Source organism: Coptis chinensis, chromosome 3 (assembly GCF_015680905.1).
Source record: "Coptis chinensis isolate HL-2020 chromosome 3, ASM1568090v1, whole genome shotgun sequence".
NCBI lineage: Eukaryota > Viridiplantae > Streptophyta > Magnoliopsida > Ranunculales > Ranunculaceae > Coptis > Coptis chinensis.
The window spans coordinates 26,286,789-26,430,967 of NC_141458.1; the positions used below are offsets into that span (position 1 = coordinate 26,286,789).

At 37.7% G+C, this 144,179-nt stretch overlaps 9 protein-coding genes and 3 long non-coding RNA genes across 17 annotated transcripts; 7 read left to right on the forward strand and 5 right to left on the reverse strand.

Moving 5' to 3' along the window:
* Window positions 1-6,003: 6,003 nt before the first annotated feature.
* On the reverse strand, window positions 6,004-8,056 carry LOC147508890 (uncharacterized). Its single transcript, XR_015216456.1, has 3 exons — window positions 7,452-8,056; window positions 6,556-6,821; window positions 6,004-6,452 (listed from the first exon to the last, which is right to left on the reverse strand). It is a non-coding gene; the product is annotated as an uncharacterized LOC147508890 (long non-coding RNA).
* An 18,319-nt stretch (window positions 8,057-26,375) lies between these two features.
* LOC147508891 (110 kDa U5 small nuclear ribonucleoprotein component CLO-like) lies at window positions 26,376-28,885 on the forward strand. 3 transcript variants are annotated; one of them, XM_086601258.1, is made up of 5 exons: window positions 26,376-26,722; window positions 26,859-26,969; window positions 27,186-27,392; window positions 27,489-27,657; window positions 28,600-28,885. In XM_086601258.1, exons 1-3 carry the CDS (start codon window positions 26,681-26,683, stop codon window positions 27,324-27,326), a joined length of 294 nt encoding a protein of 97 aa, XP_086457384.1. In that variant the 5' UTR covers window positions 26,376-26,680; the 3' UTR covers window positions 27,327-27,392; window positions 27,489-27,657; window positions 28,600-28,885. The 3 variants fall into 3 exon arrangements, with proteins under 3 accessions (XP_086457384.1, XP_086457382.1, XP_086457383.1); XM_086601257.1 differs by having other exon boundaries at window positions 26,417-26,722; window positions 27,489-27,676; XM_086601256.1 differs by lacking the exon at window positions 28,600-28,885 and having other exon boundaries at window positions 27,489-27,858.
* Window positions 28,886-32,439: 3,554 nt separating this feature from the next.
* LOC147508892 (uncharacterized) lies at window positions 32,440-37,155 on the reverse strand. Its single transcript, XR_015218293.1, has 5 exons — window positions 36,819-37,155; window positions 36,332-36,509; window positions 34,345-34,722; window positions 33,595-34,217; window positions 32,440-32,614 (listed from the first exon to the last, which is right to left on the reverse strand). It is a non-coding gene; the product is annotated as an uncharacterized LOC147508892 (long non-coding RNA).
* A 21,754-nt stretch (window positions 37,156-58,909) lies between these two features.
* Window positions 58,910-64,199, forward strand: LOC147508893 (serine/threonine-protein kinase/endoribonuclease IRE1-like). Of its 2 annotated transcripts, none has more exons than XM_086601259.1 (7): window positions 58,910-59,450; window positions 59,570-60,495; window positions 61,867-62,181; window positions 63,156-63,513; window positions 63,595-63,752; window positions 63,900-64,020; window positions 64,109-64,199. In XM_086601259.1, the coding sequence occupies exons 1-5, from the start codon at window positions 59,421-59,423 to the stop codon at window positions 63,745-63,747; spliced, it is 1,782 nt and encodes a 593-aa protein (XP_086457385.1). In that variant the 5' UTR covers window positions 58,910-59,420; the 3' UTR covers window positions 63,748-63,752; window positions 63,900-64,020; window positions 64,109-64,199. The 2 variants fall into 2 exon arrangements, with proteins under 2 accessions (XP_086457385.1, XP_086457386.1); XM_086601260.1 differs by having other exon boundaries at window positions 63,595-63,747.
* LOC147508894 (uncharacterized) lies at window positions 64,160-64,705 on the reverse strand. Its single transcript, XR_015218296.1, has 2 exons — window positions 64,573-64,705; window positions 64,160-64,380 (listed from the first exon to the last, which is right to left on the reverse strand). It is a non-coding gene; the product is annotated as an uncharacterized LOC147508894 (long non-coding RNA).
* Window positions 64,627-71,059, forward strand: LOC147508895 (plasma membrane ATPase 2-like). Of its 3 annotated transcripts, none has more exons than XR_015218294.1 (11): window positions 64,627-65,696; window positions 65,780-65,962; window positions 66,048-66,295; window positions 66,414-66,446; window positions 66,541-66,622; window positions 66,761-66,897; window positions 66,983-67,156; window positions 67,864-68,053; window positions 68,135-68,303; window positions 68,558-69,165; window positions 70,736-71,059. XR_015218294.1 is itself a non-coding variant. In XM_086601261.1 (9 exons), the coding sequence occupies exons 2-5, from the start codon at window positions 66,177-66,179 to the stop codon at window positions 66,850-66,852; spliced, it is 324 nt and encodes a 107-aa protein (XP_086457387.1). In that variant the 5' UTR covers window positions 65,821-65,962; window positions 66,048-66,176; the 3' UTR covers window positions 66,853-66,897; window positions 66,983-67,156; window positions 67,864-68,053; window positions 68,135-68,303; window positions 68,558-68,879. The 3 variants fall into 3 exon arrangements, 1 of the variants encoding a protein (XP_086457387.1); XR_015218295.1 differs by having other exon boundaries at window positions 65,433-65,696; window positions 68,993-69,165; XM_086601261.1 differs by lacking the exons at window positions 64,627-65,696; window positions 70,736-71,059 and having other exon boundaries at window positions 65,821-65,962; window positions 66,048-66,293; window positions 68,558-68,879.
* A 1,468-nt stretch (window positions 71,060-72,527) lies between these two features.
* Window positions 72,528-72,890, reverse strand: LOC147508896 (uncharacterized). The gene has a single exon (XM_086597650.1). The coding sequence runs from the start codon at window positions 72,888-72,890 to the stop codon at window positions 72,528-72,530; it is 363 nt and encodes a 120-aa protein (XP_086453776.1).
* A 304-nt stretch (window positions 72,891-73,194) lies between these two features.
* On the reverse strand, window positions 73,195-74,416 carry LOC147508897 (uncharacterized). Its single transcript, XM_086597651.1, has 2 exons — window positions 74,092-74,416; window positions 73,195-73,982 (listed from the first exon to the last, which is right to left on the reverse strand). Exons 1-2 carry the CDS (start codon window positions 74,414-74,416, stop codon window positions 73,195-73,197), a joined length of 1,113 nt encoding a protein of 370 aa, XP_086453777.1.
* Window positions 74,417-76,867: 2,451 nt separating this feature from the next.
* Window positions 76,868-77,911, forward strand: LOC147508898 (uncharacterized). The gene has a single exon (XM_086597652.1). The coding sequence runs from the start codon at window positions 76,868-76,870 to the stop codon at window positions 77,909-77,911; it is 1,044 nt and encodes a 347-aa protein (XP_086453778.1).
* Window positions 77,912-79,891: 1,980 nt separating this feature from the next.
* LOC147508899 (uncharacterized) lies at window positions 79,892-80,641 on the forward strand. The gene has a single exon (XM_086597653.1). It carries the CDS (start codon window positions 79,892-79,894, stop codon window positions 80,639-80,641), a length of 750 nt encoding a protein of 249 aa, XP_086453779.1.
* Window positions 80,642-104,547: 23,906 nt separating this feature from the next.
* Window positions 104,548-138,667, forward strand: LOC147508900 (uncharacterized). The gene is made up of 8 exons (XM_086597655.1): window positions 104,548-104,664; window positions 104,775-104,879; window positions 104,964-105,145; window positions 105,239-105,466; window positions 105,619-105,682; window positions 105,767-105,934; window positions 106,016-106,201; window positions 138,536-138,667. Exons 1-8 carry the CDS (start codon window positions 104,548-104,550, stop codon window positions 138,665-138,667), a joined length of 1,182 nt encoding a protein of 393 aa, XP_086453781.1.
* A 4,271-nt stretch (window positions 138,668-142,938) lies between these two features.
* LOC147508901 (uncharacterized) lies at window positions 142,939-143,609 on the forward strand. The gene is made up of 2 exons (XM_086597656.1): window positions 142,939-143,487; window positions 143,535-143,609. The coding sequence occupies exons 1-2, from the start codon at window positions 142,939-142,941 to the stop codon at window positions 143,607-143,609; spliced, it is 624 nt and encodes a 207-aa protein (XP_086453782.1).
* Window positions 143,610-144,179: the final 570 nt, after the last annotated feature.

Sequence of the window (144,179 nt, forward strand, 5' to 3'; positions counted from 1 at the left end):
TCGGAAACGGTATACAAATACATCAAACAAACCTCAAATAATAATTAATGGGAAACCGGAAATTGGATACAAATGTATTGAACTTAACTCAAAAAATAATTAACAGAAAATTAAAAATGGAATGCAACTGCATTGAACTAACTTCATAGAATAATTAGTGGGAAATCGGAAACTAAATGCAAATGCATTGAAATAACCTCAAAGAATAGTTAACGGGAAATCAGAAACCGGATATAATTGTATTGAACTAACCTCAAAGCATAAATAATTAGAAATTAGATGCAGATGTATTGAACTAACCTTAAAAAGTTATTAACGGGAAATCGGAAACTGGATCCAAATGTAATGAACTAATTACAAAAAACTAATTAACGAAACATTGAAGAATGGATGAAACTGCACTAAACTAACCTAAATGAATAATTAACGGGAAACTATAATTTGATGTAACTGCATTGAACAACCTAATCTCAAAAAATAATTAACGGGAAATCGAAAACTTGATACAAATGCATTAAACTAACCTCAAAGAACAATTAACATAAAATCGAAAATTGGATGCAACTGGATTGAACTAACCTCAAAGAATAATTAACGGAAAACCAAAAACTGGATGCAACTGTATTAAACTAAAATCAAATATTAACTAACGGAAAATCAGAAATTGGATGCAAATGCATTGAAATAACCTCAAAAAATACTTAACTAGAAATCGGAAGTCGGATATAACTGCATCGCACTGACCTCAAAGCATAAATGTCCACTTTTTTAGCCTTCTCACATGAGTAATTACGAGTAATTAGGAACCCAAAATGAAAGTGAGTTTATAAAAACAGACTCTTACATATATGCAAACTGTATAGAAATTGTAAACTATCGAACTAACCTAGAAAAACAATTAACGAGAAATCAGAAACTGGATGCAGATGTATTGAATTAGCCTCAAAAAGTAATTAACGGGAGATTGGAATCTGGATGCAAATGCAATAAACTAATCTCAAAGACTAACTAATGAAGCATCGAAAACTGGATGCAACTGTACTGAATTAACCTTAATGAATAATTAATGGGAAATGATAAAGTGGATGCAATTGCGCTGAACTAGCCTCAAATAATAATTAACGGGAAATCGGAAACTTATGCAACTGCATTGAACTAACCTCAAAGAATAATTAATGAGAAATTAGAAACTGGATGCAACGTACTACATTAAACTAACCTCAAAGAATAATTAATTGAAATTCAGAAACTTGATGCATATGCATTGAAGTAATAACCCTAAAACATATTTGTATTATATGTTGGGGGAATAAATGTCTTGACAAATATAGTTTTGCATTTTAAATAGTATTTATTATAATTTTTTTATTGTGATTGGGAATGCCTTGCTATTCAAGTAGTTTCAATATTATCTTCGCCACATTGGGTATTCTCACAAAACTTCAATCAAACTTCTATTATTAAACCTAACAATAAAAAGAACTCGATGAGTTTTATCAAAGTGTGGTGCTTCCTTTTTATAGAGAGTGGTGCAAGAAATTTAAATGAGTAATTAATATAATTTTCATATCTCATAGTTATGCACAGTTGCTAATATTCTTTAGAATAATTTAATATAATGATTCGTAGGACACGTTTATGTGATAAATCTTTTCAAGTGGAAGTAGTGTATTCTTTGAGGATATGGAAACAATCAATCTGTTTTAGTGATTTGTACACATTAGTACGTAAGGCGAACATTGATGATTTACCGCTAAATCATCATAAATCTCTAATAAAACTATTATACAAGCTAGATCGAGTTTAAGATAATTCTATTTGAAAATTACGGATTAATATCCCAAACCACAAAGTGAAGATGCTATCTCAATTTGATCCCTTAGTTTCCAAGTACTTATGCACCATAATCGTTGGTCATTAACATATTTCGGTTTATTTTCAATAAAAATATATTCTGATTCGAAAATTTGTGTGAGACATTTTATATAGCCTTTTCAGCATACAAAATATTTAATAGATCCTAAGCGTATGCCCGGGTCCAAAATCTAGTATATATAATAGCAGTCCCTTTTGGAGTGCTGTGAGGGTGTCCACATCTGCAAAGGGATTAAGAAAAAATAGGAGAAAAAAACTGCCCGAACCAAGAGTCCCAATTAATTATGTTTCCTTTATATACTAAATCTATTTTCAAGAGTCCTAATTAATGTGCATATCCATGTAATTAAGCAAACAGAGAAAACTAATAAACACTGTCAATGCTTGTAGACTCATACGAAACGAAATGATTATATATCTTACCGACTCTAGTACTAGCTTTACCCAGACCAAATGAATCCTTACAAAACTCAACACTTTGATCGTAGGAAGCGAGCATGCCCATATTTAATGTCATTGCCCTCACTACAGTAGGCCATGCACCTTTCCATAGGGATAGAACCCCTTCATCTGCAACAATACGATATAGAGCATGGAACACATTTTTGTAGTACCTTATTTGTTCAAGAGGTAAGGTGGCATCAGCTTGCATTCGAATGAGTGCTACATCTGTTGGACTGCCAACGCTAGATCCAATTGCTCCAGCTGTCAACCCACAAAGAGCCTTCTGATAGAGAGGTAGTGGCTTCCCATCATTAGCCTCAATTGCCTTATTAGTCAATGTCCTGACGAAATTTCATAAGCCCAAAAAGTCAGAACCTATCTTGCCTCCATCAGTAAGTGATGAATTCTTAATATAATTGCATCTCTAATCTTTTATAGGGGTTAAGATCATCCACCGATAAGCTCATAAGCATGTGTAAAATAACAACACTGTGATCAATCATAAATGTAAAGGAATCATTCCTTTAACGAACTTAAGTAGAAAGAGCGGATTGTTATAGCAACAAAAGTGCACACTACAGTGGACTCCATTTCATTCATAAGATAAGGGTACAACATCGAAGTGAGTGACTAGGTGTGCAATAGAACTTGGTTCAGAAAAATATTGAAGACATGTCCATTAGAGACAATCTGATGTGGCTGAAACCAAGAGCTCAAAAAAGTATCAACTTATATACAAAAATCTTGCTTGGTATATATATAGACAACATTGGAGAGCAATCCATGGTGGGTTTTATACTAAGCAGGAATTCAAAAGAAATTTTTTATTTGTGTTGTTACAAAACCCTGCTATGAAATACTGTGGCTTCAGTTACATTTGTCATAATTTTACACTACTTAAAGTTAAAGACTTATAGTGATGTATATCGTCCTTTTCTTTAATTAGTAAATACATATGTGAGTAAGCAAGTAACTGATAAAGATGTGTATAGTCATCACCTGAATGATCCGAGCCTTGTACTTATGTATGTAGCTTGCCTCAGCAATCCAGCTGACAAAGAAGCTCGATCTGCTGTGTCCTGGGCAACACAAAGAAGCTAGCGATTAGAGTGTTGCACCGCCAACGAGTACGTATCAAATGCATTGAGATGGCTTATTTAAAGGTTGGGAAAATTTGTAGATTTATACGTAAATTATATAGAAACTTCACAAGTACGAACAAAATATACAGAGGGAAATGGAGTAGCAACAGACCAAATAACCTTTCAATCATGCTCTTAGAGCTCTATCATCTTATCTCTAATCATCCCCTTTCAAACACCTTCAAATCGGCCTATAAATAAATTACATGCCTGTGTACCCTTTCAAGTATAATCTACAAGTACAACAATCCCTTCTGAAGAAGAGAACAACTTCCACCCACAACACTAACGAAAATTAACAAGATTACAAACAAATTATATAACAAATTATAGTTGAACAACTTCAAAATTTTAAAGACTTATTACTAATGGATGAATTGACCTCATCAAAAAGCGTTTAACTTTTGAAAATTTTGTTAACAACACCTGAAGTAGTGATAATTTACACTACCCCACAGGGTTAGACAGTAGTGTTCCCTACCCATTTTTCAGGTTCCCAAAGAACAATAGAACTTCTATGCATCGATTTTCAATCCTATGTTAACGCAAACCTGGTGACCGCAACCGGATCTGATGCAAGAAAAACCTGCACATCAAATGATGATATAGCAGTAGTGACAGGTAACAACAAGGTCCTTTTTTAACAACATTCTTACCTTCTAAGATAGCTTCTGCACATACCAAAGAACAACCATCCTAGTGCTTGCTACTTGCCCTGTTGCCACCTGCGAATGAACATTGATTCATTTTTATTAGTATACAGTTCACTTAGACCCCAATCAAAAAAGATTACCTCATTAACAAGATGCTAAAAAAGGCACTCCCAAAAGAAAGATTACAGAGTAATGGTAGCCTTCACAAAGGCAATAGTAACTGAAAAAAGATTGTCTCTGAGTATGATGACTGGAGCACTTTCAGTGCGTAAAAGAGCATTAGATAAATGATTGATTGTGATATAAGTGGGTGGGGATGGGGAAGGAGATGGAGAGAACATAGGAGTTGGACAGAATTCATCAAAACTTATATTCTTATTAGCCAAAGCTACATCATAGGAGTATAAATTCACAGGTACATTGTGTGAATTTATACAAGTTGGGGTTGATAACTTCTATAGTTATCTGTTTCTAATCAGATGGAAACATTTGGAAATGGTGCGAGAGAAGATGAAAGATAAGTGTATACAAACTGAAACACGTAATAATTCAACTCAATTGGTGAACCACCATCCTGTCTTTTTCCACCGCAGCTAGCTCCTTGCCTTTCCTGGACATTGGTATATCCATATCGTGAATACTTCCATGAAACCTATCGACACACTGGCTTTCTGTCTCATATCCCTTCCTTTATTATCATATAATCTCCTCCTAATCAGGGCATCCATGACCTTATGAAAAAACATAGGTAGATCGCTCAAATCCCTATCTTCACAACCAAACAATAAATCACCTTACCTTCTAAAAACAATTTTGAACAGATTAGAATACCCAAGACATTCTTATACCATCTTCCATTTTTATATAGAAGAGGGGAAGGCCACTGTTTATATCCATGTTCATTTGCTTTAATCAACCAGTTGGATCAAACTGAGATACTATTAGAATCAATAAAATAGGATATAAGGACCAACTTGCTAGCAGCTTTTGCAGCTCCTGAACCACCATGCCCATCACAGATTCCGAAGAGTCCAAACTGCAATGTGGATATAATTAACGCAAACCAAATGGGGACAATCCATAGAAACTTCAAGACAAAACTTCAAAAATCAAAACCTGTTCATTCCTGGAAGAGGCCATTGGTAATAGCAAACATCCTCCATTGGAAGTTTTTTGCTTCCTCGGCGCAAACCCATCAGATCAGAAGCAATACCCACTCCAAAAGGAATTTGGTCTTCGACGTGAGTAATCTAAACCTCATAAGTAAGGTGGAATGAAAAATCACAAACTAAAGATTGAAACATGATACACATTGTGGTATTTTAAAATATGGTGCAAACATCAACTATTACAAAGTAACATATGTACTTTGCTTTACATGTGATGATGGTATAAATAAATGCCTTAAATTGCCTCCTAAGAATGAAATAAGATCAGAGGTATGGGAACCTAACAATGAAATATATGTTTGTGTGGCAAAAGACTGGTAACATGGACATAAATAGGTGCTCTACTTTAAGTAACAAGGACAGTTAATTCTCCTATTTCATTTCTTATTCTTGATTATTTTCTGTTATTAAAAGAATTTTATCCTGACCAACTCAAAATATTTGAGAGCCATTACGTACAGGATGACGATGATGATAATCACTTTTTCCTCTATAATTGACGGAAGGAATTCTGCATAGCATGACAATGACAATAATCATCTTTTTCTATGATTGACAGAAGGAATTCTGGACAGGATAATGACGATTATTATCGTCTCTACCATTTTTTATTTTTTTTTTTTTTAGGGGGAGGCATCAAACTTTGCATCACCAGTACCAACTCATGACAATATTGCACACAAACACCTGATAGCCCCTATATCATACAAACATGACTTTCAAACTGCCATATTTACAAGTTAAATATTACAATCGACATAGAACATGCTAACTACATAAAACCAACATAAAGGAACTAGAGGACCTACATTGTGACATAAATATCGCTATCATAAAAAGCATCTTCTACCAAGGCTGGCAAAGAGCACACGAGACAGTGGAATATATCCATACCCCTATAGAAAATAATTACCTAATTCCAATAGATAGATAAAACCAAGGGTCTAGAGTATAAATTGCATGACGAGCTTACTTTTTAGTTCAATACAACCAATAGAACTTCAACTCACAAATATATTTGAAGTTGTGCCAAGTGTAATTATGTCCCCACTGGTCAGCTCAATGGGTTCACTCCAATGTCTACTTCCACTGTCAGGATTGTGAACCGTCAAAGAGTTCAAAAGTGTCCCATTTAGGCTCCCCATGTCCACCAATTCCCATTTCAGTTTCTGTCAACAAAACATTAGAAATTTAGAATACTCAATACCATCTCGAAGAACCTCAAGAGTTGGAAAGATGCAACACGAAGCACATGCAAATGAAAACGCTTACATTTAAGTTCCAATTAATCATAACATGCTTTCTAGAAATCTCTGAATCCTTCAGCAATAGATCACTTGGAGAAACTCTTCCAAATGTCAGTGGAAGTTGAGAGGTATCTTTAACTAACAGTTCAGATGTTATCTACTGCTCTCGAGCAGCTTTTGGTCACCACTGGCTCCAGGACCCTAACTCACTCAAGGAGCTCTAAATTTCCTTACCATGTCAGGAACCAAAGAGAGGACAGGACTAAGAGTCTTCAGCTGAATGTCACAAATCTTTTAAACAGAAAAAAAGAAATTAATAAAAACAATAGTATTATTGGAGCCTTCAACAAGATGTCCCATATCTGGACCAACTATGTGCAACAGAACATTTAGAAATTTACATAAGTGCAAAGAATTCATAACGGTAATAAGACAAAAAACATATGTAGCAAGCCCTTATTCAAATATCTGTTTCTAATAAAGAGTTTGTTTCTAATACAACTTCTACTAACCGTACAACACCAAAAGAGGCAAATAGAGTTAGTATTCTAATTGTATAGGACTTCTAACACAAAAAACTATAGATTCAGATCACATAAAACATAATTCTTTCCCCACAGAAGAGCAGCCGAGCAGTGATAGCAAAAGCTTAAAATAAAAAGGTCAAACTCTTGCATCTTTAGTTTTTTTTCTCCTAAATTTTATTTCTTCGACTTTTGTTTATGTAACTTCTATGTAACTTTTTTATTTGGGATAGGATATGTAACTTATTTTAAATTTTTAATAGATCTAAATGATTATATATATATATATATATATATATATATATATATATATATATATATATATTATTGCCCTCTATAGTTTTTCCTCTCCTTTTATGTTTTGACAACATGAAAAACAATTTCAAAAGCATATTACCTTAGAAGAAAACAATGCAAAGTTCATCTAGATATTGCCTCTTTATTCTAGCGTACAAAGTCAGTCACTATAGTACCACATATCTGCTGGTGTGTGACAAGGGCAGTGAAGCTCCTTTAGAGCGCCCAATTGTTCCAGCTGATTTAGATTGTTGGCTTTCAGCGCGTAATTCTTCCATCTACAAAGAATGAAAGTTCTATAATGCCAAATTCCAATAATATAAACAGAATGATTCAATAGACATTCAGAGACAACATATACCATATTTTCAATTCACCCAACATGAGTAGGACTTTGTACCACTGAAAGCCAATTATAGAACTGTTGATTTTGGAAATTCAAATTCAAAGGACCAGCCCAGACTGAGCCGCAGACGTATAATTTTTCATAGAGCTATTACCTTACTTTAGTCGTTTCTTTTATGTTGTCTTTTATTGGCAGCCATGAGAAAAGCTTATTGTATGCGTCAATGGCTCCTCCATTGACATTTAATTTATGCCCGATCATTTAATTTATAGGACTCTTTTTAGCACTCACCTCACCTACCTAATTTTCAAACAACAATATCAAATTCGTAATCATTTTAAAAAATTGCCTCCTTGCACACTTAGCTAACGTTGATTCTACTATAAACATTCTAAACTAAGACATATTCCTAATCTCGATAAAATTGTTTATTGCAGAGAAATGGATTACGCCAGAGTTATTCAAGCTTCAAGAAGAAAAATACTAAATACCGTACTACTATCACTCGATATTTATGAAGAACCTATATACAACACCATTTTAGATGGAGACAAATTTACTTTAAATGTGACTATACAAGTACAAGTTTTAGGCACAAACAAAGAAATGACTAAAACTTTCAAAGGAACTCCCCAAGTAACACAATTGAAATCAGAAAATGCAGCAACTGAAGAAGCACTTGGTTATTTGCATCATATCAATGAATTAGAAATCAGAGACTTCAATTTCAAAGAATTATTGATGAGACGTAGTCAAGTTGAAGAAGCAACAATCCAGATAAACAATCTTGAAGAGACAAATCATTATCTAACTGTACTACTACAATCTCTTCAAGTTCACCACGTTGGCGTTCAGCAACAATTAATTGATTTGGAGAAACAGAACATCGATTTAAAAAAAGCTGGTACAAAATATGCGGAAATAGTCAATATTATAAAAGACTCCAATGATCGCAACAGCTAATGATATTGCCCAGACTCTCACCTAGAAAAAGACTCAATCGAGTAGAACTGCAATCCGATTGAAAACTTATTATTCTAAATATTAGTTGCTTTGTTTTAAATATGAAGAAATTATCCTTTCTTAGTTGAATTATCATATGCATTTAGCCGTTTAACTGCATGGATATGTCAAAACATTGTATCTTACATAGCTGTTTGCTTTGGAAGTTCTTGAAAAACTAAGCATCATATCTTAAATGACTGCTCTCTAACAGATTTGTCATTGACAAAAAACCCTTTCTCTCTCAACCTCCTAACAGTGCTCTCTGCTTCTTGGACCCCTTTGTCCTTGCAAAAACCATCAATTAAAGTGGTAAATGTGGAGACATTGGGGAAATGACTAGCCTCCAACATCTCAACACAAAAGTCAACAGCGTCCTCCAAATTTCTGCCTCTATAGAGCCCCTGAATCAAGACGGTATAACTGAACGCATTGGGAGGGATGCCATTGGTCATCTTGCTCAACAGAGAGCATGCTATATTACAACCATTTTCTCCCTTCTAACTATGGGTTTTATTTTCTGTTTCTACCGGTTTTCACCTAGAGCTTTCGAACTTGGCACAAGCAGAGAATGTATGTGTTCTCACTGTTTCTTCCTCGAAATGATTGTCATCAACTGACAAAACGTTGAACAAACTGCAGAGAAATCTGAAGTTCCTTATCAGTGCGACGGAGGCCAAGTAAATCACAAATAATAGTAGTAGAGTAAAAGTAGGTCTGGAAATGGTAAATTAGCATCATGAGGTGCTGAGGATTATATGGAGTGGTATTTTTCCTTAGATATCTTCCCAATCCATTAATACCATTGAATTCAATTTGGCCTAATTAGGGTTGTCCACGTCAGCAGAAGCATTAAGAAAAAATTGGAGAAAATACTACCCAACTAAGAGTCTCAATTAAATTTAGATGTCGTTATATGAAAAAAGCTTTTGAACCTTTTTTCAAGTTCCTATGAACTTCTATAGTTATATGTTTCTAATTTGGATAAGTATTGCTTAATTCAACTTCTACACATGCTACAAGTCCAAAACATCTACACTTCTAAAACTAGAATAATAATTTATAAACTTATAAATACATCACAATAATGCCTCGAATAATATAATTTTAAGAAAATTTATCATCATAAACAAGGATTCAGAGCTACTACAAAGAAAAGGTACAGATGACAATATTTTTTTTTACAATCTTATTAGATTTTTTAATAGTATTAGTTAACATGTGTTATTTTAAATCCATGAATTCAGCATAAATATTCGAAATAATAGTTATATGCTTTAGACGGTGAATTTCAGCCCATTACCAGTACTAACAACCACAAGCCTAGGCACCCTATCAACAAGTCCTAATTCCTTACACATATGAAAATCATTATAAAAAGCATAAATATTCCCAAGATTTGCTCCAGAAACAATAACCCAATCTAGTACTTCCCAATTAATATGGATCTACAAGAAATAAAAAAGGTCAAATATTTAATAATAAGTGTGTATTAATTTATTCCCTCTAATTGAATTCTTCTAATTTTTTTCATTGCATACAATAGAAGATATTGAACTTCATTGGATTGTCAATATGAATCTACAAGAAGCAAAGGAGGTCAAATATTTAATAATAAGTATGTATTAAATTTTTCCTAATGTGTATTACTACTATTTGAACACAACACTTTTTCTTGGTTATCTTATGTGAAAAACAGAAAAAGATCACTATGGAGACGAGGGAAGGACATTATTCAAGAAGGATTCAAGTGTAATTCAAACCCATGCTGGAAGATATTATGAGACAACTCAATTTGAATCAACTTATTTACGAAAATTATTTGAAGAACGGAATGTATAATGCAAGTGTCCAGGTGAGCAACGATGTAGTGGGTATTACAAATATTAGAGGACAACTATCACAAACACTCGAAGAGTCTTAAAACAGTGCAGCAAGAAGCGCAATTAGATTCACACGTAAAGTGTATCTTTTCGAAGTTGGTGACTACAACTTGGAGAAGTTGAAAAAAACCCAAAAGTTCGTAAAAGAACAACAAGAAAGAATCGAATTTCTCGAGAAATCAATGAATCTCAAACAACGAACAAATGCAAGTTTTAAATTTAATATTATTTTTCATAAAGGTATATATCATTAACTTCTAAAACTTTAGGTTGGAAGAATTGACGAACATAGCGGAATATCCAGTACAGATATTAGAAGTATTATTTTAGACAATACCAAACTCATGATCAAGGAGAATGAAGAACGGTACTCGAGTCTCAGCAGATTCAATAAAAAGGTAAACAAATTCAAAATTCATATTTGTTTGGTTAATTTTAATTTTTAAGTGTTTGACTAACTATAAATTGATCTATGAAATTGTGCAGTGAAATCAATTTTGAAAACTTATCACTCAAAACTTCAAAGATATGCTGATGTACTGCACCAAAATATTAAAGATGGACGACCCATAATTTCACAACGAAATATTGGGAGAAAATCAATACAGATGTCGAATATCAATTGACGTTCCAATCTAAATGTTTAACATCAAAGACAATCACCAATTCGAAGGAAATTCAACAACAAGTCTAGAAGATTCAGAGAATTCAGCATCAAAGAAAGCAATTGATTTTCTGCGCAGTGAGATAGGCTTCGAAGTAGTAGACTATAACTACGAACAAATAGAAGAAATTTGCAACAAACTTGAGATTGCAAAAAAGAACGACACGCTTAGAAATCAATGGATACAAATTCAGGAAGAAGAAATTAACAGTCTGAAAGAAGAGATTGAGTATCTATAGGCAAATATGAAGAGGGAATGGGAAAACAAATAGTAGTTTTTAGAATTAGGTGAGTTATTGTTTTGTCGCTTTAAGTAATTATTTCATTGAACTATCTTTTTGAGTTGAGGTTTTTTAATAATTTTACCTATCTTTGTCGCTATTATGCTTCATTTTCCACTACTTTTTGTTTTAGTATATCAATACTTTGAATGGATGCATCTACAGTAGTTTAACTGTGGAGACTTCCTAAAGTAGAAATACTTTCTTGGATTTTAGTTTTCAATAGTACAAGTGGATGTGCTTATAACAAATGAAAGAATCCAACCTTCTTCCACACATTCAAATTCAACGTATACCACACAAAGATGAAATAAAATTTCAAGAGACTATCGGAAAAAAGAGAAGTTGAATATTATCTCCAATGCCTACTTCTTTGCTACACCAACCGATCCCACCTTTTTTCACATCTTCCTCACCTTCAGTTTCCTCATCCCAACTCACCAATCTTTCCTTCTACTTAAATCCATCTACAAAGAAGCATCATTGCCATAAAAGACCAACAGTAATAGTGAACCTCAAGAAAAAGAACCCGTGGCTCGACCCCTATGACTATGGAGAGGATTTTTGATCACATACGTAGAAAAGTAAAGAGTTTCCCAGTGCTTGCTCCATCAGATGCAATGGATTCCTCTATATTAGAGATATCGATTTGTAGAGGTAGATATCCATATAAGAGCCAGAATGAACTTCACATGGTTACTGAGGTACCAGACTCAGATAGAGATAAAATCCACACAGAGATTGTAACTATTTCAGATTCAGAACCAGGAGATCCAGAAAATCATAGTTATGGTATCAATGAAGATACAGTTTCTACATATCATATCAAGGCCAAGAGCTCGATCAGGAATCTTCAAGGAGGACATGATGGAAGGTACAGAGATTATATATGTACAATCTATTTATTGTTATCTGCCTATTTAATGGAACCTTACCCATTTTTTTTCTTTATCCAAGTTGGCTGTGCTGCTGAATCTGAAGAAAGTAGCTTTAGTGCAGTAACTCAAGAAACTGTATTTGATCATATAGTTAAGCACTTCCCAGATTTTACTACAACAAAAGTCATGAAATTAGAGCCTTTGACGCCTACGAGAGATTGCTTCAACAAGGAACAATCGAAACTACCTTATGATGTTGGAGTTCACCGAGGAATAAATTTTAGTACCCAAAGAGAGACAAAGGTGGTTCCAAATTCTGGACATGGAGAAGTGGAAGAACATATCTATAGATTCAACAATGCGAATTGGACATGCGGCATTATTATTCATGACTACAGCTAACGAGAAAGTCAATTATATCTAACCAAATGTAAATGCAGCAGGAGAACATGACTATCTCATATTTTAGTACCCAAAGAGAGACAAAGGTGGTTCCAAATTCTGGACATGGAGAAGTGGAAGAACATATCTATAGATTCAACAATGCGAATTGGACATGCGGCATTATTATTCATGACTACAGCTAACGAGAAAGTCAATTATATCTAACCAAATGTAAATGCAGCAGGAGAACATGACTATCTCATATTTTTTGTGGATTTGTAGACATTAGGAATTGGATCCAGAACATTGAAGAACACGCGTCCAATAATGTGAACAAAAAATTAGTCGGAAACAAAGCTGACATGGATGAGAGCAAGAGGGTAACACCAAACTTGGATAAAAAAGATCAAATTCCCCAAGAGTTTTCTGAATTTGGCTTGATTGATTTTTTTTTAATAGGCTGTGCCAACTTCTAGGGGTGAAGCGCTTGCTGATGAATATGGCATCGAGTTCTTCAAGATAGTAAGTTCATACCAGTATCACATTTCATCCTACTAACCCACTGTCAACATATTCACGATTAGCATTCTTCAATAGGTGGTATTGTATGTTCTTACCTCTGAATGATATGTGCACAAACCTTTGTTGTTTTGATACCTCTGAATGAATTTTTCATGCTTGGGGACCTCGTGGGCAAAGTATTAAAGAGAAATGAATAGGAGAGTTCAAGCAGAAAAGTTCCCCAATCTGGAGTGGTGCAAACAAGGCACTTCTCAATTTAATAGAACAATTTTTTTGAAGAGTGTGAAATGTAAATATATACACAGATGGACGGACAACTGGACAGGAGCTGGATGCATAAAAGAAAACATAAAACCTGGCAACCCTATGAGATCCCTTAAAGGCAAATTAGACAGATTCAAGCTACTGATGAGTAGAACTTTGTCCATACTCTACTTGAAATTCTTAGCCATAATTAACTCTCAGATCCCATAGCCCAACAGCAAGACATGAGGATATGGAAGTGCACACCTAAAGGTAAATTCACAGTGTGAAATGCACATGAAGCAACCAGAAGCAAGAGAAATGAACCACTATGGCATAAAATTCTCAGGAAATCTAATGTGCATCCTAGAACAGCTGCCCTAGCTTGAATTTTTTTTTTTCCGAAATGGACTACAGCTTGATGACCAGATAATTTGAAGGGAAACTAGAATTGCCTCTTTATATCAGTATTGCAAGCAACATGGAAAAAACACCAGGAGCATATCTTCTTTACATTCTGTTGTTCACCAAAAAGCTAGAAACTATCTACTGGCTGGTTCAATGTAACAAGACAGATCCATTCAGCTGCAGACATGATGAATGTCTGTAAGAACTGGAAGGAGGCCACTGATAGATTAAAGATCTCTGGAAGTCATTGCTATCACAAGTCTTACATGGAAGCAAACAAACAAGATATTTTATACTGTGACCAGTGTATTATGACTCTACTCTCTGTGCCAATTCGTGGAATGAGGATTAATACCGTGAACAGTGTATTATGAGTCATTTATTCCTGTTTTTTCTGCCCCAGACCATTAAAATTAGTTAATCTGATCCCAGCAAAGGTTCCAATACAGTTACTAAGAGAACAACTTGCGGCGGTTCTTATAGTTGTTCAGTCAATAATGATTGTTCAGGAAATTCGAAAGTGCATACTATAATCTAACTCTTGAGAAACTCATTTGTGGATGCTCAGATGCTCGATTGGTTGGGCATACCACGTAATAAAGTAGCAAGGAAGTATACAGTCTAATTCCCAGGCCTACATAGAATTGGTTTAGCCCAATAATAAAAACCCTTGCCTACAGAGTTGGTATGTTCCCAGAAAATAATCTAACTTAACTAATCCTCTGCTAAGGTTGGCTTGTAGCTCTGTTTTTGTGTCTGCCACAGGCTTCACTGATATTCTGGTTCAACATATCCCTTTTGCCAAGGAAGCTGCGTCTAAAAAGGTTGAGCATATATACACAGGACCTTTGCTTGTCAATACTCTCCCGGTTGTCAAGACGGCAACAGAGCCATTGAGAGTTACCGAAAATGGTTGAGGGTCTCAGGAAGATCAGTAAGAGTTACCCTTTGGCGATATCCAAAGTTGAAGAGTTAGGGGAGCACACTATTTTAGGTACCGGGGAGTTATATTTGGATTGCGTAATGAAGGACCTTAGGGAGCTTTATTCTGAAGTGGAAGTTGTTGTGAATATATGAGTGCGGAAACAACGTTACCCACAACAAACGGATCAATCCTACACAAAGATCGATCCTTCACACTAGACAAGACTTCAATACCCTCCAAGTACTATCCCAATGCTTCTCATTAACAATTTAACAAGCATATAAAGTAAATATAATAATGCAAAAGAGAACCAACCACAAGACAAGGATATATCGTGGTTCGGCAATTTGCCTACGTCCACACTGGCGAGATCCAAGCTTTACTAGATGTCCGGAGTAACAGATTACAAGTCTCTCAATTCACTCACAAATAATGAATACTCAACTCACAAAGAATTGCTCTCTTATAATCTCTCTCTTTCTTGGTTTTGGAAAAGTTAGGTTTTCCAAAAAACTGATTTTGTTTTTATACCAAAAACCAAAATCGCGATTCTTATGTGAAGCCCACAAAAAGGACACGAGCTGGTCGCTAAAACACTGGACCATGAGCACGGGTCGCGCTCTCTCGGCAGGCCGTGCTCCGGGCTATAGAGGGCCAGGTCGCTCTCGAAAACAGCAGCGCCTCGACCGCGGAAAAGCGAAAAAATCCCTTTTTTCTCTACATTCTCCACCTCGGTGAGGTTTTAACACATAAAACCAAGCCAAACACATCCAGCAAGAACACAGCCATCCATAACTCGCAGTCCATCTAGAACTTGCTCACGAAGAGCCACCCACAGAGAGTGTCATGCTCACAAAGAGCCACCCACAAAGAGTGTCTTACTCACGAAGAGCCACCCACAAAGAGTCATGCCCACGAAGAGCATGTCATGCCCACAAAGGGCCACCCACAAAGAGTGTCTTGCTCACAAAGAGCCACCCACAAAGAGTGTCATGCTCACAAAGAGCCATCTTCACAGAGAGTCATGCTCACAAAGAGCAATCACGCCCACAAAGGGCCATGCCTACGAAAGGCATCAATCAACAATGCATGAGCCTCCACCATTTGTGGAGTACCTCCAACCCAATGTTGGAACTCAACTCCATAGAGAACCTTCTACAACCCAAAACCCTTTTGCCCTTAGGCAATGAAACAAATTCTCAAGTACAAAACTTGTCACGAGCCTCCACCATTTTCTGCATATCCACCGACCAATCTCTGTAATGAGCATCTCTAACAGCTTCCTTGAAGCTATCCGCTCATCATCTTCAATATTCGGTCGTATAAACCGAGTCCGGTTGACCATAATGCTTCACTGGCTTATCATGCCCGTACTTCATAACTTGTTTCACACTTCTGATCTAGCTGTAAAACAGCGGTCGGGTTTGTCATTTCGTTCACATTTCAATAAAATTGCAAAATATTTCATCTCAATGATTTTAATAAGTTTTGTTGTTGGATAAGTTCATTTATTCTTCCTAGAACTCATAGACAAGTCTAATAGAAGAAAACTTGATCCCTAACACGTAGGGCTCATCTCTAAGCTCATACATGCTAGCAAGTGGAACCAAAGCAATGACTTATCTCTAAGCTCATCACTTTGATCCCTAACTAGACACTACACCAACTATCATTTTGGGATAGGATGTAGGTCTAGTTGTTCTTCTTAACAACCTACCAAGCCAACCACAAATATTCTCCCTCACATGAGATGGATTAACTCCCCAAAAGAGATATAATTCTCACTCGGGTAGAGTTTCTGCTCTGAGATCACATAACTAAAGTTTTATTCTAATTAACAGAAAATAAAACTGAATTAAAAACATTTTAATTAAAAACTGGAAATTAAATTCTTCATTACACTAGGAAAGCAGTAAACTACTCTACTCCTACTGATGGAATGCTAACCATTCCATGAGAAAAACTAAAACTAGACCCTTTTATTTATAGTTGAATGGACGGTCGTGATCGAATCTCAGAAATCTGATCCAACGACTGAGATTTTATCACTATTCGACATTTTGACTTTAAGGAATAGTAATCACTATTTGACACTATTCAACATTATTTGACACTATTCGGAACTATTCATCTTTTGACTTTACAAAAAGTTAAATAATAAAAAATCTAAAATATCTACGTCATCTTCGATGAATAGTGACGTGCTTGGCTTTATCTCTGATTTCAAACCATATGTCCATTTTGTAAAAGCAATATACCATTGTGTAGAGTTTTCTGCGCTGATCATTTTGACAGGTCATATGCTTCAATCGGAGTTAGGAGACGAAAGATGTCACCATTTGAACTTTGTACTGATTTTCGGACTGTTACAAGTCAGTTTGACCAAGTCTTGACCCGAACATGACTCCTTTGGCTAGCTCAAGAACTCAAGTTTGGATTCTTCAACTTGTTTCATAGTTTTCTGAGTCCATGAGCTTTGCTGGCAAATTGGAGCTTTAAATGAGCTGATACTGAAGATTTCAAGTCCAAGCTTTATTCGGATGTATTTCATGCTAAAACGCAGGTTTTGTGTGTATTTTATCGTTATTTGTTGAAACTGTGAAAACATGAAAATACAATTAATTTACATTTATTAAACACATAATTGACCCAAATGTAATGTCTCTGCGGGGTTTAAAACACAATTTTGGGTACTTATCAACCACCCCCAAACAGCACTTTGCTTGTCCTCAAGCAAAGAAGAGACACTAAAACATATAAGTGGCCAAAAATGTGTAGTCCTAAGCTAATTCTCATTTCGCAGAGTGCGATTGCATTGACCATATGCAACAAGGCCTTAAACCACTAGGAATTCCCTAGTGGACGAGTTTTAGCCTCGTGAGAGTTTTCCAGAGAAGATACCCACAAACTTCACCTATACTACAACAACTCAGTAACAAAGGTTTGTTCCCTAAATTAGATAGCAGATATCTATACGTCTCACTAGCGGGGAATGTAGATTAATTCCTTTGAAACCTATGTTAATAAATGTACAATAATCAAAACATCTACATATGAATATGTATGCAGTGAACTTTACAATGAAATGTACAAGCAGGGCCGTTTTTGGATCCTTTGGAGAGCGTCCTTAAGTAGGTTCTCACAGGTATGTGTTGAAACACAAATTCTCTCATATTTTTCACTCAAGTTTTGCTTACTCTAGTGTGCAGTAGGCACACGTTTCCTCACATTCTTAATGACGTCCAAGGAAGCCGAGGTCGATCAATCACGTCTACCACTTACTATCGCACTAACCTATCCTAATTGAGCTAGAGGACTTTTATTAGGTATTACGGGGATTAGGAAATGGTTTAGAAGGAATGGAATGGATAACAAAACAATGAGTTAGAGAAAATATGGTCTTCAAATAATTACCGGAGAAAACCTAGTGTTCTTCTGTTTCAAAATTATTCCATACTTCGCCCTTTTTGGCTTTTCTACTCCATTTGATTTTATTTTGGAGTTTAGAACCTTTTTTTTTCATGGAATTTACCTTTTTCTTGGTTTTGACACAGCTAACTGGATTTATCAATCGGCGCCAACTGATAGAACGATTTTCGTATTTGTATAGGTTTTTCTCTTCTCTTTTATGCTCTTCATCATATTTCTCAAACTCATCATATATGGATATGGGTAAGGAAATAATGGTTGAAAAATGAAATAGATAATATAAAGGCTCAACGGGGAAAACTAGGGAAAATATAGTTTTTTGGGTTTGTATATATTTTTTATTTGGCTATATCGGTCCAAAGAATGCCTAAATTCTCGCCTAGGATATGGTATAGTGATCAAGCAAGTGGACGTGTGATTTTTTTCTACTCGGAATTGCTTCATCCTTGGGTCATTACTCAGATACACTTGTGTTGAGGCTTTTTGGCTAGATTCTCACTGGATTTGGAATTTAAGTATTCTATCCATGGGTCCCAAAAAATTACTGCTATGTACAGTCATTGACACTCATTGCATGAATATTCATGAAAAGATATAAAAATTATTGCGTATGTATTAACATAAGTTTCTAAGAACCAATCATAATTCTAATGCTAATGTGAGATTTCTAGACAATTTTCATCATATAAAAGGAAACAAGACCTTTATTACTAAATAAGACTAACTAATTTTTTTTTATTTTTATTTTTTGAATTTTTTTAGAAAGAAAGAAAATTGAATAACTTGAAAGTGCCTAATTTTTGCAAAATGTTTATCTCCCACCCCCAAACAGATGGATGCTTTGTCCTCGAAGTATCAAGAGAGATAGGGAAAGAAATTACCTGAGAAACGTGAGCAAAAATTCGGCTGAATCTCTATAACAAAAATTACAGCATGCATGCAACAAGAAAATTGAAAATAGCACACCAATCAAGAAAAATAACCAAAATGCAGACACATATATAGACATAATAATTTAGGTCGTTTATAGTCAGATTCCTAAGACTTTTATCAAATATAAGGGTTTGTAGAAACCCTTGGCATTCGCACCCAGATGGTGGAATGATTTAGCAAATACAGATTATTCGTTAATATGTTGAACAAATAAACTCGCGTCGTTGATAAACATTACCTTACCACCCATCAGGTACTAAATTGGAATACACAATTTATTTGGACGAAGGAACCGACGCTGACAACTATCCCTCCAAATAGAAGGCGCGGGTACCTTATTATGGCATTACTTGAATGCAACGAAAATGAGTCATTTAAAGTCAGATTCTCAAGACTTTATATTGGCTATTTTTAAGTCAGATTCCCGAAACTAGGTACGTGGGGTCTTTTTACATCAGATTCCCCTAGATTATGCACACCCCCAAACAGGATGAAATCGGGGTGAAATGTTTCTCGATCAACTATAAGAGAATAGTTGAAAGATTTGGGGGTTTAGCGAGTACCCCCACAAAATGGTATTTTTACATACCCGTGTCGAGATAGAAAATAAAAAATGCATCAGAAATTTTCCTTCATGAAGCTCAAATGATGTAAAATATGACAAACTAGCATTTTTTTAGAAACTTAGTCGAAAGATTTCTCTCAACTACATGAATGATATGATGAATTTATCTCTTGTATGCAAGGCAAATGTTCGTTACTTAGGGTGGTCTACATTTTATTATTGTTATTATTATTATTATTATTATTATTATTATTATTATTATTATTACTACTACTACTACTACTATTTAATAGATTCCCTGAGAAGTATGTTTCAAGTACCCAATATAAAAGCATATTTCTAAAGGTGATTATGTTTGTAAAATTATTAAGCATTCATAAAATTTGAATTCTAATTATGCTTGCTAATCATACGTTTTAAACATGCATCACGATTTTAAACATGCTATCATATCATTTCCAAAAGGCTAAGATTGATTTTCGTTTAAGTAGCCTAATCATGCTTGGAAATTACATATAACCCTTTGACAGGAGATTCAAAGGAGAGATAAAAGATAACGTACCTGCCCAAGTTGTGCTTACACTGCACGCACTTGGGTCGAAGATGACTTGAGTGGTCATTGACCTGTTGACAGTTCGGGGTCAATACCACTCACCTGTTATTCAGAAAATTATTACATACATATAGAAGCCCACAACTAGGCCGAAATTATGGCACAAGGCCAATAAGTTACAGAGTTTGCCTTCGAGGGCGTGATTACACGAATATATTTAAAAATAAAAACAACAAAAATAAAATAATAGCCTAATAATTCTACATCCTAATTTATTATTTTTTTTATTATTATTATTTATTATTATTATTATTATTTTTATGTGTGGTGCTTGAACGATGAAAATCGGGGTCCACAATTTTGTGCGGTCAACACAATCAAATGTGAGAAGAAGCATTAGGATCAGGCGAAAAGGCATTAAGTCTGAAGTCCAAAGTCCATTTTTCGTTAGTCCATTAGGTATTGTCCAATGTCCTCAATGTTTAAATCCTAAGCACACACAAAAAATATTTATTATTATTATTATTATTTATTATTATTATTATTATGTACTTATATTTTAACTTATTTGATTACAGTTATTTACAATAATATATAGGGTGTGCGCTTAACTCTTTACCGTATTTACATCATTGGCTATATTAGACCGCACTCATGGCAGCTGCAAACAGATGCTAGCACTAGTACAGAGTACAGCCATCACAAAAAGTTTCCAGCACGCATACTCGAACACTCACCGCATTTTAGTACCAGGACAGTCACTAGTAGCAGGAAGTACAGTAGCAACATCCACATGTCTCGTGCACGCGGCATCAGCACCCAATTTAAAGTAAACACCCCATCCACTTAATTATTTAACTACCACCAACAACATCCCCAACCATACGAAACCTCAAAGTCAACATGTTTTATCACTCATAATCATTACTCACATAGACAACATGAACTATTTTTTTTTTTTTTCATACTGTTTCATACGCTTCGCACACTTTACATTTTGGAGTCACATTGCACTCAATCTCTAGTGCTAATAGCAACAACTCACTAGGCCTGTCTCTGTCTCCCTACACCAGCAGCAACATCTCTCTCGGCAAGCAATGAGCGTGCAGCAACAGTCGCGGCATCAACATCAATTGGAAGCAGTAGCAGCACCTATACACAACCGTCACTCTAACTTACCTCAAGCCACCAGCCACGCATCACCACCTAAACATAACCAACAGACACCGAAAGCACAACCACCAGCACAAACACAGACACCCTCTAGCTGACCTCAAACCACCATCGCCTCCTTCATCAGGCAGCAACCTACATCTTCAATTCAGCACCATTAAAATCAGCTTCATCCAGCAGCAAGACCTTCACCTTTTTCTCAAACCAACACCACCAATATAGCACTACGGAAACAACACTGACTACAACAATTCAAATACCCCAAACACCACTACCGAACAGCACCACCGAAACAGCCAACTTGCATCTACCGTCACCACCAACTGTCACAAATCAACCACCACCAAACAATTGTCTCCATTCAAAGATCGCGAACACAGCCAGCACCTTCCATCACCGTCTTCTTTGTTATTTACCATCGCCACAACCCAACTCCAATCCAGTTGCAGCAGCAGCAGCACCTTCAACAAAAGGAAATATAGATGAGAAGCAAGTAATTAATGGTTAAGAGAAGAGAATTTAAGAAAACACAAGCAAATTTAGGGGTGAGATGAAATTTAGTTTAGTGGAAGAAGAAGGAGTTTGTCAGAGAAGAAGAGGAGGGAAAGAAGAAAAGAAAGAGTGGGTGCGGTTTTTTTTTTTTTTTTTATTAAAGGAGAAAGAAAGGCCCAAAAGTAGGCCCATAACCACAAAATGGCAGATTTTGTTGGGTTTTATTTTTTTATATTTTTATTTTTTTTTTAGAGGAAAATGAAAAATTATGGAGGGAATAGAAATGATTATAGAAGTGTTGTGAACAAATTAATTTATTTTGCAAATTTTAAGGAAAAAAAATGGCCATTGATCTAAATTTGTAAAACAAATGTGCCGGGTTTGTCATTTCGTTCACATTTCAATAAAATTGCAAAATATTTTCATCTCAATGATTTTAATAAGTTTTGTTGTTTGATAAGTTCGTTTTTTATTCTTCGCAGAACTCATGACAAGTCTAATAGAAGAAAACTTGATCCCTAACACGTAGGGCTCATCTCTAAGCTCATACATGTTAAGAAGTGGAACCAAAGAATGACTTATCTCTAAGCTCATCACTTTAATCCCTAACTAGACACTACACCAACTATCATTTTGGGATAGGATGTAGGTCTAGTTGTTCTTCTTAACAACCTACCAAGCCAACCACAAATATTCTCCTCACATGAGGATGGATTAACTCCACAAAAGAGATATAATTTCACTCTTTCGGGCGAGTTTACGCTCACGAGATCACATAACTAAAGTTTTATTCTAATTAATGTGAAAAAATAAAACTGAATTAAAAACATTTTAATTAAAAGCTGGAAATTAAATTCTTCATTACACTAGGAAAGCGAAGAAACTACTCTCTATTCCTCCTCGATGGAATGCTAACCATTCCATGAGAAAAACTAAAACTAGACCCTTCTATTTATAGTTGAATGGGCCGTCGTGATCGAATCTCGAAATCGATCCAACGACTGAGATTTTATCACTATTCGACTTTTTGACTTTAAGGAATAGTAATCACTATTTGACACTATTCAACATTATTTGACACTATTTGGAACTATTCATCTTTTGACTTTACAAAAAGTTAAATAATAAAAAATCTAAAATATCTACGTCATCTTCGATGAATAGTGACGTCTTGGCTTTATCTCTCGATTTCAAACCATATGTCCATTTTGTAAAAGCAATATACCATTGTGTGTAATTTTTTCTACCGATCATTTTGACAGTCATATGCTTCAATCGGAGTTAGGAGGCGAAAGATGTCACCATTTGAACTTTTATCGATTTTTTGGTTATTACAAGTCGGTTTGACCAAGTCTTGACCCGAACATGACTCCTTTGGCTAGCTCAAGAACTCAAGTTTGGATTCTTCAACTTGTTTCATAGTTTTCTGAGTCCATGAGCTTTGCTGGCAGATTGGAGCTTTAAATGAGCTGATACTGAAGATTTCAAGTCCAAGCTTTATTCGGATGTATTTCATGCTAAAACGCAGGTTTTGTGTGTATTTTATCGTTGACTGTTGAAACCTGTGAAAACATGAAAATACAATTAATTTACATTTATTAAACACATAATTGACCCAAATGTAATGTCTCTGCGGGGTTTAAAACACAATTTTGGGTACTTATCAACTTCTCTTTAGCTTTGATCTAGCCAAAGCTTGTTGGTCAGGTTGTTGTAACTCTACTTCTTGTTGAATAGTTCTTTCACTAAGAACCTCACTCTCTTTAGCATCCTCAAACGCTTCTATCTCAATCACTTGCGATTGTATAGAATCACCACTATTTCCAGCCTTCTCCGGCCTGCTAAAAAGTAGCACCGAAGTCTCATCAAAGGTAACCTCATCACGACCGGGGAACTTGTGGTTCTCTAGACACCACAATCCGTATCCCCTTTCCTCCCTTTTGCATAGCCCAAGAATATTGCTTTCTTAGCTTTAGAATCAAGTTTACTATCATTCATGTGGTAGTAAGCACTAGATCCAAACACTTTCGTAAAAGTACCATAATCATTTGGTTTCCCTGTCCACACCTCATAAGGTGTTTTGCGATCTATCGCCAAAACCGGTGATCTATTATACAAGTAACACGCCATGGCCCTTTGATCCGCCGGAACTCTTTGCCAAGATTGGCATTGGAAAGCAAACACCTAGCTTTTCTCAAGCGGCGGCGATTCATTCTCTCTGCTAACCCATTCTGGCGTGGCGTGCCCTCATCATCCGATTAATCCGGCAATTCCCCTTTGCAAGACAAAACTCTTGGAAAGGCCTATAGGTATACTCAGTACCATTGTCAAACCGTAGAGTCTTCACCTTCCTATCTGTGCGATTCTCAACCCTTGCCTTCCACTTCTTAAATGTCTCGAAAACTTCATCCTTGGACTTCAAGATATATACCCACACATAGCGTGTATAATCATCGATGAAAAAGACATAATACCGGTTACCTCCCTTAGAAGCCACTCTAGAAGCTCCCCAAACATCCGTATGCACATAATCCAGGATGCCTCTCGTCTTGTGCTTGCTTGTACCGAACTTGACTTTGCACTGCTTGCCATAGACACAATGCTCACAGAATTCCATACTTGGTTTCTCCAAGTCTTTTTTAGTAGCCCCGGCATGCAGGCAACTCAGACAATCCCTTTTGGCTCATATGCCCAAGGCGCATATGCCACAATTTTGTGCACTCAGAATCATCACTACATGTACCCACTGCTACATCACCTATCACTGTACTACCTAACAAAATATACAAGTTTCCATGTCTTTGGCCCTTCATAATGACTAGAGAGCCACTAAGGATCTTTAGGACTCCACCATTTCCCACAAAATTGTGGCTTTTAGAATCCAAGGTACCAAGAGAAATAAGGTTCTTCATTAACTCAGGAACATGCCTCACATCGGTTAAAGTCCTCACTACACCATCATGCATCTTGACCCGTATAGTTCCAATCCCAACCGTCTTACAAGCAACGTCATTGCCCATCAAAACGGAACCTCCACTCAAGTTCTCATAGGTAGCAAACCACTTCCTATTTGGACACATGTGGTAGGAACACCCGGAATCAAGAATCCATGTATCGGTCATGTGGTCGTCTTGTGTAGACACCGAAAGACTTACATTATCCCCATCGAAGCCGGAAGCAAGACTTGCTTCACTAACATCCTCATTCTCAAACTTACCACTCATCTTGTTACTCTTTTTCGGGCTAGAGCAATCACATAGATAATGCCTTTTTTCTTTGCAATTGTAGCACCGTACATGTTTTAAAGGCTTCTTCGAACTACCCTTCCACTTGCTTGTGGAAGTCATCTCATTCGACATCACCCTCGCCATCTTTTCTTTTGCTTCTTTATCAAACTTCTCTACTTTAAATCTAGCATTTGACATCTTGGGAGCCCCTTTTTCAAGTCACACACAATAACCTAAAAAATTATCTCACTCAGGAATTTTATCGAACACCTTGTCTACATAAATTTCGAGCACTATGGTTCTTTACCAAAACTCAAAATCCTAGGTCGTATACCTCGCTCTGATACCAGTTGTTGTGAATATATGAGTGTGGAAACAACGTTACCCACAACAAACGGATCAATCCTACACAAAGATCGATCCTTCACACTAGACAAGACTTCAATACCCTCCAAGTACTATCCCAACGTTTCTCATTAACAATTTAACAAGCATATAAAGTAAATATAATAATGCAAAAGAGAACCCAACTACAAGACAATGATATATCGTGGTTCGGCAATTTGCCTACGCCCACACTGGCGAGATCCAAGCTTTACTAGATGTCCGGAGTAACAGATTATAAGTCTCTCAATTCACTCACAAAGAATGAATACTCAACTCACAAAGAATTGCTCGATCTCTTATAATCTCTCTATTTCTTGGTTTTGGAAAAGTTAGGTTTTTCAAAAAACTGATTTTGTTTTTATACCAAAAACCAAAATCGCGGATTCTTAGAAATAAGCCCACAAAAAAGGACTCGAGTGGGTGGCTCTTCGACGGCTGGTCGCCAAAACTCTTGGACCATGAGCTGGTGCTCTTCTTCGCGCCGGGTCGGTCTTTAAAACATCTGGACCATGGCGCTGGTCGCTTCGAGAGAAAAGGCGCGCGTGCTCCGTGCTATAGCGATGTGTCGCTCTCTCTCGACCAAGCGGCGCTCGACCGTGAAAAGCAGAAAAAATCCTTTTTTTCTCTACAGAAGTGAAGGTGAGACTCAACTATATATCAGTGTGCGCTTGTGTTTTCTAGACATGATTTTTGGACTTGAAGTTTGACAACTATATGGAGTTTTTGTAGGTGGTTGATCCGGTGGTCTTGTTTTGTGAAACGATGGTGGAGTCCTCATCCATGAAATGTTTTGCTGAAACACCCAACGAAAAGAACAAAATCACTATGGTAGGAATATATTTTTCTTGTTATCTTTTGACTGTGTTGCTCTCTTCAGGTTCCAGTGGGGAGCAAGAGAAGGACCCCTTTGTGATGAGCCCATCAGAAATGCGAAATTCAAGATTGTTGATGCGAAGATCGCTCAGGAGCCCTTGCATAGGGGTACTGGTCAGATCATTCCCACTGCCCGAAGAGTGGCCTATTCTGCTTTTCTGATGGCAACACCTAGGCTTATGGAACCTGTTTATTATGTAGAGGTAAGTCCTTTCTTTTTCTTTTTTATTTTTGATGGAAACAAAAATGGCTATGAGCAAATACTTGAATTTCACTCCATATATATGTTATTTTTCGCTGCCCAGTGAGTTTGTTAAGCTTTCCTATGTATTGTTTCAGATACAAACTCCGATTGATTGTGTATTTGCAATCTACACGGCGTTATCTCGTTGTCGTGGACACGTGACAGCTGATGTCCCTCAGCCGGGTACCCCAGCTTATTTAGTCAAGGTTGGTGGTAAACTAACTTTTACTATACATAAATGAGCTTACATATACATGAACCAGAATTGTATACTTCTGCCTCCATAGCATGTTCTATTTTTTCGGTTAAATCATGCATTCATGTTGTACAGACCTTGAATATCTTTTCCTTTAAGTAAACCTTATTGTAGTGTTATAATGTCATTGTTAACCAGGGCTTTCTTGGTCTTCAAATTGTTGTAGGTATATTTACCAGTCATAGAATCTTTTGGGTTCGAGACAGACTTGTGGTACCATACTCAAGGCCAGGAGTTTTGTGTTTCTGTGTTTGATCATTGGTCTATAGTTCCTGGTGATCCCCTTGATAAAAATATTGTTCTCTGACCTCTTGAACCCGCTCCAATACAACACCTTGCCAGGGAATTTATGGTAAAAACGAGACATCGCAAGGTATGGTTTCTTTTAGCACAAATTCTGTTACATGGGTCTGACCAAGCTCCATCTCTAGGAATGGTGTTTTACTGAAATCTTTGTTGTTTCTGGCAGGGAATGAGTGAAGACGTGAGCATCAACAAATTCTTTGATGAAGCCATGGTGGTGGAACTCGCTCAACAGGCTACCGATCTTCATCAGCAGATGTTGTGAACATTGCTGAAACACCGAGTCGGGAGCCAATCAGTCAATCACTTTACCAATCTCCTATGGGTTATGTCCAGTTAAGGAATTTTTGTTATGTAAGCTCTTTTCTGATATCTTACAATCCCAAGGTTATGATGTAAACGACCTGTATATTGCTTTCTTGTACAAGCAGAATGGCGGCATGTTGTATATTGTTATTTCACATCCTAGCACATTTTAGCTGTTCTATTGTGTGATTTTCGCTATATGAAATGCAATGTATCCTGTTTTATTTCAATTTCTCTGTGAATTTTATGATGGGAAGTCTGCTAAGCACGACTATCAAACAAGGTGGACTGTCAAAAAATAAGGCCAGAAAATCCCATTATTTTTTTTTTTTTTTTTTTTTTTTTTTTTTTAAATAACAAATTATTACTAACGAAATAGTTATAGTAACATAATAGCAATCGTTAGAAATGATTAATTACCAACACTTTTATTTGTTGGGAATGAATTAAGAACAAAATTAATAACTGTTACTAATAAATTTACTAACGGTTGATAAGTGTTGTTTAAATTAATTTGAGTAACACTTGATAACCGTTCGTAAATTTTTAACACTTGATAACTGTTACTAATATTTGTCATGCAATTGTGTCAATGCAAGATAACTGTTACTAATATTTTTTATAATTATGGTGTAGTATTAAAACATTTCATTTAATTCAATTGGGCATGTTACCTAACCTAAGTTTGTTCTTTGGGTAGCTGCCAAAGAATGATATATATCAATTTTCCATACATTTTATGACCAATGATATGGAATATTCTAACTTCTTAAATTATGACACAAAAATATATGAAATATTGAAATTGAAGTAAATGCTTGTTTAGAATGTCTCAAGGCTGCAGATTTTACATAATGAGATTATGTCAATTTTGCATAACATGTTGTACAAGAGATAACTTTGAAGTTTTTTATTTTTTTTATTTAAACTATTTGTTGCACTTTCTAACTTCAAGTATTTCTAAATCATAGACTTGGTGGCAATGATGAAAAAATGGCTTGGAGTTTCTTGGTAATTCTGAGTAAAGGAGGAGCTCAGTAGCTCACAGGTGAAGCGGATGACGATGAACTGAGGCACACCAAGTTGCTACAAACTGTTTTTGCTATTTTATTTTTTATATAGACGGTGATGGTTTTGTTGAAGCATTGGAGGTCAAAAGAGTATTGGAGTGCTTGGGTTTAGCTAAAACATTTTCTTTTGCTTGAGGTACATATAAGTGCACCATTGTTATGATAAATGATATGTTTTCTACATCTATTTTGATTGAGTTTTGCGTGTTAGAATGTTAGATTAAATTGTCAATTGGTCATTATAAGCTTCATTGATTGATTTATTTGTACCACCATAGGTTTATTAGATAATAAAGGATGTTCAACATGTTGATGGTTATATCCAGTAGTTTGTGTGAGTTTTTTCAACCGCCCATGAATTAAGACACCGTTCTACTAGCTTCTCTCAACACACTTGATCTCAAATTTAGACACAGACCATGATTCTTAGTGAGCATTAGAATCTGCCAATATATAGGACTCTCTTTTGGCCATTGAACTACTTATGAGCTTTTCCATGACATTGAGTTGGTTAACTGCTCTTGAATTTACAAAATTATTTAGTCCATTATGCCCTTTCCAGATGCAAATATGGTGCATGCCTTGCTTTTTATGAATTTTGTTTATCATTGTATTTTTTGTTTGTTTTGGTAAAAAATAATTTTACGCGTCTTGATGCTAGCACTTTTTTTTTTCCCTATTGAAACAACAGTATAAAGTTAGTTCATGGGCAAGGTTGCAGGATCAAATTCATGACTGCAAGGATTCTTTTATTTGTTTATTTTGTTCAGTACCATTTATCTGCAATCTTTTTTTTCTTGCTTTAGGGTCTAAAGTCGATTGGTTTGATTTGTTGTTAGTGACTGCTTTTACAATGGTCCATGTTTGGTGTATGATAGGAAGATAGCTATATGATAGCCAAGATATTATCGTGTTTTGTATTCTATTATTTGTAGCACATTAGATTGTGTGACTCACCTAATTCCAGCCCACGTTTGGTATAACTTAAATTATTACTTCATTTTGTTTCAATTAGGTAGCCTTAGGAGCATGTTAGCCTTTTATTTGTTGAGAACCCATTGTTTTATATGTGAACACCCCCGTGTACTCAATTGGTGCCATAGACAATGAGGTAGACCGATTGATGAATCCAATTATATATACTGCGAAGTTGTGATTAATATGAAATAGAAGGCACCCTTATTAGTTTTTAAACATTATGAGTCTCCATGTCTCTAAGTTTTAAAACAAAAATAAGGATAGTTCAATTAGTTTTAAATAAATCATTTGAGCTCTAGCCAGTTCAATTACTGGGCTATAAATAAATCCTTTGAGCTCTACTACCGCATCCCCTGGTTAATTACTGGGTCACGTATATTTTTGCACCCCCAAACATTGAATCCTGATACTTTATCTTCTTAAAGAATACAATCCATTGGAGAAGGGTATTTTAAGCCTGCAACAGCTTAGTGACATGATGTTCCTTTTTTCCCCTACATACTCTTTTCTTTGTGTGCAATTGTAATGAGAGTATACGATAGAATGGTTTTGATTGGATGAAGATGATTTTAATCTTGTTTTACCATATAAATTCAGAGTCTCTCCAACAAAACTGTTGAAAAAATCGAAAATTAAAAGAGAGGAACACATAATGCCACGTGACACTAAAAGGGATAACAAACGAAATGAAGAGGAAGTATAAGTGTTAGATGAAAATTGCGCTATTACTCTATTAGTGGGATACATCTCTTTCACAAAGAACAAGCTCAAGCTGTGAAAAGGGTCGAGTAGTTTGCTGCTTTTACCATGGTAGAATTGTATTGGAATATGGAGACAAGCTTGTTCAAAACGATGTCCATATACGTATGTGCATATAGTTTACGACTTGGAGTTATGACCAATTTCAGTCTAATTAGGAAATCGAAATATATATAGAAAATAATTTCACTCTGGAAACCTTTTTTTGCTTGGAAATGAATTATAGAATCATAGGTTTGAAGTTAGATATAAGGTTTTAATGAGTGTTATTGATGTCTTACTATTTGGATGTTAGAAGACTGGGATAAACACAAATAGTTTTCATCCTGATTCATGTGTTTGATTGCAGCGACTATGACTGTATTAGGGTTACTGTTGATGGTTATGATCTCCGCATGCTATAACTAGGTTTGGTGTGATCACTAATTTCAATAACCTCGCTCGTCTCTTTGGAAAACACCCATTCTGAGCCTGAGCCAACTTCTAACGGCTTATGCATGCCAAAGCGACACAAAAGTTCCTAGTAAACTCTCATGCATGAAAGATGTTATTAACTTGAGAGTTCTCAGCTTGTGCGTATTTTGTTATGGGGAGTTTTGTTATCCCTGTTTTTATGTGAACTAGCCATTTGGCCCGGCCTATGGCCGGACATACTACATAGATAGCAAATAACTCAAAAGCCTAAAGTCCACTTGAATAAATAGTATATGTATATTGATAGCTCATTCATTGCATATTTTGTTTGAAGGGTTTATGTTTTTCTAAAATTTTTTGAAGGGTTTTGACAAAGGGTTTTATTTCTATTTTTGGGTTATTATTGTCTTAAATAACAATAACAATTCTTTATCATCCTCACCTATATAAACTATATCAAAATATAACGCAACAATCAAGGAATATAACACATACTCAAAACATACCAGATATTTAAGCGATAACTAAATTATATTCATTGCGCACAATGGTCTCTCCATCTGCCATAACACGCAACCTCTATTATCTAGCGAATTCATTGCGTCGAATCACAATGAGATCATTAAATAATGAGAGTTCATACGCCAAGATATTAATAGTTGCAGATGGACATGAACTTTCAAATTCTAATACAATGCAAGAAAGAACTCATTATTGCTACCTTTTGAAAGTAGCCTTACTTTTACAATTGGTTTTAATTTTTTTAGACTAATTAATTCCTATGATTTATTATCATACTAAATCACCAAAGAAATATATTCAGATGCATAAACGGAATCTCCGATAAACAAAAAGGCATATCATTCATTAACTATATTGAGTAAATGGGTGGGTGAAGGAGGTTGTCGTCTTGGTATTCTAACCCCAAGACACCAAATGTAATAATAGGATCACTACTATGATTGTTACATTGTTTGGGTTTTATTTGTGGTTTGGGCTTAAGTTTTATAGGTCGAGATTGTTGCATTGCTTGGGCTTTATTTTTGTTTTGAGTTTTATAAATTATAGAGTCAAGGCCCATTTTAAAGTTATATGAAAGACCAATATTTTATTGAGTCCATTCCATTTATTCACAACATTTACAACATTGGGATTCTCCGGCTATTAACAGATGGTACATAAATATATTCAAAGATGCATCACAACTATTTATCATATTTTACATTTGTGTAACCTGAATGGTTTTTCAGTAACATAGCCACAAAAATTTGATGATAAGTTGTCAGTCTTGCAAGAAGCTATAGACCACTTTTGTTGGTTACAAAGTAACACCCTTCAAATGTGCACATTAATTATCATTATGCAATTGCATGTAAATATCCAAAGGAAACCAAGTCACTTACATTAAATGCCTAGCGTCTAATATTAAGTTATTTGATGAAAAAGATGTAACTTCATAAGTTTTATTTGGCACTAATATATAGTAAATAATACATCCCCTCTGCCTACACTGCCTGAATGGGTGAAGTTGGATAGTGTAAAATATAATCCCTAGGGGATGCTTATCCACATCTACAACTCTTGTAACTATACTAACAAAATGAACTGCAAATTGTGTTAAATAAATAGATTTCAACAAATTACAAATATTACAATCAAAGAAAAAAATAAAAAAAAATAAGAATATCGAAGAGCACCACAATTCATTGTACTCGGGACCCTTCATACATTACAAATGTTGGTCTTCACCAAATAAAGCAAGTACCTGTTAAGCAAATAACGAAAAAAAATCCATTAATTTGTAAGCACAAAGGACACACAATACATTAAAAAAAAAGAAGAAAAACACATTGATCTTTTTTTTTTTACAAAACATTAAAAAAAAGAAGAAAAACACATTGATCTTTTTTTTACAAAAGACTTGCAGTACATATTTACAATTTATGTTCTTTTTCTCATCCATGACCAAGCAAATGAAGAATATAATACATCGGATATTCTATAAACTAATATGAGTGTCAAAAGAGAATCATTAACTTGTATTCTAAACGCAAACTATTTGAAACGGTTCCATTTCACAATTGGTGCATGTTGTCAAACGACGTCGTGTTGGAAAAACAAAAATTAAGAAGTAAGAACATATCACTAACATTACATAAAAACTTTAAATAGTCTTGTTCTAACTATATACACAGAAAGAAGTAACTAAGCGGGCAATAGTCTCCTTTGGATATTCTTGCTCATCTGAATGATTGAAAGATGAAAGGCATAAACTCTCAACAATCGTATATGAAAAAAGAAATAACAATAAATAATAGATGTAAATAACACACTCATTCTCAAAAGAGATCTTCATAACACAATATCAATAATTATGCTATTGGTCGGAAACTTTATCTTCTATGGCGACTATGGTGGGCATGATTGTATGAATCCAACACTATTTTAAATGTCATGAGAAAAGGTTTGGACAAATCATGGAGATAGTACTTAACTTGTCCAACTTGCTTCTAATCATTGTTAACTAATGTAGTTGTCTGACTTCATAAATATATGTCCGTACGAATGTTTTGGTGTACTAACAACATATGAAGGAGTTCACAACCTCTATGATTCTGTAGGTTGGGCTGTCAATTTTATAGAAGATCGCGGTCGAGATAAGGCCACAATAAAAACTCCACAATGAACAGAACAATAAAGAAATAATAACTAAAAGAAATAACATTGTAAATGGAGCTCATGTACCTTAGATGCAAGCTTGGTGTAAAAAAGAATACACACTGAGTGTCGTTCATGGAAGGGGAGGGTACTGTCTTCATGTGTATTGCTTCAATATATGCAGCACCACACTAAAAGTAGAATCTTGGTATCTCTGCAGCTCTTTTATCCTGTTCCTTGCCATCTCAAGCTCCTTTCTCGCTGCCGCTCCCTCTGCGATCTCTTCTTGAAGCTTCTTCCTCTCCACTTGCAATGAATTAATGCTGATATTCAGCATGTTGATCTCAACTGTCTTGATCTTGAGTTGCCTTTGTAATTCCACAATGTCTGATTTCTGCTCCTTCAGACCATAGTATTCGAGTAACTCACCTTCGAGTTTCACTTCCCTTTCTTCCAAGGTGTCATGGAAGATAAAGGTCTCTTGTTCGATTCAATATAATTTGACAGAGCAGGAGGAAGTTTGTCCTTAGATTTTTCAGTTGGTGTTGAAAAGTTATCCATCTCATTGTTGAGCACAATACCAGTAGATAATGAGAGCACCCCTGCTCCAAAAGGATAATTTACTGTAGTTGTCATTGATACTGCATTTCTAGCTCCCTGCATCGACGATGCAGAAATGACTCGTCCCATGATCTTTTAGTTGGCTCCATCTGACAATAAAGATATAGTCAAAACTCATTAGTAACAGTCTTATGTGATAGTAATTCCGCAAGTTAAAATAGATTATAAACAAAATACTAAAAATAGTTTTGTATATCTTCAGTTTTCTGTCTCAACCTGCTCATATAGTACTCAGAAGGAAAGGTGGTGTTATCGAATATCTTTTCCTGAAGTTCCTTAGCAAAAGATGGGGAGAGCATGTCAGAAACATAATTTGCTTCATTTATGAAATCTGGATCACCAAGATTCATTCAATAGCAAACATGTGCTTTAGAGCTTCGATTAGGCGATGAAGACCCAAAGGACCCTTTACAGTATCAGGACATCAAAGGTTGGCCCTCAAGACATTCTTTGCAGCAACATCTTCACTGTACCCAGAAGTAGCAATCAACTTAATCGCACTCCTGAATATCAAATCTAAACTATTCATACAAAGTTCTTCAAGCTAGTCTTCTGAAAGTTCATTCCACTCAGTACCTTGTAACTTCTCTGGTTCTACCAGCAGACACATAAAGCAATTGACCCAGCAGATCCACCGGCGGAGCAACAACACTCATAGTCCAAGAACTTACCGTTTAAGGATGTCTATGTAACCAAAACAACCTAAGTCTGTTTGAACCAGTACTCATTATATTGGTCTACGGGATACATGTGTGCAATTATTACACATAGGTTAAGTTCTTACAATGTCTTAAACTTATATTATAAGTGTGGTGTAGTCATTAGCCATATACTCTGATAGTAATGACTATGATTGTAATTCAGTGATCATCATATGGATAATTCTAACATACAATGAAGAATCAGTATGGATACTCTTCAAATTTTGTGAAGGCAGAGGGGGACCAGAAGTAGGGCTAACAGGGGCTATTTAACAACTTAGCATACTACTTTATACTTAGTTCTAAGTTTAATTCATATTTCCTTATTTTTGTGTTTGTGTTAGCTATCCTGGTTATGAAAAAAGGCATAAATTGAAATCCTGGTTCTGCGTTTGTCCCCAAGATTGAAGACAATCTAATATTCTAATCTCATGCATCAATTAGGGAGTACACGTTTTTGAAGATTAACACACACTAAATTTTTAGTTAGGGAATAACTATCACATATAAACAGTTTTTATATACTCAAAATTGTGTATTATATACCAGGAACAAAACCTGAAAACATTAAAAAAGTCGATCTTTGGAATAAAAAAATCATAACAAAATAGAGATTCTTCAATCAACATAAAAGAAAGTATGATACTTTCCAACAATTACACTAACAAAAAGAATAATAACTAATTTAACCACGCAATTAATTATTATGTAAGAAAGAGAAACATTATTATATTACCATTGATTTCACAAAAGCTAGAATCCGAAGTAGGCGAGATCAGAACGCTTTGATGTTTGCCATGAACTTCTTCATTCTCTCGACCGTTTGTGGTTTGGAGAGTGAGAAGGTTTTAGTGTGCGGGCCATCATTGATTGACCATGCATCGTGGGAATATATATATAAGTATATTCATGAATCTGATCAGTGAAATAAGTCACTAACTGACAACTTTTAAAACAAAAAGCACCTCCTCCCTTCACCTTACTCCTTCACCTTACCCTTCACCTTCACACTATATTGACTAATAAGATTTCATTTGACCTACATGCTTTGGCATCTACTTGATGTTAAAACATTTGGTGCCTAAATTGGGATGCAACTGGATCTTAATAAATTCTACTAAAGATTTATGTACACCTGATTAACTTCCAATCTATCTCCCAATTTCGACAGCAGACTCCAAGTAAATTTTTGTCGGACAAATTATATATTCAGCAACTAATACATAAATAATTTGTCACCGTTTCATGTGTTCTAGTCATGATCATGCGTGATGGGACTTAGACATTTGGTCTCCAGTTTCTTTCTATTAAAGAAAGGCTTCACAATTCATGAAACTGTCCATATGAATTAGAAAAATGTTTGGCACTTTCATAATTAATAAAATGTGAGTATCACGTACTATCAGAGTATCAGGTATCAGCCACAGACTGCAGTCACAATACTATAGAAGTATCAATAATCATAGCTTTGATAAACATATACATAGTGTGAGTTTCATTACCTGTCCCTCTGGTTCATCAACAATATTCTTGCAGTTCACATCCCTTCGTTGTCTTCTATTGTTCCTCAGTGTTAAATTACCTTGGACTCAGATTCATGGCCCATACATGAAATTGAGTTTCTTTCGTGTCACTAAGTTCGTATACTTGAACCTTCAGGTACATTCAAATCAATAATACCTGTTAACAGTATCCACAAATATCAGTTAGTAAATCAATCTTTATAATCAAGTAAAGCAAAAGTAGTGCTGAAATGAGTAGATATATAAATCTCTTTCTAGCATGATGAAGGAGAAGTCAAAATCTATGTTATCAAAGAGCAAAAATATTTCCTATAGTCATATCATTTTTGAAAAACAATGATTGAAATTACTTATGTGCGCGTGATTCATATATGAGAAGCTAATGCACTCTAATAGACAACGATTATTCTAAACATGAAATAATCAATCAAATAAGAATAAGTAATTAAAGAAGCAGTCTTCTTACCTCTTATTAATTGCTTTCTTTTTCTTCTTCTTCTTAGTGATTCAAAAAGGAGAAATTGGTAGGATGAAAAAAAGACGGTAAGTAATTGATTTGGGGGTTTATTTTTTTCTGTTGAGAAGACAAAAACTACTGATTGAATTGATTTGATAAGAACAAATTTGTTTGACAGAGATAACGTGGGTAACGAAGATCTTCTCTCTGACTCTTGTTTTGATTGGGAAAAGAGAGTATGGAAAGAGGTTTTTATCTATTTTGGGTGAGGAACAATTGAGTTCGGCAAAAAAAAAAGGCGTAGAATTCCCTTTTTTCTGCCGAATTATCGCAAAATCTGATGTGTCAGTCTAAGAGAAAAAAAAAGAGCTGACGTGGGTCACTGGGAGCATTCTCAACTACTCAGTATTAATGGTCTTTGATTATGTTATTCTGTTTCTTGCAAAGTCTGCATAGCTCTTTAGAATTAGCATTGTCAGTACCGTCCAATCTCAACCACTCGTGGCAGACCACGTGTCCACTCTCAACCACAGGTCGGCACCACGACCTACAAGCACTTAGGAAATGTAACCGCTGCGTGCTACAGTCAACAACAATATTAATGAAAGACTTTACTCTGTAACGGTCTCCAGGTCTTTACTTCATAACAGACGCATCTAGAAAGGGAGGAGACAGCTTGACGCCTATAAAGGGGAAGCATTATCTTCTCCACAAGGGGCTCACATTGTAACGCTCGTATTTTTAAAATACATTTTTATCTATTTATTAATTAATTAAATTATTTATTTTCAAAATTCGTCCGGATTGGATTTCGGGATACGTGGGCCGGTTTTGGGCCCGATGCGTGTTGGGCTTGGGTTTGGACCCAAATATATAAACACATTGTTCCGGAAAATAGGGTTGAGAATAATAATAAAATAATGAAAATGGAGGAGAGAGAATTTGGTTTCTTTGGAGCGTGGGAGCGACGACTTCGGACTCGGGAAGAATTCGTAGAGAGAGTCGTTCATACTGGTGAGTAGCTATTTTGCTATTTCAACCGAGGAATCTTAAAACTGTTTTATTGTCAATGTTTTCACTAGATTTTCTTGTTCATTTATTCGGTTATTGTTAATCGTTTGGTAGTTCTCGTAGTTGTTAAAATGTGTTTGGTGTCTTTAGAAAACACTTGTTGAACTGCGGCCTTAAAACTGTCGAAGCTCAGTAAAGCTTGCCTTGCGGTTAATGTCGATGGCGTAAGGAATCGCCGATGATAGTTTATATTCTTGTGATACTAGGAATTTGATTGTTTTGTATTTATGTAATGTTTGAACTGTTTTGGTGTATTGAGGGTTGGTGGTTTGATCTTTGTCGGTTGTGAAATTTTACGGTAAGGTCTTCGCCAAAGCTTGGTTAATGGCGCGTTAATGGCGTAGGTGGATTTGAAATGTCATTTTGGTTTAATTGGTTGTGTTGTTTTGCTTTGTTGGGTTGAGGTTAGGTTGTTGATGTAGGTGTGAATGTTAGGTTGTAAATGGTGTCGATTGGAGCTTGAAAGAAGCCATTAATGGCAGCCGAAAATTTTAGATCTAGGTTGAGAAGAGTTTGGATTTACTAACATTGGGGGTTTTCGTTTTTCTTTAAAAGGTGGGGTTTTCATGTGGAGTCAAACCGCTAGGTTGGAATGGGTAAGCGATTAGAATTTGTGGTGGCCGGATTTTGGTGGTGGTGGAGGAGAGAATGGGTGAGGAAGAAGAACATTGTGGCTTGGGCTTGGGCACTGGGTCGGTTTCAGTTTTTGGGGCGGTCTAATTTCATTTGTTGTTGGGCCTGATTCTATTTTGGTATTGGTTGGGCCAGTTCTAATTTTTGTTGTGGTTGGGCCCGATTTTAGTTTAAAGTTGTTATGGGCCGGACCACATTAGTTATGTTGGGCCAGTTCTCTTTGTTTCTTTGGGCCGACCCAATTAAAGTGTGGGGCCAGTTCCAAATTAAGTTGTGGCCCAGTTTCGGTTTAGATTGGGCCCAGTTTCAGTTAAATTTTGGGACAGTTTTCCTTGTTTGTTTTCGGGCCGAATCCAATTGTGTTTTGGGCCAGGTCAGTATAAGTTTTTGGGCTAGTTTCTAATATTGCTTGGGCCAATCCATATAACTTAAAATAGATCCAATTGGGTCAGGTAGAATAAATAAGTTGGTTTTAAACTTTCGGGTTCTAAGGTTTGGGTTTGGCCAGTTGGGTCCGAACCATTACCTTAGCCATGAGCCATGCATCTTTGCCCTTAGCCATGAACCATGGCTATGACCCTGAACCTGTTGAACACGGAAACGACAATTTGACTTTGACCAGGACATGTTGACCTTTGACCGTTGACCGTTGACTTTGACTGTAGAATGTTGACTTTTCCAGTTTTTCACATATTTGATTTGTAAGGACAAATATAGTAATAAAATATTGTCGATATTATATAACTTGGATGGTCATTATCTAATTTAGATTTGACGTGAGTAGTGTGTAAAGCACATATATATTGGGCTTTGATTGTGGACTGTGGACTGTTTAATTGTGCTGCATTTTATGTTGTAATTTATATGGACATATGTAGTAATAAAATGCTGTGGAAGCTTGTATATATTTGGTTGTCATTATCTAGGAAAGATTTGACATTGATGTTGTGTATTTTGACACGTGACGATATTGAGATGTTAGGATATATTATATTCCTAATACGTTATGATAAAAATGTATGTGATACGTTGAAGCATTGTGACATGATATAATATGCTGGGATATTTATATTAATGCCATATCTTGGAGAAATGTATCACCGCTTCATTATTATATATGTGAGATGCTACTATGAGGTAGTATAGTATTGATGAATATTTGCCCACGGGAGTGTGGTGTAGTGCCATAATATATTGGTACGTGAAAGAATGAAATTGGTTATGAGATATTATTGAGATATTTCTAAATATTGTGGCTTAGTGCAATAAGGCATTTGACCTGCACGTGATATAGTGGAATGTTTATGAGTCATTAATGTATGACACCTGAATAAATTACGTAACGAAAATCCTAGAACGACTACCACAACTCATGTGATCCGCCTGTGTGGGCGGTATTTGATATATAAGATGTTGTATATATATGAGATGTTGATTGACCCATGTGTTGGGCAATCGTAGCCGAATAGTGGCTTGATATATAAGATGTTGTATATATATGAGATGTTGATTGACCCATGTGTTGGGCAATCGTAGCCGAATAGTGGCTTGATATATAAGATGTTGATATATAAGATGTTGTATATATATGAGATGTTGATTGACCCATGTGTTGGGCAATCGTAGCCGAATAGTGGCTTGATATATAAGATGCTACTATATATAAGATGTTGTATATATATGAGATGTTGATTGACCCATGTGTTGGGCAATCGTAGCCGAATAGTGGCTTGATTATTCCGTTCGCAAGATAGAACGAGATGCGAAATATTTCATGCCGAATAGTGGCATTACTTACATAATTGTTTCCGTGTGAGGATTTTACGGTGTCGCGGCATCCATTTTCGAGGTGGTTACGCCGGAGTGGTTCATTATGTAAGGGGAGGCATGTGGATGTACATGTTGGGTAGCGATTGTGGTAGCCGGGGAAACTAGGTAAAGACATAGATCTGGCGTGATTTTAGGGACATAAAGAAAGCCCGAAATAATCTAATTATGGTAATGTGTTGGTTAATGATGTATCTTTAGATAGATGATTGTATATGCTTGGTCGGTTATAGTTTAGTTAGAACCTAAAGCCTCGATGGAGGAACTACATGCCTTATTTATTATGAGTATAGTTTGTTGTGTGATTAGTGGGAAGTTAAAAGGCCTCGGTGGAGGAACTACACCGCCTTAGTTATTGAACTTAAGGATATTGTATTAGTCGTTGAAAGTTAAGGCGCCTCGGTGGAGGAACTAACTGCCGTATGGATTATGTATATATTTGTATAAGTATATGTTGTTTTTAGAGCTACTCACACCAGCATTTTTATAATGCTGACCCGATTTGCATGTTTGCTTATCGGGTGTGTTCATTCAATGAACATAGTTGATAAGTTTTGACAGGTTTAGTATTGAAGAAGAGTGGCTGCTGCTTGTGGTTTGCGTTAGCATTGCATTTCAGGATGTATTTTGTTTTCCCTTAAGGTGATATAGATTTTCAGTCTAGACAATGTATTTGTACTTTCATTTGTAATTTTAAATAAGGAGTTATTGAAAAGAGATTTGTAACCTAATCTTATTTGTAAATTTTTGTAATGAAGAGGACATTTGTTTAAGTTAAAATTTTTATTGGTTTTCAATTATCCGCATATTTAAAACTGTTTATGGGTTTTTGGAAGTTGAGAGTGCGTCACACCTCGGAGATCGAAGAGTCGGGAACAAATAATGTTTTTTCCGAATTCTGTCGAAATTCGGGGTGTGACACACATTCTCTCCATCTCCCACTCAATCACTCAACATGAACTACGTCTGACTTGATTCCAGTTCATCAGAAAACTGGATATGTAGGCAACTCAGAGCACCGACCTGAGTTCAGTCAAACATCTTATACAAACCCTATTCTCTGAGATTGTAAGGTCATGCCTAAACTGTACCTCTACATTGGCGCCGTCTGTGGATCGAAATACTTGAAAATTCATCCACTCAACTCTCTCAAACTCTCTAAATTTTTCAAGCTCATGAAGCACGGTAATCAAAGGGAAAAGCTACCGAAATCATAGATTTGCAAGTAACAATTGGAGAGAAATAATCCACAGAATCGATGAATGGCAATTTAAATCTAACAACCAAGTCGCCACGATCAAATCAGATAAGTACTCCTTTCAAACCTCCATTACTGCTAACTTTGAAATCATTTGTTTCTGGTCCAACAAAATAATTATGTTGCCAACAAGCTGTATCAAATAATGTTCAGATGAGTTATTTCTGCTCATGATCACTACGTAGGGTTCACTTATGATGAGTTCACATGACATTTGGCTGGTTCATTTCCTTTGGCTTGAATTAGTGACAACACAGATCCAAGAATCCAGCTTACAGGTCGCTCCTTACCAGGTTAACTAAGGTGTTGATTCAACCAATCTCAAATAGAAATTTCAGAGCATGTTAATCTATGGACCTATATCAATGAGGAACCAGTGCAACTCATCACAGAGTTATATAAAAACCTCAGCCATATCTCATGCAAAGACCTCCGCCAGGTCGTCCATCAGCCAGGTCGTCATCATATAGGTCGTCGTCAGATCAACTCATCTTCAAATCAGCTCATCCTCAACTCAGGTCGTTCTCAACTCAGGTCATCCTCAAGTCAGCTCATCCTCAAATCATCTCATCCTCAGCACAACTCATCCTCCACTCAGATCGTCCTCAAGACAGCTTGTCCTCAGATCAGCTCATCCTCAGCCCATGTCGTCCTTAGATCAACTCATCTTCAGATCAGCTTATCATCAACTCAGGTCGCCCTCAACTCAGGTCATCCTCAAGCTAGCTCATCCTCAGATCAGCTCATCCTCAGCTCAGGTCATCCTCATATCAAGTCATCCTCAAGTCAGGTCAGAGCAGGTCTACAACTTGGAAGAAGCATGCAATATTCCAACTATCAGTCCAACTATCAGAACAAACCAGTGAGTCGCTCGAATTGCAAAATTGAAGCTCACTCCCTTGCAGTTTATTGCAAGCCAATCAAGCTGGGGGCTAGCCACAACCATCTCCGAACTGGGGCTAGTTATTGCCATCTAAACATATTCAATTCAGTTATCACGCTCTATGCACCAACACCAAAAGGCGTACAATCAACTTAACACCAACACCAGGGTTAAGCTTGATTCAACCATAGTGATGCCCCCAAAAGGCTAGCTATCAACCATAGTGACGCCCCCAAAAGGCTAGCTATCAATCATAGTGGCGCCCCCAAAAAACTAGCTATCAATCATAGTGACGTCCCCAAAAGGCTAGCTATCAATCATAGTGACGCCCCCAAAAGGCTAACTATCAATCATAGTGACGCCCCCAAAAGGCTAATTATCAACAAAAACGCCCCCAAAAGGCGTACAAATCAACTTAACACCAATGCCATGTTTAAGCTTGATTCAACTGTAATTACCACTCAAAGGCTAATTATCAGTCAAATCCAATCCACGAACTACGAGCTACGACATATGATTTACGATCTACGCACCATAAGCTATGATCTGCGCACTACGACATACAACCTACCACATTAACTCACAACAAGCACATCCAGCCTACAAAAACATAAAATATTTTTGCAACAATCTCCATTTTTCAACTAAGTAAGACACACGGTCTCATTTATTATCTTTCTGTATACCACTATTCTACAAACAGTGATATAAAGAAAGGGGGCTATGTCAGTACCGTCCACTCTCAACCACTCGTGGTAGACCACGCGTCCACTCTCAACCACTAGTGGCAGACCACGTGTCCATTCTCAACCACAGGTCGACACCACGACCTACAAGCACCTAGGAAATGTAACCGCTGTGTGCTACATTCAACAACAACATTAAAGAAAGACTTTACTCTGTAACGGTCTCCAGGTCTTTACTTCATAACAGACGCATCTAGAAAGGGAGGAGACAGTTTGACGCCTATAAAGGGGAAGCTCCATCTTCTCCACAAAGGCCTCACATTCTCTCCATCTCCCACTCAATCACTCAATATGAACTACGTCTGACTTGATTCCAATTTATCAGAGAACTGGATACGTAGCAACTCAGAGCACCGACCTGAGTTCAGTCAAACATCTTATACAAACCCTATTCTCCGAGATTTTAAGGTCATGCCTAAATTGTACCTCTACAAGCATCAACTCTTAATTTCCTTATATTCAAGCTAATGAGCAGCAGTTTGCAAACCATTTTCAATAGCTAGTAGCTCATATCTAGATACAACTGATTTCTTATTATTATTATTTTTTTATTATTTTGTCTATTTTTTTTTTATTTTAAAACTCCCAATGTATATGAACCTAAGAGCATATTTAGGAGAGATACTTTCCTAGCATCAAACACCAAATTTCCAACAATTTGGTGTTTTTTCATCTTCAGGAGAGTCACATGTTGATGAAAACACCAAAAAAACACCAAACCAAATATCAAATTGACTAAAATTTGGTTCCAGCTTTGGTGCTGTACCAAATCTCTCACACGCGGTTATGGAAAAAATGCGCTGTTTTTCTAACACCGCATGGGCTTGGGCTTCTATGGCGCGGTTTTGCCAAAACCGCGTGAGAGATTTGGGAAGAAAATAAATAAGAAAGTTAATGTGCGACACATTGCGCGGTTTTCCCAAAACCGCGTGTGCTTGGGCCTGTCATATGGGCTTCAGTGGCACGGTTTTGGAAAAACCACGTGAGCTATACGGCGCGGTTTATCCAAAACTACGTCATTTGATATCGAAAATTTGATGTTTCTCCTAAAGATGGTTGGTGTTTTTTTGATGGTTTGGTTCAAAAATTTGGTGTTTTTTTATGTTTCTCTCATGCTCTAAGTACCTAACACTGTACCATGTATGTTCCTCAAATCAGTATGCCTCCGTATCTCGAACTCAGAAAAAGTCGGAAGGAAATGACTTGATCGATGTATTGAAACTTAAAATGCTTAGGAGAAGCTACCAATTAAGCTTAATTACTGCAAATAATTGGTCCACATAATATTAGGGAACGAGCTTGAGCCAGAAATACAAGTTTCATTGGCAACCCGACCTCCGCGACAACTTGTAGAAAAAACGAACACCATGAGCAAGATCATAATTAGATCAAGACAATACGCATAAAGTGCTTATAGCCTAGTGAACACGCAACCAGCCAATCCTTTTATTAATGTCAATCTGAAACTAACCCAGGACAACATGCATGTACGACTTCTCAAAAACCATATAGTGACACAGATTTATTTCTCAACATGCAGCAACATGAAGAACTTATTAATGAACAATTAATCAAAGATAGCAAACCAGTATGACAGACGGATAGACCAAATGTCTAGTCAGCATAGTTTGTTACAATTTGTTATGCTTAAATAACTGTCTAACTGTCTAACTATAGTTACAGTTGTGGTTAATTAGAAACTATTGTGCCACAAAAACTATGGAGCACACCAAACCAATACAACGGAAGGGTAGACCAATCATCAAAGGCGGTAGAAGCAAAAACTCACTACATACAACGGTGTATGAAATTAACTAGATAACTCATAATATAATTAATAAAACAATATATGTAAACTACTTATCAAATCACCAACAAGAAGAGAGATTTACCGTGGTTAGGCTATGCCTAGCTACATCCACTAACAAAGAAGAAACAATTCCAATATAGAGATTTACGTGATTACAATGATATGACTCGATTGACAACCAAAGAATCCCCATGGAACTCACAAACAAATTCTCTCTCACAAGCAAATTCTCCTCACCACAATTGGTTTTCTCTCATACAAAAATTAACAAAATTAATCGGTATATATAGAGACGTGAGCAACCAATTTGATTTAATTTCTAATATTAGTTCCCAGGCCAATTCCGAAACCATTTGGTCTTGATTTCCAAGTCCATGCATGTTTCTATTTCCAACTTAAACCAATTAGAATGGTTTCCTAAACAATGCGTGCTAGAGAAGAATATAATAGAGGACATTGCCTCACTTTTCAATTTGAATCAATAGCCAACTGTCCTTATTCCAACAATTCTCCACCTAGGTAAAGATTTAATTTACCAACAAATTTGAGCCGATCAACAAAGTGATCAATAAGTAGAGAACGCCAAATAACAACCACAACAACTAACCAATGTCCCGAAGGACCACCAATAGCTGCAATACCACATAGTGGCTACCTACGTACCTTGTGAAGGGATCAAGCCAGGCCATCATAGTTCTTCCATCCCCGATTGGGGTCTATCAACAATAATGCCCAACAATGCCGATAAGAGAGTGAGTCTCTAAGGAATCACCAACCAATTTCAACACAATGAGGTTAAAACTTCCAAATACCATCTTCATTGAGTACGTTGCAGATGTTCCAATACCATCTCTTTGATTAGAAGATGTTCCAATGCCCTGAAATCTCATATGGTTTCCAACAACAAATGGCTTCACAACTACAATATATACTTGGGTTTGAGTATTTTCAACAACAACTGTAACTTCTTTCCTTTCATTAGCTACGTACCCAACCAATCTGTCATCACAAAGAGCGGCATCAATCTCCACACCTTTTGAGATCTCTCTCCCACATTCAAACAATCATCCAATTCAAAATGCCTAAATGAAACGATCTTGTGTTCCTTTCCAAAGCCACAATCTTTCATCCTGGTAGAGTTTTTTTTTGGCAATCCTGGTAGAGTTTCCAATAGACAAACATGGAGAACATTCTCCACCTGAACTAACAACACTTCCAGTTAAGAAGTACAAATTCTTTCACTTTGTTCCTTTCATCAACACACGTGCACCAGAAATGACATTCAGAGTCCCACTTTCAAGCATAAGTTTCATACGCATCTGACTCTAAAGAACCATGATAAGCACCTAAAAGTGTAGTTTAAACCCCTTAATAGTATTACATTTAGGGCAATTATGTTTATAATAAATAAGAGTTAGCACTGTTTACGTGTTTTTGTGTATTTCAAGTCTTGAAGCTGTTTATGCGCCTAAAGATGCCATTTTTGCATGAAAAACAAGTCAAGATGATTGCTAGAAGAGTTCTATATTTAAAGCACAAGAATCAAGAAGAAAAAATATTTTCAAGCCTAGTCAAAGTCAATTCGGGTAGAAAAAGAACATAAAAGGCAACAAAACTTCAAATGGCCGTATCTTTGGACTCGGGCCTCAGAATTGGGCCTATTTTATGTCAAAACAATCGGCTCAGAATTAGCTTTCCAATGGACCTAGTCTTGCCCCAATCAAAGATGTTAAAATGGATGAAAAGGGCACTGAAATAATTTCCAACAGCTGTGGCCTCTTTAGACTTAACCTAATGGACTTTGGGCTCACATTAGAGGCCCAAAGTCCCTCTTTTTTAGCCTATGCACTATAATGTTACCCTAACCCTCTCTTATATAAAGAGGGTTAAGGCTAAACAAAACTTGGCTACTCCCACATTAGTTTAGTTGCAATTAGGGTTCTCTCTCTCTCTCTCTCCCTCTTTAGTTTAGTTTATATTTAATTAATTAAGTAGTTTAGTTTTGTAGCCTCCATTAGAACACCTTATCAATAAAGCTAGCTTTTAGTTATTATTCAATTCTTTTTATTATTATATCTTTAGTTTTTTGTCTTAGTTTAATTAATCCGATGACACAATGCTAAACCTCCATTATAGGGGGTTAATGAAGCCACGTGAGGATGATATCTAAGTAGAATAGTCATTGTTTTGTATTATGCATGCACTTCAAGTTCTTCATTGTGAGTTTCTAGAGATAGAACTCATAACGATGAACTAGAGTTTAGAGTCACCATCAAAGAGATTTGTGGTGAAGTTAAATTCTCATGCTAGTGGAACCTTGATCCGAGACGACTTGGTATTCACTAAGGATCAAACAATCGATTCGATGACTAAAATAATGGTTAATCAATCGAATCCTGTGGTGGATTACATCCCTCTCTATATCCTTTTATCATCATTATATATACTCTTTTAGCACTTATTATTTCTACTGTTTTCATAAATCATATTACTCTCTCAATTAGTTAATAGTTGTTTAGTCTAAATTCGTTACAAGTACGCGTATAAGCAAGAGTGGAGAACATGATTGCTCCTCTATATCAACAAGTTTAGAGAGTATTATAATAAATTGGTATGCATGTTTTAGTATTGTTTAAACACTGTTTTTACACTATCAAATCTTAGTTATCAAACCCAACTAACGATATGAGATTGGACTTCAAATCCGGTTCATACCAAATATCAATTAACCAATTCTCTAACTGCTCTCCATCAAACATCTTCAACCTGATCGATAGTTCGTTCTCTTTAATTTCCATGTAGATTTTTCCATTATCTAACAGAACGTTTCCACCATCTAGCTCATTGGAACTAGTAAACAAATCCCTATTGGGGCACATATGTTGAAAGCAACCAAATCCATGACCTACTCAATCGTGGAGCTACCACCCATTGAAGTAGTAAACGAAAATTTTGAATCATTGTCACTACCTTCATCTTGTGCAATGTTAACATTCTCACTATTCGAAGAATTTTTGTTCTTCGGTTCTAACTTGGAACTCACAAACAAAATATAGTTCTCTCTCACCAACAAATTCTCCTCACTACAATTATATTGGTTTTCTCTCAAACTAACAAAATATAATTGATCGATATATAGAGACGTAAGCAAGCAACCAATTTGATTTCCAAGATTAGTTCCCAATTCGGAATCAGTTTGGTCTTGGTTTCCAAGTCCATGCATGCATGTTCTATTCCAACTTAAACCAATTAGTACCGGTGTACACAAGTCGGTTCGGGACTAAATCGACGACCGAACTAACCTTATCGGTTTATACTTTACAGTAACTGTATTGAACCAATTTCCAGCATAAGCAACATCCGAACCGAATCGATTGAGTTACATTTTAACTGATATTAATCAACCCGAACTGACTCGTTTTCACATATTTTTAAATTAAATCAAATTAAATAAGCATATTTTAATATATATATATATATAATATATATTATATATATATATATATATATTATATATATAGTGGATCAGTTTAGATCGGATTTGAGACTAAACCAACGACCGAACCGACCCTATCGGTTTTTACATATACCTAGCCAAACCGACCCGACTAATAAGCATAACCAACCCAAAATCAACCGGTTCGGTTTTGTCGGTTCGCTGGTTTTATGCACACCCCTACCAATAAGAATACGTGATGGAGAAGAATAGAGGGCGTTGCCTCACTTTCCATTTTTGAATCAGTAGCCACCTGCCTTATTCCAACATATATCATGTAGTAGTCCCTTTTCTTGAGAGCATTTGTTGTATTCACCTCTCTCTTGATCTTGAACTCCTTGATCATCTCTCTATTGATCTTGAACTCCTTGATCATCTCTCTCTCTCTCTCGCTTTCAACTTCCAAGTTAAAATTCAAGTGACTACTATACTACTACATCAAGAATCTACATCAAGGTTTCCTAAAGAATACGTACTGGAGAAGAATAGAGGGCGTTGCCTCACTTTCCATTTTGAATCAGTAGCCACCTGCCTTATTCCAACATAGTGTAGTAGTCCCTTTTCTTGAGAGCATTTGCTGTATTCACCTCTCTCTTGATCTTGAACTCCTCGATCATCTCTCTCTCTCTCAACTTCCAAGTGACTACTGTACTACTACATCAAGAATCTACATCAAGAATGATGAATCTATTAGGTAATGATCTAGCTTTATGTTCTTTATTAATGGTTGTACCACTTGTCCGTGTTTACCTTAGTTTCTTTTTTCGAAGATAATGTAATGCATGGCATGTACTATTTTCACCAAGTATTCGGAACTTTCGTAAAGTTTCCAAACTGATTTTTCGTAAAGTTTACGTTTGTTCTGTTTTTTTTTTTCGATAATAATATAAACTATAAAGTGGAGATATCTTTTTTGGGTTGCGAGATGAATTTCTTGAAGATTCTTTTTTGGGTTGCAAAGGCGGAGATGGATTTTTTGCATCTCTTGTAAAATATGATCTAGTGAGAAATGGGTGTCAGTCTGATATTTTTATCCGCGGATTGATGTGATCGTCGGGTTGTACATCGAAAATCTTCATTCGCAGTATCTTGGCGACATCATTGCGGAAGAGTTTGCCTTGTTGTTTTTTTAAGATTTTCGGTTGTTTATTTCGGTGCGCTCGTTTCGGTCTCATTTCTTTTTCGGCGTAGTTGAGTTCGCAAAGAATAGAAAGAAGAAGCCTAAAATGAGGCCCCGTGACATTGCTGCATAAGTGGAGATGAATATCTTGAAGATTCTTTTTTGGGTTGCAAAGGCGGAGATAGATTTTTCTGAGGTTTCTTTGGTCTGCCAATAGAATCTTGCTCTCGACTATGGGTCCTAATCCGAAAAGTTAAAAAAAAAATATAGCAAAAATTGTCTCTGAGCGGGTTTGAACTCAACAACAGCTATTTGAAGTTTGGTCATAGTACCATTTGAGCCATCTCTTTTAGCCTGTCCAGTGTTTACGGAAGTAATATAGGTTACATTTTTATGGAGGAGGGGCCTTATTTTTGAACAAATTTTCGGGGGCCCAGACCCTGTCTTCAGACCGCCCCTGATTCATGGTGGTCTGTTTAGGCTGTGATTTTATTTATTCTTGCTTATACTTGTAGCCTTTGTCAAAACTTCGCATTTTTAATGGATTGTTGTTGTACAAGCACACATGCTCGCACACATACACGATACAACAAGTTTAATTTTTTCAGAACATTCATTTTTAAGGAAACTCTGCTTGAGAATGCCTTTCTAATTTTACTGCAGGAATATACATTGCTTTTTTCTTTCTATTCAGCGTTCAAGGTGCCTGGTAAAATATGCTTTACTTTATCTCCGTCTTCATTTACTGCTTGTTACTTCAAATGCATGAATGTCTTACTAAGGGAACTTTAAATGCGTTAGCTTTTTCTCTATGATCTTCTGTTTTGCCTTTTCAGAATATGTATATATACTTTGTATGGTATTTATCTGTTTATGTTAGTTGTTTTATAATATGAATATGATGATGGGAAATGGGAGACGGGAGATGGGAAAAGTTCAAAAGTTTATAAAAAGTTAGGGGGGAGGGGGTTATCAGGGGGGAGGGGGTTTAGGACTTATTGAGCTTTTATATTTGGCTTAAGCATGACCTTTTATGCCTTTGATTTGATGTCCGCTAAAATATCATGATTAATGGGGGCACCTTCCTTTTATCCTGCTCCTGGTATATGTTTGCTCTGCCACTGATGCCCTTGCTTTAAACGTCGATCGGCATGACTGACCAACTCTATTTGACTTTTGTTTTCCGATTTGTCTTTTCCTGGATCTCTTTGTTACGTGTATAATTTGTTCCAAATAAGTTCCGTGCTTTGGAGGAGAGTAATATCCTCATTAAGTAATATCACGCACGCGTGAAGTATAAGCGAACTCAGGACATCGACCTCCAAGACCGACCTGTGAGCAGCTCCCTTGTGAAGACATACGCGCGCAGTATAGGTGAACCCAAGACACCGACCTCCAAGACCGATCTGTGAGCAGCTCCTTTCATGTAGGTGGTACGAACAAGGATGTCTCAGTACGAACACATGGCCAGAGACAGAACGCCTCAAATAAAGTCACCACCACGGGTAATCATTACCAAAATCTTACTTGTACTTCCCACCACCGGAAAATAGGGACTACCGCGCCAACTCCCAATCAGCACACGACTTATACTAAAACTAGTCCAACACTCATTCACAATCTCCACCTTACACGTGTGCAAGAGACACACGTGTCTCTAGGATTGACACTTCCACAAGCCTATAAATACTACCTACTTGAACTACGCGAGACCTGATTCCTCTCTCCCCTAAAAAAGAAAAACCAAGAGAGAACACGTAGGCAGCTCGCTCATCAGCGAACTCGGTCTCTCCAGAAAACCTCAACCCATTCCCCTCTTTTCACAATATCTAAAGGGAAACCAAAACGCCCTTTACATGCTTCAAAAAAAAAATCAGCTAGAAATAGGTTGCCAAAAATTGTGAAGTGTGAAATGTTATTGGCGGCAGTAGGGACATGATTTTCCTTTAGATCAATGTTTGGTAATGTATGAATTGTTTGTTTGCGTGAGAGTAGCACAAATAGATTGGGGTGTGAAAAAATATAAGCATCGATAGAATGCCGATTATGTATATGGATTTTGAAACCTTCGCATGATCATATTTTAACAGGAGGGTGTTAGTTAAATCAAGAGTACTCAATTTATGATTTTTCCTTCTTTCGTCAGTGGTGTGGATCAAAACATACTAATTAGAGCTTATAATACTGGATGAGATGGATGGGAGATAGAAGAAGGTGGAGGTGGAGGTGGAGGTGGAGTATTTTTAAATTTAGTTGTTTATGAAAGTGGAATTTGATGTGGGCTTATGTTTTACGGTTGGTGTTCTCTCATAAGGTCGAAATTTAGAACTGCAAAACATCGTACACACCATAGCTGAGTAATTTGTCTATCCCCTATCCGACCCGAGACTTGGAAAACATTGATACTCCAATAATGATGGTGTGCTTTGAATTGTCTGACACTTGTCAGACTCTCGCACACCCTTCAGGCGCGCCAAAATGCATTTCTGTTGGGAATATAACACTGCGAAAACAACATTACCCACTACAATCAGGGGTGGGAATTTGGCCCTAACGACCCTAACCCGGCCCTGACTGACCCGACCCTAAGCCCTATAAAGCCCTCACAGAGTTTAGGGCAGGGCCGACCTGACCCTAAGGCCTTCTAGGGCAAGGCTAGGGCTAAAGTTCTGAAACATAGGCTCGACCCTAATTCAGTCATAACCAAGCCCTAGTTATAGTTTCACATTTTCACTATAAATACACGTATCATAATTGTCCAACTCTTTGTTAAATATTTTAAATTAAAATAACATTGTCCTTTGTAATTTATCACTTACACCCAAGAGTACTTTCAATAACTTGTCTTATATAACAAAAACTTGTTAACCTATCTAGTAGCCATGAAGAACAATGAGCACTAGCCTAATAAAAAAATAAGACTTTATTCCTTTGATCATCAAATCAAAGTCTAGAACTTATTATTCTCAATTTATTTTCTCACTTACTTCTTATAAATTATATTTTTATTCTCATCCAAGCCAAGTCTAGAACTAAAGGTTTCCGTCCACACCATTAAAGCGAAATACAGAGCAGAAATTTGTAACACAGAAACCAAAAAAACAACCTTTGTCTGAAAAATGACATTTGTAAAACGAAGAAAATATATAGGCCCGGCCTTAAAACCCGACCCTAAAACCCGGCCCTAAAGCCTTTAAAGAGGGCTTAGGGTAGGGTCAGGGCTTGAGATTTAGACTTGTGACCCGGCCCGACCCGACTCTATGCTGACTTTAGGGCTGGGCCGACTTGGCCTTAATATTTAAAGGGCTTTTAAATGTTTAGGGCCGGGCTAGCCCGACCCGGCCCATTGCCCACCCCTAACTACAATAGATCAATCCTACACAAGGATCAATCCTTCTTACTAGACAAGACTTCAACACCCTCCAAAGTAATTCCAACACTTCTCAATATCAAATAACAAGTATTTAAAGTAAAACAATTAATGTAAAAGAAGAACAAACCACAAGACAAGATATATCGTGGTTCGGCAATTTGCATACTTCCACACTGCGAGTTCCAAGCTTTATTAGATGTCCGGAGTAACAGATTACAAGTCTTTCAATTCACTCACAAAGAATGAACACTCAACTCACAAAGAATTGCTCACTTATAATCTCTCTCTTTCTTTGTTTTGGAAAAGTTAGGTTTCTACAGAAAAAACCTATATTTATATTATTTCAGAAAACTTTCGAAAAAGGGCAAATTCGTGCTGAAAAAGGGTGGAGTGCGGGTCGCGCCCTCGACTAGGCAAAGTTGAGCGCAGGTCGCGCTGAATAGCCTGTAAGTCACTAAAGGTATGAGCGCGGGTCGCGCCTTGCCCAAGTGTAAATGGAGCGCGGGTCGCGCCCTTCATACCAGAATGAGAAACCATCGTTTTTCTCTACAATTCTCCACCTCGGTGAGGTTTTAACACATAAAACCAAGCCAAACACATCCAGCAAGAACACATTCATCTAGAAACTCGCAGTTCATCCGCCCCTAAGGGCCATGCCCACAAAGGGCTCTATCAAGCATGTAGGATTTGGAGCAAGTCCAAACACTATTGGAACTTAACTCCTGTGACAATCTTAGTCAGCATATCAGCAGGATTGTCATGGGTGTCCACTTTCTCAAGTGTTATATCACTATCCTCAACGACATCCCGTATAAAGTGATAACGGACATCAATATGCTTGGTCCGAGCATGATGAACCTGGTTTTTCGCCAAATGAATAACACTTTAACTATCATAATGCAAAGCAACACTGTTCTGCTCAATACCCATATCATCCAGAAGACCTCGAAGCCATAATGCCTCTTTCACTACCTCTGCCATTGTCATATACTCTGCCTCAGTAGTAGATAGAGCAACTGTAGCCTGTAGCATAGACCTCCAACTAACCGGTGCACCATGTATCATAAACACATAACCAGTAGTCGATCGTCGTCTATCTAGATCACCTGTATAATATGAATCCACATATCCACTGACATAACAAGTGCCTCCACCATAAACTAATCCCACATCCAAGGTACCCTTCAAGTACCTAATACCCATTTCACTGCCTCCCAATGCTACTTCCCAAGATTAGCCATATACCTGCTTACAACACTAACTGCCTATGAAATGTCTAGGCGTGTGCACACCATAGCATACATCAAACTGCCCACTGCATTAGCATAAGGAACATGTGTCATATGCTTTTGTTCCTCCACCGAACTAGGAGAGAACTTAGCTGAAAGCCTAAAATGCCCAGCCAAAGGCGTAGAAACCGACTTTGCATTCTCCATTCCAAAACGCGAAAGTATTTTCTGAAGGTATTTCTTCTGAGATACAACTATCCATCGATTCTGCCTATCTCTGTCAATCTCCATGCCCAGTATCTTCTTGGCTCCACTTAAGTCTTTCATCTCAAACTCAGAGCTAAGTTGAGATTTTAACTTGTTTATCTCCACCATGCTTTTGGAAGCAATAAGCATATCATCCACATAAAGTAGGAGATAGATGAAGTCATTACCACGAAGCCTACGAAAGTAAACACAACAATCATACTTACTTCGGGTGTACTCGATCATGTTGCATCATGAACGTGTCAAAGCGCTTGTACCATTGCCTGGGCGATTGCTTTAACCCATACAATGACCGATTCAATTTGCAGACATGATCTTCTTTCTCAGCAACGACAAACCCTTCAGGTTGTCTCATATAGATCTCTTCCTCCAAGTCCCCATGCAAGAAAGTAGTTTTCACATCAAGTTGCTCTAACTCCAAGTCGAAGTGAGCAACTAAACTCAATAACACACGAATGGACGTATGTTTGACCACCGGGGAAAATACCTCATTGTAGTCGACTCTTTCCTTCTGTGAAAAACCCTTTGCTACCACTCTTGCCTTGTACCCAGTACTGTCAGACTCAGGAAGGATCTCTTTCTTTCTGAACACCCATTTATTGCCGATAGTTATTTTGCCCTTTGGCAATAAAACTAGATCCCATGTGTGATTTTTATCATATCAAGAGATTCCATCTCTGCTTGCATAACTACCAACCAATCTCTGTAATGAGCATCTCTAACAGTTTCCTTGAAGCTATCTGGCTCATTATCTTCGATATTCAGTGCATATGCCACTAAATCCACTTGACTATAGTGTTTCACCGGCTTCTCGTGCCCATACTTGTGCACTTCTTTAACTTGTCTCTTTGGCCTAGGGTCAGCCACTACAAGTTGCGGATGCTCTTGCTCTTCTTCCTGTTGTTGTGTGGTTCCATGATTTGGTACCTCATCATGATCTAACCAGTCATCTGCTCCATCAGACAGCTCAAGCTCAGTAGCTTGAACTTTTATAGTCTCACCATTACGCTTGACTACTTAAAACATCAAAAGATAATACGGAAGTCTCATCAAAGGTAACATCTCTGCTGACCAGGAACTTGCGGTCTTCTAGACACCACAATCTGTATCCCTTTACCCCATTTGCGAAGCCTAAGAATATGGCCTTCTTAACTCTAGGATCTAGCTTGCTTTCCCTCACATGGTAGTAAGCTATCAATCCAAACACTCGCAAAATACTATAATCAACTGGGTTACCTGACCACACCTCATAAGGTAGGTGTCTTGCAATCTATAGCTAGAATTGGTGACCTATTATACAGGTAACACGCCATAGACACTGCATCTTCCCAATACTCTTTGCCTAGACTGGTATTAGACAACAAACATCTCGCTCTTTCAAGCAAGGTTCTATTCATCCTTTCTGCCATTCTATTCTGCTGTGGCGTGCCCCTGACTGTTTAGTGTCTAGCAATTCCCTGTTGTACACAAAACTCTTGAAAAGGTCCATAGGTATACTCAGTACCATTGTCAGACCGTAATGTCTTTACCTTCCTATCTGTGCGATTCTTAACCCTTGCCTTCCACTTCTTAAATGTCTCAAATACTTCATCTTTCGATTTCATCATATACACCCACACATAGCGAGTATGATCATCAATGAATGAGACATAATAACGGTTACCTCCCTTTGAAGCCACCCTGGAGGGTCCCCAAACATCCGTATGCACATAGTCAAGGATTCTTATTGTCGTGTGCTTGCTTGACTTGAACTTGACTCTGCACTGCTTCCCATAGATGCAATGCTCACAGAACCCCATACTTGGCTTATTCAAATTCTTCAAGAACCCTCGCTTGCACAACTCAGACAAACCCTTTTCACTCAAATGCCCTAAACGCATATGTCATATCTTAGTGCACTCAGAATCATTACTACATGCACTCACTGCTACATCGCCTATCACCGTACTACCTATCAGAGTATACAAGGTTCCATGTTTTTGACCCTTCATAACAACTTAAGAGCCATTAACAATATTTAGAACTCCACTTTCGCCCACAAACTTGTGGCCTTTGGAATCCAAGGTACCAAGAGAAATAAGACTTTTCTTTAGCTCAAGAACATGTCTCATATCGGTTAAAGTCCTCACTACACCATCATACATCTTGACCCATATAGTTCCAATTCCTACCGTCTTACAAGCAACGTCATTACCCATCAAAACGGAACCACCATCAATGCTCTCATAAGAAGTAAACTACTTTCTATTCGGGTACATATGATAGGAACATCCGGAATCAAGAATCCACTTTTCGGTTATATAGTCTTGTGTGGACACACAGAGACTAAACTCACCCCCTTCAGAGCCTGAAGCATAACTTGCCTCAATTTTTGCCTTACTTTTTTTCTGACCATCTCTCTTGTTCTCTTTCTTCGGGTGAGGACAATTACTTGTGTAATGTCCATTTTCATCGCAATTGTAGCACTGTACATATTTTAAAGGCTTCTTTGACTTGGACCTAAAATTCTCATTGCTTGTAAAATTCTGTTCATAAGAATTTCCTCTTTCCACTAGCCCCTGTCCTGCATCAATGCTATTCTCAACTCGTGTCTTCTTCATCAACTCATAAGAAAGAAGCGCAGTTTAAACTTCATCGAGATCTACATCTTCTCTGTTCATAAAGTTAGTCATTAGATGCTCATAGTTTTCTGGCAAAGAGAATATTAAACATTCCGCTTGATCCTCATCATCCATCTTCATGCCAACATTCAAATAATTCGCTAGGTATTGACGGAACTCACTAACGTGCTCTTGCATCGTTGAACCATCTATCATCATGTACCAATAAAGACGCTTCTTAAGGTACATCTTGTTAGTCATGCTCTTGGTCATATATATAGACTCTAGCTTAAGCCAAATACCGGCAGCGGTATCTTCTCCCATCACACTATACATAACCTCATTAGCAAGACACAGCCAGATTGATGAACAAGCCTGTAGATTGAACTCTTCCCAATCATCATCACTCATACTCGCCGCCTTAGATTTAATCCCCTTTAAAGCTTTATGCAAACTTTGTTGGATGAGGATGTCCCTTACTTGGATTCTCCAAATCCCAAAATTATTCTTCCTATTAAACTTCTCTACTTCAAACTTAGCATTTGATATCTTGGGAGCCATTTTTTCAAGTTACACACAATAACAAAAACAAACTTTAACTCAGGAATTTAATCGAACACCTTGTCTACACAAATTTCTAGGTCGTAAACCTACGCTCTGATACCAATTTCCTGGACCTTGACACTCCTTGGAACTCTTGACATATAAGTTTTTATTCTACGATTTTTTGTTTTGTTTCAAATTTAATTTAAGTCAAGCTACTATGTTTATATCTTGGAAGTACTTGTTTGTGTCATTTCATGTCATTCATGCCACATATGTTGCTTTTGGACTTAATGGTGGAATTTGAGCCGAGCCGCTCATTTAACTATATGAGCCGAGCTCGAGCTCAAATTAAAGCTCGTGTAACAAATGAGATTGATGAAGCTCAGCTCGTTTAGCTCAAATATCATATTTGTAGTGTAAAATAACCGAGCCACTTGGGCTCGACTCGTTTAAGCTTGGCTCGAGCTCGCTCGTTTAACTATATGAGCCAAGCTCGAGCTCAATTTAAAACTCGTGTAATTAGCGAGCCGAGCTTGAGTATGATAAAGCTCGGCTTGTTTGGTTCGAATTCCACCCTTACTTGGACTTTGTTGATTAATATTTTTGTCATTTCTTAATTTTTTTTCGTAGATATTTTACTAACTTTATGATTTTAACATTTTAAAGCAGCTCAGATGTAACTTTGGTAGTCACCCAGAATGGGACAATCCATCTTTTACCCCGTGATGACAATATACGTGCTTGGTCATTCTACTCGGGAGGCCCGATTTGGTCTTCTTTTCAAAACTTTTCTCTTGCCCACAAGTTCGAAGAATATGCATACATGGATGTTGAACAGAACTGCGATTTGATTCTATATCGAAATGGCAATGTTAAGGAGGTAATTTTTATCTGTTCATTTTTTTTTTCCACTCATGCTGCTAACCTGTTCTTCTTAGATTTCAAGTTCAAATGATATTGTTTACTATTTTCTAATAGATCTAATATTTTTCGGCACAAAGAATGGCAAGGGGCTTGTATGTTGTATCAAAACATAATTTTCTAATGTCTAGTTTGCCTATTTCTTTTTAGCTCTGGGAGTAGAAGTCGTTTTTCTTATTTTGGGCTTGGGCACTTTGCCTGCACTCCAAACCAGACTCGCTTAAGTGGACCAGACTTGTTACTTTTCTTGGACTCACTACCTTGGCCCACCTCGAAGGACTTGACTTGAGTCTTGAATTTCTATCGGTCAGTCCTCTTCTGTTGCCCAGTTATTAGTGACTGATCACTGATGTACATTCCTCTGAGTCATCGCGAGATCTATGTCAAAACCAAACCCTGTGAATGTACTTCCCGGCCTAAATAACCCTTAGAAATACACAGAATATCTACTGAACCTCCACCAATAGTTGGTCCTTCTAGCATAATCGTTGTCTTCACGTTCTCTCCTGAGTAGACTTGTTGAACTTGAACATACCGAACTGATTAATAGTATTTTTAATAAAATATTCACTCTGAACTGCCTAATTCCTTCCTGGATTTTAAGCACTTCAAACTCACTCCATTTCCACCCTATAGCACAAACTGATCTCTTCTCCCGCAGTATTTTGCATCTACAGGGTCCTTGTCTGCTAATTTCTGAACTCTCTTTTTTCAAGATAATAGGCCATACCCCAATCCTCTGTTCGGTAATGGGTTCCTGCCACACTGCTCCAGTCCAATAAGAAGTTTTAAACCAATTCACAAGTCAAAGAAAGCTGTTTTGATGTCCTTATGACTTTGTACAAAATTCGAAAACATTGGGTAGGATGCTAGCATCTCATATCAAGTATCATGTTCTCCTTACAGGATTGCGATCTTAACATTTTATGGTTTTAGTTGAAGTGAAAGTCATAATGCTCATAATGTCTTTGTTTTTGCAGAAAATTTCCGTGTCAATGAGCGAACTTATTACACGTATGGCTTGGATTACGCCAAACCGGCTTAGTGCAATTGCAGTGACAGATTCGGCAGTTTTTCTAGTGGATTTTAACACGGGAAGGAATATTGATATGGCGCTTTCTTCTTACGAAATGCTTCAAATTATTAGGATAGACTATCTTATTCGATTTTCTTCTCCCAACCAAATGACCATTTGGAATCTTTCTATAGCTCAATTTTCTGCTGAAGTCTTATGTATTGGTGCAATAGTTAGTAATAAAACTACTTTTTGTGGAGAAAAAGTAGTTATACATCGACTATGTAGTCATGATTTAGAAAGATGTCATGAAAATAAGATCGTGAATGAGACATACTCGTTCAGAAAGTTGTTTTTCAGTTTGGGAAGTGTTTGTCTGTTGATTCCCTTGAGTTATTATCTCAGAAAGAAAAGGGAGCATGATCAGACGGTAAGAGAAATGGTAAGGGAAGATGTCAGTGATAATAAGGACAAACAGGAGAACCCCAACAATGATGATTCCAGTGAGGGGGATGATTGTCAGTTGAAGTTTGTGAAGATAGAGGATCAACTTTCTATAACAAGAAGTGGTGATATTATTTTCCATGGATACTTTAATGAGAGGAGATGTGTAATTATGCGGGTTCCGATTGATAGAAAAATTGTCATTAAGAATGAGCTCAACATTGTTTCTCTATTTGAAGGAATTGAAGAGATAGTTCAAATTTATGGAAGTGAATGTGACAATAACTACTATTATATCGGCATGAGTGCCTGTGAATCTGATCTCTACAGTTTGTTACATACATCTTCAAATGATGCCTCTTCATCAATATGCACAAATATTTTGCAGAAATGTCCATTAAGAGATGGAAACGGAGCTCCAACTAAACATCTTTTGCAGATATTGAGGTATGTTTATTTATTTTATTTTTTTGTTTCAATTTGTAAATAACTTGTTCTAATTGGTTTTAGGAATGTCACTTATGGTAGTTTACACAATTTTGGGTTTTATATATCCTAATTGTTCATGCAACATACTGAATAATAGATTACTAGGTTAGCGACTATACTTCGTGTATTATGTTGCTAAATTATGACTTTCTGGTAAATATTCATAATATTAACAGTAATTTGTGCTATTAGTATTCCAAATGATTCAGGGCATTAGTTATCGGAGCGATCTATGAAATTCATTGTGGCTTTATTTGTTTTTGAACGGTACTTATGTCTGTGTTGGTTCTGTTGCTTTATCATTCACATGATGCACTAGTGCTTTGATAGTGTGAATTCACTGATTGAGAGGAGCACATAGTGTTGGTATATTCTGTCGGGCATTATTCTTAATGTTTGCTATGCATGACAAAGACATTTGTGTTACCATGTTGAATGATAGTTGGTTCTTTATTGGTAATTATTATTTCAAATGTAGTTGTTGTAGGTTTGATTGGCTACGGTTTCTATATGAATTGGTAACTATAGTCATGGACAAAGAAAGAAAATAAAGCTTTGAGAACATATCAGCTAGTCCAGCATTGCATAATATATTTACAGTCCCTCATTAATGCAAGAAAGTGCATTTGATCAACTGCGCTCAAGTCCAGCGTACGTATTTTAGTCCCAGGTTCCTTACAATTAAAATTCTTAAAATACACACACACACACACACACACACACACACACATATCAAGAAGACATATCCAATGAATGGATAATTCCAGCTAATATATAAGTCATGTCCCCGTGTCGGATGCATTTTGGGTGCCGCTTTGGACATGGACGTGTGTATCTGTGTCATTGTAACTTAGGTAAGGAACCAAAAGTTGGGTCCCTGTCTCTAAAATTGGATTTTAAAAACGTAGGTTGTCATTATTAATTATTTTCCATGCATGGGTTAATCAAAATATATGATTATCACACTAAAGAGAACAATGATGTTTAGAAATTGGCAGTGGTGGCTTTTAGCCTATAAACCTACCAGATACCAATTTTTTCTTTATGTATGTCTTGGAATGCCAGATAACGCTTGTTATTGTTGATTATAAATGCTTTTCTTACTTTGTTTGCCACAAACTGTCCTCACTATTGTTTATATATCGCAATTGTTCATGCAGCCTACTGAATTATGTTGCTTAATCATGAGTTTCTGGTCAACATTTGTATTATTGGTTATTCTGCCAAGATTATCCTACATAGTTTGGCTGTTGCAATTTTCCTTCGTCTCAGTATTTCAAGTTAGACATTGTTATAGTAAGATGATGTTTATAATTTTTTCATCCATAGTGATGTAGCTGTTGGACTTGGGCACTTGAGCAAAAACTGGGTCATCCATGGAGATCTAAACCTGAAGAATATATGGATTCGAATTAACAATGATAAACTTCAGACTATGATTTCTGGTTTTGGTCTCAGCACAATAGAACTAGAAAACACCTGTGATGATGATTGCCTTTGTTTCGTAAGGGTAATCTTCTATTGCATCACAAGTACTGAGCTTCAAACGAATGAAGAAGTTAAAGGTTGCTGGATGTTGGGGAGATGCAGTCCTGAAGCACAGCACTTGCTTAAGTTGTTGTTAGATTTTACAGCTGAAAGAAGGTAAATTAGGTTATACTCTTTGTTTCTTTACTGAACTAGTGTACTTGTTCTCACATGTTTGGAATTCTTTTTTTTTGTAAGTCAGTGATCCATACTTTTGGGCAGGGAAGCTGTGTCGTTTCAGTTTAGTTACTGAATGCATTACTTGTTTACTTATTTAGCATTGAGGATTTGTATAATAGATGAATTGGGCAAATTGTTAAGTGGTACAATCCTTTGGCTAACCTTGCTTGGAACCTTGGTCACCAAAGTGAAAACATAAGAAAAGAGCTGATTACCTGGTTTAGTCCCCTTTGTGCTTTTGAAGATTAGGAGCGCAGTTGTTAAGAACCAAAACCCAGCATTTGATATACGAATGCAAATCCACTTAGTCCCATATCCCATTCTATCCATCACATATGACCAATAAAGCTCCAGGATAGATGGTCATAGGCTTTCATCATATCAACTTTCACCACCACACCTCCACCTCCTTCTTTGCCTGGCATCCATGATCTCATTAGCTGTGAGACACAACCTAATATTTGTCTACTTCAAAAAAAGCATTTCGGTAATGGGAAACATTAGACAGTGGCCGTGGGTCTTTGTTGTTAGGATGGAGGTAGTCGAGTTGCCAATTATTCTCAACTACCCTTTTCATATATCTGAAAACTTTTGTCCGATAGACCACTCTATTTTATTTCTTCTCCAGCTTTCAGCCTATTGTATTGTTTGTACTTTCTTTGTTTGTTGCTTTACGGTTACTTGTTTTAGTTGTAGATTGTCGGCTAAAAGGATTTTTAACTATTTTGGGTAAATTTAAGACTTTCACCTTTTAAAAAATACATAAAACATATTTGTATGGGTAAAAACATTATAATTGATCACCCAGTTTCTAGTGTAAGGTTTGTTTCATGTGTTAAAAGTTTGTTATCTGTTGGATGCCATATTTTCCTAAAGAATTACATTGACAATGATAGTTTTTTTCTGTCCAGGATTGAGGCAAGTGGAGCTTGCAAGCACCCATTTTTTTGGGATGCTACAAAGCGTCTTAATTTTTTCAAAGACACAAAGGCTGTTATAGAAGGTGACTTGGCTATCCAAAAAGATGGTCAAAAAGGAAAAAGGGAGATCCAAGAAGCCCCAGTCAACCAAGTTGTAGATAAACTTCAGAAAAAGTATGAATCATTGGATTGGAAACCACAGCTGGACACAAATTTCAGAAAAGCCATTGAAATGGTGGAGGCTTATGAAAAGCTTAATGTCCGATACAACTCGAACAATGTTTTTGATTTGCTGAGGGTGATAGTTAACTTACGAGGACACATTGTTGACTATCCACAACTGAAGAAGGTTTGTGGTTGAATAAAAAGTTTTGTCCAAATTACAAAGTTATTTAATTTCTTATTGTTTTAACTTTTTCTTTAACTTCAGAAATTTAAGGGAATTCATGAAGACCCAGATGATTTTTATGCATATTTTTCGAGGCGGTTTCCTGATTTTCTTATGGATGTCTACGAAACTGTTGAACAGTACAAGCATACATTCAGTGAGCAAGGAGATCGCATCAACAAATATTTTAACTAGGTAAAGTAAGTATCTGTTTTTACTATATTTGCAACATATATCTTGTACGTTATGTTTCATCTACTTTGAGACCATTCATATCAAAATCATCAAATTATGACTTGTTGCGTTTAATCAGGGACTAACGTTTTGTGTGTTGTACGTATCTGCAGGCAAGAGCTGGTATTAGGGAGGTACATTTTCTTCCACTTCCCTGTGGACAAGAGCACTGCTGTTACTTACATTGATGCTGATGGAAGCTGACATCGGGCTAGCAACGGTGCCCCTGAGCAGGTAATTTTGGTGTTCATTGTTCTCGTTGTTGGAGAAAGTATACTGGTGATAACTGGCAAATTCTCATGTTTCATTTGTGTGGGTGCAGATATTGGAACTTTGCAACTGCAGAGAGGATGTTAAGAACAGGGTTCATGCTGTAATCGAAAAGTTTGCTATAGTAGCCATATTTATGACCATGGACATGTATGGAGGACTCTGGAGTGACTAGTGTCACTCAGCAAAGGAGAGGGCCGCACTCACGCATAGGGCTGTTAATGGATCGGGTCGGGTCAGATAAGAAAATTGGGAATCTGAAACCGAACCGAACCGATAAGAAAATTGGGAATCTGAAACCGAACCGATAAGATATAGGGTTAACTAGTATTACCCCTCACTAGATGAGCCAATTAGGATTTCCCCCCTACTAGATGGGGAAATTAGGGTCTCCCCCCGAAATACACACAAAAAAAACACGGTCAGACTTTTTTTTTGTGTGTATTTGGGGGGGGAGACCCTAATGTCCCATCTAGTGTTGGGGGATCCTAATTGGCTCATCTAGTGGGGGGTAACACTAACTAAAACCGAACCCGAACCGACCCGAACCGAAAACTAAAATCAATTCAATCCAAAATTAAATCGATTAATTTTAGTCACACAATTGATAAACATATATAAAATTAATCATAAATATTACTAAAATGCCATCTTATCGGTTCGGTGGAGGGCAAACCCGAAACCAAATCAATATCTTATCGGTTCAGTTCGGTTTCGGGTCGGTGGAGGGCAATCCAAATTATCAAAACCCAAACCGTTTTTTATCGGTTTGGTTCAGGTTATCAAAACCCATTGACAGCCCTACTCACGCACCAAGGCAGATGGCGCAGCGGAACACTGGAGCAAGACCAAGAAAGAGGGGATTTCGTGGTCCAGAGGGTGACACGTGGATCCCCATCGACCGAGAGATGATAAACAGGATCTAGGGTCCTTAGTGGACTGCTTAGAGAGTATATAAGGTAGAAAGCTAGGGTTGAGAGGAAGTTTTTTCCCATTCCAGAGGAAGACACAATACTTAGGGTTTCCAAAGAGCGCTAGAGCCTTCGACAGCGCCGCCGACTTCCCCAAAGGAAGGAGGCACATAACCATCGTTCGTTCACTATCGCTATCTCACCTATATCCCCTTCCAATAGAACATACCACCAACGCGTGGAACTACATCAGGCTTGATCCCCTCGGCGGGGTATGTAGGCAGCCACACGGCTCAGTCTCTTCTATAGGCTAACCCCAACCCCTTCCTCATAGGCCCTACAACTCAGTTTCCAATCCATTACATGTCATATCATCCAAAACCACTCAGATCGACACCTCTCTCACTCCAATCTAGAGGAGTGAGATATGTAAGCTCGTATGTCAGCTTTTTGGGTCGTACATTCGCTGAGCGAGGACTTCAATCATTGGCTGTTGGTAGACAAGTATTTATTAGACTAATGAATTTCTATTCATGTATATATAGTTTATAGTGCCTTACAATCTTGTACCATGCGATACATATCTTGTACCTGAGAAAGCAAAAGAAAGTTTGGGTGGGCCTTGGCAGTTTGTTTGTCTGTTACCTCTTTTTGATCCTCCCCGTTACGATAGTGCAGAAATCATCCTCAGGGATCTCAACTTAGGAGTGAATGTCAAAATGATTACAGGTATGTTTGGTTTGTTGGACCTACAGTTGTTGTTCTACTTGGTTATTATATGTTTGTTCTCATATTCCTTTTCAATATTTCAGGAGATCAATTTGCCATTGCCAACGAAACTGGCCGAAGGCTCGGGATGGGAACAAACATGTATCCATCATCTTTATTACTCGGTCAATACAAGGATGCATCCGTCGCGGCCCTTCCTGTGATGAGTTAATTGGGAAGGCTGATGGCTTTGCAGGAGTATTTCTCACTATGCTCTCTGTCTAGTAGTATTGATCTTTTCTAAATCTCTGTCACTTATATCCATTTTACTTGTATTTTTACTGAGACTGGTAATTTTTTCTGGTTTGACAGAGCACAAGTACAAAATTATGAAGAAGTTGCAAGAGAGGAAGCATATCTGTGGAATGACAGGAGATGGTGTGAATGATGCACCTGCTTTGAAGAAGGCTGATATTGGAATTGTTGTTACTGATTCTACTGATGCTGCTCGAGGCGCTTCAGAGTTCAGATATTGTCCTCACAGAACCTGGTTTGAGTGTTATCATCAGGGCTGTGCTAACTAGCAGAGCCATTTTCCAGAGGATGAAGAACTACACTGAGTTACTCATATTTTATATCTTCATTATAAACTTGATGGTTTCTTTCCCCTGTGTTTTTTTGATAGGTAATATCTATGGTTTCTCAATATGGTGTAGTCATTGTTTATCTATTTTGCAGATTTATGCAGTCTCGATCACTATCCATATTGTGGTAAGTGTAGTTGATAATCGAGTTTGAAGTTCCAAGGTTCAGACACTATAATTGTGGATCTTGATTCCATCTTTTATCTGTATTCCCTTTTCAGTTTGGATTCATGTTTATTGCTCTAATCTGGAGGTTTGACTTTGCTCCCTTCATGGTTTTGATCATTGCCATCCTGAATGATGGTAAAATATACTCGAATCTCTTATATTCACTTGAAGCTCTTCCATTGGTTACATTTTCAAAATGATATTTCGAGTCTAATGCAATGCAATTATTGCTGTATCTTTATGGACAATTGTGATTTATGACAATCTTAAAAGATCAAGTGAAGCCATCACCTATGCCTGATAGCTGGAAACTGAAGGAAATTTTTGCAACTGGTATCGTGCTTTTGGAAGTTACTAGGCATTGATGACGGTGATATTTTTCTGGATCATGAGGGATACGGATTTCTTCAGTAAGCATTCCTCGTTTCCAGATATATAGATGATTACTTGGCTTGATTGAGTTCAGATCTTAATCATCGTGCTTGTGCATTGTAGGACAAGTTCAATGTTAGAGTAGTCTGTGACAATGATAGAGAAATGATGGCGTCCTTGTACCTTCAAGTGAGCATTGTGAGCCAGGCACTCATTTTTGTCACTCGGTCACGCAGCTGGCCATTCGTCGAGCACCCTGGATTACTCTTAATGGGTGTATTTTTAGCTTCTCAGCTGGTAAGCGAGATCTTTCCCTTCTCACTCCCCGCTGTTGTGATGATATATATAGTGAACATGATTCATTGTGGTGGGCGCTGGTGGCTCATAGTTATGGACTTCTGACTCAGAAGACAACTAACTTGTGAACACCTTCCACTTTATTTTGTTATTTAGTTGTTCATGGTAGCCGATTTCTTTGTAGTGGTATTCCAGAGATCATTGGTACTCACACATCCACTTTTTTTTTGTCTTACAATTTTGAACTTTTAAATTTTTTCTATGGTTCATAGATGTATAGTTGTGGGCTTTCTGACTGCAAAAAACCACTTGAACACCTTCCATTTGATTTGATTAATTAATTCATGGTAGATGATGTTTGATTGCTGTTATTCCACAGATCACTGATCCTCGCGCATCCATTTCATTGATTAGATTATTTAACTTTCTTTTTTCATTGTTTATATAGTTCATATGTATATTTGTGTACTGTGTTTCAACATTACTTTTTTTTTTCAACTGCTATTTGAGGGATCATCTCATCTGTTATGGTAGACTAATGATTGTTTTTGTAGTTTTTATGCTACATGTAAGTGACCAAAAGTAATACTCTGCTATTTATTTATTGTTGTTATTGTTATTATTGTTGTTGTTATTATTTTGTTTTTTAAATGTAGTTCTGTATAACTAGCGCAATATCTTATTTTTAACTAGCGCAATATTTCCAGGTTGCAACTTTAATTGCTGTGTATGCCGCAACTGGGGATTCACAAGGATCCAGGGTATTGGCTGCTGCTGGGGTTGGGCTGGAGTCATCTGGCTTTACAGCATTATACTTACATCCCTCTTGATGTATTGAAATTCATCATCCGCTACATCTCTAGTGGAAAGGCTTGGGATAACCTGCTGTAGAACAAGGTAAATCCCTCTCCTCACCTTCTGCTTAATAATTTCAGTGAGTCATTTTTTTTTCGTACTTTTTTTTTGGACCTTGCACAGAGAACTCTACATGGTCTTCAACCTCCCAAGTCCAATAACATATTCCCAGAGAAAAGCAGCTACATGGTCTTCAACCTCCCGAGTCCAATAACATATTCCCAGAGAAAAGCAGCTACAGGGAACTTTCTGAAATTGCCGAGCAGGCTAAGAGAAGAGTGGAGGTTGCAAGGTACTTATTGATCATTGCTACTCCTTTTATAATCATCTTTTTTCGCATCAAGTTAAGACACTTCCAAGATAAAAGTTACTTTTGTAAATTACTGTCCTTGATGTCGTTGTCTATTTTATTTGAAGAGATCCTTTTATTGTACTTTAGGAGAGTTGCAAAGTACGGATGTTCAATTTTTTCAAGGGCTTTATAAAAAAAAAAAAAAAAAAAGGAATTGAGGGGACAACTGTTTGTGCTTGATTTGATTGATACAGGTCTTGACATCGACACGTTCCAGCAGCATTACACTGTTTGAGGAGAAATGCTGAACAGAGAAATATGATATTTTCATCAAGATACGGAGACAAGAAGGAATTAAAACCAACCTTTGAAGAACAATTTTATATAGGTCTTTTGGTGAATATAGTTTTATACTTTTTCTTCAATGAGCAGTACTGTAAATGCACTCAATGCGCAGTGTTCTGCACCGTCGATTTTGAATCTTTCATCAAAACTGAATAAGGATAAAACCGGTAGATCAGTTGTTTAACTGGCGTTACCAAATCTCAGAAAAAGAAAATTACTCTTCATTCTCAACCTTCATTGCCTCCTCGTCACCTCAAAACTGGTACAATTGAAAATGAGTGTTTAAGAATGACTTTGAATCTGAAAAAACACTCTCGCTTGTGTTCTCTTCTCTTCTCTCACAGTGTCCTAGATAATCCAATGGACGACGGGCACACAAATACCAAAACGACGTCACCTCGTCAGCAAGAGGAAGAAGACGAAGAGCTGCATAGCCTTCTTGTACCCAATATCGACGATCTGCCAGTCAGCCCTACCTCAGCCACTGACTCCAATTTTGTTACATATTTCGCCCGTGGTGAGTCTTTACCTTACTTATATATTTCTTGTCTCTGTTTGTGTGTTGTGTTGAGCTGACATAGATTGATAGCTCTAATCTCCTCCTTACTGTTTTCAGATTTCATAAATCCAGGGCATGATCAATATGTTCATCGCCACGCTAATTAAGAAAGAGAAAACCCCCGCATTGAATAACATATTTCTGGAATTCATGTTAAACTAAATGGTCTTGTTTTCTTTTTAATCCAAAAAATTAGGTTGTGTCATAGGCTTGGCCCCGACACACATTGCATTGAGAGAGAATGAGCTTGTTAAGTCTGTTGATTTCAACGTTGGAAAGTCCAATTGAAGCGAAATTAAAGTCACAGGAAAACATAAAAGGGTAATCCTTCTCGCACTCCAGGCCTAGTTTTAGCTCCCCCTGAATTTGTTCGATCTCGATACTCATTCTCAATTGATGCTTAATTCTGAAAGTTGAAACTGTGCGACTTGAATGTGACTTAATTAGTCAAGATGGTAACATGGTCGTGTGGTGCAAAGTAATTGCTTCTCCAATTTGGAGTGAGGATTTTGGTTGACAGTAGAAAAGGGATACACGCATGACATTTTACATTTGATAAAAACTTTGAAATTGTTTATTACTGTTTTAGCTTTAAGAACTGATGATGATCTGATATGTTTGGTACCTTTAAGAACTGTTTTAGCTTTGAACTATTGCACTCACTGTAATTTGCGCCTGGTGGTACATCTTCTTGTATTCATATCCCAAGGTTTGAATCCATCCACTTGTTATAGCCTTCTTTTTTGTTGTAACAGGATTTAATTACTACACACTTTTTACACATGGCATCTTGCTTGGTTAGAGTAGTCAGTGGTGCATGAAAACCTTATGGCGTTAGAATAGATCGAGAAGCCTATTCTCTTGTACAAGGTTGACAGACAAGGACTTTAATATCTGAGATCGGGTAATCTGATAGGGGGACCATTTAATTTTTCATATATATGGTCCTTTTAACACTAAAAGACTAATCTCATTAGCGATAAAGTGTCGATTTTGTATAAATATTTTGAGTATTAATTCGTTGAGGCTCGACATTTAGGGTTTCACAGTTCTTCAAAGGTTTCCAAATAAAATGTTAGTCATTAGATGGTCCTAAGGACTCTCATCAGGGACAACTGTTACTGTGTACAGTGCAACAAATTGTTGTGCATTACTCTGGTATATTGCAGTAATTCTGATTTTGGTTTTTCTCTAATCTAACACAGTGAGCTGTGATATAGAAATAAATCTGCAAGGTGCCTGTGTGAGGAATACCTACTCTTGGTTCATATTCAAATCACTATGTGATTTCTATAAATTGATTAATTATATTTCTTAAAGTTAGTATATTGCACAGCTATAGATATTTGGTTTAAGACCAAAACAAAAGAAGATTCATCCATTGCATGAAATCTTTGTTTGTGGAAATGCAATCTTATTTGCTTCAGCAAGCTTGTAAGTTGAAGTAACTAAAACTGGGGCATCTTTATATTTTACTTAAATACTATGCCGTGAAGCCACAACTTGTTCTTTTTGCAAGCATATTCAGATATGATAGCAGAGCGGAGAAAACAAGTGAACAGTGGTGTGGAGGACACATTTGGTTTTACAAAGAGCTGATGATCCAAAGGAACCTGTTATTTATATGAGCCATTTTGATCTCTCTTATCGATTCTGTTAAGTAAAACCATCCAGCATTAGTTATAATGAAAAAAAAGTGCAGGTGTAAGTACTTTTCAATGCTTATATATGCTTTTTTTTTTTTCTGACAGAAATACTGAAATATGGATTCCAGAAATACTTGTTTTTGACTACTTTATCTCTAACATGAAATTCAAATGCAGTCCTATTCAAATACCTCTTTAACTTGAAATCCTGAGTTGTTGTATGTCATTTATATTATAGAGGTACTATGTGATGTTCACTACTTCATTCACGACAAGGAAGATGAAGATTTTGTTTTAGAAAAATCCTTCAGAGAACATGGGAAATTAAAATTGAACAGAACCTTAAATACAATTCTAAGCACAACCATGAGTTGGAAGTACTAGAGAAATCCTTAGTGTAGTTGTTCTACCCAAACTCTTGGCAAATCATAATTTCAATAGAATAAGCTCGCTATACTTGCCCAATTTTCATTTGTAGTAGGTGATATTTCTGGTGGTCATGGCTATTGTTGTCAATGTCCAGATGAACCTCAAAACCAGCTACTAGGACTGAGCAAGAAGCCCAAGAACTTTGCACTTGACCTCTCTCTTCAACGTTGTTATTTGTCTTGAACCCAAATCCTCATCTTCCTGTTTTTTTAGGTCCGTTCCAGTTCCATGGTGCTCAGTGACCATGTAGCAATATCTGATACTGTTATTCATTACATAATTCTATAAAAAAATTTTCTACCACCCAACGGACTAAAGTAACTTATACCAAGGTGAGGGATCTTCCAGCCAAATTTTAAGAGAAACTAAATGCCTAAATCAAATGTTGTCCCCCAGTACAACAGCTTCAGAAGCAAATTTCATATTAGCGAAGCAAAATATAAACGCGTTATTGGAGTGAAGTTGCACACAACTTTCGGTAAATAGTCATGCCATCTCTGTGCTGCAAAAGAGTAAAGATAAGAGGGGCCACTTGTTTAATACCAGACATTGTTATCCTCGCCATTAATTTTCCTGAGTAGCAGAGAGATCCCAAAATTTTGAGACTCACTAAAGTACATAAAAAGGAATGCAGGGGTGGATCCAGGAATGTTAAGCGGGGTAAAAATTATAACAATGTCCCACCAAAAACTATACATGCATCGCTTTTATATTTCCGACAAACATCATACCAAAAAGTAATCATCTTTATTATACTATTCAAAATAAACAAAAACAAATGTCTTCACATAAATACATACTCACAATAGATCTTGACAAGTATAACAAAAAACATCTAAAAGTTAAAACATGACACTAATGAAATTGTGATTTGCGAGGTTTCTTATTAAATTCATCTATTACTAACTCTATATCAACTTCGTTACCAAACTCCCTTTCGATATATATAACTATGCAATCCGCAAGAAACTCGTCATCCATCTTGTTATGGAGTCGTGTTTTGACAAGTTTCATAGCTGAAAAGGCTCGTTCAGCAGTCACTGTAGAGATAGGAAGAGTCAAGACAAGACGAATCAATCTATCAATCAAATGATAAATAGTTAACTTTCTTGTTTCAACTAAAGCTCGACATAACTCATAAATAGTAGACAATTTCTGAAAACAAGGATGACGAGTCACATCAAGCTTATAATGTTGTAGTTGACTTCTCAAAATAAGTATCTCATAAATAATATTTTACAATAATCAATAATATTTCTCGGCAAGCTTGCAAATATCATAAATATGAAAGTGCTTAAAAGCATCTTTCGGGTCCAAAGCAGAACTAAGAGAAAGAAGCTCCATTGCCTCCTCAGAGAATCTACTCTTCAACTCCACCAACTGGTAATCTATTACATCATTGAATATATCAACATGGTAGTGGTGCTCAACTGTAATACAATCATTCTGTTGGCAAGAACGACGTGTACCCGTCATATGACGAGAGCTCATATTAGGAATATCAATGTCATGTTTCTTCCAAATAGAAATCACATCCCCAAGGAAACTATCCCAACTTGTTTCTCCAAACTCTTGAAGAAGCTCCTTCGTACTTGAGACTAAACCCATGGCATTTAGAATGTCTTGAGACTTCACTTGTAAGGCTTTTCATAGTACATTTGTGATTCCCATAGTCATATGCAATAAATGAAACATAAAGACAAATTGAAAATCTTTCATAGCAACATAAGAACCCTTAGCTTCCCCACGCATGGTGTTACTAGACCCATTCTTCATGATGAGTTCAAGAACCGTACAAATTGCATTATACATCTCCATCAAGCTACAAATGAATTCATAGTGAGAACTCCATCGAGTTTCTCCAGCTCGTTGCAATGTACAAACTTGATTAGCACCTCGTCCACTATTAAGCTCACCAATTGCTAAACAAGTTTTCAATTTCCTCTTTTCGAGCTTTCTCTAACTGTTTTTTCCTCTTAGGCGAAACATGGAGATTAACAATAGATGCCAACTTTGAAAAGAATAACCAAACATCAGAAACATCTTTAGAAATCGCAACTAATGCAAGTTGTAGTCGATATGCAAAACAATGCACATAATATGCATAAGGACACTCCTTAAGAAATAGTGCTTCTAATCCATTCCATTGACCACACATATTACTAGCACCATCATAACCTTGGCCTCTCATATTTCCTCCAATAAGCAAATTCTTACTAGCAAGAACTTTGGAAATCTCTTTTTTCAAAGTTAATACACAAGTGTCTTCAACACCAACAATAGCAAAAAACCTCTCTCTAACAAAACTATCACGATTAACAAATCTTATAATAATTGCCATTTGCTCTATCCGTGAATTATCTTGTGCTTCATTCACAATAATACAAAACTTTGCGTCACCAACATCCTCACGTATTTTCTTTCTCACATTTTCGGCAAATATATGCAAAAATGCCTTTTGAATACCATGTGAAGTATACATGGCATTTCCCGAACAATTACCTACTATTTCAACAACTTTCTTGTTCAACAATTTTGAAAACTCGAACATTGCAAGGAATCTTCCACAATTCTTTGACTCATCATGGCCTCTAAAAGGAAACCCTTGTAGTGCAAGCATCCGAATACATTGAACAACATTTCGGAATAGGATCCGATTATTTGCAATCGCTTCATTAGGAAGTCTATTGATAACACTATCTATATGTTGAGAATGATTCATTAGATTCTCACAATACAATATATGTTGCCGACCTATGTGGAGAACAAAGACCACCTTCATGTTTCAAAAAAGTGCATTGTTTCTCACTGTTAACTTTCCTCCAATTTTGAAACTCATCAATGGTAAACACCGGATGCTTCGGAGGATTGGTTTCAAAGAGAAAACAATAGAAACAATATGCTCTATCCTTGTGGAGTGAGTACTCTAGCCAAGGAAATAGTTTGTACAAATTAGCGTTGAACCGACGTCCTTGCTTTCCAAGATAATCTTTTTCGTTCTCATGAGCCAGTCGACAAGGTCCCATTCTAAGATAAGCTACTCGGACTTCATCACGCTTAACAAGCGGGTATTCATATATAACAATACGTTTATCCGGATCACGTTCAAATAGAGAAGTGACATCAACTTCCATAGGTGTAACTTATTGAGCTTTGGAAGAATGTTCAACTCTGACTTTTTGGACTCGAGAAGAAGGTTCAACTCTTTCAATTTCGACAACTTGAACTTTGGTAGGACGTTGCTCATCCCAATCAAGTTTTGAATTATCAAGAATAGATGTTGAAGTTTCACCACTTTCCAGTTTATCATCTTTTCGCTTATAGAACGATAGAAGAGTTAATGGTTTTTTGGGCGCTTGATGATGCGACATTGTAACCTAAGATATTAAATAATTATCAATATACAATAGATAGAGAAAATAATTATCATTGGGTGTTATCACATCATCCACACAATCCAAAATTTTTAATGCATAAAACAAAATCCAATTCAAACAAATAGTTCTATTGGTGTCACTAAATCCCTAGACAAATAAACAAATTCATATAAATAATTTAAATAAATTGGTCTTAACTAAACTAATGTATAATGCACAAACATTTAAACAACTAAACAAGTATCATAATAAGTTAATAAATTGAGAATAATTGAACTAAAAAATTTACCTTATGAGAATAAAAAGAGTTTGCAAGAGTCGAAGAAGTGAAGAACCGAAGAAAAGAATAAGCAAATACTAAAATACTAAAATACTCCTAAGACTGAGATACTACCCGACAGTGCTGTCACCCGAGAGGCCGAGAGTTTAGACCTTTAGAAGTTCTGACTTCTGAGTTACCCGAGAGGCCGAGAGTTTCTCTCTGTTCGTTATTTCTTTTGAGCAACTTCTAACTTTGTTCGTTATTTCTAACTTTCTAATGGGCTGGGCTAAGTTTGTTAGGCTTAAATTTCTATTTTGAACACTACTACTTTTTTTTTTAGGAAAGCTTGGGTGTGTTGCAGCCCACCCCCGCCCCTGGATCCGCCCTTGAATAAATGGCCCTGGACATAAAAGCAGTCATGGGCACCAACACAATAGAAGTTCCATCAGAACATTAACTGTTTGGTTCGATGCAAGCAAGTGCAAATAGCAAATGGGTGTAATTACATTGTAATGCACGAGGAATTGCAATGACAGTTCACTTCACCTGTTCGGTTAGAGTAGTGTAAAAACTACCTACATTTTTTTCATCTTCTTCACAAATATATAACTAAACAACCAGACGATTTTCTCCTCTCAATAATTCCAAATTCTAAATACACACTTTAAGATTAAAACAAGTCTTTAAATACCGAACAGTTTATTTTTAGATCTCATTCATAAAAACTATCTAAAATCTTTTTTTTTTCTCAATTTTTTTCTTAAATTTTTTATCTAATTTCGACAGAGATTCAACAAAATTAGTTGATTTGAGTTGGTTTAAATCTTCATAGAGAGGAGATTGAGATTCAACGAAAGAAATTAGTTAATTTGAGATGGTTTATTCTTCATGGACAGGAGAAATTGAGATGAAAAAACTAAACTTTTATTTTCCTTGCTGGTGGGACAGCTAAAAAAGAGGAGGAAGTAACCAAAAACAGTTACGAAAGAGAGAGAAAAATTGCAAATAGTTACACAACAAGTTGTCTCCTGACCTATTTATACGGTGCACATGAGTGCAACTTATTTGCATAACTGCCCACTTTGCATTAGTGGGCCAAACACCAGTAAATAAATAGTTAGTGGGAAATAAGTGCAAATGCATCCCATTACAGTGAACCAAACAGAGCAAAGTTTCGTGTACATACACATTCTATAGCGACCCAAATTATGACAGCTAGGGGATCAGTGGCAGATGGTGATGGTAGCGAGATAGTAAGTAAAACAGGGAGCATCCTAACAGGATCGCGGCTATGGAAATCTAGAGGAGAGGGGGAGGCACATGAGGCCGAAGGTCGACGGATGAATGCAGTGAGCCAAAGTTGGAATGAACCGGGCATCAGATAAGTGTCATCCCCACGCGGCATAGGATAGAGGATCTGACCCATCAGTACGTACGGAAACCCTACACGTGGTGACAAAGAGACCGAGAGATTGATGGACAGATGGATGATCAGGAGGGAATGGAGAGGGGTATAAAGAGAACAGTGAAAGAGAGAGAAAGGGAAGAAAAACTAGGGAAAAAAGGGATAGAGAGAAAAGTGGGTACAACATTTGGTGCGGTCTGTGGGGAGAGATAAAAGCCAGTAGAGGAATGACAACGAGGGTGAAGAGAAGAGTAGGGAGACCAAGAAAGGCGGTGGTCACGGAAGAAGAAGTGGAGTCAGTAAGGAGTGATGGAGGGGAGAGAGGCAGGGAAGAGAGGCAGGGAAGAGACAATAGTGTCAGATTCAGAAGAAACGAGGCTGTTGCATGAGGAGATAACAAGGTTGAGGGAAGAAAACGAAGGGCTTCGAAGGGAGAAGGAGACTATAGAAGAGTCGGAGAGATACGCGTCGGAGTCGGAGAAAGAGGCCGAATCTGGTAGATAATGTGATGACAGGACTTACTAAGGAGCAAGTTTGAGAAATGATTGCCAGCGATTTGAAAACAAACCTGGAGCAAGCCAAGGGCGCTGGTGGGGCGACGAGTCAAGTGGTGGTGGGACTAAACCGCAATTTGTTGGCTGATGCGGTGTGGAAGTCTAAGGTTCCAAAGAGGTTCAGTCAGCCCAGGTTTGAGAGGTATGAAGGGAAGGGAGACCCGGCGGATCACATCCATCACTTTCGTCAGCAGATGCCACTGTGGCAAGAGTCGCGGTACGATGGGTTGCGATGCATGATGTTTCCCGTGAGCCTGAAAGGAAGAGCATCTAATTGGTATTACCAACTACCGACTAAGAGTATAAATAACTTTCAGGAGTTAGGGCAAGCTTTCATAGACCACTTCATACATCAGAAGAAGCGGGTAGTAGGTATCGCGACATTGTTTAATGTAAGGCAGAGATCCGCGGAGTCGGTGATGGATTTCTTGTGCAGATTCAAGGCAGAGACGTTGAAGGTGGAAAACTTGGACGAGAAAACTGCAGTGATAGCTTTTGAGCGAGGGTTACGGCCGGGAATTAGGGTGCATGAGTCCGTGGCCAAGAACGAGATCATGACATTGCATGATTTATACCCGAGAGTGGAGAAATATATAAGGTACGACGACACTATGCAGAAAGAAATGAAGAGGCCAGGAAAGGCAGTGTTGTCATTGGAGAAAAGCGAGGACCGTCGAGGGTATGATGCGTCGGGCAAGGGAAGCGATAGGTATAGAGGTAATTCATCGCAACCAGAATGGGGCCGGGAGGAGATCAGAAGGGAGAATAGGGAGAAGAAACCCTACCGTGAGATGGAACAGGTCGCTGTAAACAGGCCGTTGGGCAAGATATTGCCATTGATTCAAAATTTGCAGGAGTATGAAGGGCCGCGAAACAAATCAATGGAAATACCAGGCAGGCTGTATTGTGCTTATCATCAAATACAGAGCCATGAGACGAATGACTGCTATGCATTGAAGTGGTTGGTACAGAGGATGATAGGGAAGGGGTTGTTGAAGGAGTTTATAAAGGAGAATGGGAAAGAGGAGTAGGTACCAAATCAGGGGAGGATACTGGGAACGATCAACGTCATTTATAGTGGAGAAGTGTTAAGTCACAACGCCTACCGAGACAAGATTAGATGAACTGCGAGTATCCGGCAAGTCAACGAGGCCCCACGACAGTCGCGACCATCTCCATGGTTCGCAAGTGCAAAGGGGAGCATAGTGTTTACTGACGCAGACCTTAGGGCTGTCGACTCTCCTCACGAAGACGCGTTAGTAATCACAGTGGCGATTGGTAATTATATGGTAAAAAGGTGCTGGTGGACTGCGGCAGCGCTGTGGATTTGTTGTTCAAAGGGGCAATGGAGGAGATGAAGATAGAGAAGAAGCAATTAAGACCCTTATAAACAAATCTGTATGGGTTCAATGGAAGTGTGACGGAGCCTTTGGGAGAGCTCTTGCTCCCTGTGACATATTCTCTCGATTCAAGGTGGTGGATGCGGGCTCACAATATAATGCCATTTTAGGGAGGCGGTGGATCCATGAGATGAAGGCGGTACCATTGATTTATTACCAGGTGATCCGGTTTCCTACCTTGACTGGGATATATGAGGTCCGCGGGGATCAGGTAACGGTGAAGAATAGTCATCAGGGAACAGTGAAGAGATGGGTTCGAGGAGCAGAGGGAGAGACCTCGAATCCCAAGAAAAGATATGCATAACAATTACAGTGTGTCTCTACCGAAGGGGAGGCTGAGTCATCGGTGGGACCGAAGACTTTGGATGAGATTGAAATAGTGAATTTGGGGACGGGAGAGGAAGAGAAGTTCACGTTGATAGGGGCCAGTTTGTCGGAAGAGTTGAAGAATGAGTTGGTACGGTTCTTATCTGAAAACAAGGACGTGTTTGCTTGGGTAATTGAGGATGTCACAGGTTTGGACCCAGCTTTCGCATGTCATCGGTTGCACATGAGGGAAGACGCTAAACCAGTAAGACAGAAAATGCGAAGCGTGAGGCCGAAGTATGCTGAGGGAATTCGAGAGGAGGTCGCGAGGTTAAAAGGAGCGGGAATAATATGAGAGGTGGAGTTCACGGATTGGTTGTCTAATGTAGTCGCGGTACCGAAGAAAAATGGCAAGGTTCATATGTGTGTCGATTTTACGGATGTTAATTCAGAGTGTCCTAAAGACAGTTACCCGATGCCACGAGTAGATGAATTGGTGGACAGAACAGCGGGATTCAAAATATTTTCGTTCATGGATGCATCAATGGGATACAATCAAGTCGCGATGTATGGACCAGATCAAGAGAAAACTGCATTCGTGGTAGAAGGGGGGACATATTGCTATACTAGGATGCCATTTGGATTAAAGAATGCAGGGGCCACCTTCCAGTGAGTGGGAGAGAAAATGTTTGAGAGCAAGATTTGAAAGGGAATGGAGATATACATAGACGATATGGTGGAAAAGAGTATGTTAGAAGAGGAGCACTTAGAGGGGCTGAGGGAGACATTCAGAATACTGCAGATGCATAACTTGAAGCTCAATCCAAAGAAATGCACGTTCAAAGTGACCACGGGAAAGTTTTTGAGTTACATTGTTACCTATCGAGGGATAGAGGCTAACCTTGAGCAAATTAGAGCCTTGGTGGAGATGCCATTGCCACAGAACGTCAAAGAGGTACAACGCCTAGCGGGACGGGTCGCAACATTAAATAGATTCATATCAAAGTTGTCAGACAAATGTAGGCCGTTGTATCAGTTGCTAAGGAATACGCCAGACTTCATATGGACCGCGGAATGCGAAAAGGCATTTAAGGAGTTAAAGGGTTATTTGGGTAAGACACCTTTACTGTCGCGACCGGAACATGGGGAAAAATTATACTTGTATCTGGGGGTGTCTCGGAGTATGCTATTAGCTCTGTCCTGGTCCGGGTCGTGGACAAGATAGAGAAGTCGGTGTATTTCCAGAGCAAAACCTTACTGGACGCCGAGACCCGGTATAGTAGAGTTGAAAAATATGCACTGGCAATGATATTCTCGGCCCTGAAATTGAAGCCGTATTTCGAGGCACACTCGGTGGTGGTGGTAACGAATCTATCTCTGAAACAAGCGCTGAAGGCAGAAAAATCAGGAAGAATGTTAAAATGGGCGGTAATGCTGAGTTCTTATGAGATACAATATCAAGTCATAACTACGAAGAAGGCACAGGCAGTGGCAGAATTCCCGACAGAGGATCCCACTTGGGGGGATGAGATGATCATGGAGCCAGAAAGGTGCACTGAGCAAGACTTCTTAAACCCCTGGGACAAGAGAAACGGGTGGATGGTGTTTGTAGATGGATCCGCAATGGACATATGCAGCGGAATAGGGGTAGTGATTGTTACACCAGATAACCACAGGATAGAACTCACCATGAAGTTGGGATTTGCTGCGTCTAATAACAAATCAGAGTATGAGGCGGTGATAGCGGGTTTGAGGATGGCTGAGGACTTGGGGGTGAGTGAGCTGACGGTATACTCGGACTCGAATCTAGTGGTGTGTCAGGTGAATAGAGGGTTTGCCGCCAGGTGCCCACGAATGGCGAGGTATTTGGAAGTATTGCATAAAAGGTCCGCTAAGTTTACGAAGATCAAGTTCGTACATTTGGGCCGCGGGGAGAACAGGCATGCTGATGCCCTGGCCTACGTGGCTGCGGCCATACCAGGATTAGAGGAAAGAACAATAACAGTAAGGAGATTGGACAAATCGAGCACTGAGGAGGCAAACGAGGTGTGCTAGGTCACAGAGGAAGATGATGGGTGGATGAAGCCCATCAAGAACTTTTTATCTGGGAAACAAATTACTGATAAGAAAGCGAGGAGGAGGGGGGAACAAGCTTCTCAGAGGTACATTCTGTTAGAGGGAGAGTTATATCGAAAGAATTTCAGTGGGCCATTGCTGAGATGCCTCGAACCAAGGTTGGCGCAAGAAGTACTAGTAGAGTTACATGGGGGAGATTGCGGGAGCCATTCAGCGGGGAGAACCACAACGCATAGACTGCTAACACAGGAATACTTTTTGCCCCACATGAAGAAGGACGCAGTGGAATTTGCTAAGAGATGTGGCAAGTGTCAGAGATTTGCTCAATTGATTTTCACACCGGCCGAACCCCTCCACAACGTGTCAAGTCCGTGGCCGTTTGCAATGTGGGCGATGGACATAGTGGGGCCGCTACCCATGGCCAACGGCAAGAGGAGGTTCATGGTGGCCACCACAGATTATTTCACAAAATGGATAGAGGTTGTACTCTTGCAACAGGTGAAGGAGACTCAGGTAATTATGTTTTTGTGGGAGAACATCATATGTAGGTTTGGATTGCCATATGCCATTATTGCGGATAATGAGACTCAATTTACAGGAGCCAAGGTGTAAGAGTTCTTGCGGGCATACAAAGTGAAACAGAGATTCTCGGCACCATACAACCCTGAAGGCAATGGACAGGCGGAGTCTTCTAACAAAACTATAATGAACAATCTTAAGAGGAAATTGGAAGATAAGAAAGGAGCATGGGCTGACGAACTGAATCATGTCCTGTGGGCCTACAGAACCACACCCTGGACAACCACCAAAGAAACCCCATTCTCTTTGGCCTATGGCGTGGAGGCCGTGATCCCGTCAGAGATGGTGGCATCTACTACCCGTACGAGGGCTGTGGAGGAAGGTTCAAACTGGGGTATACTGGCGAGAGACTTGAACTTGGCAGAAGAAAGAAAGGACACCGCCCGGGTTAGGCTAGAAGAATATCACTAGCGTCTCCAGAGACAATACAACAGGAAAGTCAAGCCGTGGCAATTCAAAATAAGAGAGTCAGTACTCCGCCGAGTAACCCCAAGTACTAAGAGGCAGAATGATGGGAAGCTGGGGCCCAATTGGGAGGGGTCCTACACAGTGGTGGAGATAGGAGGAGGAGGCACTTACAAGTTACAAACAGCGGAGGGAAATTAGTAGAGAAACCATGGAATGTGAGAATGTTGAAAATTTTTTACACTTAATTGTAATGGAGATCCAAGGCAAGAGACTGGAGCTGTTTGTAAATATATAATACAATGACACTTTTGAGAAAACAAAAAGAATATCACCTATAATGAATTGTTTACAAATCCAACTTGGAAGAGCGGAGGGACGAGCCCTTAGCGGACGAAAATGGCAAATTGCACATGGGGGCATAGAGAGTTGCCCCAGAAAACTTCGAACGAATCAAGAGGGACAGCGGGGGGAATGAGCCTTTCGTGGGCGATGATGCCCAAATGCGACTTGGGGGCAAACTAAGCTGCCCCCAACATTTCCAAGGTAGCGGGGGGGATGAGCCTTTTGCGGACAATGAGGTCCAAATTCAACTTGGGGGCAAACGGAGTTGTCCCCAACATCTCCAAGGTAGCGGGTGGGGGGAATGAGCCCTTCGCTGACAAGAGGTCCGAATCAAACTCGGGGCAAGATGAGTTGCCCCGACAGGCCTAGGGCCCAAAAGAGCACGCAGAGTGGGATGAACCCTTCGCGGATGAGAGTTACAAGTACCACATGGGGGCAAAGAGAGATGCCCTAGCAAGCTGCACACTAAGCATAAAGAGGGGACAACGGAGGGGATGAGTCTTCCGCGGACAAGTGGTCCAAATCTAACACGGGGCAAGATGAGTTGCCCCAACAGACTGCATGGCCTAGGGGAGCCTGCGGAGTGGGATGAGCCCTTCGTGGATGAAAGTAGCAAGTCACCTAGGGGGCGGAAGAGTGGTGCTCCAGCTAGTCGCCAAACTAGTCAAAGGGAGATGAGATACACAACGAGGCCATAGAGAGTGTGGTCTAGCGGGAACACCGAGAAGGGGAGAAAAACAAGGGGCCTGGTCGTACGGGTGCATGGAAGATGAATAGGTCAAGTTGGCACCTCGTGCCTAGATTTCTTCAGAATTAAACATCCAGAAGGGGTTGGGGAAATGCATAGAGGTGTTTGAAATCATCTTGGTTAGGCAAGTCACAAGATCAAGAGCTAGCAGAGCCCCGGTATTGCATGTTACTATGTGATGCCGAGACCCAATCAATACTGCAGCAAGGGGAGAGAAATACACAAGATGAATGTAACAAAATTAAGCACCATGAAAATAACAACGGAGTATCACATGTGGCCTGTGTCAAAGTTAGTAACAAAACAAGGATGAGCAAAATCAAATACAATCTTGAAAGACGCAAGGAGGGCCATCAATGGGGCTGGTCTCAATCCTGTGATAGGACGTCGGCAGGGAGAGTCTATTCGGGTGATGTCGCGGCAGGTTCTGAGGAAGCGTTATCATCAACAAGGGCATCGGATAACATGGTGGAAGGATTATCAAAAACAAGGTTCGCGGCATCATTAGTCTCTAGTAGTGGAGATGGGGGCTTCTCTGGGAGGAGGCGACCTTCTTTGACTAAACGGGCATGCTCTTCATTGAGTTTTTTTAGCTAGTCACCTGTCGGCTTGTGCGTTGAAGCTTATCTGAAGCTGCTCCATATCTTTGGTGTGCTGCAGAAGGAGAGCATTGGTGCTTTCAGTGTGTTGGAGGAGAAGGGTCTCACAATGCTTGCTGAAGCGGTCATTTACTCCATCCATGAAATTTTGGTGAGCAGTTTCAGCATTTTTCAGCTCATCCTCAGCGCGAAGCTTGGTCATATTCGCGGCTTCCAGATCAGTTTGAAGACGGGCGCAGGAGGCCCTCAGCCCGTTAGGTCTGCCTACCTCCTTCTCTAAGGTCTCCACGGTATTCAGTGAAGAGAAGAGGTCGCGGATCATAAAGGACATGTCCAAGCTCGCCTAGAAAGGGAAAGGAGGTTAGATTACTCAAGAGATGAATGATGGATGCACTGTAAAAGAGGTGGCTACCTTTTCCCAGGCGGTGTAGAGGGAAGTGCGGTGTTGCTTGAAGGTGCCGCTATCCGCATATGCTAAATCACGGGGGAGATGAGAACCATAGAAAATGGCAGATGCAACAGCAGGGTTCTCCATAGCGGAGTCCGCGACATTGACTTGACGTCCGCGCACCTTGAAGGTGGGACAGAAAGCTTCAGGAGTGACTTCTTTGTCGGGACGCTGGGTCAGGGAGGTAGGAGGAACAGCCACTGCGGGTTCTGTAGAGGTGGAAAGACGACTGCGCTTGAGAGGAGCTGAGGCTCGATCGCCAGATGAAGGCTCCGCAGCCACAGGGGCGTCCGACGGAGTGTTGCCAGATTGGGTGGCAGCCACCTCTATCACTTCATCATCAGATTCACTATCATACAACCTAATCTTGGTGACATTCAAAGGAGGGGGTGTTGAATCTGCGGATGGGGTGTCGGTAGAGGTGTACTGATATTCCCAATCAGAGATAGAGTGGAGGGAGGTGGGGGTATACCTGCAAGATTGAGAAGGAAGGCCGGTGGTGGATTTTCGGACTATTTCTGCAAGGGCCTGGGCCTGAGCCTGGGATTTCGTAGTTTTGCGGGTGAAGCCGCGGCTGTGGGACTTGCTCTTAGAAGACCGGGGACTTGTTTGGGGAGGAGGTGGGCGATAGAATGGAGCAGAGTATTTTCCTAGTGTGTGTAAAGCTGGGTCGGTCAATAAAGGGGTCCCAAGGGAGGGATCGATGCCGAGAACTTCAGCTTGGGCGGGGCCCAGATTGCGGATGTGATCAAAGACGGGGGAAGTAACACCAGCGTAAAAACCAGATTTGGAGTCAGTATTCCAGCCTATGCAAAAAGAAAATAAAGTGTCAGGCCGCGACATATAGAACATGAAAAAGAGAAATGCGGAACGGAACTCACCGCGAGTAATAAAAGTGAGATGGTTAAGAGTCACTTCAAGTGGTACATCTACGGACAGGAAGTTACCAGATACATACAGGGGGTAGTGATGCCAGGTCTTGTCTGAGGTGGTAATTTGAAGAACAAAAGACCGTTTGTCGGGACAAACATAGAAAGAGTGATACCCCACGCTGATGTCCTTAGTACTCTTTCTTATGTAGTAATGTGAAATTATGCCTCGAAGGACTATATTGGGTTCGTGATTTTGGTTATAGTGGTTCGCAACATACATAATGCGCCAGAAGTTGCCTATCCCTTGACAAGGGGGAATATTGAAATGATTACACACTTTGACATCTAACAAAGAAAGAGGAAATCTCAAGCCCGAGACAATTTGACCGACCGTGACTACTAGACATCCCGGCTTGTGGGGAACTAGATGAGGGAAATGAGTCACGTCAGGCACGTGCTCGATAAGGACGTCAACCCTAATTGCCTCTAATAAGTTAGGGCGGCGAGATCGTTGGGGGGGAGGGGGCGGAAGTTTAAACGGCCGCCCGGTGGTGGAGGGGGCCGCGGAGGAGTCCACCAGAGGAGGGGACGCCGCCACCCTACCAGATCGCGAAGGAGACGCGTCATCAAATGGAGAGTCCGACATTTTGGAAGATCAAGGGAATATGAACAGTTTAATGAAATGAAATGCAAGAGAAAAAGAACAAGATGACCAACCTGACGCAATGATCTAATGGCAGGAACGAGCGCTGGAGCAAGCACGGAGTGAAGAAAGGAAGGGGAAAAAGAACAGCAAGGGGCAAAAAGGGGCTGGTGGTGAGAAGATGGCAAGAGTGGTGATCGAGAAGTGGGGGCTGTTGAAAATGGAGTTGGGAGCAAAAAAGAGAGGAGAGTAAAAAGTGAAGGAAAGAGGGAGAGGAATCGAGCGGGATTTGAAGAGTGAGAGGGGTAAAAGGGTAAAAGCAAAGGGGTAGAAACTTAGGGGCCAACATTTGAGCTACGGGAAACAGGACAAGTGGAGGAATGGGAAATGAGGGGGTTCATACCTTGCACGCGTGGGACACGTGTGGGATGACTGGTAGAGCGTGAGGCATAAGTTAAATAAGAAGGCGAGCAAGCGTGGGTTCTCAACCCTGCAAACGTCAGCAGATTTGCGGACTCGAGAGGGGGCATATGTAGCGACCCAAATTATGACAGCTAGGGGATCAGCGGCAGATGGTGATGGTAGCGAGATAGTAAGTAAAACAGGGAGCATCCTAACAGGATCGCAATTATGGAAATCTAGAGGAGAGGGGGAGGCACGTGAGGCTAAAGGTCGTCGGATGAATGCCGTGAGCCAAAGTTGGAATGAACCGGGCATCAGATAAGCGTCATCCCCACGCGGCACATGATAGAGGATCTGACCCATCAGTACATACAGAAACCCTACACATGGCGATAAAGAGACCGAAAGATTGATGGATAGATGGACAATCAGGAGAGAATGGAGAGGGGTATAAAAATAATAGTGAAAGAGAGAAAAAGAGGAAAAACTAGGGGGAAAAGAGCTAGAGAGAAAAGTGGGTACAACACATTCCTTTGCCTTGCCTGTTTCTGTAATAATCACTATGCACATAGTTCACTGTCTGCTTGTAGATGTCTAAATTACAACAAACTTCTGAAAACAATGAATCCAATATGTCAAGATGGTAATCTTGACCAAGCTAGCTACATGGTTGCCCAGGAGCAAAGTATTAATTGTGCTTTGTATTAAAAAGAAACGCTAGTAATGCCGAAACTCTTTGCAGGGGTTATCAAAGGTTATCCTTGTAACAATTTGGGAGACACTACTCTCATATGCAACATAATAGTACATAAAGCCTATCATGATATTTCATGCAGCACATTTCTCAGTTTGGTTTTTACCCATCACAACCTGACAAGTGACAACCAGCTCACCCACCCAAACACACACACATGAGCCGTAGGATGCTTGGGATTGATCTTTGACTTATTTGTACTTACAAGAATTGCAGAGTGAAGTGTACTTTAAGAAACACTAATATGCGTACTACGGGACTATGTCCACTACAAACTTACAAAGCCTGAAGCCTTCAACAACATTAACTGCTATAGCGAACCAAACTAACTTCTAGTATATATATAAAAATCTCAATCTTGTTATTTATGCATTTTGGTTGAGGAGTTGATGTGTGCAAATCCCTAATAGAGATTGAACACAGTATCTGTTACACTGATCTGATATTAACCTAAATTTTCACTGATTCCACACCGTAAGAAGTACAAACACAAGAGCCAAAAACCACTGCTAACACTCATTTCTAACCACAAACTTCGCTAATTTCAGCATAAAACAGTTCAATGAAACCTGAATATGACAAAGTGAAGTACAAGATCAGTTCCGATAAAAGTTAAAAAAAAAAAAATTAAAAACACATTCCATCAAGTCGATCAATTGAATCCATGGATGAGATATTTGGACTTTTTAATCAAAAGAAGAAGACGTTTTTGGAATAACAAAAAACTAACCACCTTCGACCATTTTTACGAAAAAACTCATTCTTGTTTTCTATGCATTTTGCAACAAGCACCCTTATAGAGATTGAACACAGTGGCTGTGTTTGGTTCACAGATTTCTATTTCAAGAAGAAATTCAGTTCCTGGATTTCACTTTGTCTGAATATATTTTCAGTGAATCCCTTTTTGTATGTTTGGTTAAAAAAAAATGATTTCTGTGTCTCCTACTCTCCTACGCTAGAGCCCTCAACCAAACTTTGCAAAGCACTATAGCAAAACCCTCAACAAGTGGATCAGTATTGCGAACCACTGGATCAAACCTCGCATAACAGTACATCACACCCCTGAAAACCCCAAAATTTCTCATTCTTCCTCTGTGTGTGTAAACTTTGACGTCCATAATGGCGGAAGATCGTGGTAACACATGTAAGGATCTAACAATTAGCAGCGAACATTACTGTTTTGTAGAGATGGGTGGAGGTTTAAATCGGAAGATATTATGCCTTAACAATTCTTAATCAAGAGAGAAGGGAAACAAAGAAAACAACTTCCATTTTAAGTTGGTTTCTTCCATTTCTACATGCCCGGAGAATCTATTTTCCACTTTTCTATTTTCCTAGGGTTGCCAAACACATTTGAGTATTCAATTTCTTGAAACCATTTTCTTTACCCCACTTCTCCGTGAACCAGACGGAGCCAAAGTATGTTTTATAATAAAAGGACAAGAAACAAAACCCACACGTAAACAAAAAGGCGCACTTTTAAGTCGTAGCCAGATGGTTTCAACTATAATACAAAATATCCCGATATATCGCGATATTTGGAGATATTTATCCAGATTTTAGAAAAAAATATATAAATATCATGATATGTTAAGAGATATATAAGACTGCAAATATCGGTGATATTTTAACGATATTTGTGATATTTGTGATATTTGGAGATATTTTACGATATTTGGAGATATTTAGCAATATTTTGTACATATAACAATTTTATTTAATATTTACTATTATATTTTAAATAAATATAAATAATGTATCATGATATATCAAGAAATATCTACAATATCTACGATATTTGTCGATATTTTAGATATATCCACGATATTTGCATGTGAAATAATGTCAAATATCCCCAAAGAGATATATATCCACGATACATATCCAGAAATTGAGTTCGATAAATACTCATATCCTGATATTTTGTACTATGGTTCCAACATTGATTTTTAACAAGCAGAAAAACACTTCTGATACATGTTTTAAGAAGAGATATGTTCAGTTGAGAGTGGAGTGAAGAAAAAGTTCGTGGTCAGTTGGAGAAAAAAACGGTAGACAATATAGAGGGCAAACTCGGTAGAGAAATTTGTTGGGTACTGTTGTTACCCATTACTTTGGTAAACAATTTGGTTATATTGTTTATGGTTATTTAAGGTATTTGTTATTTACAGACCCCATATTGTGTTGGGTTGACCCAAAAAAAAAAAAACTATTATTACAAGTATGTCATTGGTCCCAAAAAATAAAAAAACAAAAACAATTATTACAAGTGTGGTATTGGTCCTAAAAAATTGAATTCGAAAACCCCAAGCTTAAACGACCCGGCTAGGTCGTTTATTGTGCAAACCCAACGATATGATCACATCGTTTGGACTAAGTCTCAAACGGTGTGGCCAGTCCAAACGATGTCACCACACCGTTTGAGACTTAGTCCAAACGATGTGCCCACACCGGTCAAGAGGCCAAAAAACAGAACTTTATATTTTTTCAAAGTTCAAATCCCAAACAGTGTGGCCATATCGTTGGGAACTTAGTCCAAACGGTGTGGCCATATCGTTGGGGACTTAGTCTAAACGGTGTGACCATATCGTTGGGGACTTAGTCCAAACGGTGTGGCCACACTGTTTGAGATTTAAACTTTGAAAAAATATAAAGTTCTGTTTCTTGGCATCTTGACCGGTGTGGCCACACCGTTTGGACTAAGTCCCAAACGACTTGGCCACATTGTTTGGACAAACGATGTGGCCACACTATTTGAGATTTAGTCCAAACGGTGTGGCCACATCGTTGGGGACTTAGTCCAAACGGTGTGGCCATATCGTTGGGTTTGCACAATGAACGACCTAGCCGGGTCGTTTAAGATTAGGGTTTTCGAATTCAATTTTTTGGGACCAATGACACACTTGTAATAATTGTTTTTTTTTGGACTTTTTGGAACTAATGACACACTTGTAATAATAGTTTTTTTTGGGGTCTGCCCAACACAATATGGAGTCCGTTAGTAATAGGACTCTTATTTAATTGGGCACTCATGAAATTGGATTGGACAACCTTAATTTTTTTTTACAAGTTTGCCATATTACAAGTTTGCCATCAAAGCCCAGGCCCAACAATCAATACAACCGGTCTCGCCATAACGAAACCTTCGGGTCGTTTGAATGTACACTCAAATGGTCTCACCATGTCGTTTGAGTATACACTCAAACGATACCACCATGCCGTTCTAGTGTACAACCACGCAGTACGTATGACCATGTCGTTTAAGAATTGGCTCATGGAATCTCCATGGAACGGTCTGCTCGTGCCATTTGAGTGTACACTCAAACGATGCCACCATATCGTTTGAGTGTACACTCAAACGGCTTGAATATATCGTTCTAGTGTACATCCATGCGGTCAGAGCTTGTCGTTTGAGAATTGGCTCTTGGAATCTCCATGGAATGGTCTTAGCGTGCCGTTTGAGTGTATCACCACCATATCGTTTGAGTGTACACTCAAACGGCTTGAACATATCGTTTGGTATCACATGCAAGCTGTATGGCTGGGGTTTGGGGCTTCTATGGGGCAACCTATGGGAGTAGTTTGGACTAAAATAATTGAGAAGTTCTAAACCAAGGAAATTCCTGATTAACCAATGATTAGCCCGATTAACTAATAAAAATTGATTACATAAACACCAATTACACTGTTCTTATACATAAACACCGAACATTTTTCTTATAATACAAAATCATTTATCGATCATAATTGTACAATAATTTATTTAAACAATGATCTGCAAAATTGAATTAGTAATGATCAATTATCAACACATCTCAATTGAATTAGCAAAATTGAAATCCGATTTAAAAAATTGGGTTAGGAACAACACAATTAGTTGCACCAACACAATTACATGCACTCTGCACTCTTTATCTGTTATAACATAGTATCTATATAACCAAGTTAAAACATGTAATCAAACATACCAAAATCTAAAATAATGTAATCAAACATGCCAAAATCTAAAATAATAATTTGTTTTATATCTAAACTAATAGTTTATTGGGGTTTGGAGTTTAGAGTTTAGGGTTCAGGGTTTATAAATTTCATACCAACATATTTCACTTAATTATTCGAAATAATAATTTGTTTTATATCTAAACTTGTTATTTATTTATTTTTTCAAATTGTGAATCATAAACTAGTTTGGGGGTTTGGGGTTTGGGGTTTAGGGTTTACAAATTTTGTATCAACATATTTCACTTAATTATTCGTAATAATAATTTGTTTTATATCTAAACTTGTTATTTTCCATTTTCTTTTTCAAATTGTGAATCATAAACTAGTTTGGGGTTTGGGGTTTAGGGTTTACAAATTTCGTACCGACATAAAAAAATTTTAATTTCAAACATATTTCACTCAATTATCCAAATCTAAAATAATAATTTGTTTTATATCTAAACTTGTTATTTTCCATTTTTTTTTCAATTGTGAATAATAAACTAGTTTGGGGTTTAGGATTTACAAACATATTTCACTCAATTATTCGAAATATATCAAAATTTCAAATATCTCTATATAGAATACTCAAGTTTTTCATTTACTCCTTACTCCTTTTTTCATCAAAATCCTTACTCCTTACATAGAATACTCAAGTTTCTTTACATAGAATACCCAATCAAAATCTAAATGGAACACGAAGATGAAGAAGAAGCATTTGAGGTAATGCTTGAGGTGCAACAACAAATTAGAGAAGGAGAGAATAGAAGAAATATTGAAAGTAAAGAACAACCAATAGAAAGTGAAGAAGTGGCAAAAAATGTTGAAGGTGAAGGTGAAGAAGTTGAAGAAATAGAAGATGCGACTACTCGAACAAATGAGATGCCGAGAAATCGTCGATGACAAAGGCAAGCAACCCTAAATAATGAGGTAACACTTGATTAGAATGAATACAAAATACTTGATTGATTGAATGAATGAATGAATATACAAGAGAGCATTGATTAGAATGAATTCAAAACACTTGATTGATTGAATGAATAAATGAATGCAAAACACTTGAATGAATCAATCAACAACATTTAGAACCCGAGCATAAACGACACTTTTGGGTCGTTTGGGGACTCTATGGAACTACGTGACTGGGTCGTTTGGACCCTCTATGGAACTACATGGCTGGGTCGTTTGGACCCTCTATGGAACTACATGACTGGGTTGTTTAGGAACCCTATTGGCCGACGTGGTTGGGTCGTTTGGACTAAATTTAGTGAGAAGTTCATTTTTTTTGGTGACTTTGAAATCCCTCATTACACAAATTGTTTTAGACTCTTGTTTTATTCTATATGTAGGATCCTTTGCCGCTATCCAAGAAATGATCCTCTGCAAACTCGAATGACGTGAATTGTCAACCAATTTTAAGTGATACAACAGAAGCTTTTACTTCGGAAGAGGTATGATGGAGTAGGCATTGATTTCATTTTTTTTTATTTATTTTTTAAATATAATTTTATTAGTGTATTAATAATAGTTGTTGTTTTTTTATGTGTTTAGGTCTTTCATACACGTTGCGAGGCAAATGGTTGGCCAACCGCTAGAGGAAAACAAGTTAATTAATGTGGTTGTGGTAATTGAAAAGTCGGAGTATGCTAAAGGAAACCGAGTAGCAAGATTGAATTTGGCTTGCAAGTGCTCGGGTGTGCATCGATCACACAAGAAGGAAAGCGAAGGGAGGGCTAAGAAGAGAAGGTCGGGAACCAAGAAATCAGGATGTCCATTTAAGTTAAAAGGTGTTTTCCAATGTGACACTGTCGATAGTTGGAAAATATAAGTTAGAAATGGTATTCACAACCATGTATTGGCGAAGACCTTTGAAGGACATGCATTTGCTACTCGTCTGATCGTTCCAGAGTTCGAGTACTTACTTAGAGATGAGTAAATTTGGAATAAAGCCTAAACAAATTTTGGATTCCATCAATAATAGGTATCATGAAAACATATCTAGTATATCCCAAGTCTACACTGCAAGGCAGAAGGTGAGGAGATTGGATATGAACGGTCTCACACAATTGCAGAGATTGCGTGAGTTGTTAGCAAAAGAACATTATTTTGAGGAGTTGAGAGAGGATGAGAATACCGAGGAGATAACGGGGTGTTATGGGCCAATCCAGAAGGTGTTAAGTTGGCTCGGACATTTCCAACAATTTTTATTTTAGATGCTACCTACAAAACCAACATGTATCGGTGGCCTTTCGTATAGTTTGTTGGGGTGAGTTAAACTTGTAAGTCTTTCACCGTGTGTCAAGTGCTGCTTCAGTTTGAAACAACAGTCGACTATGAGTGGGCCCTGTGTCAGTTTAGTGGCTTGCTTGGTGATATAAGCCCATCCATGATCGTGTCTGACAGGGACTTGGCTCTAATGAGTGGTGCTGACAAAGTTTCCTTAACACACACAAGCATCTATGTAGATGGCATATCGCTACGTGCGTCCTTTCAAAATGTTACAATATTTTTCCAACCATAGAAGTTATAGAGAAGGCCCAGTTCTCGTGGAACACTGTAGTCAAATTGAAGGCAGAGGTTATTTTCCAGCGTAGATGGGATGCTTTGGAAAAATATTATATGGTTGAGTACTCCAATTTTGTTAGTTATTTGCGAGAGACTTGGTTTTCTCATATGGATTGATTCATATGTTGTTGGACTGACCAACACATTCACTTTGGGAGTACAATGACCAATAGAGTTGAAGGGTCTCTTGCTCAGGTGAAGCGTGTACTAGGAAATGCAAACTGCCATGATTTTTTGAGTATGTTTAGCTTAATCCACCTGATTCTAGAGATCTAGATTTCCAAAATTAGAGTTACCTTTGAGAGGAGTATGATTGTAACTCAGCACCACCACCAAATTCTTTTGTTTTGTGAACTCAGAGGCCTTGTCTCAAACAAGTGTTTGGACTTGCTATTTGAAGAAATAGATACCCATGTAAAACATGTTAAAGATGGAGAGATTAGGTGTTGGTGGTATTTGCGCACGAGCCATAGACTGCTATGTGCTCATGAATTAATTGAGTTTGAAGAGCAAGAGTAGTCCATCCCTTTGACTGCTATTGACCCCTTTTGGAAAACATTGTCTGCTTCTCCCAATGTGTCAGTGGGTGTTGGTCCTGATGTTAGACCTTCGATAGACTTGTTCATGAAAAGGTTTGCAATGGTTTCTAAAGAAGAGCAGAGGGTTATGGTTAGGAAGCTTATGAAGATTGTCTTACTAGAAAGTACATGGCTAGTACCGCCTTGTGAGGAAGGAAAAACCGAAGGTCGGCTAAAAGGTAGCTACAAGAGAAAGCTTTCAACTAGAGATGAGAACTCTTCAAAGTGAGATCCATCTCATTTTAAACATTCTCAATGTGACCATGAGGAGTGGGTCTCGTCACAATAAAACACTATGCCCACCTAAAACACCCACACCACACCACACCAAGAAAGAAGCCTTCTCCAAAAATACCAACCCAAAACACCCACACCACATCAAGAAAGAAGTTTTCTCCAAAAACACCAATCCAAAACACCCACACCACACCAAGAAAGAAGCCTTCTCCAAAAACACCAACCCAAAACACCCATACCACACCAAGAAAGAAGTCTTCTCCAAAAACAACCACACCAAGAAATAAGGATTACGGATTACGAAATGTGAAAGATAGGGTAGACTTTGGAAAGACGAGGGGTCCTAAGGATTATTGGTTGGATATTCCTTAAGAAATGCACAAATACATTGTTAGAGTCAATGATCCTGTTGGTGATGGCAACTGCAGTTATAGAGCTTTGTGCATTGCATTAGGAAGAAGTCAAGAAGATTAGCCGCAGATGAGAAAGGACTTGTACCAAGAGCTTATTGACCACCTCCCCCTTTATTGTACTTTGTACACTCAAAATGAGGTTGTTTATGTGAAGAAAACAATCACACATGAAGAAGGTTACGTACCCTTAAATAAGTAGATGAGCATGCCCTTTGTTGGATACGTATTTGCTTCAAGATTTAATATTGTCCTCCTACATTTAGGAGCTCATCAGTGCTTTCTTATCATGCCACTAAGAACTCAAGCAAATCCTGAGAGAGTGAAAAAAGTGTTGGGTAGCGCACATGTTGGTGGAAATCATTTTGTCAATGTGGAACTTGTTGAAGATTGTTCGGTTCCTCCAGTAATGCACCATTGGCTTAGAGCTTGATATGATATTGCTGAAAGTTGGAATTTGGCATTTACAGCAAGGCAATTGCAATTTATGCCATTGAACATTCCCAATCTAATATGGGAAGACGAGCCCGTTGAAGACCCAACAGTACATGTTATTAACTAAGTTGTTCGTATGTTGTTGATATAATATTTTGATGTAATTTATAAATTCACTTTGACATGTTGTTTTGATATAATTTGGAACAAGTGTAATTTGATTTTATTTTTATGTTATTTGGAAATAATGTTTGGGCTTTTATTTGATTTGATTAAGAAATCGAGTGATCGACTAAGTTGATTCGGATGGCAATCGAGTGATTTGGAACTAATGTTTGTATGTTGTTAATATGATATTTTGATGTAATTTGGATTAAGTGTGATTTGATTTGATTTGATTTGATTTTACCCCAAACGACATGGTCAAGTCGTTTTACCTTTGAACCAAACGATCTGGGCTGGTCGTTTGACCTTTGAACCAAACGGTCTGAGCTGGTCGTTTGAGAAAAGTTCTCTATTTTTTTTATGAAATGATCTGAGTTGGTCGTTTGACCTTTGAACCAAACGATCTGAACTAGTCGTTTGACCTTTGAGCCAAACGGTATGAGCTGGTCATTTGAGAAAAGTTCTCTGTTTTTTCATGAAACGTTCTGAGCTGGTTGTTTGGGAATTCAAAGGAACAATGTGGCTGGGTCGTTTGAGAATTCAAGGGGACAACATGGCTGGGTCATTTGGACAAAAAAAATTTAGAATTTCATTTTGTTTTTACAACACTTTCATATCCATACAACCACTTTTTTTTTTTTTTTTTTTTTTTTTTTTTTTAAAAGGTAATTGATTAAAAGAATAAAAAGAAAGTTACAAAGGAAAAGAATAAGAAGATTAAAAGTTGCCTAGTGTGAGTAACATCAGATGTGTACCCACCTATTACAGCCCAAAATTAATTAGAAAAACGAAAGTAAGTAGTGAACTGGTTCTCCAGGTTTCTCATGAAAGGAGGCCTTGTGCCCCACCATTTACTTTCCCCCCTTTGTAATGCTGCGCCATGCCTCGAACAACTGTCCGCTCCTAAGTTAGTTTCTCGCCATGTTGCAGTTACATTAATCCATGTGGCTTTCTCCTTCAGCTGCCTCCATTTAGCTCTAACTTTCCAATGTGCTGTGTCCTCTTGAAAGGCTTTAACCACTGAGGAAGAATCTGATTCAACCCAAATGTATTTCCAGTCCAAGTCCAAAGCTCTCTGAATTCCTTCAACAACAGCCACAGTTTCTGCCATATAGTTAGTTGCAATACCTAAACCTCCTGCTGCTGCCCCCAAGAATTCTCCTTTGTAGTCCCTTAGTACTATGCCCCAGCCTGCCATACCTGGGTTTCCCCTTGAGCTCCCATCTACGTTCACTTTAAGAATCCCCGGGGTTGGGGGAAGCTAGTAGCATTCAATAATATGGGGGGCTCTTCTCGCTTTGTGTGGAAGATTGAAGCTGTGCAGAGCTTTCATGTCCGTCATGCAATTATTCATAGTACCTGATGAACAGTGGTAGGCTCTGATGATGGCTCTCCTGGTGAGAAAGCAAATATCCAAAAAACTGGATTTCTTTTGTTCATAAAGCACCTTGTTTCGATTTTTCCACAAGCTGACCATGCAAGTCAGCAAACAAGCTTTCCACATATCCAAGATCAATGCGCTATAGTGCTTGCTTTGTTGCAAAATATCATTGAAGGATTCTATACCTGATCGCATGCTGAAAATTTGCCGCATCTGATTCCAAACTCTTTTTGCAAGAGGGCAGTGGTACAAGATATGATCTATGGTTTCTTCTTCTCGTTTTACATATCATATACGCTAGTAGAAGCAAAGTCAGTATCTCTTCCTCTTTGCAACTGATCATCTGTTCTCGATGCCCCTCTTACTAACTTCCATGCAATGCCTTGCGTTTTAGGGAGTATCTTGGCGCTCCATATGAACCTGCAGCCCATGTGCTTCACCGCTTTTTTCCTGATGTCCTCATGTGCTGCTGCTACCGAAAAAAGTCCTTTACCATCAGAAAGCCATACTCTTTCATCGGCCTTGGAATCATCAGGATGTTGGAGAAAGAGGGGGTTAATACCGATTGCTTGAAGCACTTGTGAAAAGTTACGTGAGAATTCCCAATCCCGACCCTGAATGAACTCCTGTAGCCTTCCTTGGAGTTTCTTTATAGCGTCACTATCTGCTGGGAAGAAGTCGCAGATGGGTTTCTGCTGTAGCTAGTTTTCTCACCAGATATTAATTGAGGAGCCATTCCCAACTATCCATCCATGGAGTTCGGTCATCTCCTTAAGTGCCCATCTGATGCCCCCCCAAACTGTCGATGTCTTGTAATTGGTCCAGGTTCCAGATCGATTTGTGTATTTTCCTCTCATAAACTTTGACCAGTCATTCTCCTCTGTGAGCACTCCCCACGCTTGTTTCATTAGCATGGATAGGTTGATATCTTTAAGTCTTCGAATGCCTAGACCACCTTCTTCTAAAGGTTTGCATGTTTTTTCCCAAGACACCGTAAAGGATTTTCTCTCTGCCGGGTTACCACTCCAAATGAAATTCCTGATGATTCTCTCACATTCTTTGATTACTGACTGTGGCCATCTGTAGATCGCCATATTGTGGACTGGAATACTATTTAGAACATGTCTCGCTAAAACAACCCGTCCTTGAAAAGATAGCATTTTCCCCACCCATCCTGCCGCTCTTTTCCTAATCTTGTCCACCAGCGGTGCCAATGCCGCCCTTGTTACTCTACCCATGATCAATGGTACTCCAAGATAATTCTCCGGTAAGCTCCCTTCTTTGATTCCCATAGTTGCCTGAATCAAAGTCTTCTTTTTGCTTTGCATTGGACTTAGAAAAATCTTGCTTTTCTCTTTGTTTATGAGCTGCCCTGAGGTGTCTTGATACCTGTTAAGAACCTGCACAACTTGCTTAAGACATCTCATATTTGCGTTGCAGAAAAGAAAGATATCATCCATCAAACATCAAGTGCGAGGGACTGCAGTACTTGGAGTTTATCACCATCGATTTTTTTTTCTCGGGACCATCGATGCTTCTGCTTAGGCAATCTTCCGCTATAGCAAAGAGCGAAGGAGATACAACCACACAAACATCCATTCATTCTAAAATTCATTTATTCAAATAACAACAAATTCCATTTAACATCCATTTATTCCAAAATCAAAATTCATTCAGTCCAATCACCACACAAACATCCATTCATTCCAAATTTCATTCATTCAAATAACAACAAATTCCACTTAACATCCATTCATTCCAAAATCAAAATTCATTCATTCCAATCAAAATTCATTCATTTAATCCATCCATTCCTTCTAAGGTTACAAATTATAAAGTTACAAACCCTAAACTGAAACAAATCATGAATTATAACGCCCACCACTGTACTTGCACCTAGTCAAGTTGTACGCCTGTTCGAAGAAGGACCTTGCTTCCTCTGGAACATTATTCCCAGCCAATTGCAGACCTTTCTCTAGCATGCGACTAGTTTCATTGATGACGTCGTTCTGGTGAAAAAAGGGAAATCAAGATAAGTTACTATTCGAATGCAAAAAATCACAATTAGAGAAACTCAATTAAAAATCACAATACTCACAATCGGTGTACAGTTGGGAAGTGTCTCTAGGGAGGAATGAATAAGAGCACGCTCAGGGTTTACCAATTGAATGTGAGAATTCCTCGCATACCAAATCATGTAGTTTGGATGACACTCCCATGGATAAGACGAGATAGGTCCTCGATTGCAGGGTTGGATCACGTGAATCTGCCATGACTCCCGGTAAGTTGGCCCAATATTGGTCCATCTCACCTCATACCCATGTCCTGCTATAGTTATTGTCCTCAAATTTGGTGTTGGAGGATCTACGAGTATAAGCTGCATGTGACCCAACTGACGCACAACCCTTGCGACAACGTAAAACTCAACAATGTTGAAAAAACATATCAATCCCTCAAAAAATACAATGTCATCGATCGGGCTTGTAGCTCTGACATTATTGTAGGGATGGCAATCAACCTGAAACAAAATCAAATGTGTCATTAACAACTCCAATGATCAATTATTAAAAAAATAATAATATAAACAAACTTAAATACTTACATTGAAACAATTCATATCATCAAGTATCACTCGATAATACTGCAAATGCATGCGTTGTATTGTCATAGTACAGAGTGACTATTGTGTGTCTATGAGCACGCGCTTGAGACAAGCTATAGTCCATGTTTGGGATTGGTCTGAATACCGGGAAGTACTCATAGATCCACGCCTAGATATATATATATACACAGATAATTAACACATTGATAGAGTAATAAAATTAACATTAAAAATAATCTCTAAAATACTAAAGTTTTACTTGTAGAAGAGTCATATAGCATGTAACCCCTTTCACATTCGCACATGTGGTAGCCCCAAGACCTCTATACAAAAATGCCAAAATTGCTACACCCCATGCATACTCCCCTATCTCACTAAATTTCAGCAACGACCTCAAATAACATAGAGGCACTCCAGTCCCAGACTTGTCAGTAAAAACAACACATCCAAAGAAAAACAGGATAAAAGCTCTGACAGCCCATTGGATTTCTTGCAAACTCGAGGCTTTTTCTACCACCTTCCCAGTAGTGTTACATATGGGCTTATCATGAACCTTGTTGGAAAAATGCTTCCAGAGGAATTCTAGCCTTACTATTGAAATGAAGTTGCTAGCTTCCATCTCTGCCTTAATCAAATAAATGGGAAGACCCAGAGCACGGTGTAAGAGATTTACTGATTGTTGTAAGTACAACTCACTGTCCCCTTGTACCGCTTTTCCTCTAACTGTGACTCCACAGATTTGCACAACATCATCCAAAGTCACAGTCATCTCCCCAAATGGCATATGGAAGGTGTTGGTCTCCGGATGCCACCTGTCCGAAAACGCAGAGACCAATGGTGGATCCATATGCTCGTGATAACTTAATACGAGATCATACAACCCAGTCCTTCTCAGCTTGTGGGCAAATCTTGGAGACTTTCTAAATTCATTCATGAAATCCCATTGGCACAACTTCGCTAAGTGCGAAACACACTTCAACGCTCTGTGATCCTCCTGAAATAACCAAGCACGCATTAGACTCAATGAGCAGAAACAAAAGATTTTGTAAAAGAAAATCAAAGTACTAAAGAAAATCAAAATATTACCCTCTTCTCCCAAATATTGTGAGCGACATACACGTCATAGTTATACAACAGCTCTGACTCATACGGGGCACTCCCATACTCACCTCTTTTGAACTCCAAATCATCATTGGATTTTTTCCACAAAATCCAATACTAAAGGTGCTTCTTCCACTGGTGGTACGACTTCTACCACATTTTCTTCCACATCATCATCCTGCTCCTCCTCCTCATCCCCATTGTCACCCTCCTCATCACGCACCCTCCTCATCACGCACCCTCCTCATCACTCTCCTCTCCCCCCTCCTCACCCTCTTCATCACTCTCCTCTTCCCCCTCTTCCCCCTTCTCACCCTCCTCTTCCACTATACTCTCGCACGATCTATATTTACATCTTAACCTACATTGTTATCACTATCTACACTATCTTAACTTGGAACTTCAGGAACCTCTTTTTCTTTGTGGTCCCTTCTACGCACTGATGCCGTGGTGCCCTCTCCCCTTTTTCTCTTTCTTTCAGCCGTGCCACCACTAGAGGAACCGCCGCCAAACAACTTCTTCACACCCTTGAATGTAGTTTTCGCTACATTCTTCACATTCTTTGATCGAGGACCTATTGCTACAAATAAAAATAAAACAAGTATTAGTAACTATAATAAGTTTAATCAAATCTAAATCATTTCGAGCTAAATTACAATTCTTTCTACATTTCGAGCTAAATTACAATTCTTTCGACGTTACAAGAACCACAAAATACAAACACTATAAAATGGATAATTGAAATACACAAACACTCAAACACTACAAACACTCAACTCTATTTCTAACTCTAAATCTTGTATTAACTCATACAACATATACGAAGAATATTAAAAAAAAAACATTCAAACGACCTCACTGGGTCGTTTGGGCCATTTCTAAAACGACCTCACTGAGTCATTTGGTGCATCTTCAAAACGATCTCACTAGGTTGTTTCAATGTTTTTCAAACAATACTTCATTTTGGAGTCCAAACAACTTGCATTATATAGTAATCAATAATAGAAACCACAAATTATTCAACAATAACAACCATACTTATTATTTAACAATAATAACCATACTTATTATTCAACAATAAAAACCACAAATTGAGAAACTAGAGTTGAATTAAAAAAAAAAATAAACAAAATGCACTCACTAATTGATATTCGAAATTGAAGACAGTGATTGGTGATTGGTGGTCAATAATTAAATCACGAGTGGTTGGTGGAGTGATTTTTTGTTTTGGGTGTTTTTGGTGAGAAATCGCGAGAGAAATGACCTGTTAGAGTAGGTTGTAGCCGGTATGCATTGAGGTTTTTGGGGTGTACAAGGCTTTTGCTGTTGGGCTTCGTTATTGGGCTTGGGTTGGAGGTTGCCCAATCCAATTTATGTGGCGTCCAATACAGGACTCTTGTTTTTTTTTAGTGATTTAATTGGGCACTCATGAAATTGCATTGGACAGCTTCTGACCCAAGCCTAACAACTAAATCCAACATAAATAGCCCAATACACCCCCCCCCTCCCCCCTCAACGCATACCGGTTACCATTTTTTCAAACCGTTTTAGACGGTTTCATCTCTCTCGCGAGACCGAACCCAAAAAAGCAATTTTTTTTTGAGTTTTCTGTCATGTTCATACTCATAACCTCATGACAAACAAACCGAATACTTGTGCAACACATCAAGTGAAACCTCATGACAAACAAACCCGAGAACAAACCGAATTGGTGTTGCTCAATTTTTGAGGATTGGTGTTGCAACCGATAGTTTGTTTGTTACTTAATTTTTGAGGATTGGTGTTGCTCAATTTAAGTGAAACCGAATTGGTGTTGCTTAATTTTGAGGATTGGTGTTGCTCAATTTAAGTGAAATCGATAGTTTGTTTGTTCTGTCTCGGACTCAAAAGTTTTTGCAACACCAACACAAACAAACGAACCGAATTTTTTGCAAACAAACAAACTTCTTTGTCATGAGGTCCAAACGACCCAGCCATGTTGCCTAAGAGAGTCCCCAAATGATCCCGCCATGTTGTCCTGGAGACTGCCCAAACGACCCCGCCATATCGTCTAGCTAAAAACCCAAGAGTTTTGTCTGAAACGACATGCGAAGACCGTTTGAGTGTACACTGAAATGACATGGCTAGACCGTTTTAGTGTATACTCAAACGACATGGCGAGACCGTTTCAGTGTACACTCAAACAATATGGCAAAACCGTTTGAGTGTATACTCAAACGACATGACGAGACCGTTTGAGTGTACACTCAAACGACCCGAGGGTTTCATTATGGCGAGACCGGTTGAATTGGTTATTGGGCCTGGGCTTTGATGACAAACTTGTAATATGGCAAACTTTTAATATTTCTTTTCTTTTTTGGAGTTGCCCAATCCAATTTGATCAGTGGGTCCTGTATTGGGCGCCACACAAATTAGATTGGGCAGCCTCCAGCCCAAGCCCAACGAGAAGCCCAATACACCCCCCATGGTGAAACACATACCGGTTACCCAATAGCCATAACCGTTATAGCCGGTATCATCTCTATCGCCATTGCAAGTCTAAACCTAATTTTTTTTTTTTTTGAGTTTTCTCTCATCTGTCTAAAATTCAGTGAAGTATTCTCTCATCTCTCGCCAACACGCCATTCTCATTCTCATTCTCATTGCGAGTTCTTCAATTGCTCTGATAATCATTCTCATTATGAGTTCTCCAATTGCTCTAAAATTCAGGTTGGTTCTTCTTTATTTTCAAGCTTGATTTATAGTGTGCTCTGTTAATTATGTATTTGATCATTGTGAGTTTGTATAATTAATTGGTAATAGTGTATTGTTTGGTGATCATTGTGAAACTGCATTGGCTAAACTTAAACTTAAACTGTTTGAAAATAGTGTACTCAAACGATAAGGTTGGTTCAGTGGCATATAAGTTGCAAATATAGAAGGAAACAGTTTAAGTTTCGTTTTAGACTTTTGTTACATAAATCTTAACTTTTGTTTCCTCCAGTTTTGTTGTTTATTGATATTGATTTTTTATTTGGGTGTGTAAGGTTGTTGGTGAATCTAGAAGGAAAGAGGAGTATTTCTACTTCGCCGAGTATTATTGTGCTTGCTATTCGTTTTTCTACTATATAGTTAACAGGGGAGAACAACTTTGTGTAGGTTTTCTGTCCTAAGTGATTTCGTATAACTCGGAAACTGTTTATGTATTTTTTTTTTATCATGTGGATTTTGATTCAAATTTTCTTTTCTACTTAGTGTAAGCATCAGTTAGTTGCGAGGCTTGCTGCATCTGTTGGAGCTTGTGTGGAAGTGAATGTGTCAGATGAGTAGCTAGCAATACTGCTTTCCAAGCTTTGAAGCCTTAGTCGTAAAAGCTATATTCTGCATTTTTCTGAAAGGTAACTACTAATTGAACTAATAATTGAAACTGAATGTTTTAATTATGAGGCTTATTTTTTAATTCTGACCAATGGACTTCACTCACTCTGTATATTTCTCTCTTTATTGCGTTTATGAATTCTTTAGCATGCGTTTTAAAATGTAATGGCTTGTGTTTCACGCGTAGGATTTAAAATGTACATATATTTAGCTAAGATTGATCTATACTTGGGTGTCGGCAGAGTAGTTGACTTCTCTTTAAGGAGAAGTTAAGTAGCAAAAACCGAGCTTGAGATATTACAAACACTTACCTGTTTTACTACCTCTGCCAGTGTAGAATGTTAGACCCAAAAGCACATATGACAGCATTAGGTTTTGGTTCTACCCAAATTGATGTTAGCAATGCCATCTCAATCCCTCTCTTCGTTACTCTTTCATCAGCAAGTACACATCCTTGGACTAAATTTTTGGTATGTAACTGCTACTTTAGGATGCATATCTTTGTCCCGTATTGTAATAGATTGTGCCAACTGATTTGATTTCTCATCTATTTGACTTCATTATATTATAAGAAATCTGGAGCAGTGATCTTCAACTATATGACATATCTTTTACTTTGCCCATCTTATCATGGATTTTACAGATGAAGTATGTGAAACCAATCACCTTGTTTCATGATCTGCACAAACATTTATTTTTAACTTCATATGTAGCATCTCTATTGGAAATTGTTTGAATTTACTGATGTTTGATTTTATTTTAATAATCTTAGTGGTGTACTAATTATGACATTTGTTTCGTTACGAAGTAATCCTTGTTGGAATTTTTTGAAGTTTTGGAAGTTTGGATGTTTTAGAACTGTAATAGTTACTAATATTTGTTTTATTTTTCTTTGTAGCAATGGGTCCTCAATCAAAGAATGTCAAGAATGTAGCAAAAACTACATTCAAGGGTGTAAAGAAGTTGTTTAGTGGCGGCGGTTCCTCTTCGGGTCGCGGTGACGCGCTTGAGCCTGAGAAGAAGAGAGAAAAGGGGTCGAAAACAACGGATTTAGTCCATAGAGGTGATAGAAAAGCAGATGATGATCCTACAAATGTAGGTGATGTAGAAGGAGAGAAGAAGAGAAAAAAAAGTGCGGGCACCTCGGCCTCAGTGCGTAGAGGGGACCACAATGAGGTTGTTCCGAGTAATGTAGAGAGTGAGAGTGAAATTGAGATTAATATAGATAAAGATTTAGATGATGTAGATTAAGATTTAGATGTAGATGTAAATGTAGCAATGGATCATGGGAAGAGTATAGTTAATGATGATGGGGATGATGATGGTGAGGATGGAGATGTGGGGATGATAGGGATGATGATGGTGAGGATGGAGATGATGATGGTGATGAAGATGGTGATGAGGAGGAGGAGGATGATGATTTGGAAGAAGAAGAATTGATGGAAGTTTAAGCACCGGTCGGAGTCCAAGCACCTCCAGTGGTAGACTATGTGAGAAAATCCAAGGATGATTTGGAGCACACACGAGGTGTATATGGTGGTGGCCCTACTGAGTCAGAGCTTATGTATGACTATTCGGTACATGTGGCTCGTGATATTTGGGAACATAAGGTATTATCATAGACTTAGTATCTTGATTTTCCTTTGTCTTTACAAAACCTTTTGCTTCTCCTCATTGAGTCTTTGTTGTTTCAGGCGGAGTGCAGAGTGTTGAAGTGTGTTCCACATCTATCCAAGTTAAGCCAATGGGATCTCAAGATTGAGTTCAAAAGATCTCCCAGATTTGAAAATCAGCTTAAGAGGACTGGGTTTTATGATCTGGTATTTGGGTGTTACAAACATCAAGATCCGGCGTTGGTCTCTGCGTTTGTGGAAAGGTGGCATCGAGAGACCAACACCTTCCATATGCCATTTGGGGAGATGACTGTGACTTTTGATGATGTCTCCCAAATCCAAGGTGTTGCAATTAGAGGCAGAGCAGTGAGAGGGAACACGGAGTTGGCCCGTTCACAATCGGAGAGTCTCCTACACCGTGCTCTGGGTGTCTCGGAGCCTGTGATTAAAGCGGAGATGGACGCGAGCCGGTTCATTTCAAAGGTAAGGATGGAATTCCTGCGGAGTCAGTTTGCTGGGAAGGTCCGCGATAAAGGGGAAGGTGTAAAAGGGAGGTGTCGACTTTGGCAGAGGTACAGAGGGCTGTAAGAGCTTATCTACTATTTTTCTTTAGATGTACCATCTTCACCGACAAGTCTGGGACTGGAGTGCCTGTTTATTATTTGACCAAGTTGCTGAAATTCAAAAAGATCGGCGAGTATGTTTGGGGTGCAACAATTTTGGCCTTTTTGTATAGAGGACTTGGGACTGCCATGTGTGCGAAGGTGAAAGGTGCTACGAGCTTCCTGACTCTTCTACAGGTAAAACTTAAATATTTTGCAGATTCTTTTTAATGTTAATTATATTATTCTATTAGTATGTTAACTGTGTGTGTATATTTCTAGGCGTGGATCCATGAGTACTTCCCGCTATTCAGGCCAATCCCGAACTTCGAGTATCAGTTGGGTGGGTCGTGTGTTCTTAGACACGCAGTTGGCGTTGTACACTATGAGAACTCATGTCATGCATTGCAGTATTACCGAGCGATAATTGATGATATGACGATGTTCAATGTAAGTATTTCAATTTTTTTTTAATTTTTAGTAATTGCTTATTTGAGTATGTGATTAATGACACATTTTATTTTGTTTAAGGTTGATTGGTGTCCATACGAGAATGTCAGAGCTATACTCCTAGTTGATGAAATTACCTTTTTTGAGGGAGTGATCTGCTTTTTTGACATTATGGAGATTTACTGTGTTGCAAGGGTTATGCGTCAGTTGGGTCATGTGCAGTTTATATCTGTAGCTCCTCCAACACCAAATTACACGACCAGAACTGTAGGTAGACGCGGGTATGAAGTGCCATCCTACGGTTGGTGCGGAACAAATTAAACTAAGGGTATTCCCTTTCACCTTAGCCGATAAGGCGGCGTCTTGGTTAACTGCCCAAGCGCCTAATTCTGTGGACTCGTGGGCTAAACTTGTTCAATTTGTTTATGGAACATTTTTACCCACCCCTAAAGACGGATGAGATGCTTTCCAAGATTCATTTCTTTCGACAAAATCCTCATGAATCATTTTCAGAGGCTTGGAATCGTTTCACCGATCTCTTTATAGAGTGTCCACATCATAATTTAGCGAAAGACATGTTAGTTCGTGCCTTTTTCAAAGGACTTCTACACCACCATAAAGAAGTCCTAGACATAATGAATGGGGGTAGTTTCTTAAGTAAAGGAGCCCTCGAGAGGCATATAAATTTTGGAAGATCGGACTAAGCGTAATAATAATGGGGGGGTAGTGACGATTACTCCCGCTCCGCTAGTTCTTCTAATACAGTTAAGGCCGCCGGCATGTTTGAAATTAAACACGATCCCAAGCTTAAAACTCTAATCGAATCACTCACTAAAAAGGTAGAGTCCATTTCGGTTCAACAAAAGCCTATCCCAGTCATGAATGTAAATTCAAATCCATGTAGTTTCTGTTGGAGTCCAGAGCATCCCGACTTCCACTGTCCTATAGCCTATGAACAGGGTTGTTCTATTAATAGTGAACCTAACGCCCCTTGGAGACAAAATCCCAACTTCGGTTGGAGAAATAACCAACACGTCACACCTCCAACAATGATAATAATCAATATGTTAGGCCAACACAAAGTTTTAACCAAGCCCCCACTACGACAAGGACAGTGGTCGGGGTAATTTTAATAATTATAACAACCAAAGCTTAACCTCGACAAGGTCAAGCACAAAGTCAAGGTAATTATAATAATTATAATGCTAATAGAGGTATCGTTAGGTAAATAATAACTATCAAAATCCACCCATAAATAATTCACGAAATAGTTCCATCCACACCACCCGTGACTACTACACCCACACAACCGGATCGTCTTGACACCTTCATACAAGTGAGCCAAAAACTTTTCCAAACCATGGCTCAATTTAACCAACAGCTTCTACAATCCGTTAATAATTTAACCCAACAGTTAGCTCAAGATAAAGCCCAACCCAAAGGTGTGTTTCCAAGTCACGAAATACCTAATCCTAAAACAAAAAATACAGCCTTTGAGGTAATCGATAATACTAGTAATGAATATGAAAATGTAGGTGAGCTAAATGCCATCACCACTCTCCGTTCTGGCAGAGTGGTTGATAACAAAGTAACTATGCTTATAGTTACCCCACCAGAGGCCCCTACACCTACTATTTTACTAGATACTGAAATAGAAACTGAAGAGCCTACCACTGTAGAGGTACCAGTTACAACACAACCTAAGAAACAGAAAGCCACGGTTAAACATCCAGGTGATACCATTGCTAAATATAGATAGAAACCACCATTTCCACAAAAATTAGCCATGTTAACTAGGGATACAAATTATGAGGAGATTAGGGACGTTTTTAAGAATCTAACTATAAATCTTCCCTTCCTCGAAGCTATTAAAAAGCTACCACACCATGCTAAGTTTCTTAAGGAGTTGTGTACTACTAGGCGTAAGACCAATATACCAAAAGGCAGCCTTCTTTAAGAACAATTCCCAACTCTATCTGAACATAATGGAATTGTTAAGTACAAGGACCACGGTCGTCCCTCTTGTCACAATGCACCTTAGGAGATTCCTATATCGACGACCATGTTATTAGACACGGGGCTAGTGTTAACTTACTCCCATTTTATTTGTATAGACAAATAGGTCTAGGCGAGATGCAACCCACTAAAATGGCGTTGCAATTAGCTGATCGGTCTATTAAGTATCCTAAGGGTGTGGTCGAAAAAATGTTCCGTAAAATTCAGGATTTCTACTATCCGGCTGATTTTGTCATACTCGATACAGAAGTCGTTAACGACTCTGTCCCGATCATCTTAGGGCGCCCTTTCCTGGCAACTGCCAATGCGCTCATTAATTGCCGTGATGGTTCACTGTCCATGTCTTTTGGCCATCTTACTGTTGAAGTCAATGTTTTTAAAACAAAGACACAGTTACCCGATTCGTCTATGGATGGAGAGGTTAGCATGATCGAGAGCTTTGCTCGCGATTATTTCAACAACACGTTCCCTGATAATCATATGCCCAAATTTCTCTCCTTTGGAATTTCAGACTCCAACATTTCCATCCCTACACTAGTCGATACACATATTACGGATGAGGATGAGATTGATGACTTCCTCAAAGATGTAGAGGAATATCATAGTAACGAGGATATGACCAATCTAGATGAGTAATTCGATGAGTTCCTTTGAGCAGGTGATGATTCACCCTATCAAGAACTACTTCCCATAACATCCACCTCGACTTCCCTCCTTCCACCCTTTCAAAGGAATCTCGAGTTTGCACTCGATCCTTTTGTTTCTTCTGTGTTTCATAATTTTTTAAATCCACCTAGTAAACAAATACTTCAGAAGGACAAACCATTTGACACCGTCATTTTCAGACTTGAAACAGTCCCTACACACACCATGAATGAGTTTTGTGCTAAACCCACATCCTCGGTGTTTACATGCTTTCCTTCTACAACTTATCCATATCCACCATATTCTCCATAACCATTCACTTTTCCACACTTATTTACTAGAACACCCACTCGTTCAACAATGAAAAAAAAGGTGCATACTAGGTTACATAATAGGGTTATCCGACTTCACTTTCAGTTCACTAGGTTGCGTTATAGGAAATCTGGGTGCTTGATTGTGTTTGGATATGTTTTCTGTGATATTTATTTATGGAATGATCCACAACTATTTCGGTTGTTGATATATGACAAACTGCATGTTCAGACATATGTTTAGATAAAGTCTCGAGTATCTGACTATAAACGACTCAACTTTCGTGTTTGGTGCATTTCCTTTCATTTCCATATATTGGGGAGTGCACTATTAAGGTAACCGAGCCCTCCCTATGGAGTGTGTGGCTGTAAGTACCGGATCCTAAGTCCACGTTTAACATAATTCACGTTTTCCACTCTTACATGTTTTCTCGGATTTTTGAGTCATGTTTCTCTATGGGGTGAATTATGTCTGTCTTGTTATTGTTTTTCTTTTTAAAAGTAAATATATATATATATATATATTAAAGAATAAATATAGTAATCTAGGAAGTCTCGGGAATCTGACTTTAAAAGACCCACTACTAAAAACAAATTTTCTAAGCTTCGTTGAAAAAAATTATTTTGGGGTGGGGTGTTCGTGTTTCCGTCCTAGAATGTTTTATGTCCCATTAGAGTTGCTTAGGCCGTTGAATGGTATTACGATTCGGGTTGACATAATTCATGAATTTAGAGATCAGTCGTTCGCATAACGTACGTCATGCACGCATTTCGAGGCGTTTTCCACTATCTTATATGTCATCCACGGTCGGAATGGAGTGTTTTATGGATCATTGGATTGGAAATTCTCTCCTGATCATTTCCATATCTCATTCGCAAAAATCGGACCGGTAACGAAGCGGCAATTTTGTTTTGAAGTTTCGCGAAAAAATCGAAAAATTCACAAATTTCGATTTGGGCTTGCGCCCAAGCCGCGCCCACCGACAGCGCAACCGCGCTCTTACCTTCACCAACAGTCGCGATCATCTTCCACAATCCGCCATTAACGCCAAAGCTTAAAACAAATTCTAAAAAAAAAATAATAATAAAATAAAAAAAAAAATAATAAACTAAAAGATAACCTAAATTAACCCACGCCCCCAATTCAAATCGATTTCAAATCTAATCTAAACACTTCCCACCACAAACCCCACCGATTTACATCACCAAAAACCACCGAAAACTACAAATTTTGGTGCTGCCGTGCCACCACTCCACCACCACCACTGTTGCTTCAGTTGGTCGATTTAAATCCCACCACCACATCCCATTTAAACCCCCACTACATTCCAAACACCAATGGCTCAACAACGCCGAATTTTGCTGGAGCAAGCTTTTACAGGTGACCACTTCGCGCCGTTTTACGGTGACGAAATAATCAGTCGAGACTGGAATAGCTTGTGGTACTCGACTGAAGCCTATTACCACGAAGACTTAGTCCGACGGTTCTACAATACGAGGGAGTTGGAAGGGACGATGATTTTTGTTGTGGTGGCGAAGAGGAGGAGGGAAGTGACTACTGGGTTATTGGCTGAGATTCTAGGCATTCCGCCTAGAATCCATCTGGATGTCACGTTGCAGGAGTCCCAACATAACGGGGTGGAGCCATTGATGAACGAGACAGTTCCCGAAGGGAACTACAATGCAAGATCGTATTGTGTTCGCCAGGCATCCCTTAGGACCAACCCGGGTGGCTGCATTTCGATGGATTGGTCGGAACGCCCCGGGAAGGAGAAGGTCGGCGACATCGGCTTGAACTGCCTCCACATCTTATGGATACTCCGGGAGCGAAGCACGAAGTTCAGATCTTGGAGTTTTACTTAGCATGATAGGGGAGTAGGGAAGTCCATTTGCACCTCTCCCCTCGTGTTGATAACCAAGATCATCTTTGAAGTTGAGAGCAGCTCAGGCGTCTGATAGGACTTACATTACCCTGCACCGAAACCCACGCATCTATAGGGAGTGTGTCCAACGAGTTTGGAGGTTGGCTGAGGATAGAGAAGAAGAAGAGGAGGACGGTGGTTATGAGAATGCCGAGGAGGATGGGGGAAACGAGAATGCCTCGGAGGAAGAGGAGGATGTGACTTGTTTTGATGCGGATGCCCTGGAGAGGTGTTGGTCAGACGCAGAACGCATGGCTGTGATTCATCATGGCATGCGTTCGCTCAACACTATCTGCGAAGACCTCTGGACTCGATAGGCAACGATGCATTATAACTTTGAGATCCGATCCCAGCGAGAGGATGAGAGGTGGGAACTGATGAGGACCGAGCTAGAAGCTCAGCGCCAGTTCCGGGCTGACATGCTTGTACGATTCCCACCTAAAGGGGATTCTCCTTCTGAGGACACACCATCGAGGCACGAGCGTCGTCGCCGAAGGACGAATGGTGCTGACCCATCAGGAGCCTAGGAGCAGTATCCGGACCATGTGCCCTCCGCTACCAGTTCCGGAGTAGTTAGGGATAGCATCGGTTGATGTTCTTATGTTTATTTGTAGTTTCATTATTGTTATTTATTTTAATGTAAGTTTTATTTCCGTATTTTGAATTTTGTAGTGAAATATACTCCGAATGAAAATTTTAATATAATGAGGTTATTTTTATTATGCGTGGTTGTCTCATATTGATCCCACCTTCCCAAATTGTTTGGGGGTGGTTTCATCAATTCCAGCATTATTTTTATATAACCCTCGTGTTAGAATTTATTGCGGAGTCAAGGTGAAAATATGGCCGTTTAGGCATATCCAGGAATAAGTATTAGGGTAGGATGAAATCTAGATTAAATAGGTAGATTCTATCATAAATTCAACCTAAAAGATACTAGGTTTGAATTAGAATCAAGAAAATGAGTTGTTTCCGTTTTCGGGTTTGGGAATTTTAGAATTTCCAGAAACTGCCGTAAATACTTTTGGCAACTTCTCGATCCGTTTTAGCAACTTAAAACCTATATAAACTTCATACATTCTACACTCACAACTCACACTACACCTAAACTCCATCACTCACCTTTCACTCCCACGATTCCCACGTTCGCTCATTTTCCGAAGTTTCAAAGAACTTTGGCGCTTTTCGCACCCTACAGAGAGCTCACTTCGCTCAAGCCGAAGCTGACCCACGACCATCATACACTGGAAATTCCAAATACTCAGGCGACTTTCGCTTCTATCGAGCGCTTTTCGCGCCTATCGAGCGTACTTCATGCCTGAATTCCGTGGACCAGAAAATTTCCAGTTTTCTGCGGGTAGTATCCGGATCATTCACAGCTATTCCAGAGCGTAAGTTTGAGATGACATCTCCAACATTAATACCGAAACAAGTCCGAAGATTTGTTCCAAAGCACTACTTATGGTGCTTGGTTTCATGAGGCGATCACATACGTTATTTTGGGAGCGGTGATGGTAAGACCTGATGCACTTTATTCTCCAACACTAGCATCTTATTTTTACGATAACTGCGATTTTTCTTTGAAAGACCGGATGGAGAACAAGTGTTCTCCATCAACATTGATAATGAACCAATGGAAATTACCGTGTTCTTGCTCGCATTTGTTCTTGGACTTGCTATGCCCCATTTGAAATACAAGACCCATGGTGTTATTTGGTAGATAATATGTATGTCTACACTTATGAGTTTTGCATGAGTAAATGACGGGCGGGCATTTTCCGTGTCGAGGACCAAGGGGACTATAACATCGCTTTTGGTAGCTTGTCCATGAACATAGGAACTGTTATGTTTTGGATCATGCTAAACATTTTAGGGGAATGGCATTTTTCTTCTGTGAATGATGCCACTTGCAGCGTTTTCCTTGCTTTAGCTACGGGACGTATGTGTCATGACCTTCCCCGAACCTTAATGTCTAGTTTAGCTCTATCCCATAGCATGAGGCATAAATACCTTCTTATGCCTGTTCTGATTTCCCGTATTATGCTATGTTTCTTTCCTGTTTTTTGTACACGTTTCACAGATTGGATTACGGTCGATTAATCGCACGACCCCCACCAATAGTATTATTCGATCTTTCCGTGCAATGACTTGGCAAGGGTGGAGGATACAACCTCATCAGGTTGCACCCTACACCCCGTCAGACCAAATGGCTCTTAATAGGTTAGCAATAATAGATGATAAATGGCGGGAAGCCTGGCAAATTATCATGGCTTGGCAGGACGCAAAGGAACCTCATTTCTTTATGGAAGAAGAGGATGAGGAAGATGATGAGTAATGCGGGAGATAAGGTAAGTTTTCTTTCTAGTTAGTGTCTGCTTATGTCCCAAGCAATTTCATTCTTGTTAACCCCATAATGGGTAGAACTCGTATAGAGTTGCGTCAATTTTTATTTCCTATATTAGTACGTTCTAACTTTGTTTTGCAGATATCCCTGAATTTCACGCGTTTCAATGGTATTTTTCCTACCCTCTTTATTTAAATGCTTTGAGGACAACACATGCTTCTTGTTTGGGGGGGGGGGGGGGCATAGAAACACGTGTAATTAAGGCATCTGTTAGGATATAGATATGTATAATATGCATTTGTTTTCTAGTTAAAATTTCAAAAATTCAAAAATATAAATAAATAAGTTATACTATACACTTAGGAATATTGGTATTGTTTCCTTTCTCTATGCTCTTAACAATCTAGAAGTCTCACGTAGCTTTTGCATCAGAATAATTCTTAGAAACTTAGGTTAATATGTAGGTAATAATCTTTGAATCTATCTATAAATATATTACATGAGTATCTATGATTGTTAGCGAGAAGTTTTCAAATCTAGGCTAGAGTACTTATTCTACAAATCCTGTGAGAATATAGCCTAAAGCCTTATATGAGTTTAAACATTTGAGAAATGACACAAAGGAGAAGTAAAATCCGGATAGAGAAATCACACGTCCACTTGCTTGATCACTATGCCATATCCTAAGCGAGAATTTAGGCCCTCTTTGGATCGATATAGCCAAAAATTCAAACCTATGAATTATTTTCCGCTAGTCGCCCCTCTGAACCTTTCTTTAGCCTTTCATAAACCACAAATCCTTTACCCTGTCACAAAAATAAAAAAAAATAAATAATAATAAAAATCAAGCTACCCAATCTAGTATAAGTCTGAGAATAGAATGAGGAAGAAAGAAGAAGAGAAAAAACCTGTGTAAACAAAAGTTAGTTAATTGCTTCAGAAAATAAAGGAAAGAAGTTTCCATCCAAAAAATAAAAATAAAAATAAAATAAAAACTCCAAAAATAAAATAAAAGGGAGTCAAAAGCCAAAGAAAAGAAAAAGAAAAAGAAAAAGAAAAAAATATGGCTAAGGATGGAAACAAAGTATAGAAGCAAAAGAAAATAACAAGGTTTTCTCTAAGTTACATAATATGAAGACTCTATTATCTCAGACTTGTCCTTTTGAATATCCATTTCCTTCCTTCTTAAACCATCTCCTAATCCCCGTAACACCTAATAAAGGCCTCTAGCTCAATTAGGAATAGGTTAGTGTGATAGTAAGTGGCAGATGTGTTTGATCGACTCCGGCTTCCTTGTTGTCATTGAGATTGTAAGGTAAAGTGTGCCCATCAAGACTAGAGTAGCTGAAAACTTGAGTGGAAAAATCAGAGTGTTGTATCTTGACTATTATTGTGAGAACCTACTTAAGGCTTATTCGAAGTTTTAAACGGGACTGCTATTGCATTTCATAGTATTACTCATTGTATATGTGTTTATTGTAGATGATTGATTATTATGCATATATTAGCTTAGGTTTCGACTTGATTACTCTATATGCATTGCTAATGAGAGGTATAGATAATTTAGAGCATGAATAAGGAAACAATAGTTTTATTTCTTAGTCGTTGTAGTATAGATAAAGTTTGTGAGTACCTTCATGGAAAACTCTCACGAGGTTATAACTTCGTCCACTAGGGAATTCCTAGTGGTTTAAGGCGCCTTGTTGCATATGGTCAATGCAATCGCGACTCAAATAAACGAGAGTAGTTAGAACTCCATTTTTGGTCACTTATTCTAATTTCTCATCTTTGCTTGAGGACAAGCAAAATGCTGTTTGGGGGTGGTTTGATAAGAGCCCAAACTGTAGTTTTAACCCCGTGAATGCAGACATACTTTTAGACCAATTATGTGAGTAATAATTAAGAGTTAACACTGATTACGTGTTTTTATGGATTTCAGGTTGCAAAGTCCATTATGTGCAGAAATGTGCCACTTTAGCGAGATAAAGGAGCAAAGGTCGGTTACTAAGGAGTTCCGTGATTAAAGGCCACGTTTCAAGAAGACAAAGCCTTTCTAAAGCCCGGTCAAAAGCTGAAAACTCGACGCGGGCAGAAACAGCATACAAAGTCAGCAGAACTTCCGAATGCCATATCTTTGGACTCAGACCTCGGAATGGGGCCTACTTTATGTTAAAACGACCGGCTCGGAAATAGCTTTCCAATGGTCTAAGCCTTGATCCAATCAGAGGAGCAAAAGTGGACGAAAAGTCTGTTGAAGCCAACTGCAACTGAAGAGGCCTTTTTGGACTGAAAGAATTGGGTTTTGGGCCTGATTCTCTGGCCCAAAACATGGCTCCAAGCCCATGCACGATTTTTGGATCTAAAAGTATAAAAACAAAAGCTTAGATCTTTGTTAAGGGTAGATTTTTTAGTAGAGAATAGTAGATTTTTAGGTTAGAAAATAAAGGAGCTTAGAATAGAAAGTAGCCATTAGAATAGCTTCTAGATCTAGATTTAATTGTTTTAATTAAATTTAATTTCAAATCTAATTCTTGTTTTAGATTAAACTATTAGAATCATTAATCTTAATTAGTTTGATTAATAAAATAGCTAGTTGTTAAATTTCGATTCTTGTCATTTACATTTGTGTTAGATCTGATTCATTTACTACTTGTTATTCAATTCTTAGTTATTAATTAGATTTTAATTATTGTTTAATTTAGATTAGTAAATTTCAATTCTTTATATTATGTTTAGATTTAATTTAATCGGAAATGATTGCGTAATGATTCTCAGCTAAACCTCAATTAGAGGGGGTTGAGAAGCCTTGATGAAAGCTTGATTCCGACTATCGTAGAAACGTCGTAATTTCCTTTCCACTCTAGAAACGATTAGTTCACCATGAGAATGAGTTTAATCGTTCACATGCTAGTTATGAATTGGTAGGAATGCCATGTGTAATTAGGGATTAGGAAGAACCAATTGTTCTGCGAAGCAATTCAATTCGGATTACGACGATTCGTCGTTAATAGGATTAGGTTGAGTTAAGGTGGAATCAATCCCCCTCTAACTCCTTATCATGGAATCAACGTAGCATTCCCATAGTTGTTCTGATAACCGACTAGTTGCATCTTGTGGGTAGTTGCACCGTAATCTAGTTGCTCTTTTCGTAAATCTCTCATTAGACCTTAAGTAGAGTAATTAGACTAGAAAACACAGCATGCGAAAGGACTAGGAGTGGAACGAATCACTCTACTCCACTATATCTCATAGGATTGAGAGTAGAAATCTTTGATAAATATAGACACGCATAAATAGTTTTAGTTTTACTTGCGTTTTGAGTTCATCGTTCATTTCGTAGGTAAAACTATCAATTTTACATCTTATCATTACGATATACCTCCTCTACCTTCCCTTGCTCTACCTGATCGACCTCCTCTTCTCCCCCCTCTCCTAGCTCTTCCACTCGGTGCTCTTTCACTTGTATTGCCTCTTCTCATAACAGAACTCAAGTCTTCAGCTTTAGGATTATATTTATTGGCCTATGAAGAGTATTACTGATTGGTCTGGTTCTAGGTGTAAACTCTCATTGCATTTTGTTTCCAAACACCACCATAGTGACACCTAATAAACTCTCTATGACCATATTCATCACCCATATCTCTGTACAAAGACAAAATAAAATGTGAAAAAAAATGTAAAATTAGTAACGTAGTTAACAAATTAAGAGGGTTAAGAATAGAAATTTTGTTAAAACATGAAAAATCCTAACTTGAAAGAAGAGAAAATGTGACAATATTTTTGAAGAACGAATAGCATACCTTGAAAGGAGCAAATTGACAAGGATATATGACAAGATGATACAATGGAGACAAAGAATGGTGAGAACTCAGAGCTTCCAATAAAGAAGCCGACCAGTGAGGTTGTGCAAATTGGTGGGTTTATTATTTTAATTTTCTTTTCCTCAACTTTTGTGTCGTAGCTTACACTAAAATATTATGTAAGGTAGTTAGGGCATTAGGTGAAATTCCAACGTTGGTGTGACGTGGAGGAAACAAAATGGGGCCGTTATGGGGGTTTATGGCTAAGGAATTATACAATAGGGGGTTTAGTCTAAACATGTATATACAATGGGGGTTTAGTCTAATTAACCCTTTTTGTTATTCCATTTAATTTGCTAATGGCAATAACTATTACGCAAGGCATAAGCATTTTAAATTGTAACTTATTTTTCATTAAATATTGTTACCTTTACTATGAATTTTAATTGACAATAATTTGCACACAACTTTGCGAGTTAATTAGACTAAACCCTCCAAAGTATGTACCAGTTTAGATTAAACCCCCTATTGTTTAAATCATTAGACTTAAATACCCATTCTAGTTGATGTTTTAATTCCAGAACTGTGCACATTAATTTTTTCCTCGGTTACTCTCCTACTCCATTTTTGCTAACATTACCACATTAATTCTACGTTGACACATGATATCGACCCAGACAATTAACACACTGAGGTGGTTGGTGTCGTGTCATGTCCAAGTAAGCAAAAGTCAAACAGACCCCATTTTTTTTTTTGATTTATTAAACCTTCGTATCTCTCATCTCTTTCCTTCTCAAACTCAAAAAACAAACCAAACTTCTCAAACCCTCACACCCTGTCTTTCTCTCTAACTTAATTTAAACAAGGTTTTATCTCCTTCTTATGATGCTTTTACTGATTCTGAACGTTTGATTGGTGATGCCGCTAAGAATCAAGTTACTATGAACCTAGTCAACACAGTTCTTGGCACATTTTAATTTGTTTTCTTTATTTTCTGTTGTTGGTTATAAATTATATTTTCCTATTATGAGTTGTGTTGTGATAAATTTGCTTTTTATTTGTTGAATTAAATTGAGGTTTTTTATATTAACTAGTTTTGTATATGGGTTAAGACTGTAAAGTAATAAACTAATAGTGTTGTGGTTTTGAATCCATTGATGCATATAACTTGTTTATCTAGCCATTTAAACTTTTTTAGATGGTTCTTGACAGTAAACAAATCTGCTGAAACTAAGCATTTTGTATTTGTTCATGTGTTCTTTGAGTAAGTGCAGAATTGCATTAGAAATTTTCATTGTGCCATCAAAATATGGATGAATTCTTATTAATTATTCAGTTTCTAACTCTCACTACTAATTAAATTTAAATTTGTTAACCAATCTATCATATGAGTTTCCTCTTGTGTATTTGCATTATAATATTCCCCCCCCCCTGATATTGTTAATAAGCACCCAAAAGTGTAGTTTAAACCCCTTAATAGTATTCTACGTAGGCCAATTAAGTTTATAATAAATAAGAGTTAGTATTGTTTACGTGTTTTTGTGTATTTCATGTTTTGAAACTATTTATGTGCTTAAATACATCATTTTGCATGGAAAACAAGTCAAGATAATTGCTAGAAGAGTTCTATGTTTAAAGCCCAAGAATCAAGAAGAAAAAACATTTTCAAGCCTGGTCAAAACTGAAAAGTCAAAGTTAATTTGGGTAGAAAAAGAACATAAAAGGAACAAAACTTCAAATAGCTGTATCTGACTTAATTATGTCCTGTTTGAGTCCCCGGGCTTTAGTACGACTTTGTTGAACTTAACATGGGCTGAATAAGAAGACTTCAGATATATACACTATTCCCGTGCTTTAATGTAGATTTAACCATTATTTTCACGTTAACTGCGAAAACTTGCAAAAGTACAAAAATATAATTCTTTCGTGATTATTAAACACATAATTAACCAAATTATTACGTCTTTACGGGGTTTAATATTACAATTTTAGATGTTTATCATCAATTATTTTTATAATAAATAAGAGTTAGTATTGTTTATGTGTTTTTGTGTATTTCAGGTCTTGAAGCTGTTTATATGCTTAAAGATGCCATTTTGCATGGAAAATGAGTCAAGATGATTGCTATAAGAGTTATATGTTTAAAGCCCAAGAATCAAGAAAAAAAAGCCTTTTCAAGCTTAGTCAAAGCTGGGAAGTCAAAGTCAATTCGGGTAGAAAAAGGACAAAAAGCTACAAAAACTTCAAAAGGGCGTTTATTTGGACTCGAGTTCGGAATTGGGCCTACTTTATGTCAAAACGACCGGCTTAGAACAAGCTTTCCAATGGACCTAGCCTTGCCCTAATCAGACCTATAAAAGTAGATGAAAATGGCACTTAAGTAATTTAAAATAGTATTGGCTCCTTTAGACTTAACCTAATGGACTTTGGGCTCACATTAGAGGCCCAAAGTCCCTCTTTCAGGTCTATGTACGAATATGTAACCCTAATCCTCTTATATATAAAGAGGATTAAGGCTAAACCTAACTTGGCTCACCTCCTCATTAGTTTAGTAGTAATTAGGGTTCTCTCTCTCCCCCCCCCCCCCTCTTTATAATATAATAGTTAAGAATTAGGGTTTATAATTGTAGCCTCTATTATAACCATTCAATAAAAGCTTAGTTTCTCCAATATTTGATTCTTCTTTATATTATGTCTTTCTTTTATTGTTTTAGTTTAGAACGTCCAATGAATCAAAGCTAAACTCTCATTAAAGGGAGGTTAATGAAGTTTTAAGAGGACTTGATTTGTTTAGTATAGATTTGTTGATTAGGGTTTAAAGTTTGGATTTTTCTTGACTTAGAGATAAGAAGAGAAAAATCTAAAATAGAGGATTGTGAGTTTTGCTATGAGAATGGAAAACAAACCTTCCTCTCATGCTAATTTGATTATGACTAGAGATGGTATAATTGAATTAGGGATCATAAAAGTCTAAGATTTATATTTAAGCTTTTAGTGAGAATATAAAGATTAGGGTTTCTCAACAATCTATTCTAACACTTTTAGGAATTGAAAAGTAGATTTAATTCTCTCTTTAACATTCTCTATCTTTGATTCACATATTTATATTGTTTAAGTTAATTTAGTATAAATTCGTAGTGTCATCATAATAGTTAATTTCTTATTCAAATCATTACTCTCACATGTTCTTCCCTTAGATTTAATCTAGTTGAAGTCATATTTGTTCTTGATAGTTAAGAGTAGAACGAACTTGTTACTCGTAGTATATTACATGATGATATATTGAGACTAAGGAAATAGAATTGATTACATAAGAACGACAATATTATGTGTTAGTGTTATTTAACATTAATATTAGTAGGTAACTATTTTTATGTCTTATCAAATAGCGTCGCTGCCATCTTAAACGCATTTAAGACAAGAATTCAATTGGTTGAGTCTAAAGGGCACCATTCTTAACCCACCCACCCTTTTAATTTTTCGTTCTTGCTTTTCGCGTTTTCATTAATTTCTTATTGGATATTCTTATTATAATTTTTTTTTCAGACGCTCGGTTGGGGCATACGACTAAAGAAAAGTTGTCCAAACATCAATGGAAGTAATCTGTCAAAAGTTCAATTTCATTGGTCAAAATTAGGGGGTGCCCGCTCTCCCATTTGCCTTACACAGAGTGCACCCCACCCTCCCTTGTGACTGCGGAGTCATAGTGGAAAACACTACGGTACAAATATTTATAAATTTCAAAATATTCTGAAATTTTGCAGGCATAATCCTTAAGGTGTTATTAATTTACTAGAATTTGTTCAAATATTTCATGGTTATTTTACCTAGTGAACTAATACCATCTTTACAGTGCTGCATTTCAGCTTTCAAACTGTAAGCTTCTGGAAACATAGATGAGTAGGGTTATTTAGGAAGTTCAAAAAATTCTAAGATTTTTACAGGAGTAATTATCATAAGTCAGGAATTTTCATTAAAAATTTGAAGAGTGTTTTACTTGTTTTGACCACCTAACTAGTGGATTGTTTCTAGTGTATTTCTGCAGTTTTGCAACACTTAATTTTTGGAACAACAGCCGATAAGGAGGGTTTGTAGAATTCTAATTGCTCTAAAATTTTTACAGGAACCCACATGATCTGTCAGGAGTCTCCACTAAAATTTTAGTAATTTTTCACTCTGTTTTGATTGGTTAACCATTCATTTGTTTGTATTGTGTACCAAAAATTATTTCACAAAATTTGCAAGGCAGTAGAAGGACTCGTATGCCCACCCATTACAGTATTTCATAATAACATTTTCTCATAATATACGGTGTCTAGAAAACTTAAAGGATTGGGGATATTTAATTATGGAACGTGCACGCACGGACAACCTCCCTCAATTCTTAAGTGGCCTAGCCGTTGGTTTGGAAAGATTTTAGTAGTGAAATTAGTACATCACCACATCTAATAATCGTATAAGTGCTTCAGTTGCAATAGACGTGCTTCAAGGCTATTGAAGGTGCTATTTATACGCGTAACAAGGACATTCTAGGTAACACCTCTTTACATCATCGCATCTACTGTAAAAGGAGTAAATTTCTAGTAATAATCAGGCTGTTTTGCATGTTTAATTAGGTTAATTGCATATTAGACTTAAAATTTGTATGAGATTAAGATCTAGTATGCATAAACCTGCTTTACTTATTTACCGTAGATGCAATACCACATACCTATCTAGAAATTAGCAATGGCTCAAGAGACAGAGAGACCTCTCTATGATTTTTACAAAGCATTGAATGATGCACCATAATCTTGCATCATTTTTGCAGATACAACGAGAGATTTTAGAATCCCCCCTAATATCTTTAATCTGCTACCTATTTTTCAGGGGTTAGACCATGAGAAACCCTATCACCACTTACGTAGGATATAACAAGTACTAACCACCTTCCATCATCCTGACGTAGGTCCTGAACAAATAAAACTTAGGGTGTTTCCTTTCACCCTAGCTGACAAAGCAGCTGCTTGGCTAACAACATAAAAATCGAACTCTGTGGACATATGGGAGAAACTAGTTGGGTTATTCATGGAACAATTTTACCCACCACAGAAGACCGATGAAATGCTTCAAAAGATCCATTTCTTCCGCCAAAACCCTCATGAATCTTTTTCAGAGGCTTGGAGCCATTTTACGGATCTCCTAATAGAGTGTCCCCATCATAACCTGGAAAAATACACACTTGTTCGTGCCTTTTTTAAGGGTTTATCACAATACCACAAGGAGACTCTAAACATCATGAACGGAGGAAATTTCTTAAGTAAAAGCGCATTTGATGCGTATATCTTCTTAGAAGATCAATCAACTAAGAGGAGCAACTGGGGAGGTAGCTAGTGAGTACTCTCGCTCCAATACTTGTTCATCAACAACTAAGGCAACCAACATAGTTGAGGCTACACCCAACCTTGAGTTAATATCTCTAATTGAATCCCTCGCATGAAAGGTCGATGCCCTCTCTGTTAACAAACAAGAACCGAAACGTAATCCAGTCATGAACATAAACATTGGTCCATGTAATGTCTATTTTAATCCCAACCATACCAATTCCTTTTGTCCCTTACTCTACGGTTCACCTCCACCACAACCTATAGATAATTACGCTTTCACCAACCCTAACACACAATAGTTGTAGAACACTAATTATAATCAATAACAACAACCTACACCTCCATGTTTTAATTATCAAAATGTTAGGCCCACTACAAACTTCCACCAATTTAACCAACATCTAGGACAAGGAGATTTAGGTGACCAGAATAGAAGTTTAGTGCACGTACCTCAATACTATCAAAATCATAACATAAACACTCAACAAAGCTTAGTCCCAATCACCCCTCCTATTATCGCACAACTAGCTAACCTATCAAAAGATGACTTACTATTAACCATGATACAAACCAACAACAACAAACTAATATAATGCAGGCATTGTGCTTAAAGGTACTTGATCTGTCTCCTAACTAAAATAATAACCAAACAGGCGTGTTTCCAGGTAAAACAGTGCCTAATCCTAAATCAACAAACACCGCCTTCGAAGAGAACAATATTCAGTGTAATGGTAATATAAACCAAGGGAACCTACAAGTAGTCACAACCCTTCGTTCAGGGAGAGTAGTTGATAACAAAGTGACTATGCTTGAAAATTGACCACAAACGAAAGCTGAAAATGAAACTATACCAAATACTGTCATAGAAATTGAAGACCCTACAACTGTAGAAGTACCAGTCCAACCACAATCAAAAGGGAAAACCTTACAAGACCCCATAATAGAAATTGATGATCCTACACCTGTAGAGGTTCCAATATGGAAACCTAGTTGGAAAGCAGTAAAAGATAAATACAAGGTTAATACTACTGTTGACCCTTATGGTAAATATATAGAAAAACCACAGTATCCCCAAAGACTAGTTGTGTCTAAAAAGGATGATAATTTTGATGAGATTAGAGAAGTGTTTAAAAATTTGACTATAAACCTACCTTTTCTAGATGCTATAAAAAGTCTACCTGGACTCGCTAAATTTCTAAAAGAGTTGTGCACCACGAAGAGGAAAACCAACATACCCAAAGAAGCCTTCTTAACTGAACAATATCCTTCTTTATCTGAACATAACGGAATTATTAAGTACAAGGACCCTGGTTGTCCTACTGTGCAATGCACCTTGGGAGATAACTTCACTACCACTGCACTATTAGACCTAGGGGCAAGTGTTAACTTACTCCCTTTTTATTTATATAAACAGCTAGGTCTCTACGAACTTAAACCGACCAAAATAACTTTGCAGTTAGTTGGTCGTTCTATTAAGTATCCCAAAGGCATAGTTGAAAATATTCTCGTTAAAGTTCATGATTTTTACTACCCAGCCGACTTCATTATTCTTGACACAGAAGTTGCTCATGATTCTATTCCCATCATTTTAGGGCGTCATTTCTTGACAACTGCCAATGCCCAAATCAATAGCCGGGATGGATCAATGACTCTTTTCTTTTGAAATCTTTCTGTGGAGGTTAACATGTTTAGACTCAAGCAGGAACAACTATGTTTTCCTGTAGAAGGAGAAGTGAAGTCCATTGAGAGTTTTATATCTCACATTAGTGCGACCGACACTTTCGTCCCCACACTAGTAAATACCCCTATTATGGAAGAAGACAAAGATCACAATTTTGACTTCCTGGACATAGATGAAATTGAGGAAAATTTCCTTCGACTCTTTTACAACCTTTCTTTGCCACCTCGCGAGTCCCCTCATATTAACATCCATTCATTTCTTGACGCCATGACGGAAGAATAAATTTTCTCCCTCTATCCCAGTGATTCTTCTGACCCACCTATTGAGGAATGTCTTGCATATCTCAAGGCCTCTGATGACCTAGAACTAAGAACACTAGCTGAGAATCATTCACCCACCTCACATCCTTATTCACCTTCCATCACCAATGTTCCCTGCCTTCCACCTTTCCAAAGGAACCTTGAGTTTGCACTTGATGACAGTCTTTCTTCTCCTGTGCTTCATGATTTTCTAAACCCTCTTGATATAATAATAATACCAAGGACAAACCACCTTACACCTTTATTTTTAGATATGAGACAGTTTAGACCTACACCATGAATAAGTTTTGCGCTAAACCCACATTCTCAATTTTTCCATTCCTTCCTTCTAAAACTTATCCATATCTCACGTATCTTTTACAACCATCTATTTTCTCATGATCATTCACTTGGCCACCCTTTCGTTGGAGGAAAAAGAAGAAACTGTATGCTCGATTATGTTCTAGGTCCATCAGATTTCGCTCTCATTCCGCGAAGCCACGTCGTAGGAAGTCTTGGTGCGTAATTCTATTTGGGGGTGCTTTTTATGTTAACTATTTATGGAAAGATCCAAAACTATTTCGGTTGTTGATATATGGTAAACTGCATGTTAATATATTTTAGATAAAGTCTCGAGTATCTGACTATAAAAGACTCAAGTTATTCTTCGGTGTACTCCATTCCCAATCTTATTTTATGGGAGTGCACCATTAAGGTAACCGGACCCTCCTTTTGGAGTGAGTGGTTGAAAGTGTTGAATCCTTAGTCCACGTTTCATGTGACTCACGCATTCATCTCTTGCACTTTTTCCCATTATTTGAGTAGTGTTTCTCTATGGAGTGAGTTTCATTTTTATTTATTCCTCGCAATTTTGTTTTTCCAAAAATAAATACTATAAAAAAAATTATTAAAAATTTAAAACATAAACATGTATTAGTAAGTCTAGGGAATCTGACTTAAAAAGACCAAAGTTTTTGTACAATACCACCTTAATGGAGTATATGCCACAAAAAATTTCAAACTTAAAAAAAGTTTTCAAATTTTGTTTGGGGGTGGCGTATTTTGGTATTTCATTTCAAAACTTTTTGCCATCCTTTGCCTGTCATGTTTACTTTAGTAGAGTTTAGGTTAGTTAGTTACGTAATTTAATTGTGTTATTGAATTAATCCATGAACCCCCTTCTCCCAAATTATTTGGGGGTGATATATTTAATTTTAGCACATTGTACGTTCACGTATTAAACTTACATGTATAAATATCGAAATATAGAACCCATGGGCATTGTTGATTTAATTGGGATGCATAATGTAATTAGGTACCTTAATTTTGTGAAATTTTACTATTTCATGAAATTTCGGAAGCTAATCCTATAGGAGCCACGATATGCGCATGCTTGATTTGTGAACTTATGATATTATTATTTTATTTCTGTTAGAGTTCGCTTATGTCCCAAGCGCTATTTATTTTTTCATGTTATCCCCATAACGGGTGGAACTCATATAGAAGTTGTGTATGTTTTTATTTATTTATATTAGCATAGATTAACCTTCTTTTTTAGGTCCTCCCATTTACAAGCACGTTTCTATGGTACTCTCTATCCTTTATTTTCATTCCATACTTTAGGGACAAAACATGATTATGTTTGGGGGTGGTATAGAAACATGTTGTAAATGTTTAAGCACATATTAGGTTGTATATTACGTATTATTTGTCATAAAAATTAGAAGAGTATAAAAATCATAAAAATAGTTTATACTATGCACTTAGTGATAATGGTATTGTTCCCTTCTCCATAATGATATTAGTCTAGAAATCTCACGTAGTACTTGAATTAGGATTTAATTTTTGAAACTTAGATTAATATGTAGGTAATAGTCATTGCATATTTTTATGAAAATCTTGCACGAGCATCTATGATTGTACTTGACAGTATTTTTCTGAGGCTTAGATTAGAGTACTTAATAGCTTAAAAAGCCTTATAAGAGTGAAATATCTGAGTGATGACACAAGGGAGAAGTCAAATCCGAGTAGAGAAATTATACATTCACTTACTTGATCACCATATCATATCCTAAGCGAGAATTTAGGCCCTCTTTGAATCGATATAACTAGAAATTCTAACATAAGTATATTTTCCGCCAGTCGCCCCACTGAGCCTTTCATTAGCCTTTTCACAAACCACAAATCCTTTACCCAATAAAACAAAATAAAAAATAAAATCAGCCTACCTATTTGGATAAGTCTGAGAAATAGGATGAGTGAAGAAAAGAAGAGAAAAACTTGTGTAAACAAAAATTAGTTTGTTGCTTCAAAAGAAAAAGAAATAGAAAAAGAGAAAAAAATAAAGTTTCCATAAAAAAAAAGAAAAAAAAATAGAAAGAAAATAAAAAGTTAGAACTCCAAACATAATCAAAATGAGTCAAAAGCCAAAACAAAAGGGCTAAGGATGGAAACAAAGTGTAGAAGCAAAGTAAGAACAATGTTTTCTCTAGTTACATAATATGAAAATCCTATTTTCTCAAACTTGTCTTTTTAATTATCTATTTTCTTCCTTCTTTAACCAACACATATGCCCTCTATCACCTAATAAAGACCTCTAGCTCAATTAGGAATAAGTTGGTGTGATAGTAAGTGGTAGATATGTTTGATCAACCTCGACTTCCTTGGATTGTCATTGAGGTTGTGAGGAAACGTGTGCCCACTACACACTGGAGTTAGCAAACTTGAGTGGAAAAATCAGAGTGGTATATGTCTCGACACATTCTTTGTGAGAAGCTACTTAGGCACGCACGTTACCCAAAAGTTTCAGAAAAAGACCTTCCATTGCATTTTATAGCACAGTTCATTGTATAGTTGTTTATCTTAAGATGATTTGATTATTATGCATGTATTAATTTAGAAGTTCGTTAGAATGATGATCCTTGTTTAAATACTAGTGAGATGTATAGATATCTGAGATAAATTAGTAGACAATTGCTTTTATTTCTTAGTCGTTGTAGTATAAATGAAGTTTGTTAGTATCTTCTTTGGAAAACTCTCACGAGGCTATAACTCGTCCACTAGGGAATTCCTAGTGGTTTAAGGCCTTATTGCATATGGTCAATGCAAGCGCACTCGATCTGCGAAACGAGATTAGTTAGGACCACATTTTTTTGCCACTTATCTGTTTTTATTTCTCATCTTTACTTGAGGACAAGCAAAATGCTGTTTGGGATTAGTGTAATAAGTGCCCAAAAGTATAGTTTAAACCCCTTAATAGTATTTTATTTAGGCCAATTGATGGATCAAACTTTCGTATGTATCAAATTTGTGGTCTCACACACACGAAAACTACACTCATTCAATTTTCTACCTTGCTCACGTGCACGTTGAATTTTAGTTGGAGCAAGGGTTCATCCCAACCCTAAAGTCCTGGACCCTTGAGTTCACTTTACTGGAATTTACACCGAAGGGAATTTGTGAGAAGGATTTGAGTTTTCTATTTTCTAAAGATGACTTGATATGCAAGTTAACGTAAAAGCTACAAAGATTTGATTACTTAAATGAAAATATATATATATATATATATATATATATATATATATATATATATATATATATATATATATATATATATAGAGAGAGAGAGAGAGAGAGAGAGAGAGAGAGAGAGAGAGAGAGAGAGAGAGAGAGAGAGAGAGAGAGAGAGAGAGAGAGAGAGAGAGAGAGAGAGAGAGAGAGATAGTTAAATCTACTCATGATCCTAGGATAAAATGATATGCAATTGGAAATAAAGTGGAAGAAGAGAAGAGAAGAATAACTGTTGGATTTAAACTAAAACAAGAAATTTTATTAGAAAACTAAGTTTGCTTCCATTAACACTATTACAAGAACTAAAACTTAACAAAATAAAAATGAAAAATGCATGAAATGGAATGAATGCTCTCAATTCCAAAGGCAATACATATGAGAGCATTTTCTCATCTCCCACGTGAAATCACTTCCCACCATTTACTTACATCTATTATAATCTTATCTCCAAATCTAATCATGCCAAAATTAAACATTATTTAGCATACAAGTCAAAACAATGCATTTAATCATATGCAAGGTGTCAATTTGTGCCAATAATTTGGCACTTTTGTATTGACTTGCTTCATGATTGATGACTCATCCATTCTTATGGGCTCGCAGAGTGGGTCCACGTGTTGCGTCTAGTGGTGGGTTCGCAAGTCGATTTCTGCAAAATCTGGCCTAAGGTAGAGCTTGTCTCATTGATCGCCTGGGCAACTTACTTGCTAAAATCGGAGTCCAGGTTCAAAAGATTTGAGCTTCGGAAGTTTGATGTTTTTCTACATGTAATCCTGTTCTGACTTAATTATGTCCTGTTTGAGTCCCCGGGCTTTAGTCCAGCTTTGTTGAGCTTCACATGGGTTGAATAGGAAGACTTCAGATATATACACTATTCCCGTGCTTTATTGTAGATTTAACTATTATTTTCACGTTAACTGCGAAAACCTGCAAAAGTACAAAAATATAATTATTTCGTGATTATTAAACACATAATTAACCAAATTGTTATGTATTTACGTGGTTTAATATTACAATTTTGGATGTTTATCATCAATTATGTTTATAATAAATAAGAATTAGTATTGTTTACGTATTTTTGTGTATTTCAGGTCTTGAAGTTGTTTATATGCTTAAAGATGGATGTCATTTTGCATAGAAAACGAGTCAAGATGATTACTATAAGAGTTATATGTTTAAAGCCCAGGAATCAAGAAGAAAAATTCTTTTAAAGCTCAGTCAAAGATTGGAAGCCAAAGTTAATTCGGGTAGAAAAATGACAAAAATCTATCAGAACTTCAAAAGGGCGTATCTTTAGACTCGGTCTCGAAATTGGGCCTACGTTATGTCAAAACAACCGGCTCGGAACAAGATTTCCAATGGACCCAGCCTTGCCCTAATTAGATATGTAACAATGGATGAAAATGGCACTGAAATAATTTCCAGCAGCATTGACTCCTTTAGACTTAACCTAATGGACTTTGGGGTCACATTAGAGGCCCAAAGTCCCCTTTCAGGTCTATTCACGAAAATGTAACCCTAATCCTTTCCTATATAAAGAGGATTAAGGCTAAACCTAACTTGGCTCACCTCCTCATTAGTTTAGTAGTAATTAGGGTTCTTTCTCTCTCCCTTTTTCTTTAGAATAGTATAATTTAGAATTAGGGTTTATAATTGTAGCCTCCATTAGAACCTTTCTATAAAAGCTTAGTTTCTCCAATATTCAAATCTTCTTTATATTATGTCTTTCTTTTATTGTTTTAGTTTAGAATGTCCAATGAATCAAAGCTAAACTCTCATTAGAGGGAGGTTAATGAAGTTATAAGAGGACTAGATTCGTTTAGCATAGATTTGTTGATTAGGGTTTAAAGTTTGGATTTTTCTTGACTTAGAGATAAGAAGAGAAAAATCTAAACTAGATGATTGTGAGTTTTACCATGAGAATGGAAAACAAACCTTTCTCTCATGCTAATTTGATTATGACTAGAGACGGTATAATTGAATTAGGGATCATATAAGTCTAAGATTTATATTTAAGTTTTTAGTGAGAATATAAAGATTAGGGTTTCTCAACAATCTATTCTAGCACTTCTAGAAATTGAAAAGTAGATTTAATTCTCTCTCTAACATTCTCTAACTTTGATTCACATATTTATATTGTTTAAGTTAATTTAGTAAATATTCATAGTGTCATCATAATAGTTAATTTTTATTGAAATCATTACTCTCACGTGTTCTTCCCTTAGATTTAATCTAGTTGAAGTCATATTTGTTCTTGATAGTTAAGAGTATAACGAACTTGTTACTCGTAGTATATTACATGATGATATATTGAGAGTAAGAAAATGGAATTGATATCATAAGAACGGTACTATTACGTGTTAGTGTTATTTAGCATTAATATTAGTAGCTAGGTAACTGCTTTTATGTGTAATCATTGGTTTTCATGTATTACGAGTGCGGCCTGTGTCCGAAATGAACTATTGTTTGGGCTACTTAAGGGGGGTTTCCTACATTAAAGATGATAACTAAGATTTGATAGCATAAAAACAATGCTAAATCATGTTAATCAATATAAAATAATACTCTCAATATGAAAAAATAAAAAGAGTAGTCGTGTTCGAACCACTCTTGCTTGCACGTACTTGAGTACGTATTTAGACTAAACAAACGATTCACTAATGAGAGTAATAATATGAAATGAAAACAGTAAATCTAAGGTACGAAAAAAGTAATTTAAAGTGATGAGAGGAGGATATAGAGAGGGGTAATCCACCTTGCAATTCGATTGACTATTAGTTAGTTATCGAATCGCTTGTTTGATCCCTAGTGAATACCAAGTCGTCTCGGATCAAAGTTTCACTAGCATGAGAGTTTAACTCTACCATCTCTTTGATGGTGCTCTAAACTCTAGTTGAACTCTTATAATTTTTTCTCTAAACAATCATAAGAATCAAACTTGTAACTATTTAAAATAATAATTAAACTACTAACAGTCATCCTCACGTGGTTTCATAAACCTCCTATAATGGAGGTTTTAGCCTTGTGTCATCGGATTAATTAAACTAATACAATAATAATAACACATTAAAGTAAAGAATTGAATAAACTAAGTTTTTATTGATGGGGAATTAATGGAGGCTATACTACAAAATTTAACCCTAAACTACACTAACCTACTCTACACTAAAGAAAAAGGTGCTAGAAGAGAAGTATTAAGTTAAGCCTTAAGCCTCTTTATATAGGAGAGGGTTAGGGTTACATTTTCGTGCATGGGCCAAAAAAGGGAACTTTAGACCTTTAATGAGAGCCCAGAGTCCATTAGGTTAAATATAAAGGGGTTACTGATGCTGGAAATTACTTCAGTGCCTTTTTCATCCACTTTTACAGCTGTTATTGGGACAGGGTCGGGTCCATTGGAAAACTTATTCCGAGTCTGTTGTTTTGACATAAAGTAGGCCCAATTCTGAGGCCCAAGTCCAAAGATACGTAATTTTGAAGTTCTGATGGCTTTTTGTCCTTTTTCTACCCGAATTGACTTTGACTGGACTTGAAAAAGGTTTTTCTTCTTTATTCTTGGGCTTTAAGCATAGAACTTCCTCAGCAATCATCTTGACTCATTTTACATGCAAAAGTGGTGCTTTTAGTCACCTAATCAACTTCAAGTCCTGAAATGCACAAAAACATGTAAACATTATTAACTCTTATTTATTATAAACATAATTAGCCTAAATGGAATACTATTAAGGGGTTTAAACTACACTTTTGGGTGCTTATCAACCACCCCCAAACAGCATTTTGCTTGCCCTCAAGCAAAGATGAGAAATAAAATAGATAAATGGCCAAGAAGTGATCCTAACTAATCTCGTTTCGGAGAGTGCGATTGCATTGACCATATGCAATAAGGCCTCAAACCATTAGGAATTCCCTAATGGACGAGTTATAGCCTCGTGAGAATTTTCCAGAGAAGATACTCACAAACTTCATTTATACTACAACGACTAAGAAATAAAAGTAATGTCCACTAATTTTATCTCAGAATCTATACGTCTCACTAGTAGTTAAACAATGATCATCAATCTAACTTCAAAATTAATACATGCATAATAATCAAATCATCTTAAGATAACCAACTATACAATGGACTATGCTATGAAATGCAATGGCCGGTCAATTTCTGAAACTTTTGGAATAACGTCTTTAAGTAGGTCCTCACAATGTGTCAAGACAAAAATACTTTGAATTTTCCACTCAAGTTTCACTCACTCCAGTGTGCAGTGGGCACACGTTTCCTCACAATCTCAATGATAATCCAAGGAAGCCAAGATCAATTAAACACATCTACCACTTACTATCACACCAACCTATTCCTAATTGAGCTAGATATTTTTATTAGGTAATAGGGGGTGTAGGTGTTAGTCAAAGAATGAAGGAAATGGATATTCAAAAAGACAAGTCTGAGATAATAGGGTCTTCAAAATATGTAACTAGAGAAATCTTTTGTTCTTTTGCTTATACACTTTTTATTCCATACTTAGCCCTTATTTTGGCTTTTGACTCATTTGATTATGTTTTTTTTTTGGAGTTCTATCTTTTTCTTTTCTTTTCTTTGGATGGAAACTTCTTTTCTTTTTCTTTTTTGAAGCAACTAACTAATTTTGGTTTTCCACAGGTTTTTCTCTTTATCTTTTCTTTACTCAACCTATTTTCAGACTTATCCAAATAGGTAGGTTGATTTTATTTTTTTTTCTTTTATTTTATTGGGTAAAAGATTTGTGGTTTGTGAAAAGGCTCAGTGGGGCGACTAGCGGAAAATATAATTAGGTCAGAATTTCTGGCTATATCGATCCAAAAAGGGCCTAAATTCTCGCTTAGGATATAGTATATATGGTGATCAAGCAAGTGGATGTATGATTTCTTTACTCGGATTTTACTTCTCCCTTGCGTCATCACTCAGATATTTCACTCATATGAGGTTTTTAGGCTAGATGCTCACATGATATATATTAACTACTCTAACCTAGGTCTCAAAAAAGTACTGTCAAGTATAATCATAGATGCTCATGCAAGATGTTCATGAAAAGATGTAATGACTATTACTTATATATTAATCTAAGTTTCAAAAATTAAATCCTAATTCAAGTACTGCGTGAGATTTCTATACTAATATCATCATGGAAAAGGGAACAATACCATTATCACTAAGTGCATAGTATAAACTATTTTTATGATTTTTATACTTTTTATAAAGAAAAGTGCGTAATTTACATCCTAAATGTGCCTAATTTTAGTAAATGTTTTTATCCCACCCCAAAAAAAAAGAATGCTTTGTTCTTAAAGTGTAAAGAGATAAGGAAAGAGATTATCATATAAACATGACAAAAATTGGCAGTACCTGGAAAAGAAGGTTAATCTATATATGCTAATATAAAGAAATAAAAACATACGCAACTCCTATATGAGTTCTACCCGTTATAGGATAACATGAAATAATAAATATCGCTTGGGACATAAACGGGCTCTAACATAAATAAAATAATATCATACTTTCACAAATCAAGCATGCACATATCATGGCTCCTATAGGATTAGCTTCCGAAATTCCACGAAACAGTGTAATTTCGCGAAATTAAGGTACCTAATTACATTATGCATCCCAATTAAATCAATATTTTGATATTTATACATGTAATTTTAATACATGAACGTACAATGTGTTAAAATTAAATATACCACCCCCAAACAATTTTGGAGAGGGGGGGGGGGTTCATAAAATAATTCAATAACATAATTAAATTACGTAACTAACTAACCTAGACTCGACTGGAGTAAACTTGACAGGCCAAAAAGGTGGCAAAAAGTTTTTAATTGAAAGACCAAAATACGCCACCCCCAAACAAAATTTGAAAACTCTTTTTAAGTTTGAAATTTTTTGTGGCTTAAGCTCCATTAAGGTGGTATGTTACAAAAAATTATATGGGTATTTTAAAGTCAGATTCCCTAGACTTAATGTGGGGTCGTTTTAAGTCAGATTCCCTAAGACTGTGCACACCCCCAAACAAGCAAAGAACTGGGGTGGCACAAGATGGATGATGCGTGGTCAACTATAAACTAATAGTCAAAAGACTTAAAGGGTCTAGCCATAAAAACATGATACTAAATGCACCCCAAACAGAATGAAGTGGTATAATTGGAAGTAATCATGTAGAAGAATGAATGAAAATATATGCAACCTATCAAAAAACATATGCAAACCATCATGTTGTGGCTGTTTTAAAGAGTTAGAATGACCCAAAAGATGAAATAGTGATACTTTAGGTGAGAAATGAATGAAGTATGGATCCTGGTGTCTTTCATAAGGCTCATACGATGAAAAATAAGATAAACTAGGTTTCTCACTACACTCGGTCAGAACTTGCCTCTAAACTATAGGAATGGTGTTCTCATGGGATTGTGTGCTTGGCAAAAACTCTTCACCATGAGGGTTGAAAAAATTATAGAGGATGTCTGAGGCAAAAGGCTCAGGTGCAAATTTTAGATTCCTTTGAAATGGTGGAGGAATGGATGGCTTAGTTATGGTAGATGGTTCGATTTAAGGAGGTTGTAACTCAGGTGGAAGGTAGTTGGTTGGGGTGGGATCGTCACACACTTTTAAGAAATCATAGAATTCTTCATCTAGCTTAGCTGAATCCACAAAGTTATGGTTATTGGCTTTATCTTTAAGAAATTCATCTATTTCTTCCATCATTATTTCCTCAGCTGCCAAACTAAATTGAGATTCACCTTGCACTAAAGAACTTCCTTTAATTCTTGCACATTAACTTGTTCATGCCTTAGTTTATAATTGTCGATCTCTATTTCCTCACCCTCTTCCTTTAAAATAGTAGGAGTTTCCTTAATGGCATCATGGTCATCCAAAACAAGTCCTAAAGAGTGGTCTTCAAGAATTTCCTCATCTAGGTAGGGTGTGGAGTCGATATAATGGTTAATGGGAGGGTTATGAGAAGGGAATGGTTCATGAAATTCAGGGTAGGTCATAACTAAATAAGTGTATTTAGTGAGAAAGTCTCGTTTCCTTTTCTATGATGAAAAATATCTAGAAATCTGACCCTAGCATTAGAATTAGGATTTGTTCTTAGAAACTTAAGTTAATACGTATGCAACAGTTTTTACATCTTTTCATGAGCATTCATGCACAGACTGTTATTGAATGTACATAGCAGTAAGTTTATGGGACCCACGGTTAGACAACTTAATTTCCATATCTTGTGAAATCTAACCAAAATGCCTCAAAATGTGTGATATATGAGTAATGACACAGATAAGTAGTTTTTCCGAATATAGAAGCTCACGCGTCTACTTACTTGATCACTACCCGAATCCTAGGAGAGAATTTAGGTCTTCTTTGGATCGATATAGCCAAAAATTCATACCTATAAAAAAAATTTACCGCTAGTCGCCCCACTGAACCTTTTATTAACCCTTTCATTTTCACCAAAAATTAATTACCCATCTATTAACCAGAAACAAATAGGCCCACCTAGATGATGAGTATGAGAAATATGATGAATGAAGAGAAAAACTTTTCACAAATCAAAATTAGTTACCTGCTTCAGAAGAAAAGAAAAAGAAAAATAGAAATATGTTTCCAAAAATCAAAAGAAAAATCAAAGTTAGAATTTCCCCCAAAATCAAATCAAAAGGGAATACAAAAGCTTAAAAAAGCTAAATATGGAAACTCATGTTAGAAGCAAGGAAGAAAATAAGGATTTCTCTAGTGTAAATATCTCGAAGACTTTATTCTCTCGTACTTATTATTTTTGAATTTTCCATTCCATTTTCTTTTACACTACCACCTAAGCCCCATAACACCTAATAAAGACCTCTAGCTCAATTAGGAGTAGGATGGTGTGATAATAAGTAGTAGGCGTGAATTCTCGACCTCGGCTCCTCTGACTATCATTGAGTATGTGAGGAAACGTATGCCCACTACACACTGGAGTTAGCAAAACTTTAGTGAAAAAAATATGAGAGAATTTGTGTTTCGACACATACCTGTGAGAACCTACTTAAGGACGCTATTAAAAGGATCCAGATACGGCCCTGCCCGTATATTTCATTGTAAAGATCACTGCATGCATGTTCATATGTAGATGTTTTGATTATTGTTTGTAAATTAACTTGAATTTTGAAAGAATTAATCCTTGTTTCCCTTGCTAGTGAGATGTATAGATATATGAGATTAATTAAGGGAACAAGCCTTTGTTACTGAGTCGTTGTAGTATAGATGAAGTTTGTGAGTATCTTCTCTGGAAAACTCTCACGAGGCTATAACTCGTCCACTATTCCTAGTGGTTAAGGCCTTGTTGCATACGGTCAATGCAACCGCACTCTGGGAAATAAGACTTAGTTTAAGACAATACATTTTTTGCCACTTATCGTTTTAATGTCTCTTCTTTGCTTGAGGACAAGGACAAGCAAAGTGCTGTTTGGGGGTGGTATGATAAGCACCCAAAACTGTAATACTAAACCCCCTAAAGACATAGCGTTTTGGTTAATTATGTGTTTAATAATCATGAAATAATTATATTTTCGTACTTGTACAGGTTTTCGCAGTTAACATGAATATGATGATAAAACTTGCATCAAAGTACGGGAATACTGTGCATACTTGAAGTCTTCCACTCAGCCCCAGTGAAGCCTAACAAAGCCTGACTAAAGTCAAAGATTCCAAAGGGACAAAACCAGTGCAGAACGGGTCCATGTGTAAAGAAGCAGCAAACTTCCAAAGCTCACATCTTTCAAACCTAGACTCTGATTTCGGCAAGTGAACTGCCGGAATGATCAGGGTGATGAGCTCTATGCAAAAATAGAAAGTTGTAAAAATGCCAAAATTCAGGCTGCCACTGGACACATCACGTGGACCCACTCTGCGGGCCTACAAGAAATGATGAGTCATCATGCATAGACAAGTGGCAAGTGATGGACACTTGTTGGACACCTTACAAATGAAGAAAAGACAAAACAATAAATACATGACTAGATCGGTGAAAAAGGAAAGGACAAACTTTGTTAATAAAAGTTTGGATTTTTAGAAAAGGAAAGGACAAACTTTGTTAATAAAAAGTTTGGATTTTTAGAAAAGTAAAAGGACAAAAAAAATAAATATGGAGGCTTCACGTGAGATTCCAAGGAGGGATATATATTTGGGATGAAAGAAGGGGAAAAAAGGAGACTTAATTCTTGCATTTTCCATTCCAGTACTTACATTTCATACAGTAGTAGTTTCTTTTATTTTGAAGCTTGTATTAGGTTAGTACAGTAAGTATTCACTTCAATAAAATCTATTTTCTTCAAGTTAAATTCTTGTTTTTCATTCACTTCTTTTTACTTATTCATTGCATACAACAAGAACAATCAATCCATCCAAGGACCATGAGCTAAAATCCTCTAAAGGAGAAGGTTAATGATGCTCATGTGAGGATCAGGCTGCAATTTAGTGTTCCAGAGTCACTATTTAGGAATTAGGTTTAGATTATGCATCCAGCCCCAAAATGACGAGTCTGGCCAAAGTTGGAGTGCTGATGCTCCAGACCAGTCTCGCGCGAGGCCCAGTTAACACTAGGTCCAGTCTCGTGCGAGACCCTATGGTGGCCGTTAGCACTGTGGTTTGTCCAGTTGATGTAAAATCAAACCAGGAGCTGAAGTAATATTCTAGAGATGGAATGTTAAGTCAACTTCTCATGCTAGTAAGATGATCTTAAAGATGAGTGCATCTTACTAGGGATCGATACTCGATGTCGTTTCGGGTTTGTCTATGAACTCGAGACGGATTAGAGCTGTAGTGATATGATACTCTAACTTTTGAAACTGACTTTGCATGATTATGATTAACCCTTTCCCTGTATCTCGATCCCTATTTAGTTTAATTAGAAATCAATCGTTGTTATTTTACGTTATTTGCATTCCAAGTTTTAATTAAGTAACAAACTATAATCCTACTCACTAAAGGCTATAAATCCAGTTGTGAACCTTGCCTAGTTCTAAGGTATGGACGATCCCTTACTCGACCTATGCTACCAACCCACGGAGTAAGGTAACTTGACTAATCAGACGTTTATGAACTTTGGACTTTGGACTACCGACTTTAAAGGACAAAACCCTAAAGGACTGTTTATCAACCTACCTTGGTCATGAAGAAACCAAAAAGCAAAAGCAAAAGTGAAAGGGTAAGGTGTCTAGTTTGTAATGGAGAACGGCAAATCTGTAAATGGCAAAAGTAGGGGTATATAAAAAAAAGCAAGGGAGAGAGAACTCATTCATTGTCTTAGGATCCAAACTATTTGGTTTGTTTAATTTCTTGTCTTGTTTTTTCAATTTATGTTTTTATTTTTCTTATTATTTTATTTCTTTTCAATCAACTTGTTATTTCCTTATTTCTTTTCAATCAACTTGTTATTTACTTGTCTTTGTTTTAATCTTCAATCTTGTTGTTTGCTTTCATTTCTATGTTTTAATCAATATTCCCCTTTATGTTTTCAAGTCATTCCAATATAACAATCTTGCTTTCAACCTTAAGATATAATGGGGACCATTTGTTGGGGTCTTGGTAGTAATATAACTTAAGTGGTTTCGTGATCGTGTACACACCTTTCCTTCCTCTTTTAGCAAGAAAATTTCAAGTTTCCCTCTCTTATCCGTACCTTTTCTAGTTTCCTTCTTTTTCTGGTAAAATCCTTCACTGCACACAGTGTGAGTTCAGAGGAAGAAGTTGAATCTAAGCTAGCAGTTGTTAGTTGAGATCAAGATGGATACTCAGTTGGACAATTTACAGATTTTTCCGATGCTACAAGTAACAAATGGTGCGATTCATTCCTCTAGAGAGCAAGGTAATAATCCTTCGATGGTGAACAACAGAGCGCAAAACACTCAGCAAAACCCCCCAGCCAATTCAGATACGAGATGGAGGTCTCTTTTTCAGGGAGATAAGGTCAGTCCCCCTGATACAGCTCTCCAAAGATTTGATCTTGATATGATAGAGGGTGTTACCCAAGTACCTTTTGATCTACGATGGAAAGGATTGAATGTGTGGAGAGATTATGTGGTGGGTCTTTTCCTGGAACAAAGACTGCCATATCTGGTTGTAAGGGAAGCCTTGAAAAAAAATGGAAAACAAAGGGTGATTACGAGATGGTTCGGATCTTTGAATTGTTTTACTTTAAGTTTTCCAATGAGGAAGATAAGAGGAAAGTATTGGAAAATTCTCCTATCTATATTGCAGGAAATGCTTCATTGTTACCCGTGGACGGGATATTGAGAAGAGAAAGAATACGATTGAAAGCAATACCAATTTGGGCAAATCTGTACAATGTGTGCGGAAGGAGTTATGGATTTGGGGAAGAATTTTGGGATTCTTAGCCGGTCCGAATAGGAGACCCCAGAGAATGGATGAAGCTACAAGACAACTAGGAAAAGACTCTTATATGCTAGGGTTTGTGTGTTGGTAGAAATTATTTCGAGTTACGAGACATTTGATATCAATATGGGAGGAGAGGATGTAAGAAAGATAGCAGTAGAATATGGGTGGATCCCAAAACTCTGCGATAATTGTAAGAGATTTGGACACAAAACAAATGGATGCTTCAGGAGGGGCAATAACTAAAGGATAGATCCTCGGGTGGAAGGTGGGGTGATCCCTAATGTGGAGGTGGAGGACATTGGAAACACTATAAATGAGATAGGGGAAATTAACAGAGGGCAAAGTGATGCTGTAGTCATAAAACAGAGAGCCGAAACTTGCCTATCTTTGGGGCGTGGACAACACAGTAGGTAATCCTAAGGAAGTCTCAATGGATGAGTTATGCTTGAATGTAATAGTAATTGGAAGTGAAGGGGTTCTAAGGAGCACTGATGAGTCATCAGTGGTAACTGAGAATGCAGAAGGACTAGTGGCTACGGACGAGACAACCCAACTGGTAGAGGGCTCTGAGGTGGTAGTCAATGCAACAAACATGATTCTGGATAGAATTGAGGGCTCAGAGATGGCAGTAGTGATCACAACCCCAGAAGAACCAGAAGCTGTCACAGGGAATGCACAAGGTTATGAGAGCGATAGTGATACTGAAATGAGTCAGAGTAATATGTTTGCGGCACTAGTTCCGTATGTGGAGAATAGACAGAGTGATGATATCCAGACAAACTCGAATCCCCTGATGCACTATGATTTAGAATAGAATGAATATAACAACCTCCTGGAAGCCACTAGAAATGGGGACTTAGAGGATGCGGAGCCATCAGAGGATGAAACCATCTACTTTAAGGATAAGAACAATATTCCACTGGCTGAATTACAATCTCCAGTTACTCCAAGGAGTGGTATTGAGACAAATAACAAAGGAAAGAATACCAAGGAATCAAGTGGAAAGGAAAAACAAGGAAAGAAAAGGGGGGTGACCCAAGGGTCAAAAAACAAACACCCAAAATTCTAAATGATAGGTCCTATTTGTATTTGGAATGTGAGGGGAGCTAATGATCTTTTAAAAGCAAAGGAAATCAATAAGGTGAGGGTAGATAAGAAGTCGCGGTATCTTTGGACCACCGGAAACGAAAGTTAAGTATCCAAGTATGATATCATTAGAAATATTTGTTGCCCTTCCGAGCATACTAATAATTATGGCTGGAGTCGGGGGCAGAATTTGGTTTCTTTGGGATCGAATGTTGTCAAAGTGGCTCTTTTAACAGTTTTAGAACAGTTCATACATTGTAGAGTTACCTATCTTCCAGAAGCTGAAGAATTCTTACTCACTGTGGTATATGCGAGTAACGCACTACAAGAAAGGAGAGAGTTGTGGAATGAGGTGATAGACATACAAAAATCGATACATCAACCATGGTGCGTAACAGGAGACTTCAATAACATTCTGACTGCAGATGAAAGATTAGGGGGAGAACCAATGCATCCGAATGAAGCGGCTGATTTTAAGATATGTCTTCAGAGTGCGGGGCTGTCGGACATCAAATCTACGGGATTCTTTTATACTTGGTGGAATAAGTCCATTGGAACAGCCAGAATCATGTCGAGGATAGATAGATGCCTGGTTAATAAGTTGTGGCTAACTCACTACCCACAAGCGTTAGCTGAATTTTTGCCGCAAGGGGTCTCGGATCACTCACCTATGCTCCTAACTTGGAATTACTTCTCTAAAAAACCCACCCCTTTCAGGTTTCGCAACTTTTGGGTTACTCAACCAGAATTCAAGAGTATGCTAGAGGAAATCTGGGAAACAGAAATTGTTAATAACCCGATGTACAAGTTGATGCAGAAACTCAAGCTGCTAAAGGTAAGGATTCGACCATGGGCTCGGAGAAACTTCTCCAATCTCCATGAGCGAGTAAATGTAGCAAGACAGAAACTACAAGATGCTCAAGTTTTGCTCCAACACAAGTCTGATGATGTCGTGCTAGGAGAGGCAGAAAGGGAGGCCATGAAAAAATATATCAATCTCGCCAGAGCAGAAGCGATTGATATGGACTAGAAAGCTGAGGAAAAGTGGATGATTGATGGCGATAGATGCACAAGTTATTTCTTCAATTCATTGAAGGAAAAGATAGCTAAGAAAGGTATATGGACTATTGTCAACGAAAATGGGGAGGCGATCCATGGGGCGAGAATGGCGAGATTATTGTTGCCTACTTCACCGGGATGTTAGACACCGCAGCCAGCACCCGATTAGGGAAGAGAGTTCTTCATGGAGTGAGAGTTCGAACACTATAGCAGCTTAATCTGTGTGATGTTCTAGATGTCGAGGTGACGGGACGGAGATAAGAAAGGCAATTTTTGATATGGAGAACAACAAAGTGCGCCGGACCGATGGGTTTAATCCATTTTTCTTCAAATCTTTGGGAAGCGATGGGAGACGATGTCATAAGTGCAGTCCAGAATGTATTCAGAAACTTTAAGATGCCGCGGGGTAAAAATGCTACTTTCTTGTGCCTCATTCCAAAGGTGAGCAACCCTACAAGAGTGGAAGATTTTCGCCCCATTGCACTGTGCAACACGATATACAAGTGTATATCCAAAGTAATCACTTCTAGAATGCAATTGGTGATTTCTGACCTTGTTCATGAGAATCAGTCTGCTTTTATCCCAGGGAGATCTATACAAGATAACATCCTCATGGCGCATGAAGTGTTAAGAGGGTACAATAGAAAACATGGTACGCCCAGATGTTCTATTAAACTAGATATCAGGAAAGCCTATGATACGGTCAGTTGGCAATCAATTCTCTATCTACTGGAGAGATTTGGCTTCCCCTTGAATATGCGTCGATGGATACAAATGTGTTTCAGCTCGCCATTCTATTCTATCTTGGTGAATGGGTCGCCGGAAGGTTTTTTTATTGGAGGGAGAGGATTGAGACAGGGTGACCCCATGTCGCCATACCTATTTGTGATTGTCATGGAAATTCTGGGTATTGTAATCAGAGAGAGCATTGCTTCAAACCTCATGCACTACCATTCGAAATGCAAGAGATCTTTGTTGACGCATTTGGCATTCGCGGACGATGTTCTTATTTTCTGCAAAGGGGAAGTAGGCTCTATTGAAGCTCTCAGGGAGTGTTTACAGATCTTTAGTGAAGCGTCTGGCCTGAAAATTAATTCTCAAAAGACCACAATCATGACGGGTGCCATGGAGCAACAAGAAGCAACAGTTCTGGCTCAGATACTGGGGCTGGAATTAGTGAAACCACTAGTGAGATATCTTGGGCTCCCACTGTTTTCTGATCGGCTGGGTATCAAAGACTGCCAACCTTTGATTGAGAAGATAACTGGTAGAATCAGGGATTGGAAAGCGAAACTTTTATCCCATGCAGGGTGACTACAACTGATTCTATCGGTCTTGAGTTCTCTAAACATCTATTGGGCTCGTACGTTCATTTTACCGTTAATGGTCCTTGAACAGGTGGAGAAGATATGCCACTTTTTCAGGAGGGGACGAAGCAAAGAGATCATTACATCAAGCAAGCTTGAGTACTATATGCAAAAAAAAGGAGGAAGGTGGCTTAGGCATAATGAATGTGAAAATATGGAATAAGGCTGCTCAGTGTGGGCTACTGTTTAAGATAGCAAGTAAAGACAGCAGTGTCTGGGTCAAATGGATTTGGGAGAATCAGTTAAGAAGTAAATACTTGTGGACCATGCCGATTCCAGCTGATTGTTCATGGTCATGGAGAAATATCTTGAAGTGTCGAAAAGAAGCAAGAGAGCTGATTAGATACTCGATCGCAAATGGTGAAGACACGCTCCTCTGGCATGACATTTGGTGTGATAGTAGCCCTTTACTGAACAATCCTCACGCAGTAGCAGAACTTCAGCTTCCTCTCAATGCAACAGTGAAGGAACTCGTGACAAATGGAGAGTGGAATAACACAGTGTACGAGTTGCAGTCTCACATACTCAGAGAGGATATCCTGAACACACCAGTTAATCGCCATCTTGCTGAAGACCGAGTGGTGTGGCTTCCTCATCATAGTGGGTCGTTCACATCAAACAGTGCATATCAAGCGTTAAGCAGGCAAAGAGAAAAAGTAAAGTGGCAGAGACTGGTATGGGGCCGACTGGTAATCCCTCGGCATTCTTTCACTTGTTGGCAATTGTTTTCCAACAGCCTATCTACCCAAGACAGGTTAGTACAAAAGAAGATACTCTCTCACTCTTCTTGTTGCTTGTGCCATCAAAGTAGGGAGTACTCCAATCACCTCTACTTTGAATGCATTTTCTCACGCGAGATCATCAATGGAATCAAAGAGATTTTGGGTATAGTTACGGATAGTAGGAATTCCAATAGAGAGTGGTCGTCTATCCTGAGATTGTGTAGGGGCTCAAGTTTGGTGGCTGAAATATATAAGAGCTTCATTTGCACGGCGGTTGATGAAATTTGGAAGGAGCGAAATGCGCGAAGGTTTCAAAATCAGGAAAGGCCAGCATCAGTGGTTTTGAGAAGAATTCTAAGGAATATGAAAACCTATACGTAGGTACAAGTACTGGAAATGGAGGACACAAATGAAGCCAGAAGACTGGCTCAGGCTATCGGTATCCAAGTCAAGTTCCAAAGAGCGACACTACAACATTGTCAATGGACACTGCCAGAACAAGATCGCGTCAAGCTGAATACGGATGGGTCTGTGACAGGAGAAGGTACAGGACATGGTGGAACAATCAGGAATTGCAAGGGGGAAGTTCTGGCAGCGTATTCTGGTAGTGGTGGTGAGCGATCAGTCCTGTTCCAGGAGCTGAAAGCGATAGAGGTTGG

Bases quoted from the DNA above. Each gene is read 5' to 3' on its own strand.
- LOC147508901 (XM_086597656.1), top strand. From the start codon at position 142,939: ATGAATGTGAAAATATGGAATAAGGCTGCTCAGTGTGGGCTACTGTTT. The intron at 143,488-143,534 runs GTAATCCCTCGG...GTTTTCCAACAG, and splicing joins GACTGGTATGGGGCCGACTG to CCTATCTACCCAAGACAGGT.
- LOC147508899 (XM_086597653.1), top strand. From the start codon at position 79,892: ATGATATTCTCGGCCCTGAAATTGAAGCCGTATTTCGAGGCACACTCG.
- LOC147508898 (XM_086597652.1), top strand. From the start codon at position 76,868: ATGATTGCCAGCGATTTGAAAACAAACCTGGAGCAAGCCAAGGGCGCT.
- LOC147508896 (XM_086597650.1), bottom strand. From the start codon at position 72,890: ATGGGTTTAGTCTCAAGTACGAAGGAGCTTCTTCAAGAGTTTGGAGAA.
- LOC147508900 (XM_086597655.1), top strand. From the start codon at position 104,548: ATGGATCATGGGAAGAGTATAGTTAATGATGATGGGGATGATGATGGT. The intron at 105,467-105,618 runs GTAAGAGCTTAT...CTTTTTGTATAG, and splicing joins TGGCAGAGGTACAGAGGGCT to AGGACTTGGGACTGCCATGT. The intron at 105,683-105,766 runs GTAAAACTTAAA...GTATATTTCTAG, and splicing joins GCTTCCTGACTCTTCTACAG to GCGTGGATCCATGAGTACTT.
- LOC147508895 (XM_086601261.1), top strand. From the start codon at position 66,177: ATGCTGCTCGAGGCGCTTCAGAGTTCAGATATTGTCCTCACAGAACCT. The intron at 66,294-66,413 runs GAGTTACTCATA...TCTATTTTGCAG, and splicing joins AGAGGATGAAGAACTACACT to ATTTATGCAGTCTCGATCAC. The intron at 66,623-66,760 runs GTAAAATATACT...CAATCTTAAAAG, and splicing joins CATTGCCATCCTGAATGATG to ATCAAGTGAAGCCATCACCT.
- LOC147508891 (XM_086601258.1), top strand. From the start codon at position 26,681: ATGGCAACACCTAGGCTTATGGAACCTGTTTATTATGTAGAG. The intron at 26,723-26,858 runs GTAAGTCCTTTC...GTATTGTTTCAG, and splicing joins AACCTGTTTATTATGTAGAG to ATACAAACTCCGATTGATTG. The intron at 26,970-27,185 runs GTTGGTGGTAAA...AAATTGTTGTAG, and splicing joins CCCCAGCTTATTTAGTCAAG to GTATATTTACCAGTCATAGA.
- LOC147508893 (XM_086601259.1), top strand. From the start codon at position 59,421: ATGACTTTGTACAAAATTCGAAAACATTGG. The intron at 60,496-61,866 runs GTATGTTTATTT...TTTCATCCATAG, and splicing joins CATCTTTTGCAGATATTGAG to TGATGTAGCTGTTGGACTTG. The intron at 63,514-63,594 runs GTTTGTGGTTGA...CTTTAACTTCAG, and splicing joins ACTATCCACAACTGAAGAAG to AAATTTAAGGGAATTCATGA.
- LOC147508897 (XM_086597651.1), bottom strand. From the start codon at position 74,416: ATGGAAGTTGATGTCACTTCTCTATTTGAACGTGATCCGGATAAACGT. The intron at 73,983-74,091 runs GTGAGAAACAAT...CTCAACATATAG, and splicing joins AAATTGGAGGAAAGTTAACA to ATAGTGTTATCAATAGACTT.